The sequence below is a fragment of the Hyla sarda genome, chromosome 9, assembly GCF_029499605.1.
Source record: "Hyla sarda isolate aHylSar1 chromosome 9, aHylSar1.hap1, whole genome shotgun sequence".
NCBI lineage: Eukaryota > Metazoa > Chordata > Amphibia > Anura > Hylidae > Hyla > Hyla sarda.
The window spans coordinates 25,294,755-25,421,253 of record NC_079197.1 but is presented as its reverse complement, the minus strand read 5'-3'; the positions used below and the strand labels follow the sequence as shown (position 1 = coordinate 25,421,253).

At 43.3% G+C, this 126,499-nt stretch overlaps 1 protein-coding gene across 3 annotated transcripts; it reads left to right on the top strand.

Annotated features, from left to right (window-relative positions):
• The first annotated feature begins 30,389 nt into the window (after nucleotides 1-30,389).
• On the top strand, nucleotides 30,390-119,081 carry SLC6A8 (solute carrier family 6 member 8). 3 transcript variants are annotated; one of them, XM_056540248.1, is made up of 13 exons: nucleotides 30,390-30,409; nucleotides 61,217-61,348; nucleotides 70,136-70,397; nucleotides 80,293-80,425; nucleotides 93,959-94,093; nucleotides 97,370-97,473; nucleotides 102,636-102,760; nucleotides 102,939-103,051; nucleotides 105,268-105,405; nucleotides 106,173-106,275; nucleotides 109,330-109,430; nucleotides 113,395-113,565; nucleotides 113,711-119,081. In XM_056540248.1, the coding sequence occupies exons 2-13, from the start codon at nucleotides 61,300-61,302 to the stop codon at nucleotides 113,846-113,848; spliced, it is 1,572 nt and encodes a 523-aa protein (XP_056396223.1). In that variant the 5' UTR covers nucleotides 30,390-30,409; nucleotides 61,217-61,299; the 3' UTR covers nucleotides 113,849-119,081. The 3 variants fall into 3 exon arrangements, with proteins under 3 accessions (XP_056396223.1, XP_056396222.1, XP_056396221.1); XM_056540247.1 differs by lacking the exon at nucleotides 30,390-30,409 and adding an exon at nucleotides 36,977-37,088; XM_056540246.1 differs by lacking the exon at nucleotides 30,390-30,409 and adding an exon at nucleotides 45,756-46,651.
• The last annotated feature ends 7,418 nt before the right edge of the window (nucleotides 119,082-126,499 follow it).

The following is a 126,499-nucleotide window of genomic DNA, read 5'->3' as shown; positions in this document are numbered from 1 at the left end:
TTTTGTCATTACTCTAGTCTGCTACAGTCTTCTTCTCTTTAGGTATTTGTTAGTTTTGCTGTATTAGCAGACATCATACGGTCCTATTATTTAGACCCTGGGAGTACATAGGGGTGTCCTGGCATGTTATGAGACGTTTCCCTCTCCCTACGTTTTAGGGTATTTTTGTCTGTGTCATTGGTCTTACTTATAGGTAGTAAGGGGAACTAAATTTATCCCTGATAGGGTATAAGTGTCTGATCGCAGGGGGTCTGACCACTGGGATGGCTATGAGGTTAGGATATAAGGTTGGGATATGAGGACGGCCATGAGGTCAGGATATTGGGTTGAGATATGAGGACGCGATATGAGGTCGCGATATGAGGACGGGATATGAGGACAGAATGTAGGGAGGGGATATTGGGTCGGGATATGTGGATGGCTATTAGGCCTAGGCCGGTATATTAGGACTGAATATAAGGTCGGGAGTGGGACATAAAGATGGGTTATGATGACTGGATATGAGAACAAGATATGATGACAGCTATGAGGTAGGGGTATAAGGAAGGGTTATAAGGAAGGGAAATGAGGACAAGATATGAAAACGAGATATGAGGTTGGAATATGAGGACAACCCCTTTACGTCAATTGGGTGCTTCTGCTTAGTGACAGCTGTCTGCGTTAGTGTGCTTATACAATGAGCTGTCAATCACTGAGTAGGACCTCCCACTTGACTTCTTAGCAAAGAATGTGCAGAGTTTTACATGAATAGATGACAAGTTATCCTGGAACTTTTCCAACAAACTCTATATCATCTGCTCCTCCTGCTCGATAACATGTAGCGCAGTGTTAGTCAGTTCACCCTAGTGTGGCTCCTGAGCAACAGCTTAGCTCAGGTGTGCTGTGTGTCGTGTGCTCTGAGGAGAGACCTACTTCAAATCTAATCCCTCAACTGGTCATCCTGCAAGGATCACTCTCAAGGAGAAAATTCATGCCTCTGCGTAACGGTCTTCAGTATCTTGACAGGACCCTAGCAACCAGGCCTCAATCTTCTGTCTCACAAGTCAGTATAAACCTGTTTGGTATAAGCATCACAAGTCTCAGCAAGGCAACAGGGCTCTCACCAAAAGCCAGCTGTTTATGTATTACCATCTGCACCAGCTCAGTAAAGACAGTTATCTGTAACCTGACGTCGGTGTGTTCATTTACTCCCCGTGTCTGGCCCAAGAGAAGCTGTCTGCAACCTCGGACCGTGTATAGGATAACAGTGCCCTGGCGTCACAAAGTGATCAGGTATTTCCACCAACACCACCCTGTGTCACCACACGTACATCTCCCCATATAAAGAGGGTATCTGCACACCACAATGATGGAAGCCAAGGGCTGTACAAATGATCTAGGGATTGTTCATGCAGCCCTGACCACAACATCATTAAGCTGTGTAAAAGGTTTCTTAAATAATAAGGCTCCTTGTATTAGGCATGCCCCTGTGGTGGCCCAGTACAGAATCTGTTATTCTGTACGCCTACCCATCCTGTGTAGCGGCTACTATTCCAGTGTCCCCCTGAGCCCACATCCCTCCTGAGGACTATAAACTCTCGGGTCACATGTTGGTTAATCTTTTGAAGCATTTGTCACTTTAAATAATGTTCTTAGTAACCCTGTTGTCAAGGGGAGGTATGCAAGGTACACCAGGTGACTTATCTGGCCAATGGGATCTCTAAATTTCTACCAGACCTAGCTGGTAGGAGCTAGCCAAGTTTAGTCTTAGCTGAGGTACAGTGAAGTGAAGAGCTGAGGAGTTTGTCTGTGTGATCCAGAAGGAGGCCTGAGGCCTAGTCCTGCAACCACGTTTCTACCGCAAGTTAACCCCTGCAAGTGAAAGTCAAAGCCAGGCAGTAAGCACAAATACAGGGGAGAAGTCTAGTCAAGACAGTCAAGTGTCATTTACTAAAGTCAGCGTGGGTTGCATAAGTCAGTCCAAGTCCACTACAAGTCCCAGCAAGGCTTGTAGGCTTCCTAAAGTTCACCGTGCACCTCCTTGGGCCTGAACTGAGCTGTAAAGACTTTAACACCTTCTCTGCCTCAGTAAAAAAAAAGCCGTTATTCCGTAACCTTGGTTCGGAGTAATTATTTGCCCAGCGCCTGGCCCAGGAATCATTGGCTCTACCTCGGGTGGTGAATTAGGTAAAGCACGCCCTGGCGTCACAAACACGAACGGGTTATTGGCATCTGTCTTAAGGGTTAATACCATCTGCCCTTCCAACACCCTCACCACACACCTGCTCATCTAAAAGGACCCTTAGCCAAATAGAACTTCTTCTGTTCATGTACAGAAAAAAATCTTTTTCTACTTAATTTGACAATCCAGCCAGTAAATAAACAGATGATGTTGCGTAAAGCATATTATTTCAAAGAGATTTATGACATATAAATCACTTAGAGAATTCCTCATTTCTGCCCTTTGGATCGGACCCAGCTGTGCCAAGAGCGAGGAAAGGCTAAGCAGCAGTCCATAAAGATAAGACATCACCAGCAGACCGGGGCATTACACTGAAAACTGGAGTTTTTTATTAGAATTTGTTTCTTAAAGCACCAGTCAAGTTTCACTCTGGCAGCAGGATATGTGTATAAATTTTCATGGCACCTCCGAGTCCAAGACTTGTGCGAGAATATGGTATTTAACATATTGATTTTGCAGAAGCCCCATAGACTAAATGTTTTTTTGGGAACCCGCTGCTAGTATCTCAAAATACCATTCTAATTGGTTTTGGTCACTTGAATAGTCTGAGCTGCAACACCAAACTCAACCTTTTAGACAAGAGTGGCGCTTTATCTAAAAAAACAAACATTTATAAGTCCCCCTGGCCATACTGTTATAACGCATCAGCTAAGGGTGGATTCACACCACGTTTTGTACTTACGGTTCCCGTATACGGCTGGGAGGAGGGGGGGCAGGGCTTAATCGCGGCGCCCGCACTCAGCCGTATAGGGGAACCGTATTTAATGCATGTCTATGAGCCGAGCGGAGTGAACCGCAGCCTCTGGTCAGCTGCGTTTTCGTCCGTATGCGGATTCCCGACCGCAGGCAAAAACGTGATCGACTGCGTTTTTGCCTACGGTCGGGAAACCGCATACGGCCAAAAACGCAGCCGACCGGAGGCTGCGGTTCACTCCGGTCCGCTCATAGACATGCATTAAATACGGTTCCCCTATACGGCTGAGTACGGGCGCCGCGATTAAGCCCTGCCCCCCTCCTCCCAGCCGTATACGAGAACAGTAAGTACAAAACATGGTGTGAACCCACCCTAATAAAGGCAGCAATTACTATAACATTAAAGGGGTACTCCAGCAAAATGTTCTGTTCTCCCATTATCCCTGGAATTACATAAATAAACCTTTACCTACCTCATATCACTCTGCCGGTGCCGCTGGCATCGGTATCCCATCCTCCAGTGCATATAGGGCCGAAATGTCACTCTGCAACTCAGCAAATTGCAATCCGCAACGGTGTCCCGCCTCAGCCGGTGATAGGCTGAGCAGCAGTGTGATGTATCGGGCCTGGGCACCATGAAGAAGTAAGCATCAGAGGACGGGATATCGATGCCAGCTGCATCAGGGGAACAGCATGAGGTACGTCGAGGTTCATTTTTTAATGGCAGCAGCCTGGGCATAATGGGAGAATAAAACATTACGCTGGAGTACCCCTTTATGGGGTGGCTACTTCCCTGATATATATTCTCTCAAAATAAGATCAGCTCCAATTCTATATCTGACAATATACTCAATATACCATCAAAAATAAACTAGGAAACACTGTTAGAACTTGAAGTAGGAAAAAATACAATTGCTCTGTATAGAAACTACAAAAACATAGTTACATAGTTAGTATTGTCGAAAAAAAGATATACGTCCATCAAGTTCAACCAAGGAATTGAAGGGAAGGGGTATGGTGGGATGAAGGGGGAAGGGATGTGATTATATTTCTGCAAAAGCATTAACTTTCAACTACTTTTGCTGTGACCAGTTCCTGAGGTAGACTGTTCCATAAATTCACAGTTCTTATGGTAAAGAAGGCGTGTCGCCCCTTGAGATCAAACCTTTTGTTCTCCAGACAGAGGGAGTGCCCCCTTGTCCTTTGAGAGGGGGGGTTAACCTGGAACAGTTTTTCCCCTATATTTTTTGTATGGGCCATTTATATACTTGTATACGTTGATCATATCCCCCCCCCCCCCCCTTAATCGTCTCTTTTCAAGACAAAACAAATATAATTATTTTAATCTTTCCTCATAGCTAAGATGTTCCATGCCCCATATTAGTTTAGTCATGTGTCTCTGCACCCTTTCCAGCTCCACAATGTCCCTTTCATAAACCGATGCCCAAAACTGAACAGCATATTCCAGGTGAGGCCGTACCAATGCTTTATAAAGGGGGAGTATTATGTCCCTGTCCCTTGAGTCCATGCCTCTTTTGATACATGACAATATCCTGCCGGCTTTGGAAGCAGCAGCCTGACATTGCATGCTATTCTGTAGTCTGTGATCTACAAGTACACCCAGATCCTTCTCTACCAGTGACTCTGCCAGTTTAACCCCCCTAAGACATACGTTGCATGCAGGTTTTTAGTACCCAGATGCATATGTGGTGGCCCAGTACAGGAGTTGTTACCCCGTACCCTTGCTGCCCTGTCAGGCAGCCTCCCAGCAAAGTCCCCTGGGCCCCCATTACACTTGTCCCCCCATGTACATATGTTTTGCTATTTGTTATGCTGAGCAGTGTGTAAAGAAGAGTTATAACTTTAAGAAATGTTCCCATGTGATCTTCAGTTGTCATGTGACTTACCATGTGATTGTTACCCAGGAGGTATCAGTGACCAGGTGACTTAAATGGGTACTGTCAGATACGAAAACTTTTGATATGTTGTAAAGCATGTATAACCAATAGGTTTTGCAATTGCTTTCATTAGAAAATTTTCAGTATTTCATATTGAAAAAAGCCAGTCAAACAACTGCCCCCCTGCCTGCTTGGACACATACTAGTCCTGCTGTGTCCATGCGTCATCACCTATGTCATGGACACACTTCCTTGATTGACAGCTGTGAGCGCAGGGCTCTTGGCTGGAGGAAAAATCCTCCCACTGTCATCCTGTGTCCCGCTACTGTCAGTGAGGACAAGCTGGGAGTTGTAGTTTTACTAATGCTAGGGGAGATGTGAGCAGACAGCATACTGAGGGAGGGGGCAGAGACCTGCACAGTGAGGCCACGCCCCCTTCCTTTGAGAGGAATTCAGACTAGTGAGCTAAATTAAAAGTGTAATAAAAAATAATAAAGGCGCTAGACACATAAAAATTAGATGTACATGGTCAGGATTAGGTACTGAGTGATATATTAAAAAATAATTTTGTTTGCTCTAATGGGTACGCTTTAAGGATGACCAATGGGATCCCACCAGAGTCTCCCCCATTAAAGCCCTGGGAGGAATCTCTTCTCTCTCTTGTTGCTGAGGTCCAGTGCAGTCGAGTCTACGAGTACGGGGTAACAACTCCTGTACTGGGCCACCACATATGCATCTGGGTACTAAAAACCTGCATGCAACATATGTCTTAGGGGGGTTAAACTGGGAGAGTCACTGGTAGAGAAGGATCTGGGTGTACTTGGAGATCATAGACTACAGAATAGCATGCAATGTCAGAATGCTGTTCAGTTTTGGACACTGGTTTATGAAAAGGACGTTGTGGAGCTGGAGCAGGTGCAGAGACGCATGACTAAACTAATATGGGGCATTCAGGACTGTATCAAGCCCTCTGGCCATTCCGCTCCACTCCCTAAGGGGACATACGTCGGGGACAACTCTTTTTAAGTAAGGGGGTTTGTGGTGTCCCGGTACAGGACCTTGTCCTGTTCAGAGTCCCTGCAGTCCATAGGGCTCTCCTGCAGGGCTTCACCCCTTGCTCATCAGTTACTATTTCATATCAATATGCACATAATATGTCTGTATATTGTTCAGTGTATATAAAGGATGTACAAATGTATAAAATGTATAGGACCTTCCTGAGTCATGTGATACTGTCATGTGATGTACCCAGAGTTCCCTGGGTACAGGACCTCCAGGCTTGGCAACCAATGGGATTAGTCCAGCCCCCTTAATATATAAGGGGCTGTAGTCTCTAAATTCTCTCTCTTGAGACCTGGACACCAAAGCAAGCACAATCTCAGCATATACTAAATTCCTCTCATCTAGGCCAAAGCCTAAGGAACCTGCAGCCACTAAAAATGTGAGTTACCAAGCTCTATCTACAATTACTAGTGACTACTATTCAACTCAACCATATAATTAGTAGCACAGTGGCCTGCATAAATCTCAATACTACAAGTCCCAGCAAGCCTGCGAGGTATCCTACATCCCTGTTGCCTCTAGAGAAACTGCATAACTGTAAAGACTGTTCCATAAGAAGTTTAAGTAAAAGTTCCAGTTATTTGCACAATTCCTGCTGTGGACATTCCTTTATTGCCTGCCGTTTCTGGGTTGGTTGTTGGCAGGGCCATATACAGAAAACAACCCCATCCTGGCGTCACGACAAATCAGGGGTTAATAACACCTTACCCCACAGGGTTAATACCACAGGACCCTGCCACACCGTTGCAACACCCCGGCACCACCTATCCAAGTTATCTTGTAACTTCTGCACATCTTCTATAGACTGTACCGTACTGTAAAGCTTGGTGTCATCTGCAAAGATAAAAACAGAGCTGTTAATCCCATCCCTCTATATCATTGATAAATAAATTAAACAACAGCGGGCCCAGTACTGAACCTTAGGGTACACCACTAATAACCGGGGACCAATCAGAGTACGAATCATTTACCACCACTCTCTGGGTACGATCCTTAAGCCAGTTTTTACTCCAGTTACAAACTAAAGTTTCCAAACCCAAAGACCTTAAAGGGGTACTCTGGCGCTAAGATATCTTATCCCCTATCCAAAGGATAGGGAATAAGATGCCTGATCGCAGGGGTCCCACCGCTGGGGACCCCCGTGATCTTTCACGCAGCACCCCGTTACCATCAGCCCTCGGATCATGTTCGCTCCGGGTCTGATGACTGGCAATCACGGGGGCCAGTGCATTGTGATGTCACAGCTCCGCCCCCAGTGTCACGTTATGCTCCGCCCCCTCAAAGCAAGCCTGTGGGAGGAGGCGTGACAGCGAACATGCTCCGAGGGATGATGGTAAAAGGGTGCTGCGTGAAAGATCACGGGGGTCCCAGGCGGCGGGACCTTTGGATAGGGGATAAGATGTCTTAGCGATGGAGTACCCCTTTAACTTACCTATCAGACGTCTATGAGGGACAATATCAAATGCTTTATCAAAATCCAAAAACACTTTGGCCGACATTTATCATTGTCTTTAGACAGTTTTTTGTGTCCACAAAAGGTGCAAAAAAGGCGTAAGCAGGGTTTTTTTGTGCTTTTTTTGCGCCTTTTGGTTTACACATTTCTGCTGATTTTGAGTTGTAATCCACTGATTTTGACAATACACATGATATGGAAGGGTTTTATGAACTGCGCCTTTTTGTGAAAAGGTGCAAAAGAGGCGCAAAGCCACTGAAAAGTCTCTAAAACTACACCAGCCCAGACTTAGCTTAGCTTTTTGGTGTATGTGAAGAGAGAAATTTCAGAAAATGTGACCTGCACAAAATTTATCAAATGCTCTGCGACCATTTAATAAAATTGTTGCTCCTACACATTACAGCACACACAAAAAAGGTGTAAAAAATGCTTCTCTTACACCTACAATGATAAATGCTTCACTTACACCTACAATGATAAATGCTTCACTTACACCTACAATGATAAATGCTTCACTTACACCTACAATGATAAATGCTTCACTTACACCTACAATGATAAATGCTTCACTTACACCTACAATGATAAATGCTTCACTTACACCTACAATGATAAATGCCGTCCTGTATCCACAGCCATCCCTCTGTCAAGGCTTCTACTCACATCTTCATAAAAGCAAATTAGATTGGTTTGACAACTTCTAAACCCCTGCTGACTGTCACTTATAATACTATTATCCTTTATGTATTCCTTTATGTAGTCCCTTATAAGTCCCTCAAAAATTTCCCCACAATCCATGTTAAGCTTACCGGTCTATAATTACCTGGGGAAGACCCAGAGCCCTTTTTGAAGATTGGGACCACATTTTCCTTGCACCAGTCCCTCGGCACAATACCAGACACCAGTGAATCTCTAAATATCATGAACAAGGGTACAGAAATGACTGAACTTAGATTTCTAAGAACTCTTGGGTGTAGTCCATCCAGTCCTGAAGATTTGCTTACATTTACTTTACTTAACTTACCTTGTACCATCTCTACATTAAGCCAGTTCAGTACATTACATGATGTGTTACCACCACTGGCCCGGCCTGCGTCAGCTCTTCCCTCTTCCTTTGTATATACAGAACTAAAGAACCCATTCAGTAGCTCCACCTTCTCTTGATCGCCAGTGACTACCTCCCCATTATCATTAATAAGGGGTCCTACATGCTCTGTGATTGTTTTTTTTTTTGCATTTATAAAAAAATATTTAGGATTTGTTTTGCTTTCTTTGGCCACCTGTCTCTCTTTTTGAACCTTTGCTGTTTTTATTAAAAAAAAATTCAGATTTTATTAAAGAGGTACTCCGCTGCTCAGCGTTTGGAACAAACTGTTTCGAACGATGGAGCCGGCGTCGGGAGCTCGTTACATCATAGCCCCGCCCCCTCATGACGTCACGCCCTGCCCCCTCAATGCAAGTCTATGGGAGGGGGCGTGACAGCCAGGGGGAGGCTGTGATGTCATGAGGTGGCGGGGCTATGACGTAACGAGCTCCCAGTGCCGGCTCCAGCGTTCGGAACAGTTTGTTCCAAACGCTGAGCAGCGGAGTACCCCTTTAAGCTCTTTGTAATGTTTAAAAGCTGACCCCTCAGATTTGTATTATTTTTTTTTAATCAATTTTTTGTTGTTTATTGCAATTCCACCAAGGTCCTGTAGGTGTCAGTCTTGCATGCAACCACAAGTTGATTCCTCTGCCATACACCTGCCTTATAAGGCTGGGATTACACACAACTTTTGTTTGGTGGTTTTTATTTTGTATAAATTTTTTTGGCCAGAATAAAACTGCACTTTGCACTCATTTTGCACTCCCAATATGCCATTTTGTTTTCTTCTCCAAAAATATTGAGGGACATTTATCACTGTTGTCTTTAGTAAGTGTGTTTTAAATAAATGTATTTTTACATTTGGTTTTGCTTATGTGTGATATCTGTATCATACTAGCACGGGTGGGGGGGGGGGGGTTTGATAAATTTGATGCAAAAACTAAAAAAATTAAAAATAAATTACTTCAGAACCCCTCTTGGTGGGTTTCCATCTCTCCTCTGTGACTTTTCTGCACATAAAGTTGCAGTTGCGCAAAAAATATGCAGCTTTTTAAACGTGTTCTCCAAAGGCAGTTTGTAGGCCAGGTCTGGGGTTGGGGTTTGCTTTTTGTGCGACGTTCGCACTTGATAAATCCGTGACCGCTGCAAATTAAAAACTGAAATTGTCTTTTGTAAGATCGATTTTAGCATTTTGCCCTTTTGATTACTCTGTAAAGTTGCAAAAAACAAAAATTGCTTGGGCGCATGTGCATCATTTCATGCGTCGATTATAAACGAAAAAACTTCTTTGATGATTAAATGGACTGATAAATGGACCCTGGCAGCCCTGGACCCTTGGGCCAACCTGAGCACATGACTTTTAGGGGTCACCCTAAGGCTGGGTTCACGCAATGGAATTCCAAAGCAGAATTCCACACAGAGATTACACAGCAGCAGAGTCCTATTTATTTTAATGAGGTTCTTCAGCGGTGTTCACATAGCAGAATTTCCGTGCCGGTAACATCTGGCGCGGAAATTCAAAATCCCTGTAAGCAGAAAGAATAGACATGTGCATTTCCGTCTATGAGACGGCGCATTTCTGAGCGGTCCTAGAACCGACATGTTCTGTTGACGTTCCACTGTCAGGGGAATGTCCGCACAGAGATTTTCCACGTGGACATTCCCATGTGAACATAGCCTTAGGCGGAATTTGTGCATAATGTCCACACTGAATATTCCGCACATGGACATTTTGCTGCAGCAGAGTCCTATTGATTTCAATGGGATTCTGCTGAACTGTTCACACGGCAAAGTTTCCATGACGATTTCGGCATCCACAGAAAGAATAGGCAAGTCTATTTTTTCTGCCGAGTCCGCAAGAAGATGCATTGCCGTCTTTGAGATGGTGCATTTCCGAGCGCCCGTCGGATTTTTCAAATGTCCAGTATTTTCCAGCGGACAGTCTATACACTTTTCATGCCCGTGTGAAGATAGCCTTAAAGGGGTTCTCCGGTGCTTAAACATCTTATCCCCTATCCAAAGGATAGGGGATAAGATGCCTGATCGCGGGAGTCCCGCCGCTGGGGACCCCCGGGATCATGCACGCGGCACCCAGTTTGTAATCAGTCCCCGGAGCGTGTTCGCTCCGGGACTGATTACCGGCGACTACAGGGCGGGCGACGTGTGATGTCACGCCTGCGCTGGCGTGACATCACGCTCCGCCCCGCAATGCAAGCCTACGGGAGGGGGCGTGATAGCTGTCACGCCCCCTCCCGTAGGCTTGCATTGAGGGGCGGAGCATGACGGCACACGCCGGCGCAGGCGTGACGTCACACGCCGCCCGCCCTGTAGTCGCCGATAATCAGTCCCGGAGCGAACACGCTCCGGGGCTGATTACAAACGGGGTGACGCGTGCATGATCCAGGGGGTCCCCAGTGGCGGGACTCCCGCGATCAGGCATCTTATCCCCTATCCTTTGGATAGGAGATATGATGTTTAAGCACCGGAGAACCCCTTTAAAGGGGTACACCGGTGATTTTTTTTTTTTAAATCAACTGGTGCCAGAAAGTTGAAAAGATTTGCAAATTACTTCTATTTAAAAATCTTAATCCTTCCAGTATTTATCAGCTGCTGTATAATACAGAGGAAGTTCTTTTCTTTTTTAACTTTTTTTCTGTCTGACCACAGTGCTCTCTGCTGACACCTCTGTCCATTTCAGAGTAGGAGCAAATCCCCATAGCAAACCTCTCCTGCTCTGGACAGTTCCTGACATGGACAAAGGTGTCAGCAGACAGCACTGTGGTCAGACAGAAAATAAATTCAAAAAGAAAAGAACTTCCTCTGTAGTATACAGCCGCTGATAAGTACTGGAAGGATTAAGATTTTTATATAGAAGTAATTTACAAATCTGTTTAACTTTCTGGCACCAGTTGATTTAAAAAAAAAAAAAACAGATTTGTATATGACTTCTATTAAAAAATCTTAATCCTTCCAGTACTTATTAGCTGCTGCATACTACAGAGGAAATTCTTTTCTTTTTGGAACACAGAGCTCTCTGCTGACAACACAAGCACAGTGCTCTCTGCTGACATCTCTGTCCATTTTAGGAACTGTCCAGAATAGGAGAAAATCCCCATAGCAAACATATGCTGCTCTGGACAATTCCTAAAATGAACAGAGATGTCAGCAAAGAGCTCTGTGTTCCAAAAACAAAAAAATATTCCCTCTGTAGTATTCAAAAGCTAATAAGTACTGGAAGGATTAAGATTTTTTAATAGAAGTAATTTACAAATCTGTTTAACTCTCTGGCACCAGTTGATTAAAAAAAAAGAAAGTTTTCCACCGGAGTAACCCTTTAATGTTCAGCAAGTGACATATACTGTAGATGTATTGTAGTATTCCAAAAAGTCTCCTACTGTTACCACGTGGACCCAATGGAGGATCCTCTGGTCTTATGACTATGGGTATAAGACATTTTGATCACATGTTGGATCAGTGATCTGAATATCATTGTATATAATTCAGGGTTGGCATTTACTCTATTTTGTGCATGTTCTTCGTTGGTTCACTGCACTATGCTCCGGCCATTACTTACAGTCATGTTATGTTTTTTCGGAGACCTTTGCCCTGTTTATATTGCAGTCGCTGTTGATCTAATCTTATTTTAGACGTTCTTCCCTTTAAAGTCCATAAAAGCTTAATCTGTGTATAATGTTCTGCAACGTTACAATGTTCTTTCCGTTTCTGTTGTTCACCACGCTTAAAGGGGTATTCCAGGCAAAAACTTTTTTATATATATATATATTTATATATATATATATATATATATATATATATATATATATATATATATCAACTGGCTCCAGAAAGTTAAACAGATTTGTAAATTACTTCTATTAAAAAATCTTAATCCTTCCAATAGTTATTAGCTTCTGAAGTTTTCTGTCTAACTGCTCAATGATGATGTCACGTCCCGGTAGCTGTGCATGATGGGAGAATATCCCCATAGGAGCTGGACAGCTCCCGGGACGTGAGTCATCAGAGAGCAGTTAGATAGAAAACAGCAACTCAACTTCAGAAGCTAATAACTATTGGAAGGATTAAGATTTTTAATAGAAGTAATATACAAATCTGTTTAACTTTCCGGAGCCAGTTGATATATATAAAAAAAGTTTTTGCCTGGAATACCCCTTTAAGACCTCTGATTACTGTCATTGAATTAAAACTTTCATGTTTACATTTTAGAAGTTAGAAAAAAAGCTAAACCTGACCTAGTCCTGTTTTCACAATTGAGAATTTGTTACAATGCATTAGTTTTAGACCAGTGTTTCCCAACCAACGTGCCTCCAGCTGTTGCAAAACTACAACTCCCAGCATGCCCGGACAGCCTTCGGCTGTCCGGGCATGCTAGGAGTTGTAGTTTTGCAACAGCTGGAGACACACTGGTTGGGAAACACTGGTCTAGACAATGGACTGAACTAAGTAGGAGCTGCTCTTACCTAAACTGATACATTTTAATAAACAAAATGTATCCAGTCTAGGCAGTCTTATGTAAACCAAAGGTGGCCATACACCTCCATAAGTTCTCTCTCCAGATCACTCCATATGCAACTGAATGTTCATATCTTCAGAGTGGTAAAAGGAGTGGTACGCCACTGCCAGACAGTAGCATTATTATGGGGGGGGGGGGGGGGGCGGACCGCACTGGATGACAATCCCTGGTGGGGTCACACCCTGACTCATTCAGGTGCTATCCCACCCAGCACATCCATCCATACAGTAATTAATAATCATCCCCTCCTGCCCCTGCTGACCTCGGAGCTCCACTACCTGACAGCAGGAGAACAGCTCCGCAGAGGATGCAAGGCTAAAGGACCTTCCGTGACCTAAGACCATGTGATCAGTCACATGTGGGGGAGGAGTCAGGCCCAGTATTCTGTGGTACTGAACTCCTAGGGAGGCGCAGGTATTGGATACTGTGGCTATAGAGTGTACAGTACATGTAGAAAGCTGTGTGTGTGCAGTGCATGTATCAGAGCTGTGTGTGCGGTGCATGTATCAGAGCTGTGTGTGCAGTGCATGTAGAAAGCTGTGTGTGTGTGCAGTATATGTAGAGAGCTGTGTGTGCAGTGCATGTAGCAGAGCTGTATATGCAGTGCATGTAGAGAGCTGTGTATGCAGTGCATATAGCAGAGCTGTGTGTGTGCAGTGCATGTAGAAAGCTGTGTGTGTGTGTGTGTGCAGTATATGTAGAGAGCTGTGTGTGCAGTGCATGTAGCAGAGCTGTATATGCAGTGCATGTAGAGAGCTGTGTATGCAGTGCATATAGCAGAGCTGTGTGTGTGCAGTGCATGTAGAGAGCTGTGTGTGTGCGGTGAATGTAGAGAGCTGTGTGTGTGCGGTGAATGTAGAGAGCTGTGTGTGTGCAGTGCATGTCGCAGAACTGTGTGTGCAATGCATGTAGAGAGCTGTGTTTGGAGTGCATGTAACAGCTGTGTCTGTGTGTGTGTGTGTGTGTGTGCAGTATATGAAGAGTGCTGTATGTGCAGTGCATGTAGTAGAGCTGTGTGTGTGCAGTATGTTAAGAGCTGTGTGTGCAGTGCATGTAGAGAGCTGTGTGTGCAGTATGTTAAGAGCTGTGTGTGCAGTGCACGTAGAGAGCTGTGTGTGCAGTGCATGTAGTAGAGCTGTGTGTGTGCAGTATGTTATGAGCTGTGTCTGCAGTGCATGTAGAGAGCTGTGTGTGCAGTGCATGTAGAGAGCTGTGTGTGCAGTGCATGTAGAGAGCTGTGTGTGCAGTGCATGTAGAGAGCTATGTGTGCAGTGCATGTAGAGAGCTGTGTGTGTGCAGTGTATGTAGTAGAGCTGTGTGTGTGCAGTGCATGTAGCAGAGCTGTGTGTGCAGTATATGTTAAGAGCTGTGTGTGCAGTGCATGTAGAGACCTGTGTGTGCAGTGCATGTAGAGAGCTGTGTGTGCAGTGCATGTAGTAGAGCTGTGTGTGTGCAGTATGTTAAGAGCTGTGTGTGCAGTGCATGTAGAGAGCTGTGTGTGTGTAGTGCATGTAGAGAGCTGTGTGTGCAGTGCATGTAGAGAGCTGTGTGTGCAGTGCATGTAGAGAGCTGTGTGTGTGTGTAGTGCATGTAGAGAGCTGTGTGTGCAGTTCACGTAGAGAGCTGTGTGTGTAGTGCATGTAGCAGAGCTGTGTGTGTGTGTGTGCAGTATATGAAGAGAGCTGTGTGTGCAGTGCATGTAGAGAGCTGTGTGTGCAGTGCATGTAGAGAGCTGTGTGTGTGCAGTGTATGTAGTAGAGCTGTGTGTGTGCAGTGCATGTAGCAGAGCTGTGTGTGCAGTATATGTTAAGCTGTGTGTGCAGTGCATGTAGAGAGCTGTGTGTGCAGTGCATGTAGAGAGCTGTGTGTGCAGTGCATGTAGTAGAGCTGTGTGTGTGCAGTATGTTAAGAGCTGTGTGTGCAGTGCATGTAGAGAGCTGTGTGTGCAGTGCATGTAGAGAGCTGTGTGTAGTGCATGTAGAGAGCTGTGTGTGCAGTGCATGTAGAGAGCTGTGTGTGCAGTGCATGTAGAGAGCTGTGTGTGTGTGTAGTGCATGTAGAGAGCTGTGTGTGCAGTGCACGTAGAGAGCTGTGTGTGTAGTGCATGTAGCAGAGCTGTGTGTGTGTGTGTGCAGTATATGAAGAGAGCTGTGTGTGCAGTGCATGTAGTAGAGCTGTGTGTGTGCAGTGCATGTAGCAGAGCTGTGTGTGCAGTATATGTTAAGAGCTGTGTGTGCAGTGCATGTAGAGAGCTGTGTGTGCAGTGCATGTAGAGAGCTGTGTGTGCAGTGCATGTAGAGAGCTGTGTGTGCAGTGCATGTAGAGAGCTGTGTGTGCAGTGCATGTAGAGAGCTGTGTGTGTGCAGTGCATGTAGTAGAGCTGTGTGTGTGCAGTGCATGTAGCAGAGCTGTGTGTGCAGTATATGTTAAGAGCTGTGTGTGCAGTGAATGTAGAGAGCTGTGTGTGCAGTGCATGTAGAGAGCTGTGTGTGCAGTGCATGTAGAGAGCTGTGTCTGCAGTGCATGTAGCAGAGCTGTGTGTGCAGTATATGTTAAGAGCTGTGTGTGCAGTGAATGTAGAGAGCTGTGTGTGCAGTGCATGTAGAGAGCTGTGTGTGCAGTGCATGTAGAGAGCTGTGTGTGCAGTGCATGTAGCAGAGCTGTGCATATAGAGAGCTGTATGTGCGGGGTGGGGTAGTTAGAGAAATTTGGGGGCTTGAGTGGGGGGACATGAGGCACAGTAATGTGGGGGCTTGGGAGACGTGGGGCACAATAATATGGGGACTTGGGAGACGTGGGGCACAGTAATGTGGGTGTTGGGGGTTATAATGCTGACATGAGGCACAGTAATGGGGAGAATGCTGACCTGAGGCACAGTATGTAAAATGGGAGGGGGCAGGCGGTCAAGAGACTTTATATAAAATGGGGGGGGGGCATGAACCTAAGGCGGTGAGGTACAGTATATAAAATCAAGCCTGAGGCAGTGAGGCACATTATATACTATGGAGATATAATATGGAGGCACTGTATATAATATGGAGTGTATGTAGTGTGTAATTTATTTATGGGGCACAGTGTGTTTTACTTTTACATTTCAGAGGTATGGTGTATGTTACATTGCCATTTCTGGGGTGGTACGGTTTCTATGGGCTACAATATGTTGCGGTATTGTATTTAGAGGGAGCACTGTGTGGCAAGGATATATTCAGGGAGCATGGTGTGTGGTAGTATTATATTCAGAGATCACAGTGTGTGGCAAGGATATATTCAGAGAGCACGGTGTGTGGTAGTATTATATTCAGAGATCAGAGTGTGTGGCAGTGTGATTACAGTGTGTGGTAAAATGCCTATTTTCTGAGCGCTGTCAGCAGTGGCTGTTACTCCCACGTCACCGAGGAGGTCCAGAATCCGAGGCCGTGATACCCGTACTGTGCGGTGAGTGCAGGCTACGTTTTCTCTTTTGATTGTACTATGTTTACTGAAGTCAACTCTCTGTCCTAGCACCGCCGCGGGCTTTTGAACTGAGACTCCCAGAGCTGTCCTTGGTCCATATTAGTGGATATAGATACAAGTTGCTAGTGCCGCTGCTTTTTCAGTACTCTTGAGAAGTGTATATTGTATTATATTCAGAGATCACAGTGGGTGGTAGTATTATATTCAAAGATCACAGTGTGTGGCAGTATTATATTCAGAGATCACAGTGTGTGGTAGTATATTCAGAGATCACAGTGTGTGGCACTATTATATTCAGAGATCACAGTGTGTGGCAGTATTATATTCAGACATCACAGTGTGTGTAGTATTATATTCAGAGATCACAGTGTGTGGCAGTATTATATTCAGAGATCACAGTGTGTGGTAGTATTATATTCAAAGATCACAATGTGGTAGTATTATATTCAGAGATTACAGTGTGTGGTAGTATATTCAGAGATCACAGTGTGTGGCAGTTTTATATTCAGACATCACAGTGTGTGTAGTATTATATTCAGAGATCACAGTGTGTGTTGTTGTATTATATTCAGAGATCACAGTGTGTGTAGTATTATATTCAGAGATCACAGTGTGTGGCAGTATTATATTCAGAGATCACAGTGTGTGGCAATATTATATTCAGATATCACAGTGTGTGTAGTATTATATTCAGAGATCACAGTGTGTGTAGTATTATATTCAGAGATCACAGTGTGTGTAGTATTATATTCAGAGATCACAGTGTGTGGTATTATTATATTCAGAGATCACAGTGTGTGGCAGTATTATATTCAGAGATTACAGTGTGTGTAGTATTATATTCAGAGATCACAGTGTGTGTAGTATTATATTCAGAGATCACAGTGTGTGGTATTATTATATTCAGAGATCACAGTGTGTGGCAGTATTATATTCAGAGATCACAGTGTGTGTAGTATTATATTCAGAGATCACAGTGTGTGGCAGTATTATATTCAGAGATCACAGTGTGTGGCAGTATTATATTCAGAGATCACAGTGTGTGGCAGTATTATATTCAGAGATCACAGTGTGTGGCAGTATTATATTCAGAGATCACAGTGTGGGGTAGTATTATATTTAGAGGATACAGTGTGTGGTAGTGTTATAATAATAATAATAATTATTTTTATAGAGGATCAGAATCTACTGATGAAGTGAGGAGCCATCTGGGTGTTAAGTTCTGAAGAGTGAAAATTTATCTTGAAGGACGCCCGGCGGTATGTACCAGGGGAATTAGAAAAGGAAAGACTATAGAGAAGATGTCACCTGTAGTCACTGATATCATTGTGTATTCTAAACCTGTCCAAAGGAAATGTTGCCCAGTTGCCCATAGCAACCAATCAGATCACTTCTTTTATTTTTTTTTTGCATTTGCTTTGTTAAAAATGAAAGAAGCGATCTTTTCCTCTGGACAGGTTTTGATAAATCGCCCCCTATGTCCCATCAGAGCTGTAGCCATTTGTAAGTTCTGCAGTTATGATGGATAAAACAACAACTCCCAGCATATTCTTACCACTGCTTAGGTCATACTGGGAGCTTTAGTTTTAAATGGTAAAAACTTCTTTAGCGCTTTCTTTATACTTTTCAACTGGTATATTTAATTATTATAGTGGAAATGGTACTGTGCAAGACACTAACCCCACTGGCGTTCGTCACAACAGGCTATAAAAAATATTTTAGTTGGGGTGTATGGGGTGACACCATTTTCTACCGCCCCGGGTGACACCAACGCTAGCAATGCCACTGCTGCCAGACACTTCTAGTTGGGGCTCATCATTGAGAACAATAGGGTAAGGCATTTGGAATGCAGGCCAAGGGTGGGACAAGGCGGCGGAAGGGGGGGATTGTAACATCTGGAGGCACAAAATGGGTCTGGTCACTGGCGGATCAGCAGCGTAAAATACACTGTTGATCTGTCACTTATGACCCTACCATAAAGGAGTACTGTGGTGCAGGAGCACTTATCCCCCATCCAAAGTGTTTGATGTCAGGGGTCTTGATTGCTGAGACTTCCTGCGATCCCCACAAACGGAGCATGTCGACTCCAGCACAAAGCTGTGGCCAACATGCCCCCACTATGTATCTCTGAGAAAGAGCTGGAGATACAGCGTTCAGGTATCTCATGTTCTCCCAAAGAGGAACATGGAGGAAGCGTGTCGGGGTCAACGCACTCCGTTCGTGGGGAGAGTCGGGGTTCCGTGCAGGAGATTGCAGGGTTGCCCAGCGATCAGGTCCCCTTCGAATAGGAGATAAGTGTTCCTGCGCCACAGCATTCCTTTAAGTTGTGTTTTCAGCCTTAAGCCACGGTTTATTGGCTGTTGCCTGGGAAACAAGGGGGTCGCTCCCCTCTCCTTTTCCAGGCATCACCAATAAGCGGCGGTGCACCAAGGCTGAAACATGGAGCCTTGACATGTGAGGGATGAGGGAAAGGGGAATTTATATGAGAGGTTTATATCTGACAGTGAATAAATCTTTCCTGTTCCCTGCAATCACATGCGGAGTATGTTGACATAAGATCCGATGTCTGTGGCCTCCACAAAATATAACTCTGAGCAGGTTTTTTAAGATTTCCTCCTACAAGTAAAGGCGTGGATCGGTCAAATAGAAACGACGATAGATCCAAACCGTCTCCAACTGATCCAGCAGTATCAATGATCAATAACATGGCCTTCTCCTGCTCTGCAGTCCTCCTCGCCGGCAAGTCCTCGGTCAAATTTGCAACAAAACAATAAAAGCAAATACAAACAATTCATGAAAATTTGCTAAAACAATAGTGGGATTTTTTGGATACTGGACTTATTTTTTCCTATTAGAGTGTAGTGGTTAGCAATTAAATGTTTTTTTTCCCCACATCTCCAGTACTTGCCTTGGCATCCAATCTTCTGCCCCTGTTTAAGGCACGTCTGTCTTTCTACAGATTCTATACCAATTCACAGCGTAACAATTGCAGAAGTGTCGTGGCAATGTGCGGCAAGTTTCAATGATCTTCTCCAAAAATAATTTTTCTTTCCTGGAAAGTGCCGGAAGGAATCCTCTGTATTGTGCACGATAAGCCATTCGGTGTTTACCATTTCAAGTGTAGTTAGGACATCAATCAAAGAACATAAAGCCATAAGCAAATACCGAGCCGCTCCAACTGCCCGTGCAGGTTCAACTTCTGTTATATCATTTCTTCCGAAAACAGAACCCTCACAGAGTTAATATGACCTTGCTTTACAAAAAGGAGTTTCTCGTACCTCACTATAGATAATAACCCTAGTTTTAGATCAATGTTTCACTTTAGGATCAAGTAATTCTTCAAGTTCTTCAATCCTAAATTGAGTTGTGCACTGACAAAGTGTGATGGAAGTGTCACAAATGTGTGGTTACCCAGTACAGAACATACTACTCTCACTGTCCTGTCAGGTAGATGTTGCCTCAGGTGTCTATTTAGGACTACAGCTCCAAGGAACTTTTTTACTTAATTTTGTATTTATTGTTCTACATTTTATGCCAATGTATGTTATTCATGTTGTTTAAAGTGTACTGTGCCTTTAAGGGAAACATTGCAGAGGTGTCATGTGATCATTATTGTCAATTAGAGTCGTAGGCCCTAAGTCCCTGGTCTGTCTAGACAGGGAAGAGTCAGTCTAATTGGTGGGAAGGAGAGTAGTTCTAGTTGGAGTCCAAAAGGAGAAGGAGCTAAGTCTGATCCTGGGCAAGGAGGAGAGAGGAGAGGCAGTGCAGCGTCTAAGTCACAGAGGTAAATGGTGTCTGAGGAGAAGTCAGGTGTCGAGCAACCTCACTAAATCGCAAGCAACCGGTGTCCAGGTTAAGTCAGTTAAAGAGTACCTTTCATGATCTTGTTAAGTTTTATAATCCTCCCAGTTTACTACTCCATCATGATAAACCACCCCCTGCCTTTATTTTTATTATTTGTTAGTTTTCTACCTTGATATTGCTCTGTATTTTCTGCTCAGTCTCAGTCAGATTCACAAGGGAAGGGGTGTTCCCCAGCAGGCGTGACATCATCTGAAGCCATACAGGGGAGAACCTCCTCCCTCACTCTGCTACACACAGCCCAGAGCAGTTCAGTATGAGATGAGCTATGATTGGCTAAGGCTGCACACACACCCCTCACCACTCCAGACTGCATTTCCTGATTTTGGACTTCTGCCAGGCCAACAGAAGTCCAATGTCTGTGCAAGAGATAGGGGAAATGTGCTCTGGACAAGTAGGGAGACACCTAGTGGCAGCTTTTTTAAACACAAACAAAACATAGAAAACTTCATTTTTATTTATTTTTTTAAACAAAGTACATTAGAAAGAGGAGTGCAATAGCAAAAATTCTTTTTAATGACAGTGCCCATTCAAAGTCGAAGTTGTGGGGAGAAGTGCCTGAGAGCCGAAAGGGTCCCATAGCACAAAGTCATGGATGGTGGGAGTGAAGTTCCTCTGGCCACCTCAGTCTAAAAGAAAAAGTCCACCCCTTGCTCCTTGCTCAGTAGTTGAGCTCAAACATGATCTTGAGAATGTTGATGTTGACTTTCGGTAGATGCTTCAAATTATTGGCATGTGAAGTTGCTGCTTATTGTGGTTCGCAACTTCAAGGAACAAAAGGAAAGCACTTCTATGGAAACAAAGCCTCTTGATATTGTAAGCACTGAAAGGTAAGGCAGCTGAACTTATTTCAGAGGGGCTAACAGAAATTTACAAAAATTTCAAAAAAGTTGTAGCCTTCTATGCCGACAATACAAATACAAACTTTCGTGGACTACGGAGGCAAGGGACAGAAAATTTGTCAAGTTATAGGTTTTGGATGTCTGGCTTATAATTGGGGGGAATTCATCAAGAGTTGTGCAGGTGAGGGGCTTTTTACCCCATTAAAGAGGTACTCTGCTGATCAGCATTTGGAACAAACTTTTCCGAATGCTGGAGCCGACGCCGGGAGCTTTTGACGTCATAGCCAGGTTTTTTCGCACAGGTTAAAGGGGTACTCCGCTGCTCAACGTTTGGAACAAACTGTTCCGAACGCTGGAGCCGGGAGCTTGTGACGTTATAGCCCCACCCCTCATGATGTCACGCCCCGCCCCCTCAATGCAAGTCTATGGGAGGGGGCGTGACGTCTGTCACGCCCCCTCCCATAGAGTTGCATTGAGGGGGCGGGGCGTGACATAATGAGGGGCAGGGCTATTACATCACAAGCTCCCGGCTCCAGTGTTCGGAACAGTTTGTTCCAAACGCTGAGCAGCGGAGTACCCTTTTAACCTGTGCGACAAAATGGGTGACTTTTTAATAATGCTGTCCACAGCCACTATAGTAAGCCAAGTCAGGGCTGGTGTAGATTATGTCAGGACTGGTGTAGATTTTGTCAGGACTGGTGTAGATTTTGTCAGGACTGGTGTAGATTTGTGCCTTAGTTAACACAGTTGCGCCCAAAAATACGCCAATCTGAAAAGTCACACATCATAAATTCCTGACTACTGCATGATGCACAGTCAACGTTTCATGTTCACACATGAAAGATAGAGGCTCCAATCCAATCTACAAGAAAATACAGAAGGATAAGATTAAATTGTGACTACCTTAGGAACACAGGCATGTGCTAGATAAGTCCACAGGTAAGGGCCATGCCATTGTCTTTAAGGAGACCCTCGGTCTCCTGACCTACATTCCTTGTGAGACAGGAAGGGGCAAAAGATAAGATTGGAGTCTTGTGATTATTAAGATGAGTTTTAAGATGAGAATATGCAGACGACCTGTGGGGTTGAGATGTAATTTGAGTCAACAACAGGTCCATGTAAGGTTCCTAAAAGGAAACCAAAACTGTTTGTTTTTGCCCATGACAACCAATCACAGCTCAGATTTCATAGCTGTGATTGGTGGTTATATTCAAGACCAGACAGTTTTGGTTCCAAGTGAATGGAGGCTCTAGTACCTTGTTTGGTGTCTCCAACCTGGAGATTGGTTGGACTTGAAGGCATACAGGTTCTGTATCCCATTCTGCAGCACATTTGCCTTGGCTAGAGGTGACCAATTGTCGAACACGATGGCTCCCAAGACTATCACACCAGCAGTTGGGACAGTGTATTGGTCGACAGAAAAAACAGGATTAAAGTGTTCACCACGAGGCCTCCATACTCTAACCCGACTGTCATCACATCCTAAACAGAACCTGGATTAATTGCTAAAGATGGGACGGTTCTAGTTCCTAGCTGTCTATGTTTCTTATTCATACCACTACAAACGAAGGGAACAGTAGCCATCAAAGGCAAAACATGTAATAGGGACCGTCACACCAAATGTCTTTCCTCTAAGTGTCTGAGCATGGTCTACTCTAGGCAAAGACAATGATGTGTAATGAAGATGCCACGTGTGTCTGGATGGTGAACATGGAAGAGCAAACAATCCTCTCTACTGATGGTCTGTATTAGCCGCCCTGATCCTGTTCACTATGTGTGCGTGCCCCCACATAACCCCTGCTCCCAAAAATCTTCTAATAGCTTGGTCACAATGGCATAGATGGTGGGGAATTCATCAAAATTACCATTCTGCTTCTCTTAGTCCAGTAGTTATGCACCTCTCAAAGTCTGTCAACTGAGCAAAATGGGGGAGATTTATCAAAACCTGTCCAGAGGAAAAGTTGCCCAGTTTCCCATAGCAACCAATCAGGTCGCTTCTTTCATTTTTAACAAGTCCTCTGCAAAATGAAAGAAGCGATCTGATTGGTTACTATGGGCAACTTTTCCTTTGCACTGGTTTTGATAAATCTCCTCCAATGTCTTTGAGTGTATTATAGAGGCATGCCTAGCAGTCACCAAGAGGTACACTGCCCCGAAATAGCCTCTGACAGCTTTTTGATATGGCAGGAGGGGGGGAGCACTTTTATGCCCACTCTTTACAAGACCCAGTGTCGAATCAGACTGTTTATTAAGCATTGAACGGAGTCCATTAAAACCAATTGGCTGTCCATGTGGACATGTTGGATCCTCCAGAGCAAGACACTCTCTGTAGGCTCTCTTCACTCTGGCTAATAGAGAACGGTTCAGATTAAGGACCCCTGGCCCACTATTTAATTTGAATTTTAGGGAATTCTGAAAATAGAGGGTTCTAAACCAGACAACCCCTTTTAAATGCTTCCAATGGGTCAACATTTTTCTCCAATATTAATCATATGACTTCTATAAACAAAGAGAGACATGATTACATTTGAGGCCGTAGGGGGAGGTTAATAGGTAATTATTCTATTTGTCCCCATATCATTACCCACAGAGAATAGCCTGTCTATAGATATGTTATGTCTACAGGCAGATCAGTTTGTTTAGGTAGCAGCTGAGTTTGTTATCCATAATCACATTGTGAAAATAAGTCCTATTATATGCGAGGAAACACTTATATAGTGCGAATGAAGCACACAACCGGTCCAGACAGATTCATTTCCAGCCAGACGGGAGGCTGAGATGATCTCCATAATAATCTGCATTTCATTACCTAAATTGGTTTCCCTATGAGCTGCCTGCATTCTGTTTATTGCATTATAATTACCATTATGGGTGGTCATCTTCATAACCTGTCAGGCACTGTAGCTGCTGTTTGCTTAATTTTTTTTGCATTTTTGGTCTCCCGAGTGACACAGGAAGCCATTAAATGGGCAAATATTTGCTGAATTGTTAATGAATTGGGAGAATATGTATAATCAAAGAACGGATCTGGTTAATGATCAAACTGGGGAGAGATAGTAGTTCAGTGCCTCTATAAAGAGGTCCTTATGATCTATAATATGGGGGCTTTTGGTTTACTATGGTGTCAGCACCTTCTAGTTACACCCAGTAGTTACTTCTAATTGTAGTGTATATACTGGTCACCCCTAGCCCCCCTACTCAGAAGAATGGGGTCTATGCAGCCAAAGAGAGGTGGAGATGCATACATGTGGCTATGTCTTTGGATTTTTAAATAACCCCCCCACCCCATACACCCACCGTCATAAACATTAGAGAAAAGTTGAGAACCGACAGAACTGGCAGGACTGGCTGACTATCTTATGTACATGGGGGCCTGCTGACTGTGGCAGGAAGGATCGGGCATGTTGAATTTTAATACTCAATCTTTTTGTTTTCCTGGAGATAGGCAGCTACTTATTTGGCATCTCCCCCTTGAAAATACTTGCTGAACCAAGTGTATATATGGGTTAGGAGGAACAGATGTCAGCCAATAAATATTTGGCCAATAACTAATGTTCAGCCAACAGCTATTAAAGGTGCATACGCACCTTAAAGTTAGTCACTGGCCTGGCTATGTCTACTACCTATAGTCTACATACAGAGGCATAACCTGTACCTCCTGGGCACTAATGCAAAATCTGTAACAAGACTCTATGTCTACCAAGTGCCATTTATAATACTGGTGTCTTCTACAGTGGCAGAGAAGCGCCCTCAGGCACCAAAAACCAGATGAAAATATTACCCTGCACCACCTATATCTACTCCTGTGTCTTCACTGGAGGCCAAATAAATATATAGCCACTTCATTTATATGGAGTAGTTATGGGAGTCAAATAGGAAAAAAGTTTTAGAGAAATGGAAGGAAGCCTCCCAGCCCCCCCCCCCCCCCCCGAATTGTTTTCCCATGAACCCCCAGATACCCTGATGCCCTAATACAGGCCAATATCACCACTGTGTAACAGGTCCAGTGATTGACAAATGAGCAATCCCTCATCAGCTGATCATATAATAGGCGTTGGGCGACCAAGGAACAATGGCAGCAAAGATCCATACAAACAATCCAGTAATCGTTCCTGTGACACTCCCCACTAGTCAAGTCTTGTATTGTTAGGTACTTTAAAGAAGTACCGATCTAGAAGATTGGTATTCAGTACTAGCCCTGCTTGAGACCAAATCTGGCCCATATATTTATGTCAAATACAATTTTGTATACCTACACTCATTACACAGTCCACCCTGAAGACCAACCATTGCAGACTGGGCCTACTCATGGCCTATGGTCCTACTCATTCTAACTAGACTGTTAGTGTAAACCCTATTGTGTATATGGTGATTGAATCCCACTAATCTAATATAACCAGATAGTCCCCTGATGAGCTATTCTAGGTGCTAGTGTTTATCAAACTGTGACAAGAAGAATACTATGGGATGGGAAACCAGGAGACCTCCCACAGGCACTACTTAAATGACAGGTTGGTCTCAGATCCCACTCAGCTGTCCACTCTCGGATGATCCTTACCTTACAAGTCACCAGAGATATTTGTAGCAGCAGTCACAAAACATCCTGGACCTGAACACATTGGGCCAGAAGGGAACGCAACGGACTTGTCTCCAATCCATTTCCCTTCTTGAACTGGAACATTTAGGTTTCTCTATATTCCATATAAATATATCCCTGTCAAGTGGGACACAAGGTGAAGAACCAAGCAGGAGGCCTCCATTCATCTGGAGGTTAGATGCTAAGTTGAGCGCTGACATACTATCCCACGACAAGAGATCAAGTTTCCACAAAGGTTAAGATGCCGAAACATAAGCCACAAGTGGAGACCATCAGTTATAAAGTAAAGATGGAGGACTCATGTTATACCAATGTTGGGGGAGAAATTGCCTTTAACACAGAGACTGAGTCTTGTCCCAATCTTCATAAAGAGACTGAGACTTCTACCAATCTTCAAACCACCCCAGTGAGAGAGACGTGGGCCAGTCAGCTTGACTTCATGATGTCCTGTGTAGGGTTTGCTGTTGGCTTGGGAAACGTGTGGAGGTTTCCATATTTGTGCTACAAAAACGGAGGAGGTAAGATTGTTTTTATTCATGTCAACCACAGCAGGGTTTTATGTTGTTTAACATTGAAGCAAACTATCAGCTGTGAGAAGTATTAGGTCTAGGTCTAAGCCTATATTGCAGAGCTAATCTCTGAGTAGTGGAGCACCAAAGCTCCAGTAGTTACTGTCCACAGCGGCCCGGTGCCAGGGCTTCTCCTCGACCGTCCTACTGGTCCCCTCCTCAGAGCAGCGAGGTCAGCTAGTACTAGCAGCCACTGCTTCTCTTAAAGTGTCCGTGGTGCCTTCTGCCACTGTAATTCCATTTTAGTCGCAGTGACCAGTGGCTGGGGCTGCCATTGTGGATTTTTTTTCACATATCCCCATGAGAACTTCTTAGTACCTCTGGGTCTACGAGTAACCTGGGTTCAAAAGAAATTAGAAAGGTCTGTTATCTTACATGTTCAGTATCAAATGCTCTAGTTGGTAGCGGGTTCAACCATGATATTATTGGAGGCGTATATACAGCTTAAAGGAGTTAGCCTAGAATAGAAAAACAGAGCTTATTTCTTCTAAAACAGCCCCACACCTGTCCTCAGGTTGTGTGTGGTATTACAACTTGGCTCCATTCACGTCAACGGAACAGAGCTGCAATACCACACACAACCTGAGGGCAGGTGTGGTGCTGTCTCTGAAATCAGCTGTCTTTCTAATCCTCAATAACTCCTTTAACTTGAAGGGGGATTGGATGAAACGGCCTGTGCAGGCGGATTGGGTGAAACGGCCTGAACAGGCAGGTCCTCTTGGGTCCTCCAGATGGTGGAGGCCCATGTACTCTCCCAATAATCCAGCTCTGGGCTAGACACTTCCACACCATTACAATGATTTGTTTAATCCAACCAAGGGTTCGAAAAAATAAAATAAAATAAAAAGGCCTGCCTATTTACCAGAAACAGCGCTATTCTTTTCAATAGGCTGTGTCTGGTATTGCAGTTCAGTCCCGTCTTTAAAGGGGTTATCCAGGAAAAAAACTTTTATATATATATATCAACTGGCTCCAGAAAAGTTAACAGATTTGTAAATTACTTCTATTAAAAAATCTTAATCCTTTCAGTACTTATGAGCTTCTGAAGTTAAGGTTGTTCTTTTCTGTCTAAGTGCTCTCTGATGACACGTGTCTCGGAAACCGCCCAGTTTAGAAGCAAATCCCCATAGCAAACCTCTTCTAAACTGAGCGGTTCCCGAGACACGTGTCATCAGAGAGCACTTAGACAGAAAAGAACAACCTTAACTTCAGAAGCTCATAAGTACTGAAAGGATTAAGATTTTTTAATAGAAGTCATTTACAAATCTGTTGTAACTTTCTGGAGCCAGTTGAGATATATATATATATATATATATATATATATATATATATATAAAGTTTTTTCCTGGATAACCCCTTTAAATTTTAAGAGCGACGTTCTACACCTCTTATGATAGAACTGGAGCTATTAGAAAGCACCATTTTCTAAAAACAAAAATACATCAAAATGTATTTTATCTTATCTTAAAAAATGTAACGATAGCCCAGCTAATATACTGTACGTCATCTCTGCTCAGTCATTGTTCCAGATTCCAGACTGCAGGCGATTTATTACGTATGTCAGTGTTTCACCACCAGGGTGCCTCCAGCTGTTGCAAAACTACAACTCTCAGCATGCCCGGACAGCCTTTGGCTGTCCGGGCATGCTGGGAGTTGTAGTTTTGCAACAGCTGGAGGCTTGCTTGCTGGGAAACACCAACATACAATGACTGTTCTCATTTTGTGCTTTTTTTCCATGTTCTTCCTCTTTCCTGGCACATCGTCTGGCACAGTCCTTACAGAAGGTGCCCGCTCCCATTACTGCACACCGTAACCCTTAACAGACTCTGCTATGGCTTGCCAGTTACGTCATTCCAACGTCAGCCGGGCACCATAGAGATGCCAACGCATCAGCGGCTCCCTCACCTGATTTTGCTGCAGTGTCGGCGTACAGACACGTACAGTATATAGAGTAGGACTGCAGTCATCGTGAGCTCAGTAGCTTTGGGGTTTCTGTAGATCTGTAGTTAAAGGCATGCATTTATAACAGTGTTTCCCAACCAGGGTGCCTCCAGCTGTTGCAAAACTACAACTCCCAGCGTGCCCGGACAGCCGTAATCATGCTGGGAGTTGTAGTTTTGCAACAGCTGGAGGCACACCAGTTGGAAAACACTGTTTTATACCATCCTGCTTCCCACCAGTAAAGATTAAATTTCATAAAGAAGCAATGCAGCATGTAATACCCATCTGCAGCTCATGTAACCCCTTCCCTGCCGTACAGAAGAAAGGCTGCTGTTCCACCATCAGTTCTGTCTGTATAGAATCTGTATACTAGCTGTAACAGAAATATACAATATATTCAGAACTCCCAACTATAAGCCAGGGCAGAGGGCAGCTACAAAGAACAATACCCAGCAATACATATATAGCCTAAAGGCAGGGACGGATCTGCCTATAGGCAAAATAGGCAGCTGCCTAGAGCGCCCTCTTGAGGGGGGTGCTGCTCTGCCCTCCGCAAGAAACGTAGCCAGCCAGCACCACTTCCCCTGTTACAGTGTGTCATCCCAGTAGTAAGGAGATAACATGAGGAGGAGGTTTGTTACAGTGTGTCACCCCAGTAGTAAGGAGATAACATGCGGAGGAGGTTTGTTACAGTGTGTCATCCCAGTAGTAAGGAGATAACATGAGGAGGAGGTTTGTTACACTGTGTCACCCCAGTAGTAAGGAGATAACATGAGGAGGAGGTTTGTTACAGTGTGTCATCCCAGTAGTAAGGAGATTACACGAGGAGGGGGTTTGTTACAGTGTGTCACCCAAGCAGTACGGAGATTGCATGAGGAGGGGTTTGTTACAGTGCGTCGTCCCCCCCCCCCCCCCCCCCCCCCCGTAGTAAGGAGATTACATGAGGAGGAGGTTTGTTACAGTGTGTCATCCCAGTAGTAAGGAGATTACACGAGGAGGGGGTTTGTTACAGTGTGTCACCCAAGTAGTAAGGAGATTGCATGAGGAGGGGGATTGTTACAGTGTGTCACCCAAGTAGTAAGGAGATTACATAAGGAGGGGGTTTGTTACAGTGCATCACCCCAGTAGTAAGGAGATTACACGAGGAGAAGGTTTGTTACAGTGTGTCACCCCAGTAGTAATGAGATTACATGAGGAGGTTTATTACAGTGTGTCACCCAAGTAGTAAGGAGATTACATGAGGAGGAGGTTTGTTACAGTGTGTCACCCAAGTAGTAAGGAGATTACATGTGGAGGGGGTTTGTTACAGTGTCATCCCAGTAGTAAGGAGATTAAATGAGGAGGGGGTTTGTTACAGTGTGTCACCCAAGTAGTAAGGAAATTACATAAGGAGGAGGTTTGTTACAGTGTGTCACCCCAGTAGTAAGCAGATTACATGAGGAGGAGGTTTGTTACAGTGTGTCACCGCAGTAGTAAGGAGATTACACGAGTAGGAGGTTTGTTACAGTTTGTCACCCCAGTAGTAAGGAGATTACACGAGTAGGGGGTTTGTTACAGTGTGTCACCCCAATAGTAAGGAGATTACATGAGGAGGAGGTTTGTTACAGTTTGTCACCTCAGTAGTAAGAAGATTACACGAGTAGGAGGTTTATTACAGTGTTCCACCCCAGTAGTAAGGAGATTACATGAGGAGGAGGTTTGTTACAGTGTGTCACCCCAGTAGTAAGGAGATTACATGAGGAGGAGGTTTGTTACAGTGTGTCACCCCAGTAGTAAGGAGATTACATGAGGAGGAGGTTTGTTACAGTTTGTCACCCCAGTAGTAAGGAGATTACATGAGGAGGGGGTTTGTTACAGTGTGTCACCCCAGTAGTAAGGAGATTACATGAGGAGGAGGTGTGTTACAGCTTGTCAAATAGTAAGGTGGGGTGTGTCAAAGGGTGGAGATAATGGGCAGAGTCAAGGGGTGGCAAAATCAGCTTTCACCCAGGGTGGCAAAAATCCTTGCACCAGCCCTGCCTAAAGGTTTTAACAAAAATGGTGTAATGCCTCATTTCACCTGTGGTGGTGCTGCAGGTAAACTGAACACTTTTTGCAATGTTCTACCACAGATTACAGCTGATCACTGGGGGTCCCAACCACGGTACATCATGTGATCCGCTTGTCATTAGGGGACCCCTTTTAAGAGGTCGGCATTGTCCAAGGTGAACAATATAAATTTATTTAGAACTAAGCTTCCACCAGTTTTTTTGTTTTTTTTTAGGCCAGATGTTAGCTGAAAGTCAATTGAGATCTATGTAACGCCATACTTTCTGCATCTTTAACGCTATACACTCGGTAGGCCTGAAGGCCTGAAGGCAGTAAAAAAAAAAAAAAAAACATAGGGTAAAAAAAAAAATGTCGAGGAGCAATTGAATGTTTTTTTGCCATTTTTGGGGTGTTTTTTTTTCAGGTATAAAAACAAAACACCTGAAAAAAAAACAAGTGGAAACCTAGGACTGCTGAGACACAATTAGCTCCTAGCAGGCTATAACTACCCCTCCCCCTTACTACAATAAATACTTAAATAATAACTGACACAACAACAATTTAACTTTTCCGTGGGTGGGGATCGGCCACAGCTTTATTTATAAAATTACTTATATAAATAACAATTTAACTGTAACAAAAAACACCGATTGGCTTCTTACCAACCCGAGAGGTGCTGCCACACCGTCCTGTGTGGAGGTCTACCCCGGGTTGACCCCGCTTTCACCGTCTTCTTACCGCCACGGAGGAGACCAGTTAGCCCTACACTGGGCTCCGACCCCCACCCAAGAGATAGTGGATAGCCAACACCTGGGGCCACCTCCAGCCCCCCAGCACACCCAACACATTTCCTCTCCAGGAAATCCGCTCAGCGCTGTTCCTCTCCAGGAAATCCGCTCAACACTTTTCCTCTCCAGGAAATCCGCTCAACACTTTTCCTCTCCAGGAAATCCGCTCAACACTTTTCCTCTCCAGGAAATCCGTTCAACACTTTTCCTCTCCAGGAAATCCGGGTACCTGCCACCAGGACCAATTTTTTAAATTTATTTATTCATTTATTTATTTATTAATTTTTTTTTTATTTAATTTTTGTTTTTTTTATTTATTTATTTATTTATTTTTTTTCCAGTTATTTTTTTTTTTTTTTTTTGTTTTTTTTTTTGTATAACCCGTGTGAACTCATCACTCAGACTCGCCCATACACCAAAGGGTGCTGCAGCACTCGCACCACCTCGAAAGCCGCTCTCAAAACAAAAACACACCTGGGAAACATCAAACTGGGCGAATATAGCAACACAACATGCAGATCGCCCGCGGCCGTCGTGCAGCGCTACCCTCTCCGGAAACCCAGCCACCTCCGCCGGCCCCGATACAAAAGAGAGCAAATCCAGAACTCACAAAACAGTAATTCGCGGACCCTCAACGGAGCACGAGCTGCGTGTCACGGATCGCCTAAACAGGCTCGGACCGACGGGCCTTTATCAGTTTTATTTTACATTTTATTTTTATAAACTTTTACCATGAAACGCACAAAATAGGCACCCAAAAACACAGACACCCAAGTCCCATGGAAGGAGACGAGGAGAAAGAAAAAGTGCCCCATCCACATAGCCCTGAAAAAAGCTAGCGCAAAAACTCGGATCAGAAAAACAACGCAAAAGCGACAACCAAAAAACCTGCAGCCGCCACTAAGCGACCCAAAAACAGATAGGAAAAACCGGTCGCCGACAGCAAGGCCACCCACTCGCGGGCCCAGCCCCTATGTATACACCACCCGCAAAGCAGAAAGAAAATCACCCCCTGCCATGTGCCGTGCAGCACAGCGGGAAAGCCACCCAACCTTTTATTTATTTATTTTTTTTAGATTATTTATTATTTTTATTTTATTTTTATTTTTAGCTGATTCACATGAACAGGTGAAGATCCCACATCACATACTCAGAATGTTATTAGGATACACTGAGAACACTGCCCAAATCTCGAACCTCCTTGGAGAGGTGACACAGCAGATAACTTCCGTTATCACATCCTATCAAAACGAAACAGGAAATCAAACATTAGCCTCGTATGGTCACTGCAAAGGGCATTCCAGGTACCGAAACCAATATTTATTTAATACTTTTTTTTTTTTTTTTTTTTTTTTATGTTTTCATCCCCTGTCCACAGACCCTTTAGAACCTCCGGGACCCCCCACGACTGTAGATAGACATCCCGGCCTCCACACCAACACCAACCACCCGCAAGTACCGTAAAAGACTGGATCCCACAGCCCCAGCCCGTGAGTGCGACCAAGTCGCAGGAGCCACCAAAGCGGACCACAAATTACACCACTCTCCCCGATGACCCACGGGCCGGCCACACAAGCAACCCTCCGGAACTACAGCCAGAGAAAACAGGACAAAGCGTCAACACCCAATACCGACCCAGGGAGCATAGCCCTGAAAGAAATTGTAACCCCAAACAGCGAAGCACTAGATGCAACAGACAGAGCACAGGAAGAAAAACACGCCCCGTGATCACTCAAATCACACACTAGAAAAGAAGAAAAGCATCACAAAATTAGCGCGCAACCAAGCGCAGGGGACTTGCAACCCACACAGTAACGTTACAAGCCTAGAACATGAGCTGCCGAAGCAAGCACCACTGACTACCAAGACCCAGGGGTAAACCACCCCACAGCACCACTGGAAAACCAAACACCACACCAACAACCGACCACACCAGCCACATCCGAGAACAAAGCGAGCTCCCCGTGCAGGGAACTGAAAGCAGGCCAGGCCACCGCATGACCCTTGAAAAACCCCAACCAACCGAAATGTCAGCCCAAAGCGTACCAAGGGCACATATGCGGGGGGCCCAAATACCAGACACCCTCGGCGGCCAAAGACAACCTGCAGGAAAAAACTCCGCCCAGAACCATATTCCATGCGGAACTTACAGTAAACCAGCAAGGACCGGAACAGGGGCACCTAGCGAGCCCCGAGGAAACCAAAGCAGAGAAAACGCAACCACTCCCCGTCCCCAGGAAAACTGCAGACCAACGCCAACGCGGCATGCGGAAGACCGCAACAAACCACACCCCAACAAGCGTAGAGCACAGGAGTAACCCCCTCCGGAAAACCACCACAAACAAAAGAAACCACGAGGAAAGACAAACTGAGACTCAAAGCGAAACCTACCCACCGCCACATCAGCCAAAGCACCCAGCACGACATACAGGAGTCCCATGCCTACCAAAGATCAGGAACAAAACAGGAGAAAACATCAGACAATACACTAGGACAAACAGAGCAGCGGAGAGGGACTACAACTAGTGACGGAGAGAAACACCAAACAAAGGGGGAGAAAACCAAAAGAAACAAAACCGTAACTGGGTGCCACCGATTCAAAATAAAGAACAAGCCTCAGGAGCTAAATCCACAAAACCCGGTCATCCAGAGCGTAAGGCCAAAAGACCACTCACCTAAGCGTGCACCGCAGAATTGATACCACACCAAAGCACCCCGTCAAGAAAAGACGTACCCAACTCACAACCAGAGACCAACATAGACATACACCAATATCCGAGACCCAAACCCACAGGAACAAAAGGTGGAAACTACCAGAACAGCCATAAGCACACTAACCGGGGAAGGAGAGGGAACCAACCCAGCTAGCCAGTTGAAGACAACTGGCCCGCCAAAACCCCAAGGGCAGGCACGAAAATAGAGCCCCCCCCTGCCCCCCCGCAACAGCACACTCACTAAGTCCAGAAGATGGAGAAGGCACAAAAGCAGGACGAACCACTTTACCACCGCAGGCGTTGAACAAGGCACGCTGGAGACCACCTGGTTGCGGGTACTCTGCCGCCGCCCGGAATGGCGCCGAGAAACCAGCAGCAGAGAACTCAGGAAGAGGGACAGCAGCGGAGAGGGTTTGGGGTGCAGTGGCTGCCTGAACCATGCGCCGTGATCCGAAGTTTACAGCGATACAATTATCGCGTCAAACAGAGTTGCGATATAAATATATATATATATATATATTTTATTTATTATTTTTCCTTTTTTTTTTTTTTTTTATAGGTATGAAAAGCGACCAAAACACGCTATATGGGACTAGTAAAATTTATATATTTAATTTTCAATTCGCGCTTACACGCGGATCAAATGAGGATATATAACTTGATAGCGCGGACATTGACGCACGTGGCAATACCACATGTGCCTGTGTATTGAAATCTACACAGTTTGTACTTTTTTTTTTTTTTTTAATTTTTTTGTTTTATTGTAATTTTTCTTTTATATATTTTTATTTTTTTTTTTTTTTTTTTTTTTTTTTTTTTTAATTTTTTTTGTATTTTTTTTTTTTTTTTTTTTTTTACTTTTATCAATTAATTATTTATTTTTTAAATTAATTAATTAAGTAAATTCTCATTAATATTTTTTTTTTATTTTTTTATTTTTATACTTTTATCAATTAATTATTTATTTTGTAAATTAATTAATTAAGTAAATTTTTATTAATTTTTTTTTTTTTTTTTTTTTTGCATACGCCATTGAAGGAATGCTGCAATCGAAGACATATTAAGATAGTACGGACATGTACGCACGCAGCGATACCATATACATGCTTGATGTAATACAGTTTTCATTTTATTTATTTATTTAATTAATATCAGTTATGTATTTATATTTTAATTCACGTTTTTATGTATGGGGGAAAAAAAGGGGGGGGGGGAGGAGTGATCTAAACATTTATCATGGCAAGGGTTACATTTTTTTTTTTTTTTTTTTTTTTTTTGTGTGCAATGCTATAGCTCCATAGGGAGCCATAACACTGCACACACAGATCACTTGCCATGTATTAACATGGCAATGATCTGGGTTGTCAGTGATTGATTGCTCAAGCCTGAATTTCAGGCTTGGAGCAATCAAACCACGAGCGGACGCGCAGGAGGCAGGTGAGTGACCCTCCTGCTGCGTTCCAGCTGATCGGGACATCGCGATTTTATCGCGATGGTCCCGATCAGCCCGCTGAGCAGCCGGGATGCGTACAGTTACATTTTCAGACGCGGCGATCAAATCAGAACGCCGCGTCTAAAGAGGTAATGCCGGACATCTGCCAGATCGGCGATGTCCGGCATTAGCAGGGGTCCTGGTTGCTAACAGCAACCGGGATCCGCCGGCTACAATGCGCGCTCACATTGTGAGAGCGCATTATAGCTGGGGACGCGCAAATGGACGTTACTAAACGTCCATTTGCGCAAAAGGGGGGTTAACGCAGCAGCCACCGAGGGGCCGCCACCTCCAGAGTGGAGGGGACAAGGGGGGGGGGGGGTGGTGAAGGAGACCGCAACAGGGGAGGGGGGGTGAGTGGGCGCATACAGGGGGGAAAAAGAGACGGACGGGGCAAGGAGAAATCAGAGCCTGGTCCAGGAGCACGCACGGAGGAGGGATCAAAGCACAGGCAGGGGAGAGGGCAAGAGGACTGGACAGGGCTCACAGGGATTACAGTGGGAAGGGAGGGCAGGACTAATAAGAGGTCCGCCAGCCTCCCGAGCCCGCCATGGACGCAACAGGAGGGGAGGCCAGCTCAGCCACAAGGGAGCATGCCATCCCTCACCCTCCTGCTCCATCCAGGCCATAAATAAGGGGCAGCAACATACCCACCAGCAGCCAAAACTCCGGGTCCTGGGCAGATTGAGGGGGGAAGGGAGGCACCACAGCTATAAATACCCAGGGGTGGGCCTCTGAAAGCCCGGGAAACTATTAAACCCCTGATTGGTGCACTCCTTCCCCCCACCCATGGGACATACCACTGTAGCCATTTGCAAGTTTTACAGGCGGGGGAGGGGGCTAAAACCTTGCCTGTATATTTCTTAACCTCTTACTGCTCACCAGTCAGGGGGCAAGCTAGTTATGCACAGCTTGCCCCTCCACTCAAATGGTTTATCCAGAATAAGGCCCCTTTCACACTGTGGTTGCTCCCTGACAAGAATGGCCGTTAAAGTCTCTTTTTTAATTTGACTTTAAAGGCCATTCTCGTGATGGGGAGCAACAGTCAACAACGGGTCCCGACGGCTCCAAATTACTATTATGGGGGCTGTCGGGCACTGATGTTTTATGATGGGAATAGCGGGGGGAAAAGTATTTTATCTCCCGCTATTCTGCCCGGCTCCCCCGACGGCCTTCACACTGCCGTGTCATAACAGCAATGTGAAAGAAGCCTTATAAAAACATAGGTACTTACCTCCAAAAACAGCGCTCCACCTGTCCTTAGGTTGTGTGTCAATGCATAAGAAATCTAAAATAAATAGGCAGAGTCTTTTTAAGAAAAAAATGCAGGTATATAAACTACAGTTGTAACGGTAATCCGCTCACCTGGCCCGGTGGTGTAACAGACACAACTACATAATGCGCATGAAATAGTAAGAGGTGGTGTCCAATGTCTGCTCGAAGTGCACTCCGGCCGAACAGCATGCAGAGGATGACGAATCAGGAAAAGAAAACGGATACCTGGCGCGATCCACCAAAATAATGAGGACAGTATCCACGCGTTTCGGGGCATAGGAGCCCCTTCATCAGATAAACTGGATCACACTAGTTCATCTGACGAAGGGGCTCCTATGCCCGAAACACGTTATGATTGGCCAATAAAGTCTTCTATGGAAACTACTCTCTTCATTATTTCAGTGGATCGCGCCAGGTATCCGTTTTTTTTCCCTGATTCATCATCCTCAGGTTGTGTGTGGCATTACAGCTTGTTTCTACTCACTTCAACACTATAGACGATACATGTAGTGATCAAATGGGACAATCCGCCACCCCTCATCATTGTCTGACCCTGCGTCTTTGCCCCAGCTGTGGTATTATTTAGGTAGTATATATTAACTTTTTACTACTTAGGCAGTATATTATTACTATACTGTATATCAGTGGTTTTCAACCTGCGGGCCTCTAGATGTTTCAAAACTACAATTCCCAGCATGCCCGGACAGCCGATGGCTGTCCGGGCATGCTGGGAGTTGTAGTTTTGCAACATCTGGAGGTCCGCAGGTTGAAGACCACTGCTGTATATAGTACATCACACTATTGTTTGGCACTATATGTAGACACTATGGGGGAGATTTATCAAATCCTGTGCAGAGGAAAACTTGCCCAGTTGCCCATAGCAACCAATCAGATTGCTTCTTTCATTTTTCACAGGCCTTCATAAAAATGAAAGCAGCAAGCTGATTGGTTGCTATGGGCAACTGAGCAAGTTTTCCTCTGCACAGGTTTTGATAAATCTCCCCCTCTATGGCAGTACTACATATTATTTAGAAATGATTTGATAATGTCATCTGGGACAAATTATATTGTATCTTTCTCATAGAAGCCACAATATTGCAATATTACTGTGCACTTTGTACAAATATTCTACTTTTATTTATTTTAGCACGATAATTAAAAATGGATACTGCACTTAAAGGGGTTATCCAGGAAAAAACTTTATATATATAAGAACAACCTTAACTTCAGAAGCTCATAAGTACAGAAAGGATTAAGATTTTTTAATAGAAGTAAATTACAAATCTGTTTAACTTTCTGGAGCCAGTTGATATATATATATATATATATATATATATATATATATATATATATATATATATATATATATATCTCAACTGGCTCCAGAAAGTTAAACAGATTTGTAAATTACTTCTATTAAAAAATCTTAATCCTTTCTGTACTTATGAGCTTCTGAAGTTAAGGTTGTTCTTTTCTGTCTAAGTGCTCTCTGATGACACGTGTCTCGGGAACCGCCCAGTTTAGAAGCAGATTCCCATAGCAAACCTCTTCTAAACTGGGCGGTTCCTGAGACACGTGTCATCAGAGAGGACTTAGACAGAAAAGAACAACCTTAACTTCAGAAGCTCAAAAGTACTGAAAGGATTAAGATTTTTTAATAGAAGTAATTTACAAATCTGTTTAACTTTCTGGAGCCAGTTGATATAAGAAAAAAAGTTTTTTCCTGGAATACCCCTTAGGTGAAGTTTAGTTGTGGCCTTAAAGCAGTGTTTCTTAACCAGTGTGCCTCCAGCTGTTGCAAAACTACAACTCCCAGCATGCCCGGACAGCCAAATTTTTTTTTCCCCTGGATAACCCCTTTAATAACGTGTCTGATCACAAGGGGTCCAACTGCTGGGACCCCTGCGATCTCCTTTACAGGGCTTCATCTCTGACCTCTTCGTGCAGACTCCATCGCTTCCTGCCCCCACCCTCAGAGATGAGCGCTTGCTGTTTAAAAGTAACGGCCCACTTAGCCCATCACCGGCCGAGACAGGGTCCATCTTGGCCGGTGATTGGCTGAGCAGGCCCTCACTTTTCTGCAGCACAAGCTCAGAGGCCCTGTACAGTAGATCGCGGGGTCCCAATGGTCAGACCCCCTGTGATCAGACACTTATTCCCTATCCAAAGGAACGACCGATGGGGACCAACCATAACTAAATTATAAATGAATGATTTACAGTATATAATTCCCACTTGTGTGGTCAGAATGCTCATCCTTCAGTGCAGTGCCCTTTTAGTCCACATGAGGGCCTGCCAGAGCTGTCAAGAGATCACTGCACACTCTCACAGCCGTACATAAGGGGCTTCTCACATAACATCTGAAATGCGCATTTACTGTATTATAGACGTGAAACAAAGGCTTAAAAACACAGAGACATGTACATAAAGTTGCATCATTTTTCCTTAAGTTTTTTACGTATACATTTTGCTTAACTCGTAACGTGCATTAAAGCTGTTTTTTTTTATGTAAAATCGTTTCCGTGTAAATAAAGTTGTAGAACTCAATTCAAATTCTGTTACTGCACAAGGTTGAAAGTAAAACATTTACTTTTGTCCATTGACAATAATGTTAAAAAAATATATAAGTATACGGCAGGTATACAATTTTATGAAGGATAGAAGAATGTATTGGGTCTCACTATTCCATCTATATATATAAAACTCAATGGTCCTCATTTACTTAGAAAATCGGGTTGTAAGTCTATGTTGCTTTCTTACCCGACTGCTTTTTTCCCCTGGTATTTATTATTATGTCGCATCCTGTTTGTCGCACGTGGGTTTTGTTGGTTTTGGTTTCCAACTCCTCTGAGTTGTCGGGAAAAAATCCACAACAATTCAACAAATTCGGGTTGGAAACCTTTATAATAACGTGGGAAAGCTCAGAAATGTCGGGTTACGCCCCTTTTTCGGGGTTGGGAGAATCCAAATCGGGTCCGTCGGCAAAAAATGTTGCATCGTGTCGCAGACTGGCGCACAATGTCTGCAACATGTCGCAGACAAAGATGCGCCAAAAAAAAAACGACAAAACAGGTCGGGTTTAGAATAGTAAATGTGTCCAAACGGCTAAAGATATTAACATGAAACTTGGCCACATGTTACTTATATGTCAACAACAAACATAGGATAGGGGATTTAACCCTTACTCACCCCCATTTGCCAGGGGCGGGGTTTTTGTTTAAAGGCCCTTACAAGTCTATTGGAAATATATGTTACTGCATAACTTCCATACGGCTGGAGATATTTTGATATTACTTGGTCACATGTTACTTATATGTCCACTTAAAATAAAGGATAGTTCATTTAACCCTTAACTACCCCCCCCCCCCCCATTTGTGTGGGTCGGGGTGTTTGTTTAAAGTCCCATGCAAATCAATGGGAAATGTATGTTCCCACATAACTTCTGTACGGCTGGAGATATTTCAATACCTGGTACACATATTACCGGTCGGGATATGAGGTTGGGATAGGAGGTCGGGATAGGAGGTCGGGATAGATGGACGGGATAGGAGGTCGAGATAGGAGGTCGGGATAGATGGACGGGATAGGAGGTCGGGATAGATGGACCTGATAGGAGGTCGGGATAGGAGGACAGGATAGGAGGACGGGAGAGGAGGTCGGGATAGGAGGTCGGGATAGATGGATGGGATAGGAGGATGGGATAGGAGGTCAGGATAGGAGGTTGGGATATGACAATAATATATGAGGATGGGATATGAAGTCAAAAGCTTCCTCCTTTGTTTATTTTCCTCCCCAACAAGGATTAGGAAGGAAAAACCGGGCAAAGCCGGGTACTCAGCTAGTTTTATAATAAAAATGAACTATACAGACATAGGGGGAGATTTATCAAAACCTGTCTAGAGGAAAAGGGAAGCAGTTGCCCCAAGCAACCAATCAGATTGCTTCTTTCATTTTAAAAAAAGGCCTCTGCAAACTGAAACAAGCAATCTGATCGGTTGCTATGGGCAACTGCACCACTATATATATATAGCAGAAGAAAGAGGAGTCCAGCGTCCAGAAACTCGGAGGATAATATTTATTCACCAGATGGTCATAACAGGAACACAGGGTACAGTGACGCGTTTCGGCTTTACAACAAAGCCTTAGTCATGACTAAGGCTTTGTTGTAGTCATGTAGTCATGACTAAGGCTTTGTTGTAAAGCCGAAACGCGTCACTGTACCCTGTGTTCCTGTTATGACCATCTGGTGAATAAATATTATCCTCCGAGTTTCTGGACGCTGGACTCCTCTTTCTTCTGCTGTTCAATTGGGCGAGGTCCGCGCTCTGTCCGTGCGCACCTGGGGTGAGCTGAAGCATTGCTGTTTCTCTATATATACATATATATATATATGATCTCCCCGATAAATCAGAACTAAAAGCAGGTAAACTAGGAATTATTTTGCATTATTCCGTCTTTTTTATTTTATTTTTTTATTAAAATATATTTATATTACACATTTTGTTTCAAAACAGAGAAACTAACCAATACCTATGGGAGTCGTAGTCATTTTGTATCGGAAGTATGAGCAGCTATGTTTTTGGAATCCGGGACCATGGCTGGAAGGCTGTGTTTTCCAAAAAGTGCGCTTCCAGCTGTTGCAAAACTACAACTCTCAGTAAGCCTGGACAGCCTTCGGCTGTCTGGGCATGCTGGGAGTTGTAGTTTTGCAACAGCTGGAGGCACACTGGTTAGGAAACACTGTTTTAAGGCCACAACTAAACGTCACCTGCTTAAAGGGGTTATCCAGGAAAAACTTTTTTTCTTATATCAACTGGCTCCAGAAAGTTAAACAGATTTGTAAATTACTTCTATTAAAAAAAATCTTAATCCTTCCAATAATTATCAGCTGCTGAATTTGAGTTGTTGTTTTCTGTCTGGCAACAGTGCTCTCTGCTGACATCTCTGCTTGTCTCGGGAACTGCATAGAGTAGAAGAGGTTTGCTATGGGGATTTGCTTCTAAACTGGGCGGTTCCCGAGACACGTGTCATCAGAGAGCACTTAGACAGAAAAGAACAACTCAACTTCAGCAGCTCATAGGTACTGAAAGGATTAAGATTTTTTAATAGAAGTCATTTGCAAATCTGTTTAACTTTCTGGAGCCAGTTGAGATATATATATATATATATATATATATATATATATATATATATATAAAGTTTTTTCCTGGATAACCCCTCTAACAATGAATGCGTCAATATGGCCTCTAACATTGTGTAGTGATATTGCAGCTCAGTTACATTGAAGTGAAAGGTGGCAAGTTGTAATACCACACACAACCTGAGGACAGGTGTGGTGCTGTTTTTGGAAGAAATTCTCTCTCTCTCTCTTTTTTTTTATTTTTTTATTTTTTTTTAGCGCTCTTTAATTTATCCTTGTCACAATTTTAATCTAGTAGCTCAGCCGTGGCTCAAACACATTACCAAAATACCACAGGCAATTCTTGTTTACATATAATTAACATACAATAGACCTGTGTTTCCCAATCAGTGTGCCTCCAGCTGTTGCAAAACTACAACTCCCAGCATGCCGGCACAGCGTTAGGCTCTCCTGGCATGCTAGAAGTTGTCGTTTTGCAACAGCTGGAGGCACACTGGTTGGGAAACGCTGTGATAAACCCTCCTAATTTTTCTATGTCTTAGTCCACTCTGCTGAAATTCTGCAGCCAGACAAACTGCAGCTTGTAAAATATAGAGGGAGATTTATCAAAACCTGTGCAAAGGAAATGTTGCCCAGTTGCCCATAGCAACCAATCAGATCGCTTCTTTCATTTTAAACAGGGCCTCTGCAAAATAAAAGAAGCAATCTGATTGGTTGCTATGGGCAACTTTTCCTTTGCACAAGTTTTGATAAATCTTCCCCATAGTGAATATTGCAGGGAGACTGTGAACTATTTTTTTAACCCCTCTAAGGGTATGTTTACACATCAGTACAATGTGCGGAATGTCTGCCTGGAAAACATGTGCGGAGATTATGCACGTTTAACCTCTTGGGGACGCAGAGCTTACCTGTACGCCCTGCGCCCGCTCCCTCAATACACCGCAGGGTCACACTGTGACCCCGCATCATATCGGGTCGGTCCCAGGAGCTAATGGTAGCCAAGACCCGTGGTTAATACCAGACATCACTGATCGTGGTGATGACCAGTATTAACCCTTTAGTCGTGGTCAAAGTTGATTGCCACGTCTGAAATGTAAAAAAATACATCCTGGCAGCCCAGCCGTGCTGATCGGGACCACCGCGGTGAGGACACGTTCTGAGGCAGCTCCGTGCTGCTGCGGAGGATAGTGGTGGGGCCTGGCTGCAGGAACAGGTGCAGGCAGTGCTGGACGCAGGGCAGCCTGCGGAGTCTGTGTCTTCTGGCCCGCGGCGGCGCTCGTGGCTCCACCCCCCAGGTCTTGCCAGCGACTCGGAAGCACCAACAGGGACCCTCTGGAGCCCGCGGGTGTTGTTCCTTCTCCCCTGATGCCGCAGGCGTCCCGGAGGAATTCCACCCAGCGGCCGAGTTCCGGCGCGGGGAAGGGGCTTGCATCTGGGTCCCCTCCCCCTGTTCTGCTGGAGGAGCTGCCTTCCCCTGCGGCCTGGTTGGTGTCCGGTGGTTTGGGGTCCTTTGCAGATGGTGTGACGCAGCCGGTGTCAGGCCCTTCTTCTTCTGCGCAGAGGTCTGAGGGTGGCGGTTCTCGGGAGCGGACACCAGGACCTGCGGCTGCCAGGGCTTTCCGCGCTTTGCTTGTTCAGTTGTTGGGGGTTTTGTCGCAGGATGCTGGTAGGGGGACAGCGGGGAGCTCTCCTTTGCCAGTGTGGGAGGCCATGAAGGGGCAGAGTGTCGGGCCCGCAGTACCAGGTCCAGTTGTGGCAATGGGGATAGGGGTAGTTGCTGGCAGCTGCAGTCAGGAGGCGGGGCCTGTTGTGGTGGTGCCTGCAGCTGCTCCTAAGGAGAAGGTCAGGGATGATGTGCGCTTGGTGGACGCCTCTAAGGGCGAGGTTTATGTGTGCTTTGAGGGGCCGCTGGGGCTTATTTGAAGCCGGAAGTTAGGGAAAAGATCTGGAAGGAGGAATATCTGGAGATCTTTTCCTTGCTTCCGTTGGAAAAGTTTAATCTGGATCGTAGGAAGCCTGAGGAGAGTGAGAAGGAGGAGGAGAAAAAGCGTCAGTGTGCATAGGTATATACAGTGTGTGTATGTATATACAGTGTGTGCATAGGTATATACAGTGTGTGTATGTATATACAGTGTGTGCATAGGTATATACAGTGTGTGTATGTATATACAGTGTGTGCATAGGTATATACAGTGTGTGTCTATGTATACAGTCATGGCCATAAATGTTGGCATCCCTGAAATTTTTCTAGAAAAAGCATTTCTCACAGAAGAGGATTGCAGTAACACATATTTTGCTATACACATGTTTATTCCCTTTGTATGTATTGGAACAAAACCAAAAAAAGGGAGGAAAAAAAAGCTAATTGGACACAATGTCACAACAAACTCCAAAAATGGCCTGGACAAAATTATTGGCACCCTTTCAAAATTGTGGAAAAATAAGATTTCAAGCATGTGATGCTCCTTTAGGTGTGGGCTAAATAAAAAATCACACCTGAAAGCAGATAAAAAGGAGAGAAGTTCACTTAGTCTTTGCATTGTGTGTCTGTGTGTGCCACACTAAGCATGGACAACAGAAATAGGAAAAGAGAACTGTCTGAGGACTTGAGAACCAAAATTGTGGAAAAATATTAACAATCTCAAGGTTACAAGTCCATTTCCAGAGATCTAGATTTGCCTTTGTCCACAGTGCGCAACATTATCAAGAGGTTTGCAACCCATGGCACTGTAGCTAATCTCCTTGGGCGTGGACGGAAGAGAAAAATTTATGAAAGGTGAAAATGCAGGATAGTCCGGATGGTGGATAAGCAGCCCCAAACAATTTCCAAAGATATTCAAGCTGTCCTGCAGGCTCAGGGAGCATCAGTGTCAGCGCGAACTATCCGTCAACATTTAAATGAAATGAAACACTATGGCAGGAGACCCAGGAGGACCCCACTGCTGACACAGAGACATAAAAAAACAAGACTACATTTTGCCAAAATGAACTTAAGTAACCAAAATCCTTCTGGGAAAACGTCTTGTGGACAGATGAGACCAAGATAGAGCTTTTTGGTAAAGCACATCATTCTGCTGTTTACTGAAAACAGAAGGAGGCCTACAAAGCAAAGAACACAGTACCTACAGTGAAATATGGTGAAGGGTCAATGATGTTTTGGGTTGTTTTGCTGCCTCTGGCACTGGGTGCCTTCAATGTGTACAAGGCATCATGAAATCTGAGGATTACCAACGGATTTTGGGTCGCACTGTAAAGCCCATTGTCAGAAAGCTGGGTTTGCGTCTGAGATCTTGGGTCTTCCAGCAGGACAATGACCCTAAACATACGTAAAAAAGAACCCCGAAATGGATGGCAACAAAGCGCTGGAGAGTTCTGAAGTGACTGTCTCTTTAACTCAGTGTTTCCCAACAAAGGTGCCTCCAGCTGTTGCAAAGTTTTGCTACAGCCAGAGGCACCGTGGTTGGGAAACACTAATTTAACAGATAGGTATTAGGTGTCTCATATATACACACTGTATATATATGTATATATATATATATATATATATATATATATATATATATGTAAGTAGCTTTATCTTTACAAACATTAAACCTAATGCAACTTTAACAAAGTCAACACTCAGTAGACGTAATCGGTTGATTTCGACTATCTTCATTATGATAGCGATAATCTGTGAGACATTTCCTAAGAACCGACAGCAATCCAATGGTTATGTCAATAGTGACTACAGGGTTCAAAGTGCAGGCCATGGTCATCCTATGCAGATGCACTGCTCGCAGGGCTTTGATGGTGCTGAGAGGGTCCCCAGTAGGCTTGTCGATGCCTTCAAACAAACACATCTCTCCTTTTCCTATCCCACTCCTTACATGAACTTCCCGAAATAGAAACCACGTGAGGACTTGTTCAGAGCTCTCTGACAGTGCTGTACACCAGCAGAAGGAAGGGATTTACTCTGAATGGATTCAGCAGATGAGATTCAGGAAGGAGGGGAAAATCCAGAGTAAAGGAGGAGGAGATGGGGAGGACACAAGGAACCGTAGACACCGAGAGAGGGATTGGCTTGACAAGGCTGTAGAGAAGCCCAACATCAGACGACGAAGGACTATGTGCAAGGCGAGAAGAGGGAGGGCAAGACTAGAGAGGAGGGTTTGAAGGGAGGAACTATCTAGCCTGGGCTTTTAAGCCTGAGGGTGCAGGAGAGTAGAATTCAGAAATCTCTGTAGCTCGACGGCGATATAGCTGATAACGGACTGAATTACACTGCAATTTAGGCCGTATTCTGGGGGGCTTTGGTTTTCCACTAATCCCCCCAAATTTCCTCCTTCTTTGACATCCAACGCTGTAACCCATGAGATTCTTCCGGCTCACCTTTAAGTGCTTTGTGGACGGTTTCTGACTTTCCCCCCCTAGACCCCTACCCCCCCTTTTCTTCTCCTCATTTTTGAGATCTTTTTTATAATCCCCATAAATTTCAATTGCCAAATCGATCGACTTTTTTGATTTCTTTATTTTAATTTTTTTTATTCTATCGGTTGTACTGTAATTTTTATTTTATTATATATATATATATATATTTTTGTTCATTTATAGTATTATTTATTATTTATTTCTAAGGGGGGGGGGTTGTTAGAGCCACAAGCAGGTGGTAGGTAAAAAAGACGCGAGGATCAAAGAACTGGTTGGGTACCCCCTGGTCCTTTTTTTTCAGGTGAGGTTTTTAGCTCGAAGGATGGAAAAGAGGAGATTGTCCTTGGAAAACGGCTGCTACAAAGTGAACGTGGAGGAGAAAAATGGACAACTCATACCGAGCGGGAACGGACACACTGACCTGTGTCATAATGGATCTATCAACGGGGGCATCATCTACCCCCCAAAGACCAGGGTTACCGTTCCCGAGAGGGACACCTGGACCCGACAGATGGATTTCATTATGTCTTGTGTGGGATTTGCTGTTGGACTTGGAAACGTGTGGAGATTCCCCTATCTGTGCTACAAGAATGGAGGAGGTGGGTGTGTGAAGTCATAGCATTTGAGTAGGATAATACCGTTCCTGCCCATGTTTTGCATATTTTTGTATTCTGCCTGGTTTTAACCAAAGTTGTCAGTTTGGATATGACATGTCTTCTCTATCTTCTATGTCAACAATTCAATAACTCATTCCGTACCCATGTCTCCTTACCCATGTACCCCTACCCATATCTCCGTACTTTCCTCTAAACTTTTTCTGTAATATCTTCATTCTGGGTACGTGTAATTTTAGAGTGACCTATCCTTGACTTTTGTCTATTCTTAGACAGTCTTAGATTCCTCAAGAAGCTGGTACATGGGATCACCAATGGTCAAGCACAAGTGAACACTCTACTGTAACCTGGGTTGGCTCCAGGGGGTCCTTGACTGTGCGTACATAGTGTAGGCACTTTGGAAAACATTGCTCTATAGCAGTGGTCTCCATACGGAGAACCTCCAGCTGTTGCAAAACTACAACTTCCAGCATGCCCGGACAGCCAACGGCTGTCCGGGCATGCAGGAAGTTGTAGTTTTGCAACAGCTGGAGGTTCTCCGTTTGGAGACCACTGCTATAGAGCAATGTTTTCCGCAGTTCGAAGACCACTATTCTATAGGTATCACTTTGCAAACACGGTCACCTAATAATGGCATTTTTTCTTTTACTTAGTAATGATGAATTAATTGACTTACCGGAGATTGATTTGCTAAATATGGGAAGGCGGAAGTTTTTTTTAAATGTATTTTTTTATTTGCATATGCAAATTAGTCCGAGTATGCAAAGTAAATAGAACAGTAGGTAGATATGATATAGATTGATGCAATCAGCAGACGGTCTAGACAATCAAAATAGACCCAATGTAGTGTCTCTAATGCAGGAAGCTAATAAAAAATGTATACTTCACATCACTATGTGCCCTCCATTCTGTCCTTCCTTAAAAGGGGAGGTCTGGCCACTATAAAAAGCAGAGCGTGGTGGGTGTGCACATGGTCCTGTTCTGAAGAGCTGGGAGCTAGGGGGTTAACCCACCCAGCAGACAGTAAAGCCGTATTCAGTGTCTTGGACTGTGCTGCGTGTTCCCGAAATTCAGGACTCCGTGTTAAAATCGCCACGTCCAGCCGTATCCATATCAGCCTGGCAGCTGGACAAAGTATGGGACACACTCTACAGGGGCCCTTTAATACATGGGTATTTATTCAGGGGAGAAAACAATGCATTTGTAAAATTGAGAAAAAAAAAGCGATGACCTCACAAGTAGTAGTGGTATAGTCCTACTATATAACTACTGGGCCCAAATGCAACATTTGTTATGGGACCCCCGTCTACCATGTGCATTTTATAAGACTGGTGGCTTTTTATGAGGCAGAGGTGTTTTGGGGCCTGGTTACAACTGCTACCTCTGCACTCCCTATTCTTATGTCCCTCTGGAAACCTCACTTGTATTGGGGTTCGGGAACCCTTGCTCAACAAGCAGCCATTTATTCCTCATATTTAAAGTCTATGGAAGTTATGGAAATGCTCCTTCAGACAACCCTGACGAAGAGGGGTGCAATCCCCTCGAAACGCGTTGTCCATGTACTTATTTGGCAAAAACAGCATTTTGCTTTATTATTTTACAGTCAGCATCAGTGTTACGCCGAGCGCTCCGGGTCCCCGCTCCTCCCCGGAGCGCTCGCTACACTCCTCTCACTGCAGCGCTCCGGTCGGTTCCACGGACCCGGGGCGCTGCGATACCGCCTCTGGCCGGGATGCGATTCGCGATGCGGGTAGCGCCCGCTCGCGATGCGCACCCCGGCTCCCGTACCTGACTCGCTCTCCGTCAGTTCTGTCCCGGCGCGCGCGGCCCCGCTCCCTAGGGCGCGCGCGCGCCGGGTCTTTGCGATTTAAAGGGCCACTGCGCCGCTGATTGGCGCAGTGGTTCCAATTAGTGTTTACACCTGTGCACTTCCCTATATCACCTCACTTCCCCTTCACTCCCTCGCCGGATCTTGTTGCCTTAGTGCCAGTGAAAGCGTTTCCTTGTGTGTTCCTAGCCTGTGTTCCAGACCTCCTGCCGTTGCCCCTGACTACGATCCTTGCTGCCTGCCCCGACCTTCTGCTACGTCCGACCTTGCTTCTGTCTACTCCCTTGTACCGCGCCTATCTTCAGCAGCCAGAGAGGTTGAGCCGTTGCTAGGGGATACGACCTGGTCACTACCGCCGCAGCAAGACCATCCCGCTTTGCGGCGGGCTCTGGTGAAAACCAGTAGTGACTTAGAACCGATCCTCTAGCACGGTCCACGCCAATCCCTCTCTGGCACAGAGGATCCACTACCTGCCAGCCGGCATCGTGACAATCAGTTACTTATAACTCCCGTACTATTGGGTTAGGGCCGACATTACATCTTTTTTCCTTCTACTCCAAGAGTAGACTCTCGCTCTACTCACTTTGGGCAACTCTAGTCATGGGACAAGGGGAACTTTTGGACCCCTTAGCGGCTAGATATGTCTTTTTGCTAGCAGATGATGAAGTGATCACATTGTGTGTCAGTGCCATGACGTGATGTCACCAGCCTACAAGTCCTCATTTGTACATCCTTGGCAATTGTTGAGATCAGAAAGTAGTCCCGAGAGCTCCCTCTATAGACCCAGAAGTTTCGAAATTTGACTATAATGAGACTTTTGGTAGCGCAACTGAATAATTTTAACTATTGAGCGACAGCTGCCATCCACAAGATTGCAGACAACTCAATGCATGTCTGTGTACTGCAGCTGGAGCTTAAAGGGGTACGCTGGAAAACAAATTGATGCCAGAAAGTTAAACAGATTTGTAAATGACTTCTATTTAAAAATCTTAACCCTTCCAGTACTTATCAGCTGCTGTATGTTCCACAGGAAGTCCTTTTCTTTTTGAATTTCTTTTTAGTCTGACCACCGTGCTCTCTGCTGACACCTCTGTCCGTGTCAGAAACTGTCCAGAGCAGGAGCAAATCAACAACCTCTCCTGCCTCTGGACAGTTCCTGACATGGACAGAGGTGTCAGCAGAGGGCACTGTGGTCAGACAGAAAGGAAATTCAAAAAGAAAAGAATTTCCTCTGTAGTATTCAGCAGCTAATAAGTCCTGGAAGGATTAAGATTTTTGAATAGAAGTCATTTACAAATCTGTTTAACTTTCTGGCACCAGTTGATTTAAAAAATAAATAAATATATATATATATATATATATATATATATATATATATAATTGTAGAAAAAGCGCAGCACTCCTCAATAACGTGAAAAAAAGTGGTGATTTATTGGCTCACATAGCAGCAACGTTTCTGTCCTTATTATTTTTTTCAGTTTACAGAACCTCAAAGTGGAAGACACCTGTGCGACTGCTCATATAATTTTTATTTAATATTTTCATGTTTTTATAAGTATATTGATGTATATATAGATGGTGACATGGTCAACAGTGAGAGAAGAGACCCAGAGTGGGTACTCAATAAATCCAGATGTACTAACTACAAGTTCTTTTGATTTCAATTATCCTTTTTCTATTTTGTTTATCTTTGTATTTTGTTTTTTTTATTTTTTTCATTTTTATACTTTTAATAATTATGATTTATTTTCATTTTATTTGTATATTTTAATTTATCATTTATTTTCATTAATTTGACATCTGGAGGTTGGCCTAAAATATTAGTATATATGCATGAGTCTATGGTGCTATTTAAATATTAGCACACTCCCAAAATTGGCTGTAGTGGGAACTCTAGCGAACCGGGGATTCCTAACAGAACCTCGGGTTCGTTGGATGAACCTTTGGCATCCTCGGGTGGTGACCCGGTTTCTGGACACATCCGGGGTTGCCCTACAAACCAGGGAGGGTCTCTAGTAGATGGCCGTTATCCTCCTTCCCTAGCTTAAGGGAGAGAACATTAATAAAAAAGAATTACACTGGTTTTATGTACCAATATTTTTTGATTTATTTATCATTTTATTTGTATTTATTATTTTTTATTTTAATTTTTATATTTTTTATATATATATTTTTTTATATTTTTTTATTTTTAATTTTTTTTATTTTTATTTCTTATATATATTTTCGTTTATCATTATGTTTTCATTTTTATTTTATATCTATTTGCATTTCATTTCATTTCCCCTATTCTGTGCAATATCTTATTACTCTATACATTGGGATTTATTGTGTGCCATCCCTCGGGTGCTGTTCACACACTAGACCATTCTCCATCTGATTCATACACTTCTCACGGGCGCAAGTCCAGGCGTCTGTGGGCTCCATGACTACAGCATCATGTGATCGCTGTTAGTCATGTGACATGTTCACCTGACCGGAACTCGGTCGCTCGCAATAGTAGACGCCGAGAACGGCGTCCCATGCTGCGGGCGCCATACTGTTATGCTCAGGAGCATCTCACAGGTATCTCCACTTACTACTATATTAGTATACATTATTTAATATTGTCATCAGCTGCAGTTATCAATAGACAATTATATGTATTATGAGATTTTCAAGCATGTTTTTAATCTACCGCACATTTTATGTAATGCACTTTATATAATATGAATGTACACTTTTTTGATACTGTTCACACTGCCTGTAATGCAATGCATTTTTTGCACTTATGCACTTTATTTTGTTAATTGTTTATATTGATCATGATGTTGATTGTACACATATGTTTGGGTATATATACCCCCTACTTGAGTTGTGTCACTAAGCTTGAAAATGGTCCTATGGTAGGACAGAAACGTTGCTGCTATGTGAGCCAATAAATCACCACTTTTTTTTCACGTTATTGAGGAGTGCTGCGCTTTTTCTACAATTATATTACATGGACTTTGATCGGGTCTGGGGCGCTGGCACCCGCTGCTGTATTGGATAAGTAGTGCTGCAGATTTTCTTCATTGAGATATATATATATATATATATATATATATATATATATATATTTTTTTTTTTTTCCAGTGGAGTACCCCTTTAACCGAATAACCCAGAGAGGAGATGGAGACCTTCTAGCCGAGCCATGTGATTACTTATTTACACAAGAACTACACAGCAGTTTAATAGAATAGATGTACATACAGTATATACCGACAGGTTACAAGTGTAGAAGAATGAGTGTGAGTTAATGGTGAAGAACAGGGTGAATGTGTAACCATTAATGGATACAATGTAGCAGAAACGCATTCACATAATGAATAACATTCTCAAGCCAGGACCCAAATCAGCTAATGGAGTTATGATTCACTTTGCTATGCATACATTACAGGGGACAAAGGGACATCTGCTGCTCACAGCTGCACCAACAATGACCTGACCAGGGACAGTAATGCATTCTGTAGCAATGATTTTTGGGCAGAAAATTCCTTTTTTTTGCTTTGGGACCCCTGTTCTAATGATCGCAGGGGGTCCAGGTGTTCACATTGAACAAGTTTATAACTGGGATAGGTGAATTTGATCACCTGGACCACCTGCGATCATTAGAACAGGGGTCCCGAAGCTGCAGTCAGAAAGGAGCGGTGGTTATGCATGCGCAGCGCGCATGCATAACCACCGCTCCTTTCTGACTGCAGCTTCGGGACCCCAGTTTTTATGATCGCAGTTGGTCCAGGTGTTCACGTTCACCTATCCAAGTGATGGACTGGTTTTTTGTCTATGGGACTCCTGAAGAAAGCTAAGTACAGCGCTCGGCTATCTCCAGCAGCAACTAAAGAAAACGAATAGAGTGGCACTGTGTATAAGGGATGGACCGATTATCGGTTTGGCTTTGCCGAAACGCGTCCTGTTTACCCGCATACAATAAATACGAATTGGCTTGCAACTTGGTGAGTGCCGGGACTTTTTGTTCTGTAAAAGCGCATACGGCGCAAAAATGAGCCGACCGGACCGAACGTTTCACTCCGGCCGGCTCATTGAAATGAATTACATATGGTTTTAGCTCTTCGCTGCCGTATGCGCTCCCGTATGGGAGAAAACGTGATGTGAACCCAGCCTTACTAGAGGTTTCCTATGCCATGCTATTGACTTCATAGATGCCCCTATCGCTTGCTCCTCTTTTTTCCCACTTGCTTTGGTCTGTAAAAAAAAGCAAGTGATAACTGTGCAAGAAATGCAGTTTATTACCTTAAAGGGTTACTCCGGTGGAAAACTTTTTTTTTTTAAATCAACTGGTTCCAGAAAGATAAACAGATTTGTTAATTACTTTTAATTAAAAAATCTTAATCCTTTTTATTTTATTTTTTTATTTTTTTTTAGATCAACTGGTGCCCGAAAGTTAAACAGATTTGTAAATGACTTTTAATTAAAAAATCTTAATCCTTCCAGTACTTATTAGCTGCTTAATACTACAGAGGAAATTCTTTTCTTTTTGGAACACAGAGCTCTCTGCTGACATCACAAGCACAGTGTTCTCTGCTGACATCTCTGTCCATTTTAAGAACTTAGCAGAGTAGGAGAAAATCCCCATAGCAAACATATGCTGCTCTGGACAGTTCCTAAAATGGACAGAGATGTCAGCAGAGAGCACTGTGCTCGTGATGTCAGCAGAGAGCTCTGTGTTCCAAAAAGAAAAGAATTTCCTCTGTAGTATTCAGCAGCTATTAAGTACTGGAACACAAAAGGAGAAACACAGCCGCACATCCACCATTTGAAATTTGATCTACTTGCTTCTCAGTATAATTTCAAAAACTAACAGGTTGTCCCCCAGCCAGAAAAAAAAAATCACATGTTAAAAGGAAATGTGCCAACTAGATTGTTTTCCTGGTTAGAGACAGATAGTACATTTTTTTTATTTCAATTTTTTTCTACATTTTTATGGGGGCTGCCATCTTGCCTAAGCTGTTGCATTTAGTAACATGCTTCATGCACAACCCATGGACCAAAGACAACAACAGATAAGAGCTGTCCCATTTACATGAATTGAAAACGCCACTGGTCATTCTCTATGAACTTTCAGAGGGGGATGGGGCTAAGCTTGACTGTGAATGGTGGTGCATCCAGTGTTATCTATACACCGGTGTCACCTTTTGCTGTACTGATGTCTGTGGTGAGAAGAAAGGCATTACTGGGAAATTACCTTTACAGAACAGGAAGTCCTAGCTTAGTTTTAGCCCCAGTGGCCAGAATGGAAACTGCATTATTTAAGTATTATTATAAAATATAGATAGTTAAATGGAAATTATAGTACAGTATTGTATTTTACTTTAATTCTAATTATAGTATTGTATTTTCCTTATATGAAGTATTTTTTATGGGGGATCATCACAAGATTTAAACTTGTCAATTTTTTACAGCATTGGTAATAAGTATCTGATCAGGGTGGGGTGGTTCTGACTGTTGGTACCCAACCAATCATAAGAACAGGGGTCCCTTGTTCCCTGAGTGAATGAAGCTGCAGTGCACATGCTTAGTTGCCTTTCCATTAAATCTCTATGGGACTTCTGAATATAGCAGTACTTAAGTACTGCACTCTGCTATCTTTGGAAGTTGCATACAAAGTGGATGGAGTAGTGGCCATTTTTGTTATCGGTGGGGGATCCAACTGATAAAGAATAGGATAGAGAGCAAGGAAATTACTATAGGGGGGCAAAGGTTGTGACCACACTAAGGCCCTGGAGCCTAAGGAGGACCAATAGGCCTATGTGCTCCATATGAGAAAATCAGCACTTTAAATAACACATTCAGGACTCCTTTACAGTGGGGAAAAAATAATTTAGTCAGCCACCAATTGTGCAAGTTCTCCCACTTAAAAAGATGAGAGAGGCCTGTAATTTTCATCATAGGTATACCTCAATTATGAGAGACATAATGAGAAAAAAAAATCCATAAAATCACATTGTCTGATTTTTAACCTGTTAAGGACCCAGGGCGTACCTGTACATCCTGAGTCCGCTCCCGTTCTATAACAGGGGGCCACGGTGTCATTCACTTGGTCCCCCCCATGTGGTTCTGGGATTTTTGCTCACCGTTCTTTAGATCATTTTGACACCTCATTGTGAAAGTCTTCTATTTTCTAATAATTGCCCCCACAGTTAATTTCTTCACACCAAGCTGCTTGCCTATTGCAGATTCAGTCATCCCAGCCTGGTGCAGGTCTACAATTTTGTTTCTGGTGTCCTTCGACAGCTCTTTGGTGTTGGCCATAGTGGAGTTTGGAGTGTGACTGTTTGAGGTTGTGGACAGGTGTCTTTTATACTGATAAGAAGTTCAAACTGGAGCCATTAATACAGGTAACAAGTGGAGGACAGAGGAGACTCTTAAAGAAGAAGTTACAGGTCTGTGAGAGCCAGAAATCTTGCTTGTTTGTAGGTGACCAAATACTTATTTTACCGAGGAATTTACCAATTAATTCATTAGAAATCCTACAATGTGATTTTCTGTATTCCTTCTCCCCTTTATGTCTCTCATAGTTGAGGTATACCTATGATGACAATTACAGGCCTCTCTCATCTTTTAAAGTGGGAGAACTTGCACAATGGTGGCTGACTAAATACTTTTTTGCCCCACTGTACATAGTCTGAAGCTTTTGAGGGCCAAGAAGCTTCAGACTCTGATACAGAATAGATTGTCAGACGTCAGGAATAACTTAATATATTCTGAACTGGATGTACAACCCACTCTAGTAAGAACTGAACAATGAATGCCTTGGAATAGTCGCTCTGGGACAAAGAGCAAGAGAAGGAGGAATTCTTTCTATTTCCACTGACAATGTCATTGCCGACATAGGAGGCCAAGGAGGAACATAGTACTTGTGTACACAGCAGCACGTTCTCCTCCATTGACAGACAAACAAGGTGTTCAAGGCTGTCAGGTGAATATAACATTTACAGGGACACAATTCAAAGCAATAAAATGGACTATATTTGTCACACAAAGTCAATAGGTAACTGCATTAAAGGAGATATAGAAGTATAAGGCATAAGGGAAGGGCCACTTACCTATATGTACCATTTACCGTATATCTTCTCATGTAGTAGAAGCCTTTGGCACTCCTCATGCACCAAGGCCCCAGTGCAATGGCCAACTCTGCACCACCTACCGCTATAACCATTGAAATTACCCCAATCCTGAAGTGACCATAAAGAACTGACTATATATGACTCCACCACCGGTGCTTTACTAGCGAGCAAAGAAGTGAAAGGAGCCCCAACCTATAGGGATTATGGGAATGTTGGAGGCACAGCTGCTCTGCTGAACATTTCCACATGAAGTTACTGTGAGGAGGGGGAATATGGTCAGGGGTGACCCATCTGCAGGATTATTCTAATGCTTATATTGATGACACCCCCCCCCCCCCTTCCTTTCGGTTTTAGTACCCCAACTCCTGGGGTAATAATGAGATAAAAATGTTAGTGTTCCTCCAGGATCCCTCTATTTGAGACCCATTTGCTTCACTATAGATATGAGTCGAATGATTAACTCTGCTGCAGATTAGGCACCCATGCTTTACACCACAACTCAATTAGGAAGTACTTAAAGGGGTGTTCCAGGATTTTTATTTTCCTTCAGCCTTTGAGCCCATGATGCCAAATTAGAATACTATGTAATACGCTTATATTACCTCCATGCTTCGCTTTGTCCTGTTTTTAAGCACTGCACCCCCACCTGGAAGTGCTGAAGTCTTTTTATTTTACTCTTGTCACTGACCTTTCCCAGCATTTCATGCAATACGAAACTTTGTAATATATCTTATTACACAAAAATGCTTCTGTCTCGTGTTATTAAGCTTCTTCCCTCTCTCAAGACTGTATTCCACTCTGAAAATAAGCTCAGCTTTGTCCTGCATCTGCAAGACAAGTCAGAGGGGAGGAGGGAGCTCCACCCTCCAGCTCTGGGAGAACTTCAAATTATAGATGGAGTCTGCCTCGCAGAAATCTACTGAAAAATACCATATACCAAATAATGCTGCTTCTCATGAACACACACAACACAGGTTATCCTGAAAAGTCACCTGAAATGACAAGTACACTTTAATTTTCCCATACACAGTACTGAAGGTGACGCAGGGCACAGACTTGTTGTTTCTTCTTATCTGAACTCCTGTCCAAGTTGTAAGACCTATATGGTTAATCATTACCCGTCATGTTAAGAATACGTGGATTTCAAGGTTTGTTTTATGGATTCCACACTGTAAAATAAATTACTATGATTTGTCAAGGGAACAAGCACTGAACTAAGTAGTGGTATACCGACTGTGTAAGCAACATGCAGCCTTGATATAGGGCCTACTGGGGAAAGGGTTTTAAAGGCCCTAGGGTCAAGAAACTATTGGTGCTGGGTGCCCTTCAGCATTGTGGTGATCCTGGCAGCTTACTGGTGGTGCAAGGTTGCAAAGACTACAGACTGTAAGGATGGGTTGGTCATGACGGTGTTGGGGTGCCGTGCATTGGTCTTCCTCCATAGCATATGCACTATACAATGTCTGTTGTAATACCTTATTCAAGCAATGGACTCTTGGGTATTAAAGCTCATATCCCTTAGCTCTTACTAAGTAACCTTTATAGCCATAATATTCTAGATTTAAAGGGGTACTCCGGTGGAAAACTTTTTTTTTTTTTTTTTAATCAACTGGTGCCTGAAAGTTAAACAGATTTGCAAATTAGCAACACAAAAAGAGAAACACAGCCGCACATCCACCATTTGTAATTTGATCTACTTGCTTCTCAGCATAATTTCAAAAACGAACAGGTTGTTAGTATACAGTTTGATCAAAAAGTACAAGCCCACTCGCCACGTCAAGGCCACCTCGTTAGAGTGGGTCCCTAACCTGACACTGGTGTAGCCCCCGGAGGCGACCACTGCCTCCGAGACCCCATGCCCAACGGGGGGGAGCGACCCAGTGGCCAGGCAGCCCCACTACTGCCCCACCAAGCCCCTGGCTCTGGGCTACTCCACCCCACAGACAAAGCATCACAGAGACAATGGCCGCCACAGAGAACCACACCAGTATGAAACCTACCATGTGCTCACTGCCAGAGGGCTGGGGGAATGCTAGGAGGAATCTCATATGAAATTAAATACGCCTGGGCCAAATGGGTGGAGTGGAGTGCTGGCTATGGAAGAATGGAGAGACTGCAAATGTGTAATGTGTAATTTGATCTAATTGCTTCTCAGCATAATTTCAAAAACTAACAGGTTGTTAGTATACATTTTGATCAAAAATTACAAGCCCACTCGCCACGTCAAGGCCACCTCGTTAGAGTGGGGACCTACTCTAACGAGGTGGCCTTGACGTGGCGAGTGGGCTTGTACTTTTTGATCAAAATGTATACTAACAACCTGTTAGTTTTTGAAATTATGCTGAGAAGCAATTAGATCAAATGACAAATGGTGGATGTGCGGCTGTGTTTCTCTTTTTGTGTTGCACATTTGCAGTCTCTCCCTTCTTCCATAGCCAGCACTCCACTCCACCCATTTGGCCCAGGCATATTTAATTTCATATGAGATTCCTCCTAGCATTCCCCCAGCCCTCTGGCAGGGAGCACATGGTAGGTTTCATACTGGTGTGGTTCTCTGTGGTGTCCATTGTTTCTGTGATGCTTTGTCTGTGGGGTGGAGTGGCCCAGAGCCAGGGGCTTGGTCGGGCAGTAGTGGGGCTGCCTGGCCACTGGGTCGCTCCCCCCATTGGGCATGGGGTCTCGGAGGCAGTGGTCGCCGCCGGGGGTACGCCAGTGTCAGGTTAGGGACCCACTTTAACGGGGACAGATTTCGCCAGCAGAAACCTTCCGCATACTCCTTCTCTCCTTCCTTGTGTACTGTCAAATAGAAATGTTCTGTTTAAATGTAGATCTGTGCTACCTAAAGCATTGGACACTACCATCCTCATAGTTATCATAGTACCTGGGTCTCCCCCTTTGTAGATGGGAGTGGATAAGACACCTGTATTGAGTCTTCACACCCTTTTAGTGCCCTTTCTTATCTATCCATCTATCACATTTTTCAGTGGCCAGGCCACCTTGGTGTGTTTCTACAATACTTAAGAGAGTTTATATATTCCTTAAACATGTTACATTACAAGTCTCGTGAAAATGACCAGCAGCAACGTCTGGTTGGTTTATGTCTGATATTATACGCTGTAAACCCTACAAATCTCCTGCCTAGCTATTCATCCAGACATATGAATCACCCAGACATTTCTATATGCAACAAATTCAATTAATAAATTCACCCGCGCGGGCTGCAAGTTTGACTGGGTGAATTTATTAATTGAATTAGTTGCATATAGGAATGCTCTATTGATCCAGCTGTAGGGTGATGGTCCCTGTACGCTACCCTTTAACATAATGCCATATAAGGCCAGAAGCACTAAAGACCGTACGCAGCACCCATGCTGCACCAGCCTCCCACAGTGATGGATTTAGTTACAATGGCCCAGAACGCTGCAAGAGACATAACTTGTAGAATGGCTGAGTGCTGTAATTCAACAGCTTGTTACAGTCATGAGGACTTCCACAAGGTTATCCCATGCTCCATGACCTGGCATAGAGCATAAAGGTCCTATGGTAGCTATGTGGTTCCTTAGAATGAAGGAAGATGATTAACTTTTCTCCTCGGGAGATGATGTACCACAAGCTATCCCAGGGGATTTTAGGCCTACCTCTTGAAGATTTTTATATATACTGGCTCCAGAAAGTTAAACAGATTTGTAAATTACTTCTATTAAAAAATATTAATTTCAATATTAATTAAAATGTTTCTTCAATGCCCTTGCTGATGGAAGGAGGTTTTCACTCAAAATCTCCAGATGCATGGCCCCATTCATTCTTTCCTTTAGATGGATCAGTCCTGGTCTCTTAACAGAAAAACAGCCCCAAAGCATGATGTTTTTATCCCCATGCTTCACAGTAGGTATGTTGTTCTTTGGATGCAACTCAGCATTCTTTCTCCTCCAAAACCACGAGTTGAGTTTTTACCAAAAAGATCTACTTTATTTTCATCTGACCATATGGCATTCTCCCAATACTCTTCTGGATCATCCAGATGCTATTTAGCAAACTTCAGACGGGCCCGGACATGTACTGGCTTAAGCAGGGGGACACGTTTGGCACTGCATGATTTGGCGGCGTAGTGTGTTACTGATGGTAGCCTTTGTTACTTTGGTCCCAGCTCTCTGCAGGTCATTCACTTGGTCCCCCCGTGTGTTTCTGGGATTTTTGCTCACCTTTCTTGTGATCATTTTGATGCCATGGAGTGAGATTTTGGGTGGAGCCCCAGATCTTGCCCCAGTGGTCTTGTATGTCTTCCATTTTCTAATAATCACTCCCACAGTTGATTTCGTCACACCAAGCTGCTGCAGACTCAGTCATCCCAGCCTGGTGCAGGTCTACAATTTTGTTTCTAGTGTCCTTCGACAGCTCTTTGGTCTTGGCCATAGTGGAGTTTGGAGTGTGACTGTTTGAGGTTGTGGACAGGCGTCTTTTTATACTAATAACAAGTTCAAACAGGATCCATTAACATAGATAACGAGTGGAGTACAGAGGAGATTCCTAAAGAAGAAGTTACAGGTCTGTGAGAGCCAGAAATCTTGCTTGTTTGTAGGTGACAAAATACTTATTTCCCACCATAATTTGCAAATAAATTCTTTATAAATCATACAATGTAATTTTATGGATTTTTTTTCTCATTATGTCTCTCATAGTTGAGGTATACCTATGATGAAAATTACAGACCTCTCTCATCTTTCTAAATGGGAGAACTTACACAATTGGTGGCTGACTTAATACTTTTTTGCCCCACTGTATGTATAACATGTCCGCTACTTGGGAGTGGCATCAGTGTAGCCACATGTGCCACTTTCATATCAGGTTGCACTCTCAGTACAGTGTATGCTCTCCATTGCAAGTGGTCAGCCTCTACCCATTGCCCTCTGACCTTCTACAGTCAGACCTTTCCTCGTGTCCTTGCTGCTTGCAGCAGTGTCACCTTATACTGACGTCCTAATCCCCTGAATCCTCTTATAAATCAAACTGTCTCTCTTGTTGACTGGATATAATCACAAATTAATACGTCTTCCTGACCATAGCTATGACTAACACCACTGCTAAATATTGCAAAGTCTCCTGGCTGATAATACCAAATGACAGCAGAATGGAAAAAAAACCCTACGGAGCTCAGTGTTTATTATGGCAGGCACTGAAAAGGTTGGTTGGATCTCAAGCCTGTCACTAAGTGCTAAAATTGGTACTGATAGATTATTTGCATATACCACTCAAGGATGTACATAGGAAAAAGGGGACCTGCTAGAAAGTTCAAAATGGCCTCTTCTCTCGTGTTGGGTTTTTCAGATCAGAACAGACGGCCTGTTTTTTTTTGTCTCCCTTCTTTCTCTGACCTTTGGGTCTATTTGCCAACCTCAGTTTGCTGGTAATGCAGATCCCCTGGAGTGGGTGGTCCTGCATTGGTTTTTGCTCCCCAGAGGGAATGGTACCAAGCTGGGCTGATGCATAGTCTGTCTCTATAGTATGTTCACCCTCTATGTATGATTTATAAACAGATTACTACCATAGTGCTGTGTATGGAACTGATCTACCTGGAATTTTGTATGATCAAAATTCTTTTTTTTTTCCCCCCTCTAGGTGTCTTTCTCATTCCTTATGTCCTGATCGCCATCTTTGGAGGAGTTCCGATTTTCTTCCTGGAAATCGCCTTGGGACAGTTTATGAAAGCTGGAAGTATTGCTGTGTGGAACATAGCTCCTCTTTTCCAAGGTCAGTCCATCACCTCAAAATTTTTAGGTATCACCATGCAGATGTTGGTTGTCGGACTTCTATTTTATTTTTGTGTTTTTATGGTACTGCTCTGTTTTATGTTGTTCACACACTATAATAATGTATTTTCATTGGTTACATGCGACTATACTGTTGTGTGCAACTGTGTTGGTTTTGAATTAGGGAGCCAACTGACTTGTATTTTCACATTGCACTACAGATAGTGGAAGGGGGCTACTCTATCTTATATAGTCTAGAGGTGCACTCAACAATGTTTGGAAGCCCCATAGAGAACAAAGAGAGTGCAGGTGGTACATGTACAGTGCTCTCTATTTAATCAGAAAAAGGGGAAAGGGGGAACACACTGAAATAGCATCAGCACACCAACACACGAAATATAGAAAATATATACCAATTTTATTATTATAATGCCAAATATGTATTCATACAAAACAAAGGGAAGAAGAAAACAGTGTTAAAACCATTTAAAATAATGGGCAAAAATGTAAGCCAACTGACTTGTATTTTCACATTGCACTACAGATAGTGGAAGGGGGCGACTCTATCTTATATAGTCTAGAGGTGCACTCAACAATGTTTGTAAACCCCATAGAGAACAAAGAAAGTGCAGGTGGTACATGTACAGTGCTCTCTATTTAATCAGGGCCACAATTTTCCTGTGTTCTCGACATCGGTGGGGGTCCCAGTGGTTGGAACCTCAACAATCTCAATACTCTTTGCTATTGGTCTCCAAACTGTGGACCTCTAGATGATGCAAAACTTCAACTCCAAGCATGCCTGGAAAGACATTGGCTGTCCGGGAATGCTAGAAGTTGTAATTTTCCAATATCTGGCAGTCTACAATTTGGAAACCACTGTTCTGTGGTTAGCCAACCAGTACTAACTTCAACAGTAGGTCACTAAAGAAACTAATGAAAGCAGAGGGACCCTTGTTCGGCTATTTTCTCCTCTGACTAAAAGATACTCCTTCTTGGAGTTGAAAATTTGAGCACTTGCCTTCAAAGCGAGGACTGGAGACAATCTTTTGGTCGGACCATCCAAACCGAACACAAGGCCCAGATCTTTCTCAGGTGAACTGGCTACTGGCACAGGACTTGTGACTTGCTTGAAGGAGTCTTGACTTGAACAGGGTATAGGACACTGTAGAGGCTTGAACTTCTTCAAGGAGTAACACTCAACTAGGGGTTCTCATTCTATCCCTCTTCTGGCCCGGCCCTTACTGGACCTAGAAGAAACACTTTTCACTGGCTAAACTGATCTACCCAGCAGAAGCAGAGCTGGAAGATGTTTCTCTGGCCTAAGCCCGGCTAAAACTGACTGGAACTGCTTTGGGTCTAGCGATCTTTGGGGACAGCATTATGCATTCTTGCAATACCTCAGTGTATGCTATTAATGCAACGCAATACACAAAACCAGTTTTACAAGGTAACTCACACAGATTTAAGCACGTAATTGATGGTTGCTCTCACTGACACGACAACTTCTAACATATGACCCCTAGAGCACGCGTAGGACATGATACTTCCCTTTGAGAGTTGATACAATTTGTTATGGTCAACAAAATGGCCTTGGGGTTCTTAGGGATTATGCAGTATCAATGAAATGAAATACCATAGAGGCACTGCCATATGACTTCTTTTTATAAGCATCCCTATAATATATACATAAGGGAAAGTAGAGGATCTCTTTAAAAAAAGTTCACATGATAGACATCACCCCACTGGGCTACACAAATGTCGACTAAGTCGGACGCATTTCGATCTCATGCGCGCTTTTGATCACCGATCATGAGAGCGTTGTGCTTGAAATGCGTCCAACTTGTCAGACATCACGCCGCCGTGCTACACGAATGTCAGACAAGTCGGACACGTTTCGAGCGCATGCGCTCGAAACGCGTCCGACTTGTCTGACATTCGTGTAGCACGGTGGTGGGATGGCTATCATGTGAACTTGTATTAGAGGATAACAATATATACATTTTCTGGGCCCACATTTTGTCAGTTCCCACTAGATTTCTTCCTTGCTTTATGTTTAATGTATGTGCACTCAGCAAACCATTTCCAATTTAAGCAGGAATTGCATTTTAACCTCTTGTTTGACAAGGTTGTTCTGCTCTAGCCCCTGGCGGTCTGCTGGTAATTGAATATATATAGCGGCCTTTTCTCATTACCTCTACTACATTCCATAACCGCAGCGCTGTGAAGCACACCACTCATCATGTGTGCGAGTTGTGACTTGCAGATGACTGTTATATGGCCGTTACTATATGGGGAAATAATTCAATTAAAATACAGTAGGCGTGATCCAATTTACTAATATTTTAATAAACCCCGATAGCTACAGCCCCTCCATTGTAGTTGGGCATACACCCCTCTCCTGTTCCCCACATAGCTGGTTGGCTCAGCCAAACATGAATGTGTTCTCAAAGGGTAGAGGGGAGAAAGCCGCTACCAGACACCACTGGCAACTGGCAGTATAAAGGGATCTGCATATGAAATCCAAAATGTCGTATCCTGCTCTCTCCTGGCATCAGTCATTTGGTAGACTCTTAGCCCTATGACTATTGCCTAACAATGGATGTCTTGTGTGGATCTATAGAGCCAGCCATACACAGAAGTGTCAGTCAAACCAGCCAATTGATAGGACTGGTTTAACATTTAGATTTCAACTTGATCATTCTTGCTCTCGGGGAGATTAGGCACCACTAGAGGTGTCTGGAAGTAGCTTTCTGTCCATTGAGAATAAATGCCCGCCTGGCCAAAATGTGTTATAGATAAGGCTAGCCCAATACAGTGCCCATAACCTGTTACGGGCCAGTTATTCACATGCCATTACTTACCTTTACACACACACACATACATACACATATATACACACAAATGAGCACTGGTCTTAAAGGGGTACTCCAGGGAACTAAACCCATAGTCCATCCTTTCCCTCTCACCAACCTATTTATTTGTCTAAATATCATTCATTAGCTATATAGAGCAGTTTCCTTCTTTCAGCTGTCACTTACATGCAGAGAGTGAGAGAAAGACATCATAATCTGATACTGCTTGTCTCTTTGCAGACCCCTTAGTGAGACTAGCCCCCACCCTCCTAGAAGACAAACACCATGTGATTTCTGTCTGGCTTCACAGCCACACCTCATCTCCCCCTCCCGTCCCTTTGTATGGATCTTGCCAGCGTCTCCTGTGAAGATTCAGCACATAATGCTGCTCTTTGCCTGCTGTAGATCTTATCACTGACTTCTGCCATTCAGAGCATAGCATGAGTTATTGCTGGGGGAAGGATAGTATGAAGAAAAGACATGTACAGTGTATGCTGCTGACTGTTTACAGCAACACAGCATGCACACACATAGTAAAAGCAGTTGGCTGTCAGCCATTACACAGAGCTCCACTGACTGCTGGGAGTTTTAGTCTGGGCTGCAAGCAAAGAAAAATAATGTTTAGGAGACAACAGGAGCCACAGGAGCTGGCAAAATCACATAGATAACTACAGGTGATACAGAACAGTATTGTGGTGGCTTTGGGGCATTATGATTTTTTAGGAGACAACAGGAGCCACAGGAGCTGACAAAATCACATGGATAACTACATAGGATACAGAACAGTATTGTGGTGGCTTTGGGGCATTATGATTTTTTAAGAGACAACAGGAGCCACAGGAGCTGACAAAATCACATGGATAACTACATAGGATACAGAACAGTATTGTGGTGGCTTTGGGGCATTATGATTTTTTAGGAGACAACAGGAGCCACAGGAGCTGACAAAATCACATGGATAACTAAATAGGATACAGAACAGTATTGTGGTGGCTTTGGGGCATTTTGATTTTTCTTAACCTCCCCGGAGCACTAGTTTAATCTTTGGCTCCTATAGTGGTGTATTATGCAGTGAAGCACTCAAATATAAGGTCTCTACTAGTGGGGTACACACATAGTTTTTATTTATAGCCCCTACCTTGATGTTAAATACTGTGAGATGTGTTTCACAAAATCTCAATTAGGGGTATGGGAATAGGTTTTGTATACCTATTGCAGTTTCTCCATACCTGTTGCAGTACATTGGCCTGAGTGGCGGTGTTAGAACGCACAGAGCGTTCGGTGGTATTCTAGTGGCGGTGGTATACTAAAATATGATTTTTTAAGAGCGAGGTGGCCAACACGCATATGACTTATTTTCCAAAGGCTGCTGACGTCCAATCAGAACGCATGAATATATGACTTCCCCCTAAGCCGTCTCTAGCTGGTGTGATCCTAAGATATGTTCTGGTTAATGCAAATGTTGTTAATACATAGTAAATCTGCAGAATCTGTTCTATATGAAGACACTTCTATGTTTAGTCCTGAGCTCATGAGCAGATTGGGGCATTAGTTCCTGCAATGATCAGCTGACTGCTTGGGCAATGTTCCTGAACTCACTTTTCAGGGAATAAAGTAGACTATATGCAAACCAATGCAAACCGATTTATTTACGGTAGGTTGGTCATGCTAACTTCTATTTTAGAACATCAATGTGTTAACAGTATGTAGGAAAGTGTCTAAATAATAGTTCCTGGTAACATAGGGGTTTCTGTTTCATGTTCTTACATATCATTATGTTCTTAAAAAAACATGCATATGTTCCTATTGTACAGACTGACATAATACTGCAAAATAAACATGCCAAACTGTGCTTAACTAAATAATACCATCATATAGGGCAGTGGTCTTCAACCGGCAGACCTCCAGAAGTTGCAAAACTACAACACCCAGCATGCCCGGACAGCCGTTGGCTGTCCGGGCATGCTGGGTGTTGTAGTTTTGCAACCTCTGGAGGTCCGCAGGTTGTAGACCACTGATATAGGGGATGCATGATACTGCCTATACAGTATCACTTTGTTCTTGAATGAATAGCACCAAAGAGTGAACCTACATAATACTATTATATTGGGCTAACATAATAGTTATGTACACTGAGCATGTAACAGTGTCTCCTTAAGTATGTAACAGTGCAAACCTCATACTGCCATACAGTACAAACATAATAGTGCTGTGCGCTGAGCATGTACAGCACCTGAATAATACTACTATACAATGCCTATGTTTTAAAGGGGTACTCCCATTGAAAACTTTTTTTTTTTTAAATCAACTGGTGCCAGAAAGTTAAACAGATTTGTAAATCACTTCTATTAAAAAATCTTACTCCTTCCAGTACTTTTTAGGGGCTGTATACTAAAGAGAAATCCAAAAAAGAAATGCATTTCCTCTGATGTCATGACCACAGTGCTCTCTGCTGACCTCTGCTGTCCATTTTAGGAACTGTCCAGAGCAGCATATGTTTGCTATGGAGATTTTCTCCTGTTCTGGACAGTTCCTAAAATGGACAGCAGAGGTCAGCAGAGAGCACTGTGGTCATGACATCAGAGGAAATGCATTTCTTTTTTGGATTTCTCTTTAGTTTACAGCCCCTAAAAAGTACTGGAAGGATTAAGATTTTTTTATTAGAAGTGATTTACAAATCTGTTTATCTTTCTGGCACCAGTTGATTTAAAAAAAAAAAAATGTTTTCCAAGGGAGTACCCCTTTAAGGCCATCAGGGCTGTATTTGTACGAGGGGCTGGAATGACACGCCCCTCCCCCGCCTTTAGGCGGAGTGTATATTATTCAATTAGGGGGCGTGAGTATTTAAGGCTCCCTGCACCTCAGGGCGGGGCGTGAGTATTTAAGGCTCCCTGCACCTCAGGGCGGGACGTGAGTATTTAAAGCTCCCTGCACCTCAGGGCGGGATGTGAGTATTTAAGGCTCCCTGCACCTCAGGGCGGGACGTGAGTATTTAAAGCTTCCTGCACCTCAGGGCGGGATGTGAGTATTTAAGGCTCCCTGCACCTCAGGGCGGGACGTGAGTATTTAAAGCTTCCTGCACCTCAGGGCGGGATGTGAGTATTTAAGGCTCCCTGCACCTCAGGGCGGGGCGTGAGTATTTAAGGCTCCCTGCACCTTTTTTTATATATCAACTGGCTCCAGAAAGTTAAACAGATTTGTAAATTAATTCTATTAAAAAAATCTTAATCCTTTCAGTACTTATGAGCTTCTGAAGTTAAGGTTGTTCTTTTCTGTCTAAGTCCTCTCTGATGACACCTGTCTCGGGAAACGCCCAGTTTAGAAGCAAATCCCCATAGCAAACCTCTTCTAAACTGGGCGGTTCCCGAGACACATGTCATCAGAGAGCACTTAGACAGAAAAGAACAACCTTAACTTCAGAAGCTCATAAGTACTGAAAGGATTTAAAAAATTGAATATAAGTAATTTACAAATCTGTTTAACTTTCTGGAGTCAGTTGATATATAAAAAAAAAGTTTTTTCCTGGATAAACCCTTTAAAGGTCAATGGTCCATTATAATGTTTATGAAATCATCTGGGTTTAATGTATCCAGAATCTGATTTTCAGCTTGGTGCGTATAATCCTCCCGTAATCCCCTGTTAGAGGTGATTATAGTCGGCGACCAGAGATCTGCTTGATTGACAAATCTTAATGTGCTTGTCACGGCCGGCTCTGTGTCAAGGGTCATACTGTAGGTGCGGCCTATGACCTTTCATTTGAGCATGTGGTTTTAGGTTCTACCCAATCTTAGCTTATTTGGGGTTTTCTATTTCTGAACATGTGATTCAAAGGGCTTGTAGCTTTTGCCTTTGGGCAGGGGTGGAGCCACTAATGCAGAGGTGTAACTTGACATTGCTGGACCCCAGATCCTAATATGTAATAGGGCAGCACCTGCCATGTGTTCCTCATAATAATGGTGTATATGGCACAAGGGCCTCGGCTTTTCTCAAGGACCAGGGGGCCTAGGTGAGACTTTTACCTCTGTACCGATAATCTTATACTTCAAAGGGGTTATCCAGAAAAAAACTTTTTTTTATATATCAACTGGCTCCAGAAAGTTAAACAGATTTGTAAATTACTTCTATTAAAAAAATATTAATCCATCCAGTACTTATGAGCTGCTGAAGTTGAGTTGTTCTTTTCTGTCTAAGTGCTCTCTGATGACACGTGTCTCGGGAACTGTCCAGAGTAGAAGCAAATCCCCATAGCAAACCTCTCCTACTCTGCGCAGTTCCCGAGACAAACAGAGATGTCAGCAGAGAGCACTGTTGCCAGACAGAAAATAACAACTCAACTTCCGCAGCTGATAATTATTGGAAGGATTAAGATTTTTTAATAGAAGTAATTTGCAAATCTGTTTAACTTTCTGGAGCCAGTTGATCTAAAAAAAAGGTTTTTCCTGGAATACCCCTTTAATATTACTTATAGTCTTATACTTTAATAAACATTCCTATACAGCCAGGTCACTTCTAGATACTGATGTACCATATATCTTGGATAGGGTTGCCACTTTTCTTGCAAAAAAATACCGGCCATGCTAATTTGCATAATTAATTATATATGCATGACATCACAGGATACACATATGCGGGGGGGGGGGGGGGGGGGTTGAATTCTGTCCTATTCTGATCCCTATAACTTTTTTTTATTTCTTCTTATACAGGGATGTATGAGGCTCATTTTTTGCGCCCCGATCTGTAGTTTTTAACAGGACCATTTTGGTTTTGACGGGACTTTTTGATCTTTTTTTTTATTTTTATTTTTTTAATTAAATTCACAAGTTGCAGTTAGTTACTAACTACAACTCCCAGCATACCCTGATACAGCCTGTGGCTTAGCAGCTGCCCCAAATGAAAACTACAACTCCCAGCATGTTGGACTATATAGTAGTAGATAGTATAGTATAGGTCAGTGTTTCCCAACCAGGGGTGTCTCCAGCTGTTGCAAAACTACAACTCCCAGCATGTTGGACTATATAGTAGTATATAGTATAGGTCAGTGTTTCCCAACCAGGGGTGCCTCCAGCTGTTCCAAAACTACAACTCCCAGCATGTTGGACTATATAGTAGTAGATAGTATAGGTCAATGTTTCCCAACCAGGGGTGCCTCCAGCTGTTCCAAAACTACAACTCCCAGCATGTTGGACTATATAGTAGTATAAAGTATAGGGTCAGTGTTTCCCAACCAGGGGTGCCTCCAGCTGTTGCAAAACTACAACTCCCAGCATGTTGGACTATTTAGTATTATATAGTATAGGTCAGTGTTTCCCAACCAGGGGTGCCTCCAGCTGTTCCAAAACTACAACTCCCAGCATGTTGGACTATATAGTAGTATAAAGTATAGGGTCAGTGTTTCCCAACCAGGGGTGCCTCCAGCTGTTCCAAAACTACAACTCCCAGCATGTTGGACTATATAGTAGTATAAAGTATAGGGTCAGTGTTTCCCAACCAGAGGTGCCTCCAGCTGTTGCAAAACTACAACTCCCAGCATGCCCGGACAGCCGTTGGCTGTCCGGGCATGCTGAGAGTTGTAGTTTTGCAACAGCTGGAGGAATTCTTGTTGGGAAAAATCTGGTACAGTATATGGTGCAACATTCCGGGAGTCCGAGGATTGGTTGGATAAATACCGGCCATTGCATTGCCGGTATTTTTAATATAAAAATACCGGCAGGGTGGCAACTCTAATCTTGGGTAAGACCTGGCCCAGCCTTCCAAAGACCCAGGCAACAATAAGAGGTTCTCCATTATGATTATTCTGTATAAGCCGACTTCATGGTGGCTTTGTTGCAGTGGGTCTCTTTTCGGCCGGGGCCACACTAGGATATATGGAATTTGTCTTGTGTTCTCGTGTCTGGTTTTAGACTTTTATTTTACTATTGAGCGTTTCTTCTCTGCAGGAATCGGATTTGCGTCTGTGGTGATAGTCTTCTTCTGCAACACGTATTACATCATGATCTTAACGTGGGGTGTTTACTACCTGGTAAAGTCCTTCAATTCAGTGCTGCCTTGGTCACATTGTAACAACACCTGGAACTCCCCGGAATGTGTAGAGATCTTCAGGCATGGCGACTGTAACAACGGTACGGCCAATGCAACGTACGGGAATCTGACCTGCGATCAGCTTGCAGACAGTGTATCTCCAATTACAGAATTTTGGGAGTAAGTGACTTTTTATCTGTTGATATCATTTGGACTTTGTGATATAATTGAAGACTCTACAAAGGGAGTCATAGACATCATAGAAATACAAGGCAACCATTTTGAGAGTGATATGGAAATGAAAATTACCTGTTACTAAGGGTTTGTTTAAAGGGGTACTCCCGTGGAAAACTTTTTATTTTTATTTTTTTAATCAACTGGTGCCAGAAAGTTACGGTAAACAGATTTGTAAATTACTTCTATTAAAAAAATCTTAATCCTTCCAGTACTTTTTAGGGGCTGTATACTACAGAGGAAATGCTTTACTTTTTAGATTTCTCTGATGTCATGACCACAGTGCTCTCTGCTGACCTCTGCTGTCCATTTTAGGAACTGTCCAGAGCAGGAGAAAATTGCCATAGCAAACATATGCTGCTCAGGACAGTTCCTAAAATGGACAGCAGAGGTCAGTAGAGAGCACTGTGGTCATTACATCAGAGAAATCTAAAAAGTAAAGCATTTCCTCTGTAGTATATAGCCCCTAAAAAGTACTGGAAGGATTAAGATTTTTTTTAATAGAAGTAATTTACAAATCTGTTTAACTTTCTGGCACCAGTTGATTTAAAAAAAAAAAAAAAAGTTTTCCACGGGAGTACTCCTTTAAGGGCAATATTATATTAGAATGTATGGGGGGTATTATGTAGGCACTGTTTGGTGCTATTATTAATTTATAGGTGTTGCAATGGATAGGTTACACTTTACTTTGGCTCACAAAATGGCTGCCTCCAGCATGTGGATGGTTTTGGAAGTACATGAGTTAAAGGAGCACGCCTTACAAAACAGGACAGAACCTGAGGGGGTGGAGCATGACTCCTTCAAGAATATTGAAGACACAAGCCATGCACCTACCCCTCAGGTCTTCCCATGAAATCTCAGACAGTATTTAGAACTTTTTAAAGGGGTACTCCACTGGCCAGCTTTCGGAAGTAAATGTTCCAAATGCTGTTTTTGCGCTGCGGGGTTGACCACACCCCTTGTGACATCACGGCCACACACCCTGAATACACTTGCATTCAGGGGGCATGGCCGTGATGTCACGAAGGCCGTGGCCGACCCCAACAGCGCAAAAAATAGCATTCGGAACATTTAGTTCCGAATGCTGGCCAGTAGAGTACCATTTTAAGAAAACAAGATGTCCCCCTCATGTTATAGTCATGGCCTATAATACTTTTGGAATTCGGAAACCAATGGTTTTATCTTTTATTGATGTTATCGGTCCAAAACATTGTTGAAAAATAGATTTATGGTCACCCATGCTCCATTAGTGGCATAGAAATTATTTTCACGGTTGTCTACCTTTATAGATAACCACCTACCTTTTGAGTAGATAATAAATCTCTTACCTAGATGTGGAACAAAGGCAAAGGGATTGTCCAAAGGTGGACCACCGTGAAATGGGGGCATGTTGTCTAAAGATTAGTGATTCCTCCAGACTTACACTATGGTGTAAAGGGATCATGCACTGGCCAAGCATCATCCACCCTGCAAGTGTTACTTAACCTCTCTGCTGCAAGGATGGCCTTAGCCGCAAAGAGGTTAATATGCGAGTAGATTGGTGGTTTGCGGGAGGATGGGAAGGTGTCGGGGGATGCGGGGGCACAGTAGGAGGGGTTTGCAGGATGTCTCGAGACATATGTCTCAGCATATAGTAGATTCAGCCAAACAGATTACCTATTCATCGTGAAAAAATGTATAACCAAAATATAGTACAAAAAAGAAGGATGTCATGCAGGCTACCCTGTCTATTTAATGACTGTGGGAATAGTGATACCATGGGGGGTAGTATGTCCTTCCAATAACTCCCCAAATCAGGCTTAAGCAACTAATGGTTTTCCAGTTGTCACATAGCTATATGTACAGTGGGGATCAAAAGTTTGGGCACCCCAGGTAAAAATTTGTATTAATGTGCATAAAGAAGCCAAGGAAAGATGGAAAAATCTCCAAAAGGCATCAAATTACAGATTACACATTCTCATAATATGTCAACAAAAGTTAGATTTTATTTCCATCATTTACACTTTCAAAATAACAGAAAACTAAAAAATGGCGTCTGCAAAAGTTTGGGCACCCTGCAGAATTTATAGCATGCACTGCCCCCTTTGCAAAGCTGATACCTGCCAGTATCGTGGATTGTTTTCAGTCATAATCTGGGAAGACCAGGTGATGTAAATCTCAAAGGTTTTAAATGCCCAGACTTATCTGACCTTGCCCCAACAATCAGCACCATGGGTTTTTCTAAGCAGTTGTCTAGAAATCTGAAACTGAAAATAGTTGACGCTCACAAAGCTGGAGAAGGCTATAAGAAGATAGCAAAACTTTTCAGATGTCAATATCCTCTGTTCGGAATGTAATTAAGAAATGGCAGTCATCAAGAACAGTGGAAGTTAAAGCAAGATCTGGAAGACCAAGAAAAATATCAGACAGAACAGCTCGCAGGATTGTGAGAAAAACAATTCAAAACCCACGTTTGACTGCACAATCCCTCCAGAAAGATCTGGCAGACACTGGAGTTGTGGTACACTATTCCACTATAAAGAGATACTTGTACAAATATGGTCTTCATGGAAGAGTCCTCAGAAGAAAACCTCTTCTACGTTCTCACCACAAAAATCAGCGTTTGAACTTTGCAAATGAACATATAGACAAGCCTGATGCATTTTGGAAACAAGTTCTGTGGACCGATGAGGTCAAAATTTAACTTTATGGCCGGAATGAGCAAAGGTACGTTTGGAGAAGAAGGGGAACAGAATTTAATGAAAAGAACCTCTGTCCAACTGTTAAGCATGGGGGTGGATCAATCATGCTTTGGAGTTGTATTGCAGCCAGTGGCACAGGGAACATCTCACGAGTAGAAGGAAAAATGGATTCAATAAAATGTCAGCAAATTTTGGATGCTCACTTGATGCCATCTGTGAAAAAGCTGAAGTTAAAGAGAGGATGGCTTCTACAAATGGATAATGATCCTAAACACACCTCGAAATCCATGGGGGATTACATCAAGAGGCGCAAACTGAAGGTTTTGCCATGGCCTTCACAATCTCCTGACCTCAACATAATTGAAAATCTATGGATAGACCTTAAAAGAGCAGTGCGTGACAGACAGACCAGAAATCTCAAAGAACTGGAAGACTTTTGTAAGGAATAATGGGCAAAGATACCTCAAACAAGAATTGAAAGACTCTTGGCTGGCTGCAAAAAGCGTTTACAAGCTGTGATACTTGACAAAGGGGACAGTACAAGATATTAACTCTGCAGGGTGCCCAAACTTTTGCAGACGCCATTTTTTTGTTTTCTGTTATTTTGAAAGTGTAAATGATGGAAATAAAATCTAACTTTTGTTGACATATTATAAGAATGTCTAATCTGTAATTTGATGCCTTTTAGAGATTTTTGCATCTTTCCTTGGCTTCTTTATGCACATTAATACAAATTTTTACCTGGGTGCCCAAACTTTTGATCCCCACTGTACCAGCATGCATTACTAGGCCCAGCTTATCCCCATGAGGTCTGTGCATTATGGTGTTTTAGTCTATACATTATAGTATTTTAGTCTATACATTACAGTATTTCAGTCTATACATTATAATATTTTAGTCTATACATTATAGTATTTTATTCTATACATTATAGTGTTTCAGTCTATGCATTATAGTATCTAATCATATTAAAGGGTTTATAAACAGAGGCATAACTATAGGAGGAGCAGAGGTAGTAGTTTCACACAGGCCCCCATAGGAAGACATAGCTAAGTAAGAGCCATGTTACAAATCTTGTATTGGGACCTAAGAGTCCCAGGATGCACCTCTAAAATTAAAAATATTTTTTATTTTCTATACATATTGATATATCCCACTGGTGCAGCCTCAATTGGGCAACGACCCACCTGCCAAAGGCTTATAGTTTTGTCAACCCATTTAAAGTAAGTCACATGATTATACATGTACTTGTTTTTATATTAAAATATAAATAGCTTTCTTGTAACATAAAGTTTCAGTCTAGAAAGGACCTTCGGATAAATTTGGAACTGTCCAGAGCAGCATATATTTGCTATGGGTATTTTCTTCTACTCTGGACAGTTCTTAAAATGGACAGAGATGTCAGCAGAGAGCACTGTGCTCGTGATGTCAGCAGAGAGCACTGTGTTCCAAAAAGAAAAGAATTTCCTCTGTAGTATTCAGAATAGAATAAGTACTGGAAGGATTTTTTAATAGAAGTAATTTATAAATCTGTTTAATCTGCTTTCTGGCACCAGTTGATTTAAATAAAAAAAAGTTTTCCACCGGAGTACCCCTTTAAGCTCCATAGAAGAGAGTGCTGTATCTATTTTCTCTATTTTTATGACCCTTTTTTTGGAGGTCTCCTATCCTTCCCCAATTACATTAAGTTTTCACAGAGCTAAGGTTGAGTTGCCCATCTGCTTACTCTATCAGAATCATAACTTGTAGCTTTGGGGCCCCAATGAAAAATCTGTAACTACCCCATGTCTACTGTGCACCATTTATAATACTGGTGCTTCCTTTATGGGGCAGAGGTGCCTTTGGGCCCCCCTTGGCATCTGGGACCCGGTGCAGCTTCTTCCTCTGCACCACGTATAGTTCTGCCCCTGTACTCCATACATAGAGATGTGTAGAATGCCTTCAATGGTGCCACCATCTTTCCTCCTTCTTTGCTCTTCTCAATATAATATAACACCATAGAAATCCCTCCAGAGCAAATTAATCCACAAATATCAGTTCCATCCACATGGTTGTTTCTTTCATGCTATAGGGTGCCCTTTAGTGCCCATGTTTGCCCAGAAAACCCTACAGTAATGCCAGTCTAAAGATTTTGGATGAGTTTGAAGTTCAACCCAGGTCTTGTAGATAGCAAAAAATAAAAATAAAAAAATACCGGCCATGCTAATTTGCATAATTATATATGCGTGACATCACAGGATACACATGCAGGAGAAATTTTGTCCTATTCTGACCCCTATAACTTTTTTATTTCTCCTTATACGGGGATGTATGATGCTCATTTTTGGTGCCCCGATCAGTAGTTTTTAACAGAACCATTTTTGTTTTGATGGGACTTTTTGATCGCTTTTTTTCCCCATTAAATTCGGGAGTTGCAGTTAGTTACTAACCACAACTCCCAGCATGCCCTGATACAGCCTGTGGCTTAAGCAGCTGCCCCCAATGAAAACTACAACTCCCAGCATGTTGGACTGTATAGTAGTATAGAGTATAGGTCAGTGTTTCCCAACCAGGGGTGCCTCCAGCTGTTGCAAAACTACAACTCCCAGCATGCCCTGATACAGCCTGTGGCTGAGCAGCTGCCCCAAACGAAAACTACAACTCCCAGCATGTTGGACTATATAATAGTATAGAGTATAGGTCAGCCTGTACCAACCACGGGTGCCTCCAGCTGTTGCAAAACTACAACTCCCAGCATGCCCGGACAGCCAACGGTTGGGAGTTGTAGTTTTCGTTTGGGGCAGCTGCTCAGCCACAGGCTGTATCAGGGCATGCTGGGAGTTGGTATAGGAAACATTGGAAACATTGGTATAGGAAACATTGGTATAGGTTATGGCGCAACATTCCGGGAGTTGGAGGATTGGTTGGATAAATACCGGCCATTGCATTGCCGTTTTTATTTATTTATATATATATATATATATATATATATATATATATATATATAAATACCGGCAGGGTGGCCAAAATACCGGCTGTGCCGGTTAAATACCGGTCAGGTAGCAACCCTACTTGTAGACCTGATAATATGTTTTCTCCCATATTTAGAAAGCTATATTTTGTATTAATCTATGATTTTGAGAACTTTTGGTACAGAAAGTCCCCAGTGTCCACGTGAATAGGGTTCCATTTGTGACGGGGCCCAAGTAGAACTACTTTTGTGGCTTCTATTTGGCAGCGAGTTATCATTTTATGCTAATGCCTAAAGTTTATGTAAGGTCTTGAGTGTTGGTTCCAAAAATGTGTGCTAAATCTATAGATCAATGGGAGCCGTGTTGGGGCAAAGCATCTTCTGAACTAGTAGTGCATGCTTTTACTTGTAGTACTCGATCTACTGGCAAGCCTGATTGCTTAAGCCTGATCTAAAAAAATGTTTAGTTTTTTAAAGGGGTTATCCAGAAAAAAAACTTTTTTTATATATCAACTGGCTCCAGAAAGTTAAACAGATTTGTAAATTACTTCTATTAAAAAATAAAAAAAAATCTTCATTCTTTCAGCACTTATGAGCTTCTGAAGTTGAGTTGTTCTTTTCTGTCTAAGTGTTCTCTGATGACACCTGTCTCGGGAACCGCCCTGTGTAGAAGCAAATCCCCATAGCAAACCTCTTCTACTCTGTGCAGTTCCCGAGACAAGCAGAGATGTCAGCAGAGAGCACTGTGGCCAGACAGAAAACAACAACTCAACTTCAGCAGCTGATAATTATTGAAAGGATTAAGATTTTTAAATAGAAGTAATTTACAAATCTGTTTAAATTTCTGGAGCCAGTTGATTATATATATATATATATATATATATATATATATATATATATAAAAAGTTTTTGCCTAGAATACCCCTTTAATGTCCATAAACGGGGTTAATTATTGTATGTCAATGTCAAATCTTCTAATTTTTTTTTTCTTTCTATTTTTGTATTGTTAGTCTTTTTTGGGTGCATCGTCAGTATAATTGTAGTTTCCCAATGTCATGCAGTACTTCACTTCCTCTACTTTTGTACGTTTTCTTGCTATGATGTTTTTTTGCAGTGCTGCGAGCGAGTGGTGATAGGGGAAGTGTGCCCATGCACTGCGCCCCAGCAAACCCAGGACTGGAGCGGATCAAATGGCCTCTCGCTGGCAGCTGCAGGGTGGGATGGTCTTGTTAGCATGATTCTGAAACATGTGAGCCTGAAAACAGCCTATCCCATTTTTTGATTACCATTGTTATTATTATTTACTCTGTGTACCTTCCCCTTCTTTTCTTGACACACGGTTTCTTGGTGATGTCCTAAGTCAGTTTTCTTTAACCTGCACACAGGACTCTCTAAATATTACCCCTAGTATAAAGTATAAGGAAAAATCCCTCCCCCTCAACTAGTTACTAAATCCTAATACCAACTACAGAGAAACATATTACGTGCATCAAAAGTTAAATTGTAAACAAATAACGGTATAGAATACACTATTAAAATATAGTCTTCACTAAACAAACAAACGACAACATCAAAGAAAGACACTGTATTAGTAAAGAGTGGAAAACAAACCTAAAACAACCTAAAAATGACTTTATCAAAATGTATACAAATAAGTCAACAAGCAAGGAGCAATATATTGCGTTATTTCACTATATAAAATTAACATAACAATGGCTTCGAAATGCACACAGTCAACAAATAAGGAATAGAATACAGAGTTATTTCAATATATAAAATAAACATAAAAATGACTTTAAAATGTACACAGTCAACAAATAAGGAATAGAATATATAGAGTTATTTCAATATATAAAATAAACTTTCAAATGTACACGGTCAACAAATAAGGAAGAGAATATATAGTGTTATTTCATGACATAAAATAAACATGAAAATGACTTTAAAATGTACACGGTCAACAAATAAGGAATAGAATATATAGTGTTATTTCAATATATATATATAAAATAAACATAAAAATGACTTTAAAATGTACACGGTCAACAAATAAGGAATAGCCAACCATAAACAACAATAGACAGGATCTCTCCCATTTAGATACATTGGAGACATTGCTGGGAACTCTCTTGTGAGGTCATTCTATGGGGAGGGAGAGATTGATCTCTGCTGTGAATGGCGGTGGATTCAGTGTTATCTATATACTTTTCAGTGAAGAAAGGCATTACTGGGAAACGATCTGTACAGAACAAGAAGTCTCAGCTTAGGCTAAGTTCACACTATGTTTTTGGCTGGGGGGGGAGCAAAAACTGTGCGCTCCCGTATCCCAGCAACATCCGGGCCCGTATGTAATGCATTTCAATGAGCCGACCGGAGTCAAACACCGACTCCGGTCGGCTCATTTTTGCCCCGTATACGGTTCTCTAACCGCCCAAAAAAAAACGTGGTATACCACGGTTTTAGGTGCAGTGAAAGCAACCGTATGGTTTCTTTACTTGAATAGGAAAGAGCTGCAATACCCGTCACAACCTATACAGGAGAGTGTCACTGTTTCTGGACAACCAGATGACCTCTTTTTCTAACATCGGACTACTCCATTAGCTGCAGTCACACCTATATGTAGGTACTGATTGGATTTAGCATAACGTGTAGCGTTCGTAGTACAGAGAACGATGCCGTCAGTGAGATAAATAGGGCATATACAACAAATCATCCCTGTACAATGTATTGGCCCATGAACGAATGTTGTTGTCTGCCCATTTATCACCATAAACTATTCACATAGCAACATGTTCTGCACAATGGGCCCCCAGAAACATTGGCATCGACTAGAATCTTCACGCCAGTTTCCAAATTGGCAAACTACTTCACAAATATATTGTTTCAGGGCATTAAAGAGTTACTCCGCTCCCCAGCGTCCAGAACATTGAGTTCCTGAACGCTACGTGCGGTCTTCCGTGTTCACGTCCGCCCCCTCGTGACGTCACTCCCCGTCATGTGACGTCACGTCCCGCCCCCTCAATGCAAGTCTATAGGAGGGGGCGTGACGGGCGTCACACCCCCTCCCATAGACTTGCATTGAGGAGGTGGGACGTGACATCACGAGGGGGCGGGCGTGAACACGGAAGCCCGCACACAGCGTTCAGGAACTCAATGTGAACATTGAGTTCCCGAACGCTGGGGAGCGGAGTAACCCTTTAAACCTCTAGCTGAAGACAATGGCTGATTTTATTAAAGGACTTCTGTTTTACCGGAAAACAGCGCCACTCTTGTCCGAGTGCTGTGTCTGGTATTGCAGCTCAGCCCAATGTAAATAAATGAGGTTAAGCTGCAATACCAAACACAGCTTGGCTCATGTTCAAGATTGGCGCTGTTTCTGGAAAAACAGTATACGTAAAATGTAAGAAAATAATGCACAGACATTTTTATTTACATTCTATGTAGGGGGTTAAGGCAGTGTTTCTTAACCAGCGTGCCTCCAGATGTTGCAAAACTACAACTCCCAGCATGCCCGGACAGCCAATGGTTGTCCGGGCATGCTGGGAATTGTTGTTTTGCAACAGCTGGAGGCGCACTGGTTGAAAAACACTGGGTTAAGAAAAAGGAATTCGTAGGTTGCTAAAAGGAAAAGTGAAAGTAAATATGACCTTCATGATGAGAACGTGACATCACTGGGGTCAAAGGACAACAGTCTATAGCGCACTCCTGTCACTTTAGTGGTGCTTTGCAATTCTAAGCAAGGGCCCATTGTAACTAATGGCAGCCGAAATCTCTTAGCAGTATAAAAAGGGCTGGAAACCAATGATGGTCCAAGATCACAGACTCCACCACCCTCACGTGAGGAGATGACTTGGACTGGATGTCTCCTTTAAATCAGACAACCAGAACACTCGCCCCAATCTCTCGCCAAATGCCCCATAAATCTTCACCGCAATGCCAGTGGTGACAACCCCATTCCATGCCCAGAGTAGGACACCCCTAGTTTTCCATATAGACCTTAATTGATATCAATTCCCTCAAAATGCCCAGTAGGCCCAATAATTCTAGCCTTCCTGTTTACACCTATGTCCTGTCTGTCCCGTCTCTTTCTTTTCCACCTCACACATCTTACTTGAGCCATCACCAGGAGTCCATTAAGGACTAACATAATGATGTATAGCTCCTTCCCCTGTCTCCGAAACATGGATGCTCACTGCAATCACTCTTCCAGGAATAAAGTGCTGAGACTTTCCAGCGGTCTAGATGATGTGGGAACTATCAACTGGGAGCTGCTTCTGTGCCTGCTCGCCTGCTGGCTGCTGGTCTACTTCTGTGTCTGGAAGGGCGTGAAGTCTACTGGAAAGGTAAGGGTTGTTGAGGGGGTCCGGCCCTTATACCGGGAGGTGGTTTCCCTTTCTCAAGCGCTCCCGATCCCTGACCCAATCAGAATACAGATTTATATTTCCACCACACAGGTTACAGAATATGGGAAGAGATCTTATTGGTTGCAGTGCAGGTTACCTATGATAACAGTGAGGCAGTAGTGTTGTGGGGGCAAAAAGACGCTCATTTCACAGGAGACTCTGATTACACGGCTACCACTAAAAACCCATAAGCATCGCCACACTGCGTTCTATTAAATGGCAGATCTGTTCCTGAGTAAATCATTTCAATGGTAAAGCTCGCCTGAGTTAGTCTTTAAAGACATTATTTTCATTTGGAACAGATCTGAAGATTTTGAGAGACTCTAATCAGTAGTAACTATTGATCCAGGAACCGTGTGCTTTCTGCCCAGTTATATGTGACCATGCCTAGTTATAAATGTCCATGCCCAGGTATAGGTGTCCATGCCCAGTTATATGTATCCTCACCTAGGTATATGTCTCTATGCCCAGTTATGTGTCCACACCTAGGTATATGTGTCCATGCCCCGGTCTACTTGTCAATGCCCAGTTATATTTGTCCATTTCCAGTTATATGTGTTCACGCCTAGATATGTGTCCAATGCCCAGGTATATGTGTCCATAGCCAGGTATATGTGTCCACGCCCAGTTATCTGTCCACCACTAGTATATGTGTCCACCCCTAGGTATATGTGTCCACCCCTAGGTATATGTGTTCACGCCTAGATATGTGTCCATAGCCAGGTATATGTGTCCACCCCTAGGTATATGTGTCCACCCCTAGGTATATGTGTCCACCCCTAGGTATATGTGTTCACGCCCCCGGTTCTATGTGTCCACGCCCAGGTCTATGAGGAAGATTTATCGAAACCTGTGTAGAGGAAGAGTGGTGCAGTTGCCCATAGCAACCAATCAGCTCGCTACTTTCATTTTTAAAGAGGCCTGTGAGAAATGAAAGAAGTAATCTGATTGGTTGCTATGGGCAACTGCACTACACTTCCTCTACACAGGATTTGATAAATCTCCCCCTATGTGTCCACGCCCAGGTACATGTGTCCACCCCTAAGTATATGCATCCACACCCCCGGTTCTATGTGTCCACGCCCAGGTCTATGTGTCCACGCCCAGGTCTATGTGTCCACCCCCCAGGTATATGTGTCCACACCCAGGTATATGTGTCCACGCCCAGGTATATGTGTCCACGCCCAGGTATATGTGTCCACGCTCAGCTATAAGTGTCCACGCCCAGGTCTATGTGTCCACGCCCAGGTCTATGTGTCTACCCCCCAGGTATATGTGTCCACGCCCAGGTATATGTGTCCACACCCAGGTATATGTGTCCACGCCCAGGTCTATGTGTCCACCCCCCAGGTATATGTGTCCACACCCAGGTATATGTGTCCACGCCCAGGTATATGTGTCCACGCTCAGCTATAAGTGTCCACGCCCAGGTCTATGTGTCCACCCCCCAGGTATATGTGTCCACGCCCAGGTATATGTGTCCACACCCAGGTATATGTGTCCACGCCCAGCTATAAGTGTCCACGCCCAGGTATATGTGTCCACGCTCAGCTATAAGTGTCCACACCCAGGTATATGTGTCCACGCCCAGGTATATGTGTCCACACCCAGCTATATGTGTCCACACCCAGCTATATGTGTCCACACCCAGGTCTATGTGTCCACACCCAGGTATATGTGTCCACGCCCAGTTATATGTGTCCACGCCCAGGTATATGTGTCCACGCCCAGCTATAAGTATCCACGCCCATCTATAAGTGTCCACGCCCAGCTATAAGTGTCCACGCACAGGTATATGTGTCCACGCCCAGCTATATGTGTCCACGTCCAGGTATATGTGTCCACGCCCAGCTATAAGTGTCCACGCCCAGGTATATGTGTCCATTTCCATTTATAAGTGTTTGCACAGGTATATATATATATATATATATATATATATATATATAAAATCTAAGCAGTGATATATAGATAGATATATATATATATCACTGCCTAGGTATATGTATCCATGCCTAGGTCTATTTGTCAATGCCCAAATATATGTATCCATTCACAGCTATATGTGTTTATGCCCAGGTATATATATCACGGCCTAGGTTATGATTATATCCTAAATGTATTGGAGTAACCTTCAGAATAACAAACAAGCAGGGGTGGGCCAGGCGGACATGACTAAATGCAAACGTCTTGAACAAGACAGTGATTGAGGAAAGGTATTGGATAAAGACAACCCTGTGTACATGATGCTGCTCACTGGGAGCAGAATGAAAGGCCGACTCTTCACTCTTCACCCAGGATTAGTTAAAGATGGGTAAAAATACAAAAAAACATTGAGTCTTGTCTGTGAGGGCTTAGTACATGTCGCCTAAGCGTGCGCACAAACCACACATACGCATTTCTTGCCCTGTATATGCTATTTTAGTCTTGTTTAGTGCATTCGTTTGCTGTATTAAATAACAAGTTTACAACGGATAGACTGGCAGGCATTGCGGTTCCTGTTTCAGTCAATACTGTTGGCACTGTACCATGCTGCCATTTGCCAATGCTAGGCTGTTCACACAGAAATATACTGTGCAGAGCTGAGGAATTAACCCATGACTGACTGACATCAGAAAACGCCACGCACCTCTTTGATAGAAGTGGAGTGGAGCAGTAAATCTGGTAGATATAGGGCACTACAACACTTTTTAGGCATTTCTGTTCTCTCGGGCATTTTGTTGGGCATTGCTTTTCATACTTGGCAGCATTGTAAACACTGGGAGGCAGCATGACGGGCGTCTTTCTAGCTTAGTAGTCTCAAACTGTGGCCCACCAGATGTTGCAAAACTTCAACTCCCAGCATGCCCGGACAGCCAACGGCTGTCCGGGCATGCTGGGAGTTGAAGTTTTGCAACATCTGGAGGGCCACAGTTTGAGACCACTTTTCTAGCATGGCAAGAGTTACCAACGAAGGGGCAGTCAGTCTGTGGACGGCATTGTGTAAAGGACGATGAATGGAAATTTCCACTCCCTGATTTACAGCGTTTAACTCCAAAATATTGGCATTACATTTCCATTACCATTCATGGTATGTGGAATTGGTTGGATACATTCCAAATTGCAATCCATTTATAGTATTGCAGTGTTATTTTTTATATATTATTATATGATAATGGAGGAGATTTATCAAAACCTGTCCAGAGGAAAAGTTGCTGAGTTGCCCATAGCAACCAATCAGATCGCTGCTTTCACTTTCAACAAGGCCTCTACAAAATGAAAGAAGCGATCTGATTGGTTGCTATGGGCAACTGGGCAACTTTGGCTTTGCACAGATTTGGATAAATCTCCACTATCGGATGAGCGTAATAGTTGGTAATATTTATTATTAATCTAGGTCCAAACAATACCTAATTGGGAATGATATGATAAAGTACATATGCAAGGCTCCAAAGCAAAACCTATACCAAGACCCCCACTGACCATGTGCCATTTCAGACAGTTCTACTGATTTGACAGAAGGGGCCCTTGGGTCCCCAGAGGATTTTTGGCCCAGGTGTGAATGCAACCTCTGCACCTTCACTAGCTACTTCCCTATGTAAAATAATGACATAGGCTTAAAGGGGGGCTCTGTTGCTAAACATCTCATCCTCGATCCACAGGATAGGGGATAAGATGTCTGATCACGGAGGGGGGGGGGGGGTCCGGCTGCTGGGACCCCCCTGCATTTCCGTGCAGACACCCGGCGTTCTGAACATTATGTTGCCACGCCCCCTCCCGTAGACATGAATGGAGGGGGCGTGGCATGGCGTGACATCGCGACAACGGCCTCCCGGACCTTGCATTGTGAACCTAATGTTCAGAACGCCGGGTGTCTGCACGCAGGGCTGGCTCTGCTTATAGACAAAATAGGCACCGCCTAGAGCGCCCTCTTGATGGGGGGCGCCACTCTGCCTGCTGCAAGAAAGTAAGACAACCAGCATCCAAACCATTCGCTCAGCCAGCAGCATGTGGAGTAGGTTTGTTACAGTGTCACCCCAGTAGTAAGGTGAGGTATGTCAAAGGGTGGGCCAATGGGCAGAGTCAAAGGGGCGGCAAAATTAGCTTTTTCCTAGGATGGCAAAAATCCTTGCACCAGCCTTGTCTGCATGGAGATAGCGGGTGGTCCCAGCGGCCGGACCCCCGCAATCATACATCTTTTCCCCTATCCTTTGAAAAAGGGATAAGATGTCTATCAACAGAGTACCCCTTAAAGGGGTTGTCCATTCCATCTATGAGTGGCCCATCAAAGTGCTGTACTAGGGTTTCCCCCATTGAGATGAAGCTTTGATAATAATAATAATCTTCTAATGAAATCAAAGGTCCAACAAAAGACAAGCCCTTAAACTTAAAACTGAAGGCCCCTCTGGGGGATTATCTTCCCAAGAAGGAAGGTATCAGGCATATGGAAACCCAACATGGCTGGCCGTTCTCTCTCCTAACATCTGCCATTATGAGGAAGTTTGGGAGGCCCCATATATAGTAGAGGGTCGGCCAGTCCATAGGCTCAGGTGACTTTATTGTGTATGGCCAACCTATATACTTATAGGGGGGGGGGATCTAGTCTGGGGTCTGTATTTAGAAGGTCGGCACTGTGCACAAGTATATTAAACATAGCAGTTAGATATGGCTGTAAAAGATGCCACTTTCCCTTTAAGTGAGTGAAGGCGGCAGTCCGTCCTGAATTGCTCGGCAACGGTCAAACAATGGGCAGGAATGAATGAGACTGTAAAGAAGAAGAATGTGTTTGCCCTTGAATTATTATTGTCAGCCTCCACTGATCCAGTCATCCGTCCCTTCTCTCCCGGGGAGACTTTGGTGGCGGCACAGAGCACGTCCTGGGACCAAGTACATACACAGCAGGTGGTTAGAATAGGGATTCCGGCATAAGTCTCTAGCTTAATCCAAAGATTTTGCAATCAACCTAACAAATAGCTGAGACTGACCGAGATTTCTGTAAGAGAGAAGGAAATGTGAACTCAGATCTGTAATGGGAATGGCACTAAATCTATAAGACCTACTATGGGCAGAGATATGTTCACTACTGTGAACATATATTAGGATGGATGAAGTTTGCATGTAGTTATGTAAAATAGAGGGCAGTTTTGTAGGTACCGGTACTTCATGTTGGTCTGCAGTACAGTGTGTTCACCAGCCAAGAGCAGGAATATTAGTCTCTTCCAGGCATTGGTACCTCAGGGGTCCAATAGGACCATTTGGTACATAAGAAGACACCAGTATTATACATGGCGCATAATTGGCGATGGCTTATGGCCCCCATCTTAGGTTGGTTTCATATCCCAATTTGACAAAACATTACATGTATAAGTTTTCAACCTGTCCATATGGGATACCAACATATATACGTGCTTGTACTTTTCAAGATCCCCACTGACTTTAAAAGCCGAAACCAAGCGTTTTAGTTACTACATTCTGATAATTTCCCTTACATATAAATGTATGTTCCAGGACTGAAAAACATAGCGGGGGTGTTCTACACTTTTGAGTTCATGTATACTGATGAAAACACATATACATTTGGAAAAGGACCTGACTGTAGTCACTAGTTGACTACATTATTTTCATTATAGTCAATAGGTTCTGCTTCAGTACATGCAGGTATATGTCAACATCCCATTTTGACAGGTGGCAGATGTATATATGCAATGTACTGCAGAATCGTAAGGTGAACCCAGCCTTACAGTTATACAGAATGTTCCCTTACATCACACTGAAAGTTGACATCATCTAGGGCTGAAGAAACGAGTGTTGACCAAAGATCCCTAAGGGTTTTGTGCATTGGCAACATATTTTGGGGTGGGGTTTGATAACTATCCTGTCAAATATAACATTCTAGCCTCATCATTCTGACCTTAGGAGCCCTACAGAAATCTTGCTTAGAATGTTTTATGGATACTTTATAATTTTAAGACAATTTGAATATAGGGATATGTTGGCACTTCCATGGAATCTGCGGTGGTGCATGAGGTAGGGTAAAGCCATAAGTAGACGAAAGATGATACCCAGCACTCACCAGTAATGCACAGTGAAGATTTATTATGCCATAGTGTAGTACAAGGACGCGTTTCGGCGTGGGAGCCTTCCTCATCTGTCTGCCTATAGGCAGACAGCTGAGGAAGGTTCCCACGCCGAAACGCATCCTTTTAAGACAGTTTAGACAATCAAGACGCTTTGGAGAATTTTTACTTGTTAGAAGATTCCCTTGACCATTAGCTGATCACAAAGTGTCCTTCAGATGAGACCGACAATCTCTGGGGAAACCTAGCGATAGGTGTTTGATTTCCCTGCAGCGCCACCAAAGGACAAATAAACATTACAACGTGCCAGTCCGAATCGATGGGTTGTCTGTGTAATGCAGGACAGGACAGAGAGACACTGTTCGCTCTACACTGTGACCAAACGGAGCACCCCATTCCACTCTATTAACCCAGAATTCCCTAATAGGGTGTATATCTAAATAATTTCTAAGTTAAACAAGTCATATTTTTCTTTATTCCTGAGTCGTATTTGTTGAGCAGCCAAGAGTAAACGATCTGTATAACATTACCAGAACAATTTCAAGATAACTCATGACATTTAGTTTATATCCGTGTTACTTTTCCTGCCAGAAACACATTTTTGAGATGTGTGGGATCAGCTGAGTGAATGTGGCCTTGGCTTACAACGTGGCCCAATGTTGGATTTATCAATGGAGGCCACGACTGGACAAAGATGACTGATAAAATTTTATCATCCTTTCACTATTCTTTATGTGACCGTACTGTTCATTCAGAGCCTACAATGACAAGTGGTGACCTACAACCAGCCACATGCCTGAGACGCATACACCAACTAAGAAGGTGGGCTGTATCTCCCACGTACAGTCATAGTACTTACAAAGAGAGGAACTGCATTGTTTTCAGGGGAATGTGTCATCAGAAATGGAAAGATTGTTTCAAATGAATCAGTTGCAATTCACATGCCAAACTGCTGACACTGATAGTTGTCAGGACAGGGAGCTTCACGGCTCCTTCTCTATATCTGTTTGTGTTTCCAGAACATAGAAAAATGCTTTGATTCTCCTGTACAATGACCGTAGCCTCTGGAGTGCTGAGGACTGGAATGCCTTCTCGCTCCCCCACCCTTCCTTGTCCCTGCTTTATTGATAGTCAGGGTTTGGCTTCCAGCTGACCTGTCAATCAACAGAGGACAGGGATTGGAGGGAGACAAGGAGGCGTTCCAGACTGCAGGCACTCAGAGATTAGGAACACCTCCTTGACACTTTGCACAGGAGAATAAGAGTATTTTTTTTATGTTACGGGATCACAGACAGAAAAATGAACGGTACCATGTGTCTTCTTGTTCTAACAGCTATATAACAGTGTCAGCAGTTTGGCACTTGAATGGCAGCTGACACACTCCCTTTAAAGCGGTAATCCACCCATAGACATCTTTGGATAGGGGATAAGCTGTATGATCATGGGGGGGGGTCCATCAGCTGGAACCCCCCTCGATATCCGGCCAGGAACCCCGGCGTCCTGAACATTTATGTTCAGAACGCCGGCTTTGGGCAATGACAGCCGCCACGTCCCCTCCCGTAGACATGATGGAGGGGGTGTGATGCATGGAGGGGGCGTATCGACCAAGTTTTGCACGGTGTATAGAGCATGCTCAGTGCATGGGGAAAGCCAGGGGGCGCTGGGCAGGAGACTACGGGCGGCTCCCAGTGGTCAGACCCCTCGTGATCAGACGCATACTGGAATACCACTTTAAAGTATTTTCACTGGGCACTTATTACCCTTTCCTTCCTAATAATAAGTAAGATGAATTGTAATATGTGAAGACATATCCATGGATAATATGGAGCCACGTGTCTGGGATTGGCCTCAGAAGGTAGTATATGTCCGAGCTGTAGACCTCACTCCGCTTCTGAAGAGTCTTAATTACTTCAGTCAAATTACATGTAACTAAAGTCTATGGGAGGTAAGATAGGTTTCCAGGCTCATTGACCCTGACATTCAGAGAGTATCCTCGGATGTGCGAGAAGATCCTGTAATGAATTATTCTTTGGCCGTTCACTGATCGTCTCCCACCAAGAACATTTCAATTGCTAATGAGAGTCTCTTTTCCATTGAGTCCAATTACATTCTTATAAGCCAAACCGGTTACTGTACTATTCAACTCGACTCACATTTTCCTTCATATGAGTATTTGTAGCTTGAGAGAACCCTTTTTCATGGCGTGTACTCGGGGTAGCAGGCGGCCATCTTGGCCATTTCTACCTTTATGTATGTTAATGCCTTCTTAATGAAATGATCAGTAATTAGAATCTAATTATCATCCATTGTCTAAAAGGAAATGTATCAGTGGCTTTTGTGTTGGGCCGACAAAACCTTTAAGGGCAGGTCGATTACTTTTCTAATTAGTAATTAACAATTAATAGACATCTTAAGTAGTGTTCCCCAACCTATGGCTCTATAGCTATTGATTCCCCAACCTGTGGCCCTCCAGCTGTTGCAAACCTACAACTCCCATCATGCCCTATAAGGGCATGATGGGAGTTGTAGTTTTGCAACAGCTGGAGGGCCACAAGTTGGGAAATCAATAGTAGTCAGTTGGCCATATTAGTTACATTCCTTTATCAACATCGACAGACTTGGATGTTAAGAGATCACGTCTGCCACCCAAAAAGAAATATATATTGTTCCTCGTTGTCAATGTTTGAATACCTTATCCCACTCTATATTGGGGCAACCACATCTTTGACCCCCCCGTTTTTTTGTTAAAAAGATCTCAAGGAATTAGGCTAATTACATAGTGACCCCCAACATTAGCTGATGATTTGGGGTAGAACCTGGTAGCAAGTGTTTAATTTTACTGCATCACCCCCTCTGGCAAAATGACACATTACACCGATTCCGTTGACAACAGTGGTCCGCCAATTTATTGCAATAAAGTGCCAAGTCCTCCAGAGAAAGGTGCTCTCCACATTGACTATGAGGTCTTTTCATAGAGCATTGCCTAAGGGTGGGTTCACGCATAGTATTTTGATTAGTGTTTTTTTAGCCAAATCCAAGCGTGGGACAAAAACCTAGAATAAGGTACAAATCTTTCCATTATAGTTTTACTCTATGTTGGTTCCACTTTTGGTTTTGGCTAAAAACACTACTTGTGGACCGAGCCAGACAGCCCCTTTAATCAAAGTTTATCCTTCTCTGCTTTATTTTCACACAGGCCTGTTATGGTTCCATTGTATACCAACTCATAAGTTGGTGCTAAAACTGATCGGAAATGCTCCGTCAGTTTGTTTCCGACTGAATTCCACAGAAAGTATTGGCATGTCAATTCTTTCTGTAGAGGTGCAGCAGCGGTGCAGGAGCATTGAAAACAATGGGACTTTGCTGCAATGGAATTTCCAAGCAGAAGTTTTTTGCCGGATTCCGCTTGGAAATTCCATCACATGAACTAGGCCTAAGGGTCGAAGTTTTCCCAGGCTTTGGTACCATTGTTGATTGATCCCATTATTGAGTACTGACTGTTCCGGCTGAGTTACCTGTATGTCAGTGCCTATAAGTAGCTCACGCTTTAACTGCATTACTGGCAAGTATGTCGCCAGGATTAGTAATGGGTGACGGTCCATAACTCCGGTAAGATTTCCATCTTATGCTGAGTGTTGTTTTATCCCTAGCAGAGGCCGCCTCCTCATGTCATCAGTGGTATTAGAATTCCGTAAGCAGACTTCAGTCAGCTGAATGAGATTGACCGTCTAATACCTCATCTTGACAGACTGACCATTTGCTGAACAGCCTCCATTCAGCTCTGAGGAATGACCTTCCTCTCAATGAGACTGCTTTCCCCTGATTCATTGTGACAGAAGATTATCACCTAATGCCGAGACTGTTTCCAGTTACATCCGTGCCGCACAATATTAAGAGTCCTCCTTAAATATGTCCTCCTTAGAAGTAGGAAAAAAGTTGTAAAGGCAGATCAGCTCACCACCAGTCTGAATGTCTGGGCACATTGTGATGGAGGCAGAAGCACGGAGAACTATGAGCCATACCCCACGTAGGTATGTAGAAAGGAAACAGGCGAAAATCCAGCTCTCAGCAAAAGGTGAATTAAAAACTTCAAACTTTAATATAAATCCATGTTAAAAACGAAAGAGTAGCAACATGTCACTATAAAAAGTAATGGAACTCCGACGGGTTTCGGGCTAGGACATTAGCCCTGTCTCAGCCTGAAACACGTCGGCATTCTTAAAGGAGCCATTGTTAAATGTGTCCCCTTTAAACAGGTCCTCCTTAAATGTATCTCCTAAGGATAGGGGATAAGTTTGAGATCGCAGGGGGTCCGAACGCTGGGGCCCCCCCGCAATCTCCTGTACGGAGCCCCGACAGCCCGCGGGAAGGGGGCGTGTCGACCTCCGCACGAAGCGGCGGCTGACACGCCCCCTCAATACAACTCTATGGCAGAGCCGAAGCGCTGCCTTCAGCAATCTCCGGCTCTGCCATAGAGATGTATTGAGGGGGCGTGTCAGCTGCCGCTTCGTGCGGAGGTCGACACCCGCTATGTGGCCGGAGAGCCTGGCCCCCGTACAGAGAGATCGCAGGGGGCCCCAGCGGTCGGACCCCCCGCGATCTCGAACTTATCCCCTATCCTTAGGATAGGGGATAAGTTTTTCACCACTGGACTACCCCTTTAACATGTATAGAAGAAAGAAGAGACAGAGGGGATATGATAGAGACTTTTAAATACATAAAGGGAATCAACATGGTAAAGGAGGAGAGCATATTTAAAAGAAGAAAAACTACCACAAGAGGACATGGTTTTATATTAGAGGGGAAAGGTTTGTGCAGTAATATCAGGAAGTATTACTTTACTGAGAGAGTAGTGGATGCATGGAATAGCCTTCCTGCAGAAGTGGTCGCTGCAAATACAGTGAAGGAGTGTAAGCATGCATGGGATAAGCATAAGTCTATCCTTCATATAAGATAGGGCCAGGGACTATTGATAGGATTCAGATTATTGGGCAGACTAGATGGTCCAAATGGTTCTTATCTGCCGACACATTCTATGTTTCTATTTTTGGAAATTATTTACTTTTCTGATCCTGGCTTTCATTGTGCAGTTTTGTGACTAGTATGTGTTTAGAACAAGGGGTCCGTTTCTTTTCCTTTCTTTTTTTATACAAGAAAGAGCACCACTCCTGTCAGTGGTCATTGTCTGGCATTACAACACTACCCCATTCAGTTATATAAGCACGCCATGTTTTTTTCTTTGCCCATGTCATGCACACTCATCACTAGTCCTACAGCACCATCTGTTTTATTCCAGCACAGCTGCATTCATGCATTTTATTACTAATTGGGTCATGTGATCATCCGCCTGACCCACAGAAAATCACAGTGCTTACTGTGTCAGGAGGAAGTGGTCTGTCCTTGGTCAGCTGACTTCCTGTGACTTATGGGATGACAAAATCACCTATCAGATTCCTTTCCCCATCCCATTTCTTAGGCCATTTCACATGACTGAATTACCGGAATAATTTGCAGAATGTCCACCCGTATTTTACGGACGGATGTTTCGCAAATTTTCCGCCTTGTCAACATGGCCAAGTTGGTTGGTGCCATCCAATTTCATTAGTGACCAGCAGAATTGTGAGTGCAGATCCGAGGTATTAGCTGTGGCTGAGGCAATGAAGTTACTTCCAATCTATTTCATATCTTTCACATATCTATCTCATATTATGCATAATTCTAGAACCGGATTTATGTGTACTAGCTATCCCTGCGAATAATCGCTGATATTATTTCTCCTTTGCCACAATGTCTGAATGGACAAGGCTTTGTGTGGGCGTAAAGGGCAGCAGCTGCGTGGTGATGGCCATCCTGTCTGTAGGAACACTATCGAGATTGACTGACTCACAACCAGGCGCTAAATAACACTGATCTGAGTAAGACAAGGTTGAAAGAACCTTAAAGAGAACCTCTCATGATCTTGTTAAATTTTATAATCCTCCCAGTCTACTGCCCCATCATGATAAACCACCCCCGGCCTTTATTTTTATTATTTGTTATTTTTCTACCTTGATATTGCTCTGTATTTTCTGCTCAGTCTCAGTCAGATTCACAGACTGGGAAGGGGCGTTCCCCAGCAGGCGTGACATCATCTGAAGCCATAGAGGGGAGAACTTCCTCCCTCACTCTGCTTACACACAGCCCAGAGCAGTTCAGTGTGAGATGAGCTATGATTGGCTAAGGCTGCACAACCCCCCCCCCCCCCCTCAGCATTTCCTGATTTTGGACTTCTGCCAGGCCAGCAAGAGTCCAACGTCTGTGCAAGAGATGGGGAGAAATGTGCTCTGGACAAGTAGGGAGACACCTAGTGGCAGCTTTTTTAAACACAAATAATACAAAGAAAACTTCATGTATTTATTTTATTTTTTTAATCAAAGTACATTAGAAAGATTTTTTATTCACCATAAGGAGTGCAATAGCAAAAATTTGTTTTAAAGGAGTAGTCCAGTGGTGAACCCAGTGGTGAACAACTTATCCCCTATCCTACGGATAGGAGATAAGTTTGAGATCGCGGGGGGTCCGACCGCTGGTTCCCCCCCCCCCCGCGATCTCCTGTACGGAGCCCCGACAGCCCTCAGGAAGGGGGCATGTCGACCTCCGCACGAAGCGGCGGCCGACACGCCCCCTCAATACAACTCTATGGCAGAGCCGAAGCGCTGCCTTCAGCAATCTCCGGCTCTGCCATAGAGATGTATTGAGGGGGCGTGTCAGCCGCCGCTTCGTGGGGAGGTCGACACCCGCTATCTGGCCGGAGAGCCTGGCCCCCGTACAGAGAGATTGCAGGGGGCCCCAGCGGTCGGACCCCCCCCCCCGTGATCTCAAACTTATCCCCTATCCTTAGGATAGGGGATACGTTTTTCACCACTGGACTACCCCTTTAATGATAGTGCCCATTTAAAGAAACACTAACCCTGAAAATGAATTGTGTTGTTCTCTTATTAGCCATTATCAATCTTGTCGAACCTGAACCTGGCAGCAGAAAAACCTATGGCATGTTTAACAAAGGTGTTTCCTAACCAGGGTGCCTCCAGCTGTTGCGAAACTACAACTCCCAGCATGCCCGGACAGCCGGAGGCTGTCCGGGCATGCTGGGAGTTGTAGTTTCACAACAGCTGGAGGCACCCTGGTTGGGAAACACTGGGATAAATATTGAGAAATGACCACACGGGTAGCACAGCTCTAAGCCAGACCCAGACGGAATCAGTGACATTATAAATGTGTATATATATATATATTTATATATATTTATATGTGTGTATATATATTTATTTATAAGATATTTTATATTAGTGTATCCATTAATAAACCATCCATATGACTGTATTGAGGACAGTTGGTAGAAGTCACCTCTTGACTATGTATGTTTTCTCTGTTCCCACAGATTGTCTACTTCACGGCCACCTTCCCTTATGTCGTCCTGCTTATCCTCCTTGTTCGTGGCGCCATGTTGCCTGGTGCTTCTGAAGGAATCATATACTACCTTAAGCCCGACTGGTCTAAGCTTGGGTCTGCCCAGGTAAAATCAATAAAGAACCAATCTCTCTGACTAACGCACTTTCTATCACAGTTATCCATAATAAAGGCCATGTTCCCACGGCGGAAATTTTTCTGATTGGAATCCGGCAGAAAAATTCTTCTTGTAATTCCGTTGTTTTCAATGGGATTCTGCTGCACCTTGCACTCGGCGGAAACATCTGCTGCGGAATTTACGATTCCGGTCTCTGCAAAATGAATTGAATTGTCAATTCTTTCTGCAGAATCCGCTGGGAAATGCGTTGCTGTCTATGGAGACAGCACGTTTCTGAGTGGTCCTAGTGCCGGCATGTTTTGCTGGCGCCCACTGTCTGCAGATTTTTCCAGGCAGACATTCCGCCGTGTGACATAGCCTAATGCCGTCATTCAGTTCTCTCCTGATCGTGACAAAGAGCTTTTATCTGGTCTCCCGGGGAGAGTCTTTATCTTGGCATCTCCAAGTAGAATGTAAATTCTGCAGTGAAGCTTTATTTCCTTGAAGAATCTCATCGTCTATAGATTCTCCTATTCATCTTTTTATTAACTCCATTAAGAACTTGTGATTTAAAGGGGTACTCCGCTGCTCTGCGTCTGGAACAAACTATTTCGAACGCTGGAGTTGGCGCCGGGAGCTCCGCCCCTCATGATGTCACGCCCCATCCCCTCAATGCAAGTCTATGGGAGGGGGTCGCATAGACTTGCATTGAGGGGGCGGGGTGTGACGTCATGAGGGTGCGGGGCTACGACATCACGAGCTCCCAACACCGGCTCCAATGTTCGGAACAGTTTGTTCCAAACGCAGAGCAGTGGAGTACCCCTTTAAGCCAAATGCTTCTGGTTTAATTTTTCACCCTGCAGCCATTAGCTGACTCATTGAGCTAGAACATGTGTGGATCCATACCTGTCACCTGAGGAAGATCAATCATTACAAGGGATCCATGTCTATTAAAGGGGTACTCCAGTGAAAACCTTTTTTTTTTTTTTTTTTTTTTTTAAATCAACTGGTGCCAGAAAGTTAAACAGATTAGTAAATTACTTCTATAAAAAAAAAAATCTTAATCCTTCCAGTACTAATTAGCTGCGGAATACTACAGTGGAAATTCTTTTCCGTTTAAAACACAGAACTCTCTGCTGACATCATGAGAACAGTGCTCTCTGCTGACATCTCTGTCCATTTTAGGAACTGTCCAGAGTGGGAAAAAAAAACCATAGCAAACTTATGCTGCTCTGGACAGTTCCTAAAATGGACAGAGATGTCATCAGAGAGCACTGTGCTCGTGATGTCAGCAGAGAGCTCTGTGTTTCAAAAAGAAAATAATTTCTGCTAGTATTCAGCAGCTAATAAGTACTGGAAGGATTAAGATTTTTTAATAGAAGTAATTTACAAATCTGTTTAACTTTCTGGCACCAGTTAATTTAAAAAAAAAAAGTTTTCCACCGGAGTACCCTTTTAAATTACAAAAAGTGGTTGAAATGGGCACTGTCACTTAAGAAAAAGTGTTTTTTTTTCGGTCGGGGACTGAGTATTGAGACCCTGACCGATCACTAGAATGAGCCGGGAGAAGAGGGCACCAAGCAAGACGAGCTTACAATGTAAGTCTATGGAGGTTGTCTTGGTCAGTGCACACTTCTCTCCCTGCTTATTCTAGCGATCGGTCTGGGGCTGAACATCCAGACCCCGACTGATCAAAACTTTTGACTTGTCTCCATGACAAGCCACAGGTACACTTTTTACGCCCTTATTACAGCCACAAGTTTGGGTCATTAGACCAATGTATGGGTCGGGACATACTGCCACAACACAAATGCAAACATGCATCCTTAATATGCTAGTGTGAAACCAGCTGGAATCAGTACTTTCCAACCTTAAAGGGGTTATCCAGAAAAAAAACTTTTTTTTATAAATCAACTGGCTCCAGAAAGTTAAACAGATTTGTAAATTACTTCTATAAAAAAATCTTAATCCTTTCAGTACTTTTTAGCTGCTGAAGTTGAGTTGTTCTTTTCTGTCTAAGTGCTCTCTGATGACACCTGTCTCGGGAACTGTCCAAAGTAGAAGCAAATCCCCATAGCAAACCTGTTCTACTCTTCTACTTGTTCCTGAGACAAGCAGAGATGTCAGCAGAGCACTGTTGCCAGACAGAAATAACAACTCAACTTCCGCAGCGGATAATTATTGGAAGGATTAAGATTTTTTAATAAAAGTAATTTACAAATCTGTTTAACTTTCTGGAGCCACTTGATATATATATATAAAAAAACGAGTTTTTTTCCTGTAATACCCCCTTTAAAATGTCCAACTGTTGGAGAACTACAGCTGCGAGCATGCCTTGGTGTTGAGAGTTGTAGTTCTGCCCCAGCTGGAGGCACCTTATTTGGGGAATACTGATTTATAGAGGGCCTATTAGCCCTCCTGACATGTCTGAGTTGTAAAGAAGTGACAGTACTTTAGCACCTTTTTTTTTTTAGTACTATGCCGTTGTGCTGTTCCTTTGGTATCCCTCCTGGTAATGTATGAATAAATTGACAACTGGGTGTTACCATTCCCTTGTCAATGGGGTGTGACCCTATACACACTGACACTGTTCAGACTGTGTAGGGATACACCCAAACAATAAATGGAATGGTAACACCAAGCTGTCCATTTATTAAAGGGGTATTTCAGGCAAAACCTTTTTTTTGTATATATCAACTGGCTCCGAAAAGTTAAACAGATTTGTAAATTACTTCTATTAAAAAATCTTAATCCTTCCAATAGTTAATAGCTTCTGAAGTTTTCTGTCTAACTGCTCAATGATGATGTCACGTCCCGGGAGCTGTGCATGATGGGAGAATATCCCCATAGGAGCTGCACAGCTCCCGGGACGTGAGTCATCAGAGAGCAGTTAGACAGAAAGCAACAACTCAACTTCAGAAGCTAATAACTATTGGAAGGATTAAGATTTTTTAATAGAAGTAATTTACAAATCTGTTTAACTTTCCAGAGCCAGTTGATATATAAAAAAAAGTTTTGGCCTGTAATACCCCTTTAATACTAATTTCCAGGAGGAATAACAGAGGATCCGCACAGCAACAGCACACTGATTGCTTAGGCAAGTGTTTCCCAACCAGGGTGCCTCCAGCTGTTGCAAAACTACAACTTCCAGCATGCCCGGACAGCCGAAGGCTGTCCGGGCATGCTGTAAGTTGTAGTTTTGCAACAGCTGGAGGCACCCTGGTTGGGAAACACTGGCTTAGGCCCTCTGCACACAGTTTCTTTATCATGTATTATTGTAATCAGGTGTGGATCGATGCCGGGACACAGATCTTCTTCTCGTATGCCATAGGACTGGGAGCCCTTACAGCACTGGGCAGCTATAATCGCTTTAACAATGACTGCTACAAGTAAGTATATAGAGAATAAGAAAACGTATACGTATCCAAACTGTTGTCAGCCAATCAGATCACTTGTTCTGATTCCAACCCTGAATATAAGAAACCTGGCATGTGATTGGTTGCTTTGGACAATGCTGACACTTCATATCAAAACAATATTTTTTCCATAGCAACCAAATGTCCTTTTTTGTTATTTTCATTGCTGCCGTCACTAGAGATGAGCGAACTTACAGTACATTCGATTCGTCACAAACTTCTCGGCTCGGCAGTTGATGACTTTTCCTGCGTAAATTAGTTCAGCTTTCAGGTGCTCCGGTGGGCTGGAAAAGGTGGATACAGTCCTAGGAAAGAGTCTCCTAGGACTGTATCCACCTTTTCCAGCCCACCGGAGCACCGGAAAGCTGAACTAATTTACGCAGGAAAAGTCATCAACTGCCGAGCCGAGAAGTTCATGACGAATCGAATTTACTGTAAGTTCGCTCATCTCTAGCCGTCACCCATCATGTGCTTGTCATCTGACATAAAGAGTTTTTCAACTCAACTTTACTTTAGTACTTTTTTGTTTTATGCGTTCCACTACATTTTTACCATTTATGTTGTTTTCGGCAAACAAAAACATTCTTCTTCACTTCCAGAGGCTACAATATTCTGATCATGTCCTGCTGTCATCTCTGTATGATGTACTCCATGGACATGGACTTGATAGGGGAGGGCAACCCTTATTACAAATGTAGCGCCCCCTCCTAAAAATCTCTCTCTGTTCATGTTCGCACTAAGAATCGACAAAACAGAGCACTCACCACTAGTAGTCTTGCAGATAAAATGTCTTTATTACCTATCCAGGAAGTTCATACAATGTGCAGAGTATGGAGAGTGCATGGGTGCCTGGGAGTGGGGGGGGGGGGGGGCGTTCCCTGGGCGACAGACCGTTTTATGCAATTAGCATCTCTAATTGTGTGAAACGAATGAAGAGGTACATAGGAGTAGGGGCGTTCCCTGGGCGACTGTCAGTTTCACATAATTAGAGTTTCATCAGGCCCATATTGCGTGAAACGGTCTGTCGCCCAGGGAAAAGACCCACTGTCATGTACATGTGCACTCGCCATACTCTTTGTATGAACGTCCTGGATATGGAATGAAGAAGTTTTATCTGAAAGACTACTAGTGGTGAGTGCTCTATTGATTCAAATATATAATCTGAAAACATTACACTAGGTTTCTAACAAGATGTTTTCAGGAACCAAATGTCATCGAGGGAACGAGAAATAAGCCTAGGAACACTGCAGGATCACTGTGGGACAGAGAAACATTGTCTTCACTCGCCGTCTCAGCTTGTTTTTACAGCCAGGAATATATTTTTCCATCTCCGTAGTTCACGCATTTACTGGGCAGAATTCATTCCCTGTATACTGTGTGGGTAGAGGATCAGCACATAGAGTACTGAACGAAAAGTGTTTGTCCTGTCCCCAGCCAAGTGAGAGGCATTTGTGACAAACACCCATCCACTTTCCTAAGCACCCAAAGAATTATTGGGCTGAAGACCTGCCCTGATCATGTGCATTTGACGCGCGGTTTGTTACAGTGTATCAGAGGACTCTTGTCAGGAGTTGTGCAGCGAGACATGATCAGGATTTCAATGTAGAGACACAAGTCCAGCCACTGTATGGGCGGTACAGGACGGCATTCAGGAACAGCAAACAAAAGAAGAGAATTTCAGCGTGGCAATGTTGTATAAAATCCTGCAAGCTTATTCCAAGACCAACACAACAAACAACATGGTAAGACAAAGTGACGCGTTTCGGGTGTAACTCACCCTTAGTCGTACAGAGTAAAGGGGAGTTGTTCGACTAAGGGTGAGTTAAACCCGGAACGCGTCACTTTCTGTCTTACCATGTTGTTTGGTGTGACGGTTTCGGAATAAACTTGCAAGGTTTTATGCAACATTGCCGCACTTTGTTGGATAATCAGGATCCTGTATATGTAGATTAAAGCAGTATCGTGGCATCTCTGTTACATAAAGGGGCATTCCCCTCATATTTATCCATATTCTTTGTAGCCACTTGGTTTTTAAACCATGCTAGACAACCCCTTTAAGGGAGAACTTAGAGGCAACTTCTTAGGATGAACAAGACACCATTGGTGACTTGTGATGAGCAGCATAAGCCATATTCGAATTCGCAATATTTATATAATTTTTTCCATGAGAAATTTGTAATGAAATTTGCAAAGTGCGCATGCGCAATTCTATCTTTCAACTAACTACTCTCTTATTGGTTGTTAGGGATGTTGCTAACCTCTGACAACTGTATTTGCATCCTTCTCATTGGCCCACAAGCTAAAAGAAGGGAGGGATCAGTGTTCTCTGGAAGTGCCGATATTTGCGAATTTTCACATATTCGCATATACGAAATACTCGCACTCCACACCGACTCGCATGGTAAATAATATTGGAGCCTTCTTTTGGACCACAAGCTGGAAGCAGGGAGGGGTGATCACTTTTTATTTACACAGTAATTGTGATGTGTACTGTGAAATAAAAAAAAAAACGAATGTTCGTCATAACTATATTCAGAATTTTCGCGGAATCGCGAAGTGCCAATATTTGCGGTAAAAATTAGCAATTCGAATATTCGCGCTCAACACTATTTGTAACCACAGTATTAGGATGGTTACTGGAAGTGGACCAATAGAATTGCACCCAGACTGTGTAAGACTGCATTCACACCACATTTTTGCAATACAGTTCCCGTACACGTTTTCAGTTTGAAAACCATTTGGAACCGTATTGAAAACAGTATGCATTGACTCTTCATTGAAAACCGGTTGTGTCCGTTACGCATCCTGTACGGTTTTGTCAGTTTTTTTCCCATACCCAAAACCGTAGCCTGCCATGGTTTTTGGTCCGGGTGAAAAACCGTATTGAAACATATATGTTTTTTTTAACATGGGAGTCAATGGGAACCGTACAGAACCATATGTGCGTACGGTTCCATCCGGTTTTCACCATACAGTTTTTGACTTTGCACAGTTTTTTTTTTCTTGGAATTTCAATCAAGCAAGTGAAACTTTATTAATAATGGAGTGAAAAGTTAAAATGTAGACTTTTTTTTCTTAAAAAACTGATGCAACCGGAGTAATTTTTTGAGGAATCCATTTTTTTTTTTTTTAAATCAAAAACCTGATACGGGAATTGTATTGGAAAAACGTAGTGTGAATGCAGCCAAATTGGCCGTTGATCAGGTTCTTAGATAGTGTTGTATTAGGAATGGCACCTTCATGGTCATAGGCCACTTTAATGAAACGGGAGCGAACTCCTGACAGTAGGGTTCTATTATGTGATTGATGGCCATACATAACAGCTGCTGAAAGGAGATACCTGTGAGTCAGGGGCAGACTGACAGGACAGCTGCGGTGTATAGTGTGGAGGGGTGGGCAGCTGTGTCCACGAGGGGTGAGCATGGTTCCTGTGGACTCATTGGTCCCCTTCATGGAAGCCATTCTTAGCTCAACAACTGATGAGCACCACAGACTACAGACACTCTGTATTTCAAGGGTTCCTGGGGCTATACATAGATCTGAAATAAGATCCTATTGTACTATTCATTTATTTCTATGTATAAGGACGACCTCCATGTTGTACAGTACTAGTAAAGTCAGGATCTGTAACCGATCTGTAATGATGATGCCTTGTTATGTAGTATTTGGATCCGGCTGTGACTGCTAACTAGGGTCGCCACCTTTCTTGCAAAAAAATACCAGCCATGCTAATTTGCATAATTAATTGTATATGCGTGACATCACAGGATACACATACACTTTTTTATTCCTCCTTATACCTCATTTTTTGTGCCCAGATCTGTAGTTTTTAAAAGGACCATTTTTGTTTTGATGTGTTCTGAGTATATCGATAGACCAGCTTCATTTATTAAAGTTTTTTTTTTTTGTATTGTTTTTATTTTAATCCACTGGTGCCATAAAGTTAAACAGATTTGTAAATTATAACAACAAAGGCACGTACGTGCACTCACCGCTCAGCGGAGACAGTTCAGCATGGGGGTCCGTTCCACAGAAAGGCTGGATCACAGCATCGGTGCAGGAAAGTGGGTGCTTCTTCCGCACGCTTACACGTGTGAAACAGCCAGCGTAGCCTCCGAGCGCCCACTTACCTGCACCGATGCTGTGATCCAGTCTTTCCGTGGAACGGACCCCCATGCTGAACTGTCTCCGCTGAGCGGTGAGTGCACGTACGTGCCTTTGTTGTTATATTTATTGATACTTCACGCTTCTCATTACGGGCCACTGATGTCACGCAGTATTCCCGATTCAGGTGCAGTAAACGCTTTAGTGTGCCCTCTCCTTTCTTGGCCTTTTTGCATTGTAAGATTTGTAAATTACTTCTATTAAAAAATCTTTATCCATCCAGAACTTATTAGCGGCTGTATATTACAGAGAAAGTTCCTTTCTTTTTGGATTTCTTTTTTTTTTTTATCTGACCACAGTGCTCTCTGCTGACACCTCTGTCCGTATCAGGAACTGTCCAGAGCAGCATAGGTTTGCTATGAAGATTTGCTCCTGCTCTGGACAGTTCCTGATACGGACAGAGGTGTCAGCAGAGAGCACTGTGGCCAGAAGAAAAAAAAAAAGAAATCCAAAATTAAAAGAACTTTCTCTGTAGTATATAGCAGCTAATAAGTACTGGAAGGATAAAGATTTTTTAATAGAAGTAATTTACAAATCTGTTTAACTTTCTGGCAACAGTTGATAAAAAATTTTTTTTCCACCAGAGTACCCCTTTAACCTGACCAGAATCCATCAAGAAACAGTAAATCGCATACAGGACTAATCCTTAAATCAGCACATCCATGCTGCCTGAACCATTAATCATCGGGGCGGTCCCTGTTGGGTTTGGTCTGTCCCACCAGCCTTAATTAGTAGGTCTTCTCCTTTACACAAACAGGGAGAAATCTATCAAACAAAGCTGATGGGGGCAGGGAGAAGTCACTGGGACTGATAAATCGTGGTTCGGGCAGCATGACAGGTTCTGTTTGATCGATAATTTATGGGTCAACTTTATCTGGTAGGTGGTGGGTAAAGATGAGCCTCCATAAGGGGCTCACGTAGACACTTGCAGTTGCACGTATATTAACCAGATACATCCTTCTCCTCCTCAGAGATGCCTTTCTCCTCGCACTAATAAACAGTGGGACCAGTTTCTTCGCTGGCTTTGTGGTCTTCTCCATTCTTGGGTTCATGGCAAATGAGCAGGGAGTGGACATTTCCAAAGTAGCTGAATCAGGTAAGTACCTCCTAGAGAGAAGTCTTTCCGAGTTGGATTTCTTTAGCCCAAAATGCATGCCAACTGTGTCTGTGACTTGTGTACATGGTTGGAAGAATTAGATTACATTTATACTAGTGTTATTATGGTCTTACTAGTGTTATTATGGTCTTCCAGTGAATGTGTTTTCTATACTCAGGGCCTGGATTGGCGTTTATTGCATATCCCCGGGCGGTGAGTCTGATGCCGGTGGCTCCTCTCTGGGCTGCTCTATTCTTCTTTATGCTGCTTCTCCTTGGTTTGGACAGCCAGGTAAATATCCTATTTCTACCTTCTGTATAATGTAGATTGGCAAGTAAAAGCATGACTATTGTAAATACATATAGAAATGCAAAGCTTTACATTTGACCCCATTGCTCCTGGGTTTAATGTTGTCTTATGTGGGCCTGAGGGGAGGATTAGCATATGTGGTCATGTTGAGAGGATCCAAATAAATGATCTTTCTGTGGGACACAAGGGTTCGTTAGCCTTTAATTGTCTAAAGGGATGACCAATTAAGACAACTGTTTAGCAATTTTTTTTAAAGGGTACCTGTCAGATCCCACAAAAAAAAAAAATCCCTCTTTTCATTAGCTCACAGTGTTAGAAATCCTCTCAGGGAAAGGGGCGTGTCCCTCCCTTGTGGAGGTGGGAGGTGATTGGTGTGTGGTGGGAGGGGGTATGTCTCTCCCTTGTGGTGGCGGTAGGTGATTGGTGTGTCTGCTCATGCAGCCTTGTCCATGACTCATGGACAAGCCTGATGCTGCTGCAGGACTGGTTAGTACCCCAGTAGGTATGGGGATCCCTAGTGGTGGGATATTTAGGGGATATTTTTTTTACTACATATTACAAAAGGTCTTTAATTTTCATCAGTAACAACATATAAAAAAAAGCTTTTGGATCTGACAGTGGCCATTTAACAGAAGGGATCCCTGAGCTGATCCCAAGGTGCCCCTTTTTTTGGAAACCTCCAGTGATCAGCCGTGGGGGAAACTAGTAGCAAATGTTGGATTTCCCTTTAGCACCACCACAAGAGACGTGAAGCATTACACAATTGGTATTGAAATCAATGGGCTGTCTATATAATACACAAACCTGTTGGATCCTCCAGAGTGAAAAACGCTCTTTGCAGCCATTTTTTTTTTCAGTCTTAATAATAAATAATGGGCTCCAAACCTCTCTTACTGGACATTGGCATATGGATGTGTATTATACAGAAATATTATGTGGTGGCCCAGTGCAGGAGTTGCACCCCTGTACCCTAGCTTCCTTGTCCAGCAGACTCCATACAGTGACCTCTGGCCCCCCTGCACTTGTGTTCTAACTACTCCCTTAAATGCCTATGTTATGCCGTATAATGTACATAAAATGTGTTATAGTTTTAAGACCTGTTGTCATATGATTGTAACCCAGTGAGGTATCAGTGGCCATGTGACCTAAGGGTGACCTATGGGACCCCTCCTAGTCTCCCCCATATAAGCCCTGGGAGAAGCTAGCTCAGTCTTGTATGCTGAGTTGCAGTGACGTCAAGTCCTAGGTGTGTGTCTGGAGTCCAGAGGAGGCATAAAGTCAGTCAAGCAGCCACCGATTCTCAAGTCCTTGCCCCACAGAAGAAGTGAAGTCAGTCATAGTCTGTCATAGTCAGTCCAAGTCATCCTGTCTCAAGTCAGCGTGGCCTGCATCCAAATCCACTATAAGTTCCCAGCAAGCCCTGTGGTCTCTGAAGTCACTGGTCACCTCCATGGGCCTAACCAAGCTGTATAGACTGTTAAAGGAGTAGTCCAGTGGTGAACCCAGTGGTGAACAACTTATCCCCTATCCTAAGGATAGGGGATAAGTTTGAGATCGCGGGGGGTCCCACCGCTGGGGCCCCCTGCGATCTCCTGTACGGAGCCCCGACAGCCCGCGGGAAGGGGGCGTGTCGACCTCCGCACGAAGCGGCGGCCGACACGCCCCCTCAATACAACTCTATGGCAGAGCCGAAGCGCTGCCTTCGGCAATCTCTGGCTCTGCCATAGAGATGTATTGAGGGGGGCGTGTCGGCCGCCGCTTCGTGTGGAGGTCGACACCTGCTATCTGGTCGGAGAGCCTGGCTCCCGTACAGAGAGATCGCAGGGGGCCCCAGCGGTCGGACCCCCCGCGATCTCAAACTTATCCCCTATCCTTAGGATAGGGGATAAGTTTTTCACCACTGGACTACCCCAGTAAAGCTGCCGTTGTTCCGTAATTTGGCTTCAAAGTCATTATTTACCCCCGTGCCTAGCCCAGGAGCCAGCGTTATTCCTTCGGGTGGCGTAGAAGATAAACCACGCCCTGGCATCACGAACATAACGGGTTAATGTCATCTGCCCCTAGGGTAATTCCATCTTCCCTCATCACACCCTCACCACGATTATGTAGTCATGTGACATCTCCTAAACCTATATAGTGGTGGAGTATTCCAAGAACTAGGATATTGTGTATATAATTACACCTTTATATTATTACAGTTTGTAGGTGTGGAAGGATTCATCACCGCCATCTTGGACTTGCTTCCGGCCCGCTATTATTTCCGCTACCAACGAGAGGTAGCTGTGGCCATTTGCTGCGTGGTCATGTTCTTTATAGACCTCTCCATGCTCACGGAGGTATGATATATAAATATCACCTATATATCTATATATTATTCTACATTAGCGGTCTCAAACTGTGGCCCTCCGGATGTTGCAAAACTTCAACTCCCAGCATGCCCGGACAGCCAACGGCTGTCCGGGCATGCTGGGAGTTGAAGTTTTGCAACATCTGGAGGGCCACAGTTTGAGACCACTGTTATATACTGTATTGTGCTTTTTTGCCGTCCATATCTACTTTTAGATTTTTCTTTAAAATGTTTTCTGTTCTAAAAAAAAATAAAAAATAAAAAACAGCATTGTGTTGAGGTCAGTATGAATACTGCAAAACATCAGTGCCGGGAAAAGAGAACAGGTTTCTTATCCAATGTTTTGAAAGTCATCAAGTATTAGCGTAGGATCGGGAAACTAAATGTAGTATTTAGAACAATAACCCTTTTGGTTGCTATGATCTGACTTTGGCTCGAGCATGTTTTATTATTTGCATTACTTACATATAAACAGGGTGTACCATGGAAGGCTGAAAATATCAACACGAGTCAGCCTAAGGCCAAGGTGGGAGGGCCATAATACCGCCATACTCCAGCATTTGTAACAACTACACCTATATACAGGTCTACTGACTCCAATTTGCAGCACCATAGGGTTCTAAGGTGAAGGGATGGCAACGTTTCTAGAAGAAATCGGCCATGGTTTTCTGATCTTATTCCAGCTTCAGACAAATAGGTAGAGAACTAAATGGTTATATATGACCTAACAATCCACATATGTGTTTGTTTTCCCAGGGTGGGATGTATGTTTTCCAACTGTTTGACTATTACTCTGCTAGCGGAATGACCCTCCTGTGGCAGACCTTTTGGCAATGTGTTGTCGTTGCCTGGGTTTATGGTAAGTCAGTGGGCAACCTGCAAAATTGATGTATCAATTCCTCTTGCATAATTTAAAGATCAGAGACATAGTTTGAAGAACCTGGTCCATGTATGTGGTTGTAGAGCACCGGGGTTTAGGTGATACAACAACCTATTATGGCCATTGGGCAGAGTCAAAACTTGAAGCTTCTGGTCCATGTATATGGTTGTAGAGCACCGGGGTTTAGGTGATACAACAACCTATTATGGTCATTGGGCAGTCAAAGCTTGAAGCTCCTGGTCCATGTATGTGGTTGTAGAACACCGCGGCTTAGGTGATCCAAAACCTATTATGGCCATTGGGCAGAGACAAAGCTTGAAGCTCCTGGTCCATGTATGTGGTTGTAAAGCACCATTGCTCAGGTGATACTACAACCTATTATGTTCATTGGGCAGAGTCAAAACTTGAAGCTCCTGGTCCATGTATGTGGTTGTAGAGCACCGAGGCTTAGGTGATACTACCAACTATAATAGTCAATAGGCAAAGACAAAGCTTGAAGCTCATGGTCCATGTATGTGGTTGTAGAACACCGCGGCTTAGGTGATCCAAAACCTATTATGGCCATTGGGCAGAGACAAAGCTTGAAGCTCCTGGTCCATGTATGTGGTTGTAGATCACCGGGGCTTAGGTGATACTACCAACTATAATAGTCAATTGGCAAAGGCAAAGCTTGAAGCTCCTGGTCCTTGTATGTGGTTGTAGAATACCGCGGCTTAGGTGATCCAAAACCTATTATGGCCATTGGCCAGAGGCAAAGCTTGAAGCTCCTGGTCCATGTATGTGGTTGTAGAGCACCGAGGCTTAGGTGATACTACCAACTATAATAGTCAATTGGCAAAGGCAAAGCTTGAAGCTCCTGGTCCATGTATGTGGTTGTAAAGCACCGGTGCTCAGGTGATACTACAGCCTATTATGGCAATTGGGCAGAGAAAAAGCTTAAAGCTCTTGGTCCATGTATGTGATTGTTGAACATCGCAGCTTAGGTGATGCAAAACCTTTTATGGCCATTGGGCAGAGACCAAGCTTGAAGCTCCTGGTCCATGTACATATGTGGTTGTAGAACACTTGAGCTTAGGTGATACTACCAACTATAGTAGTCAATAGGCAAAGACAAAGCTTGAAGCTCCTGACCTATGTATGTGGTTGTAGAGAACTAGAACTCTAGGTGATACTACAACCTATTATGGCCATTGGGCAGAGACAAAGCTTGAAGCTCCTGGTCCATGTATGTGGTTGTCTCTGCACAATGACCATGATAGGTTGTAGTATCACCTGAGCCGTGGTGCTCTACAAAATTTGAAGCTCCTGGTCTATGTATGCAGCTGTGCAATACTAGAGCTCAGGTCATGTGCACCCTAGTTTGTTAAAACTTCAACTTAGACGCGTTTCTTAAGATATGGAGGTGCGAATGTTGATGGCAGGAGTATGTACTGAAGTGAAATCAATACGTATTCTGCTTCAACTCAATTTTATTTAATAAACTTGTGGTAAAAAAAAAATGTGTAAAAATCTAAAATTGTCTCTTCTGCTGTTGACGACTTCCGACACCTCCTCTTGGTGTAGGCCTACTTTATTCTTTCCCATAGAGAAGTAATGGCCCTTATTTTCATTCTTAGGGACTCCTGAAACAAAATTCACCCTTATAGTGTCCATAGTATGGCCGCTAGTCCCAGCCAGACTGCAGATCTGATGATCCGAACTGACAGCTTTCAGCCAGGGCCATCAGATATATGGACACAAAAGAGGGGTAGTGTTTTTGGGTCGAATTCTGGTTGGTTCATCGGAAGCTTCAAGTTTTGCCTCTGTTTGCAGTAGAAGTGCTGAAGGGCATGCAGCAGATGTTAGTTTCCCAACTCTCTTCTATATAGGCTCTGCGTTTCAAATAGACTAAAAGACCAATTCTATTTACAGTCAATCCTACCCAGAATGCTCCAGTCTTTTCAGATGCAGGAGCTGGAGCATGAACGGCTGTTGGCTGCCATCCAGAGCATGCGCTCTACACCAAATCTCTGTCTTAATATAGATCTGTCCTTGGGATTTGCTGAGCTACAGAGATGCCGCAGAGCATCTCCCAAACTGCCTTCATAATGCCAGACTGGTCACACTTGCTGCAGTTCATCTGCCGTACAGAGAAAGGGCTGAACTATGTGACTGGCAGTTTTACATCTTACTTGTATAACTTATAGAATTATAGATTAAAGCGACTCTTTAGTAACATAAAAATAAGGCTCAAAGGAAAAAGCACTAGAAATGCTAAAATTCCTAATATATTGTCCATTGCAATTTGGTTGCAGTAAGAGTAGAAGGTTGTTGTTTTAATACATTTATGGCATGCATAGTTGTTAAAGGGGTAATCCACTGGAAAACATTGTTTTTTTCTTTTTTTTTAAATCAACTGGTGCCAGAAAGTTAAACAGATTTGTAAATTACTTCTATTTAAAAATCTTAATCCTTCCAGTACTTATCAGCTGCTCTATGCTACACAGGAAGTTCTGTTTTTTTTTTTTTTTCCATTTCCTTTCTGCCTGACCACAGTGTCCATTTTAGGAACTGTCCAGAGTACAAGCAAATCCCCATAGCAAACCTATCTTGCTCTGGACAGTTCATAAAATGGACAGAGGTGCCAGCAGAGCGCACTGAAGTCAGACAGAAAGGAAATTCAAAAAGAAAAGAACTTCCTGTGGAGCATACAGCAGCTGATAAGTACTGGAAGGATTAAGATTTTTTAATAGAAGTAATTTACAAATCTGTTTAACTTTCTGGCACCAGTACAAGTTGATTTAAAACAAATGTTTTCCAGTAGAGTAATGAATGTATACCATTTATAGCCATATATGAATAAACTTAGTCTCTACCATCAAAACCATCACCATCATGACCAGCACGATTACAAACAACATCATAACCACCACCACCAAGATTACCGCTGTCTCGTCCTCTCGACTGCTGATTTAAATAGAGGATATATAAATAGTTAAAAAAAAAAATTCATACCTGTCAATAATGACAATTCCATTTATTTTATTTCATCAGGTGCTGATAGATTCATGGATGATATTGCCCGTATGATTGGATATCGTCCTTTCCCTTGGATGAAATGGTGCTGGTCTTTCATCACACCCTTCGTCTGCATGGTAAGATAACGTCGATAAATATGGGCTTAGCACCCTTAGGCTGGGTTCACACTGTGGAATTTCTGGGCAGAATTTCTGCCGGAGATCGAGCCTGCTGCGCTAGGACTAAGCACACTGTATTGCTGCCCCCATAGACTGCAATGCATTTCTGGGTTGATGTTTTGGGAGATCTGCTCAGAAATGCATTGCCATCTATGGGGGCGGCAATGTAGTCTGCTCGGTCCTAGTGCTGTTGGCTCGATCTCTGGCAGAAATTCTGCCCAGAAATTCCACAGTGTGAACTAGGGATCGACCGATTATCGGTATGGCCGATATTATCGGCCGATAATCACGATTTTGGGCATTACCTTGCCGATAAGCCGATAATGCCCCGCCCCCCGCACTGCCCCCACCACACCGCGACCGCCACCCCCCCGACCCGCCGCACCGCACCCCCGACCCACCGCACCGCGTCGCACCCCCCACCGTGATGCTGGGCGGTATAGCGGTATGGATTTTTGTCCATACCGCTATACCGGTCGGGCCCCTCCCCCACCCTCCGAGTCAATAAAAAAATTAAACTTACCCGTAATGGGGGTGGTCCGGGCCATCCATCCTTCCTTCCTGTAGTGTCCGGGGGCGTTCCGGGTGAAGAGTGAACCGGTCCGGGCTGTCCTTCTTCTCCAGCGGTCATCTTCTCCACGCCGCTACGCCATGACGTCAGGTGCGTCGCTGCGCACGGGCGTCACTGCGCAGCGGCGTCTATGCAGTGTACTAGGCCGGAGCCTGCCCAGAGTGGAGAAGATGACCGCCGGAGAAGGACAGCCCGGACCGGTTCACTCTTCACCCGGAACGCCCCCGGACACTACAGGAAGGAAGCATGGATGGCCCGGACCACCCTGACAGGTAGGGGGAGAGAAGCGGGTGGTGGCGGCGGCCTATGGCCCCGCAAAAGCCACTGCAGATCATTGATTTAAAGCGCCCGCTTTAAATCAATGATCTGCAGCGGTGTCGCAGGGGGTTAAATAGCCGATAACTTATACCGGAATATCGGTATAAGTTATCGGCTATCGGCCCTAATCTGCACCGATTATCGGTATCGGCCCTAAAAAAACGATATCGGTCGATCCCTAGTGTGAACCTAGCCTTAGGGTCTATTCACACGGCAGAATTTCGTCTCAAATTAAAGCCCATAGACTTCTATGGGATTCTGCACTCCCATTCACACTTCTGAATTTCCGCAAGCGGAAATTCAGAAGTGTGAATGGGAGTGCGGAATCCCATAGAAGTCTATGGGCTTTAGTTTGAGATGCAATTCCGCAAGCGGAAATTCTGCCCTGTGAATAGACCCTTACATGTAATGGACCTCCATATATTCATGGATTACACTGTAAATTCATGCCCTGTATAACTACCCAGATATACCATCATTTCTATTTATTGTCACCAAACAATGTTCTTTGTGCACTGAGACATACAGCATAGGCCTGTTTTTTTTTTAACTTATTCATGAGGAACCCTTATAGTACCTCCAAAAGGTTATTCTCAGAGTTTCCCCAAGTTAAAAATGGATAAGAGGGTAATGCCCTCTTGATGTTGGCTCCTTCTTAGCAATAGTTCCCTATTTCCTACTGTAATATTAGACAAGTGCAATTCCTTACCTTACAAATTGATTTTTCATAGTTTTCGTACATTCAAATCCATCCGAAAGTCTGAATAAACCAAAGTCATATATTGAGATAAAACAGATAAGCCGAATGGACAGTATTAATAAAAGGAATGAAATGAACATCCGAATGATGCAGAAGACTAAAATTTCAAAATTGACGAAATGATGATAAACTGTCTAACAATAAATACATTCGAATATTTTTGCTTCATTTCTGCCAAGCTTAAAGCGTGCCTGTCCGATCCCATAAAAAAAAACTGTTATGTTTCTCAGTACCTCATCCTGATCATGTACATGTAATTTGCATGTATCTATCACCCATATTTCACTAAAAATAGCATATTAACAGTGCTCACTGTCTTTTCCATCTTGTCAAAGGGAGGGGGTGTGTCCATCTCTTGCCTGCACTGTGATGACTCCTCCCCCTCCCTCACTCTGCCTACAGCTTTTGCAAAACTACAACTCCCAGCATACCAGACATCCTTTGACTGTCCAGGCATGCTTGGAGTTGTAGTTTTGCAACAGCTGGAGGCACAATTTTGGCAAAACGCTGTGTTGCTGCAGGCTGTGTTCCTACTGTAGCCTTGTCAATCAGCCATTTCATGTCCATGATCATTGGACACACTCATGCTGCTGTGGGACTCATCAGTGTCCCAGGAGGTATGGGGACCCCTAGTGGTGGGATTTTCAAAGGCAGTTTTCTTAAATAAAATGTTTTTTTTTTTTTTTTTTTTTTTTTGAAGAAGTGTATTAGAAAAACTATTGTTTTGCCAAGATGTACAACATATAAAAATAAGTTTTTGTATCTGACAGTGCCCATTTAACAACATTTTTTACAGAGCATGAATAACATAGTAACATAGTTCATAAGGTTGAAAAAAGACCAGAGTCCATCAAGTTCAACCTATAACCCTAATGAGTCCCTACTGAGAGTCCCTACGGAAAGTTCAGAATACCAAATGAGGTTGAAAAACAAAACATCAGAACAAAAAAATGCTAAACTAAACAAACAGAAATAAATGTTTCCTTCGTGCACATGTCTAAAAAATATGATCAATGTATCATAGATAACATAACCTGTTCTTCTGCCATTAAACTTTATAAGTGCATGTTCCATAGTTTGCACCTACAAGTACAGTGGTCCCTCAACATACGATGGTAATCCGTTCCAAATGGACCATCGTTTGTTGAAACCATCGTATGTTGAGGGATCTGAGCAATGTAAAGTATAGGACAGTGGTCTACAACCTGCGGACCTACAGATGTTGCAAAACTACAACACCCAGCATGCCCGGACAGCCGTTGGCTGTCCGGGCATGCTGGGTGTTGTAGTTTTGCAACATCTCGAGGTCCGCAGGTTGTAGACCACTGTTAAAGTTGTACTCACCTGTCCCCGCCGCTCCGGACCGTCACCGCTGCCCGGGATGTCGCCGTCCATCGCTGTCGCCGCGTCCCCGAGGTGTCCCCGACGCTCCGGCAAGGCCTCTGCTTCCCCGGCAACCGCGCTCTCCGTCGCCGTCATCACGCGCACCGCTCCTATTGGATGACGGGACGGCTTGCGCAGGGACGTGATGACGACGATGGAGAGCGCTGACGATGCAGGGGATCCCGAAGAGGACGCGCCGGAGCCCCGAGGACAGGTAAGTGACCATCACCGGAGCTCACGGGGCACCGTAAACGGCTATCTGGTGGCAGCTGAAGCAGTCTGCCGGATAGCCTTTTATGCGATGGCCCCGACATACAAAAGCATTGTATGTTGATGCTGCCTTCAACATGCGATGGCCTCTGAGAGGCCATCACATGTTGAAATTATCGTATGTCGGGGCCATCGTAGGTCGAGGGGTCACTGTAATCTTAAAACCCCCTTGAAGATAAAGTTCATAGTTCATTTAGTGAAGGACCCCTAAAATATTTTTACTTAACTAACACTGGGTCTTGACCTGGTTATACCTTTTATATGGTCAGTCTGTGGCTGTTGGGGTATTTCACAACAGCTGGAGAGCCGCAGGTTGGAGATCACAGATCTGTGATAGAGCTGGAGACAGCTGCTTTACACCACTCACTAAGATCCTATAAAACAAAGAAGCCTATCATAACCCCCAGCTGTCTGAGAACAGGCCTAGCAACTTCCAGGAAAGTTGGTATAAAACATGAACTTGTGACTTTTCCTCATTGACCTAGATATTGTGAAGGCTGCTGGAACAATACAAAAAGTTGACTCTCTCTCAAAGTTATAAACCTGTTAGTCTGTTTTAGGTTATCTTGAAGAACCTATGTCCAGATCTTGTAATCACTGACCCACTTTGTACTACACAGGCCATATTTATCTTCAACCTAGTGAACTACAAGCCCCTGACGTACAATAAGACCTACATATACCCATGGTGGGGGGAAGCAATCGGCTGGTGCTTTGCTATGTCATCAATGCTCTGTGTGCCTGTGACCTTCCTCTACAAAATCACACGTGCCAAGGGGACACTGAAAGAAGTAAGTGCACTCAAATGCCAATTGTATAATTGTATTGCCTGAAATTATCTCACTGTTAGTCATTAAAGTTGTGATAACCTTCCAGTACAATAGTCAAAGTCCCATCAATGTATCTATTGACCTTGTTGTTGATATTCGTTGACAGCGTTGGCGTCGTCTGACCGAACCCGTCTGGGGAGCTCATCATCTAGAGTACATGTCACCTGATCCAGATGTCAAGAGCTTGACCAGCTTGAGCCCTGTGTCGGATAACAAGGTCATCATCTTCGAGAGTGTTATGTGAAGTGAGCGTCTACCACCTTTACTCCTGTCCTAATCTTCATTTTTCCATTGATGACCCGCAACGTCCCGCAAAATAGACAGTAGAGTCCAACTCCCAATGCAAACCTTCCCACCTAATGCTGAATCGTCAAGACGCGAAAAGATTGGCCCAAAAGTATTGGTGGTCGTGGAGGAAATGTGAAGAATTTGTCTTCTACGTCCTAGATGTGATCTGTTTCGAAAACATCTGGAAATTTACGCTATGAACTTCTGTTAATATAATCCCTCCATGGAATACCGGCAAAGTTTTGGCTACAAAGCATAAGGTGACTCAAAAGTGAACAGGTTGCTGTGATCTTCCTATCCAACATTATTATGGTTGTTTCGATATCATCCGAGTGACTACCATTACTGACCAGGAGGCTACTAGCCTGCTAGCTCTCTAGCCACATTCTAACTACTCTGTCTAATGGTAGAGGTTATGGAGAATCTCACCAACCTGGACTAATATCTCCTTTACCAATTTGCTCTAAATTGCCGACTAAAGAAAGTAGAAGGCTTTGAAGAATCCTAACAAAATATTTATGCCAAAAGCAGAATACATATAACAGACATCATTGAGTAATGCCAGATTCACAATTTAGGGGGTCTTGCCAAATGCTTTTGGGATATCAAAATAAATCCCGTCTTCCTTTACTACCAGGAACACTCATCCCGAAATATCCTGTAAAACAAATAACATAAGCACCCATAATGCACTGTGGCGTGGCACTTGCCAATGTAAATAATACTGGTGTTTGGAGGGATTGCTATGACCGCTTGATGCCAGCAATGAGCACGAAGTTAGATGGCGAGCTGACGGGATTAACCCTTTGAGACCTCCGCATTACACCCCGTGCATGCACCCTCTGAAGGAAAGGTGGCCAGGTCAATTCACTTGCATCACTTGCAGACCACGGCAAAAGCTGTATTTTGCACTTTTTTTTAAAATTTTTAATCAGTATATTTGTGAAGGCATGTTGCGTGTACAGGTGAACCCCCTGAGGACGCCACCGGTATTAGCAAACACGTAAAAACACAAAATCGCTGCTCAATATAGTATCCGTCCCTGCTGAGAAGGGAGACCTCTGCTGCTATAGGCACTGCTGTGACCCACGTCCATTTTGTGCCTCTAGAAACAGTGAAACCTATGCATCAACCAATGCAATCATCATGAAGCTTTAGAATATAATTTAATATAGGGAGTGTTGAAGCAATGTGGGCCAACAAAAAAAAAAACTGCGTCGAAGACCAGACGGGTCTGAACGGGAACATAGACAGAAAACTTAATACATCCCATTAACACAAACCCACATTTCTTCTCTACATATCCCATTGTGAACATAGATGTAAGCTAAATCCGTCCATTATTCTCCTGGCAGTCCGTGGGTGGGAAAAAGGGAAGAGTAACGCTAATATGCATTAAAAATAGGTGGTTCCGGGGCAATTTGGGGTCCTCGAAAGGTTGTCATACATTTTCGATAACTCTGGGCCAAACGTTAGTTCAGCCAATGATTATCTCGCCCAACTACCCTATACACATGAATTTTTATGTGTTTTTTTTATGGGGAGGGGTAAGCCACTGCCAGATAGCTCTAGCTCCTGCTTACTCCTACAAGAAGAAAAGGGACGGGTGACAAAGATCCAACACACCCGACCCTTGGAGAGTTGGAAGGTCGTCATACACCTTAGACCTGTATTTCGCAACCAGTTTGCCTCCAGCTGTTGCAAAACTACAATTCCCAGCATGCCAGGACAGCCAACGGCTGTCCTGGCATGCTGGGAGTTGTAGTTTTGCAACAGCTGGAGGCACACTGGTTGCGAAACACTGCCTTAGACAGTCGACAACCTGCCAATGGCGGGGAGTTCGGACAAATTTAGTATTAGGTGTATGGACACATTTAGGCAGAGGCATACCTTGAGGCTCCTGGGCCCTAGTTCAAGATCTGGAAAGGGGCCCCCGCTGACCATGTGCCATATGTGATTACGTGGCAGAGGGGGTAACTTTGCACCCTCTATTGTGAGATCGAAAGCAAGCTTAGTAAGCCTACAGCAGAGTATTGTTACCCTATGGTATAATGCATCATGGGAAATCTCTCAAGTCTACAAATAGTCACATAAATACTTGAATTCTACAATTTAATCTGATATTTACAGATAAAAAATAATAATAATAAATATATTTTATAAATATATATATATATATATATATATATATATATATATATATACAAAACCTACTCCTAAATAAAAAATAAACGGACTGGAATGATATGTGCTTCCCATCCCAGCATCCTTAGCAGCAGAATTAGTTGTGCTCAAGAGCTTTTTTAAAAAGAAAAAAAAATATTTAAAAAAATAAATAAATAAATAAAAAAAGAAAAGAAAAAAATGCAAAAGTCTAATTTTGTTATACGGTAAATATTTTTGTGCCGCAAAAGGTGATTTTTATTTTTTTCTTGGGGTGATAAAACAAGTATAGAGATAACGTTTTTATGAAGAAAAGTATGAAAAAAAAATTTGCTATATTTTGTGACTTTGTGAAAAGGGAGAACAAATACGGATCAGTTCATATGGATTCATGGCGGGGATTTTGAGAATGTAAAGGGAAATATTGTGCGGCGATGAAGTCATCCCTGTCACAATTAAAGTTAGGGTTATTTTTACAGGCAATTTAATGGGCCTCAGTTGTTGCCCCTAGCAACCAATCAAAGCTCAGGTTTAAATCTTTGTAGAAATGAAAGCTGCGCTGTGATTGGTTGATGAGGGGCTGTTTATCCGTCCATTTTGATGAATGAGGGTCCTTATACCTTACCGTGCCAACATTGTCATTTTATCAGGCCTCCTTGGGCCTTTATATGTTCATGGACTAGATTTTTCAATAGAGCTTTATGTTGCCCCTAGCAACCAAGAAAATGACAGCTATTTAAACTGGAATCTGATTGGTTGCTATGGACAACGGCTCCAGCCTATGTCTGCACTAGTTTCTATAAACCACGCTAGCCATGGTGTTCAATACAGCCAATCAGGGTCCGGCTTTTATTTTTTGCAAATGAAAGCAAGCCTCTAATTGGCTGCCGTGAGGAACGCTATTTTACCTCAGCACGTGTCGTGTAGAAAACTTTATTAGCAAATTCTAACAAAGTTACGGGGGGGGGGGGGGGGGGAACTACATTCATTATCACAGTATATTACAGAAGGTTTTACCAAAACCATGAAATACCAACGAGAATGTGAATTTATATTGTTTATTTTCTTAGTTATTTAAATCACATATTAATTAGTAATTTATTTTTTCTAAGTCCAATGACAGTTTTTCAAAAAATTGCAGAGTGGCTTTTTTTTCCCTTTGAAATTTTTATTTTATTTTAGTACTATGAAGTCACGCACCTTTTTTTTAAATGACATTGAAAATAAAATAATGTGAGTTTTTTAGACATGTTTTGAGGTTATTTTTTCTTTTGGGACTTTTTTTTTTGCTATTTTGGGGCCATTATTACAATGTATAGCCACAAAAACAGTTATTTGGGGGTATTTTATTATTTTTGGCCCAGAATTCAAACCAAAATAAGGACATATTTTCAGCACTTAATTTTATGGCCGTAACAATTACGGATTAAAAATGTATGTAAGTGTTAACAAACAGCCTATTTTATTGAATCCAATGGGAAATATATGCCCCTCTTTTGCCCAACTTTTAAACCGTAAAATGGCCGTTTTACAGCCTATATCTGGCAAATAATTGGCGTGGGAACAATGGTTAACGCTGACTAAAGCGACACAAATCCATGTTTAATGTTTGCTAGGTTCTCTCTCTTAAAGGGCTTGTACAGAATTGGTAAAACATAGCTACCTTCTTCCTAAAGCAGCAACATTCCTGTCCACGGGTCATGTCTAGTATTGCGCCTCAGCTCCAATAAATAAGACTGAACTGCAATATCACAGGTGGACAGATGTGGTGCTGTTATTAGATAAAAATTGCCGATGTTTTTCTAATACCATACAACCCCTTTATTTCACAGCCTCAAGCAGATTTACCGATAGGAACCCTTCACATACCCTATAGGGCAGTGGTCCTCAACCCATTCAAGGTCCAGCAACATTCCAGGTTTACTCCATTGTACTAGAACAGGGAAAAAACTAAAATCCTGGACTGTTGGTGGGCTTTAAAGGGGTGCTGCAGCCGAAAGTTTCTGATCGCGCGGGGTGGGGGGGCGGGGGCTTCCAACTGCGGGGACCCCACTCGATCTCCGGAATGGGCCCCGACTCCGAGTGAAGAGCGTGTGCAGTAAACTATGGGAGCTCTGAAGAGACTCGAGTCCAGCACTCGGCAAACATCAGAGCTCCCATAAAAATGAATGGAGCCTGTCCCGGAGTTTGCGGAGGGTCCCAGAGACACTCAAGACAACCGGAACCCCCTCCTCCCCCGCTATAAGCTACTTATCCCCAATCCTGTGGATAGGGGATAAGTTAATTTCGGCTCCAGTACCCCTTTACTGGGATAGGGACTTCTGCCATAGGGGACTCGCTTGACATGCTGTGAATAACTGGACAATTCTCGGTTAACTATTAGTCTAGTTAAATACATAGGGTCTACCATCCCCAAACTCGAAGATTTAAGGCTTTCTTTTTTTTTTTTTTTAGCTGTGCCAACACATTTCAGGGTATTCATAGAACTTTTTCCGTAGACCGTGGGATATTTATAAGTGTTTAGAAGGAATGTGCAAACTAAGTGAGTCTTGAAAACAGTCCTTGCTGACTTTCCTTGGGTAATGATTGCTCTATTGGTTTTGTTGACCTAGTGGTTGGTTAATCTTTTTATTGATCTTTCTTGTGAATATTTTGCTTTTCAGTTAATATTTTCTTTATTACCTGAAGTCCACCGTATTGAAGTTTATGAATAACTGTCAACAAATCCATTCTGTATTATTCTGTCCATATTCTGTAATATTTCAGCTTTAACATTTTATGGTAACTACCTCTCAACGGAGGGTTGGCTGTGAAAGCTAGAGTCACTTCTCAGGGTTCTCCGGAACTGATAGATGAGTCCTATCTAATTTTTAGGGTGATTCATTGACAAGGCTTTTATGAATCTATGAATGTAATTAAAGGGGTTGTACAATGTTAGAAAAAAAATGGCTTCTTCCTGTAACAGAAACAGTGTGGGCTACCAAACAATACCTATGGCAGTGGTCTCAAACTGTGGCTCTCAAGATGGTGCAAAACTTCAACTCCCAGCATGCCCGGACAGCCAACGGCTGTCCGGGCATGCTGGGAGTTGAAGTTTTGCCCCATCCGGTGGGCCATAGTTTAAGACCACGGACTTATGGCCAGGAGTGGTGCTGTCTTTGAGTTGAAGCCACCATTTTTTCCATCCTATATAACCGCTCTAAGGAATTTTGCACTCCTTTCCTAAAATCTAGGTTGGCTCGAGCCAAAGTTCTCCAGTCATCATTGTTCTGGCCATAAACATAGTTTGTAGACCTAAACGGTCTACTTTTGATGTCCAAAAAAGAAGGTGGCTTAGTTGAGACTTTGGCGAAATGGTCAACAATTCCTCTTACCCGTCTTCTCTAGTTGTCGAACAAATGATCTTATACCCAAGGAGCCGTATTTTTATAACGTCGCCCTGTTCTTAAGTCTTTTTTTGCACCTTGTATGATATTATTGTAAATACTACTTATGTTGAATTTGCTTATTTGAAATCCATTTTGTCTGTAATTTTTTTTTTTTTATCTCGAGTTCTACCCTCTACCTATCTTAAGCCCAAGCATTGGACACTTTAATGTCTTTGTACAGTGTTTCATTCACCAGCAACACATGGAACAAGCCGGATAAGAATGGATTTTTAGAAATGAAGCCATTGGATGTCCTTGGAGTCTTCACAACTCATGGACTCTCTCAATGGGAACTGTTTTTTTTTTTTTTTTTTTTTTTTTTTTCATTGCATCCACATCAGTATTGGGAGCTTTTGGGTTTTGAAGACTTTCGGCTTGTTATCAACTCCTCCATGTTTACTGTGTAATGCCGTAAGAAGTTTTGTTCGAAAGAGCTTGGTGGCGAAGATTGGGCAGGTTAATGCCCATAGATCCCTATGAATTACTATTTTTTGGTAGAATTTCCTCAGCTGTACCGTAGTGATAGAACAATTCTAGTTTTCTCTTAGAATGTCGATGTGTGATTGTTAACTATGGCACCATGTTATCCATTTGGTTAATATATGTGTTTGATGTAGATTATTTTGGGGGCTTCATGGACTGTTGATAACTTCCGAGGGGTCCAAGGAGTTACCAAGCTTCTTTGACAATCATGGGCAGAAAATGGAAGTTTTGACATGGTAATTCCATAGAAGATCTAGTATTTAGCCTGAGGAACACCTTCTGGGCAAATCGGGAATGAACAACATGCTGAGTGTTCGCTACATATAGAGATGTCTACTGTTAATATGTGACCCTCCCAGTCAACTAAACCGTATGCTGCTTCATATAAAGGTTTTACTGATAACATTCACATTTTTTAGTTTTATTTCTAGATCTCAAGACAATTCATTGCTATTTGTATTTAAGACTGGTCACTCAGAGATCCCCAATACTTTTCATCTCCAAGGCCCAACTCAACCAATAATGAGTCATATGAAGTTTTAAAGGAAAAAGCTAACAAAAAGGCCACAATCGTATTCTATTAGTATCGGCAGCGGACAACAGCTAAAGAGCCATATGACAGGGCCACTGGCTCAATGTTCTACAAAGTATTTCTGTACTGGAATAGTACCTGTACAACCTTAACTTTTGTAAATTGAAAGGTGCAGACAGCTCACACCTCCTAGGCAGATGCAGGTGTGCTCGGACTGGCAGAAGCGCAACCGCCCACTGTAGCAGAAAAAGAAAATATCCAGCACATCCAATCCGTTGCTCTTAGGATTTTTTAGGTATAAAAGGATGAACAGTACTAGGAAAGTATGCCTACGCGTTTTGGGTAGTAATACCCTTAGTCATGGCATTATGCCATGACTAAGGGTATTGCTACCCAAAACGCGTAGGCATACATGCCTTGTACTGTTCATCCTTTTATGCCTAATAAATCCTAAGAGCAACGGATTGGATGTGCTGGATATTTTCTTTTTCTGCTATATTTTGTAAATATAATATTTGTGAATGTTATCTGTAGCCCCTTTATAAAAAAAAAAAAAAAAGAAAGAAAGAAATTGGTACAATGTGGTGTTCCTCAATGTGTAGAGCACAAGCCTACAGAGATAAGAAGCCTGTAGAATAGATAGTCTTGTCGTTCTTATAGATTCTGTAATTTTTTTTTATGTACGGTTGGTCTCCATTTACAGTGTAGACTTCCCTTCAGATAGTTGTCACCCAGCTTCCCCTGTGATAGGAAATAACATGGTTAACTTGTTTTTTTTTTTTTAGCTGAGGCCTAGTGTTAGTTAGCTCTGCTAAGCCATACAGCCATATCGCCCTTAACTATACATATGTGGGTTGTAAGGTGCCTTAGTACTTAGTAGACATGACCCTTATCGTATAGTTAGCTGCCCTTGTACTTGCTGTCATGGACAGACAGGTCAAGCCCCGCCCCCTCTGTTTTCCTCTGAGCCATTTACTGTAATGTTCCATTGGGCACCCCAATGGACATTATCTCAGTCTTCCTGTAGGAGCTTTGTAACATACCTCTGTAATATATCGATAGGAGCTCCATGCTTTTGCACTGTGATTGTCAGCTAAGTGTATTCACTGAATATGGCAATAATAACAATAAAATATGTGATTTTTTTGGGAAACAATGTGTTTTGTGTCTCTTTTTAATGGTCAATTTATTTTAAAATGATTGGGGCTGTATAGCAAAAAAAAACATGGCTGCTTTCTTCCAGAAACAGAGCCACATATCACCTGCAATCATCTTGGCTCCATTTAAAGGGGTAATCGGGGTTTATATCCAAAAGATAGAGGATAAGATGTATGATCGCAGGGGTCTTTCCACTGGGGACCCCCGCGATCTCCCTGCTGCACCCGGAATTCTGTGCCAAGCGCTGCCTCCGAGACGGGCACGTGACATCAAGGCCACATCCCTAGAGACGTCACACCAAGCCCCCTCCATTCATGTCTATGGGAGGGGGCGTGATGACCATCACGCCCCCTCCCATAGACATGAATGGACTGGGCGTGGCGTGACGTCATTAGGAGTCACGTCCCCGTCTCGGTGGCAGCGCTTGGCACAGAATGCGGGGGGCTGCACCGAGATCACCAGCGGCGTGACCCCTGTGATCATACATCTTATCCCCTTTCCATTGGATAGGGAATAAGATGTGTAAACCCCAAATACCCCTTTAAGTCTATAGGATGACCTGCAGTACTAGACATGGACAGGTGGGGCAGTGTTTTTAGAAGAAAGTAATACTGTACAAACTCTTTAGGATATTTGAGAATCGGGACAAACTTTGAGTTGATATTATATATTTGGGCCTTATATTGATGCTTCTGTTAGGAAGATGCTAAGGGTCCTGAGTAGAACTTTAAACTTGGGGAATTGGTTAGAAAATCCACCTGTTGAGATACTACAACTCCCAACGTGCTTCCACGTTGCAACGAGCAAGATGCAGATAAGCCACAGTGCTATTAAAGAGAGGCTTTCGGTTTCCAAAAATTTCTCCATAACAAAAGTTCAGTGATACTAAAGGTTGTCTTTAAAGGGATACTCCACTGGAAAACATTTTTTTAATTTTTTTTTAATCAACTGGTGCCAGAAAGTTAACCCCTTACAAGTAAAAACCTTTTTTATGCCTCACTGTCAAGAGCTGCATCGGATATATTCAATAGACAGGATAGCATAATAAATATGTGTAAGATAGGAATATAGTACAAAGATCCACTATAAGACATATGAAAGAGTATATGTATCCCTAATGAAAAGGGAGAAATGGCAGGTATCATTAATAGTAAGAATATGAATTTTAACTAAGTATATAAGCATACATATGCGTGGCATATTGTGCATATTCCTGTTCTAAAAAATGCAACTTGCGAAATGTGTACAGTACTTCTATTAAAAAATCTTAATCCATTCAGCACTTATCAGTTTCTATTTCCTCCGCAGAAAGTTCTTCTCTTTTTGAATTTCCTTTCTGTCTGACCACAGTGCTCTCTGCTGACACCTCTGTCCATGTCAGGAACTGTCCAGAGCAGGAGAGGTTTGCTATGGGGATTTCCTCCTACTCTGGACAGTTCCTAAAATGGACAGAGGTGTCAGCAGAAAGCACTGTGGTCAGACAGAAAGTGATATAGAGGGTACAAAAAGATCGGGGTTTTTGGAGAGTGCTACTGTATCTCCACAGGAGTTGGAATGAAACAGAGATCGAGCCAGCACTTACGCAGGACAAACTTTTATTGGTAAAAGAAGTCAATAAGTAAAACAGGACAGCGCGTTTCGGCGCACACTCGCGCCTTCCTCAGGTCCACAAATATAATTTTGTGTAGTCCTGGCCTGAGCTCCTGCAGGCGGGCTGTCAGACAGAGCAGCAGACTGTGACCACTTCATCGGTACATACCATAAATAGTGTTGCTCGCGAATATTCGCAATGCGAATTTTATTCGCGAATATCGCATATTCACAAATTCGCAAATATAGCACTATATATTCGTAATTACGAATATTCGTTTTTTTGTTTTTTTTCCACAGTACACATCACAGTGATCATCCCTCTCTGCTTCCAGCTTGTGTGGTGTAAAGAAGGCTCTAATACTACTGTGTGAGACAGGCGTGCGAATTTTCGCATATGCGAAAAGTAGCATATGCAAATTTTCGCATATGCGAATTTCTACTTATGCTAATTTTGTATATGCTAATTTTCGAATATGTAAATTTTCCCATACGCAAATTTCCGCATATTCGAAAATAAAACGCGAATATTACGAATATGCGAATTTAGCGAATATATGACGAATATTCGTCCATATATTCGTGAAATATCGCAAATTCGAATATGGCCTATGCCGCTCAACACTAACCCTAAACGACAAAACAGAGGCCCCACCGACCTCTTCATACATCCACTCAAGGTCAGTACCTCACCTTGGGTGTTTGGTGGTGGGTATTTGCACCATTTTTCCCTACATTCTCGCAATGCTACACTAGGGAGCGCCCCGTTGTTTTTTTCCTCCTCCTTTTTCCTTCATGTCAGACAGAAAGGAAATTCAAAAAGAAAACAACTTCCTCTGTAGTATACAGCAGCTGATAAATACTGGAAGGATTACGATTTTTAAATAGAAGTAATTTACAAATCTGGTTAAAAGGATGACTCTGCGACCCAGCGTCCGGAAAATTGAGTTCCGAATGATGTGTGCGGGCTTCTGTGTTCACGCCCGCCCCCTTGTGACATCACGCCCCGTCATATGATGTCACATCCCGCCCACTCAATGCAAGTCTATGGGAAGGGGGCGTGACTGCCGTTGGGCCCCCTTCCCATAGACTTTCATTGAGGGGGCAGGTTCGTGACGTCACGAAGGGCGGGCGTGAACACGGTAGCCTGCACACAGCGTTCTGGATGCTGGGGAGCTGAGTAACCCTTTAACTTTCTGGCATCAGTTGATTAAAAAAAAAATGTTTTCCAGTGGAGTACCCCTTTAACTCAAGACCCCATTATAGACTAGTACTGCTATCCCAGCACTACAAATAGCCCCATGTCTCTTACCTCTGAACCTGTACAGTTTTCTTGTTGGATTGACATGGGATGACCCCAGTGCACCAGCTGAATATGATGCATTCATCTCATCACAAGACTAGGACTTTCCAAAGACACAAATAGTGCAATGAGTCAGATGTGTTCGCACTGTGCGCGAGGTCGGACTCTCTTGGTAAGAGACACCAGAAGCCGAGAAGAGATCATAGGTGTTAAAATCGGTTTGTTGTTTCCAGGAAAAATGTACTATTGTATTTATGTGTCAATTGGGGCACATATCAGCAACTGCTTAATTATAATCCAATTACTTCCCTTAACATGAAGAAGAAAACATAGAAAGTTGGCACATACTGGCACCATGGACACGAAATGTGCTGAAGAGGTCACAGAGTGACTTTTGCATCCATCAGGCATACAAAGTGTTTTGCTGTAACCGGCCTAAAGTGCAGACCGGCAATGACTGCAGGAATATGTCCCCGGCTGCCTGCACTTGTGCCAATTGGCTGACCACATTGTTTATACCGGAGTACAGGTTGGACAATTAGAAGTCATCTGTATGTTATTTTTGTTTGTTATGAAGATCGGGATGTTTTTTAGGAATTCTGTATACTGGTTTACTATGTAACACATTCTATTTATGTACACGATACTGTTTTTTTCACTATATTGTGTTTACTTATGTCATTTTCTGACACACCCACTGTCATTTTAAGGGTAACTCCCCCCTTCTCTGAGGTTAACTCCTCCTTATGATGTCATCAATTGGTGACCCTATACAGTGACCCCCCGACTTATGATGGCCCCGACATATGATCATTTCAACATATGATGGCCTCTCAGAGCCCATCGTATGTTGAAGGCAGCATCGACATATGATGCTTCTGTGTGTCGGGGCCGTACAAACAGCTATCTGACAGCGCTGACAACTTCAGCAACTGACAGATAGTTGTTTAATGTGCCCCGTTCTGCCTCCTGTTACTCACATGCTGTCCTGCTAACTCACGGAGGCTTCCACTGTGAGCTCCGTGTAAGCCCCGCCCCCCCAGTGCATCTCTAGCCAATAGCCTGCAGCATCTTGCTGCAGGCATCCAATGAGCTGCTGGCTGCCCTCCCCTTCCTTTCCTATAGAGCTGTAGTCGGCAGGATGGTAATGGAGAACATTCTGTCCCCCCTGAAGGTATTTAAAGAACTGTACAGTACTGTATGCGATGTCACACATCACATACAATACATATACACACTATACACCCCATACATCAATGTTTCCCTATCAGTGTGCCTCCAGCTGTTGCAAAACTATAGCTCCCAGCATGCCCAGACAGTCAATGGCTGTACATGCATGCTGGGAGTTGTAGTTGTGCAACAGCTGGAGGCACCCTGGTTTGTTAAACACTCCCCATACACTCCACATACAATGGTCATCCCAGAACCAATTAGCAGTTTCCCATAGAGATATGTATTCAACATACAATGGTTCCAAGGCCCCAGAACCAATTACCATTTTTACATAGACATATGTACTCGACATATGATGGTTTCAACATATGATGGTTCTCCTGGAACCAATTAATATCATATGTTGAGGGACCACTGTATAACACATGTATGTTCCTCATTTCACTGTGCTTGATAAAGACCTTATTGTTAGGTCGAAACGTTGCATCATTTTGTACGTATTGGGATCAATAAACCACCTTTCTTGGATTTGGACACCAATACCGGAGTGCCGTCTTCCATTTCTTCTATTTGGTACGTTTGCCTTGGTCAAGCTTGAGGTCGGGCACCCACTAACCCTTGTAAGGGTTTGAACACTGTGCATCTCCCATCTTTTGTATTTGTGCCAATGTGTGGTGTGCCCTTCCCTGGTGTGCCAAATTAATTCCTGTATACTATAAACAGTGTTCAACTACGTTGGTTGGTGTGGCTGCCCTTGTTTTGTTATGGTGGCAGGAG

What these genes read in the sequence shown, in the direction of transcription:
- SLC6A8 (XM_056540246.1), top strand. Translation starts at nt 46,375, where the DNA reads ATGGAAAAGAGGAGATTGTCCTTGGAAAACGGCTGCTACAAAGTGAAC. An exon ending in TCCTTGGTTTGGACAGCCAG is followed by an intron (nt 103,052 to 105,267) that starts GTAAATATCCTA and finishes ATATTATTACAG; the next exon opens with TTTGTAGGTGTGGAAGGATT. An exon ending in TCACACCCTTCGTCTGCATG is followed by an intron (nt 109,431 to 113,394) that starts GTAAGATAACGT and finishes TGTACTACACAG; the next exon opens with GCCATATTTATCTTCAACCT.